This window comes from Amblyraja radiata, chromosome 23 (genome assembly GCF_010909765.2).
Source record: "Amblyraja radiata isolate CabotCenter1 chromosome 23, sAmbRad1.1.pri, whole genome shotgun sequence".
Lineage (NCBI taxonomy): Eukaryota > Metazoa > Chordata > Chondrichthyes > Rajiformes > Rajidae > Amblyraja > Amblyraja radiata.
This window is the reverse complement of record NC_045978.1, coordinates 18,710,539-18,854,717: the sequence shown is the minus strand read 5'-3', so window position 1 is coordinate 18,854,717 and position 144,179 is coordinate 18,710,539. Positions and strand designations below refer to the sequence as shown.

General features: G+C 41.8%; 1 protein-coding gene and 1 long non-coding RNA gene across 2 annotated transcripts; one reads left to right on the top strand and one right to left on the bottom strand.

Annotated features, from left to right (window-relative positions):
- Positions 1-38,896: 38,896 nt before the first annotated feature.
- Positions 38,897-49,474, bottom strand: LOC116986095. Its single transcript, XR_004415410.1, has 4 exons — positions 49,326-49,474; positions 49,029-49,034; positions 43,922-43,925; positions 38,897-38,908 (listed from the first exon to the last, which is right to left on the bottom strand). It is a non-coding gene; the product is annotated as an uncharacterized LOC116986095 (long non-coding RNA).
- Positions 49,475-54,166: 4,692 nt separating this feature from the next.
- On the top strand, positions 54,167-107,814 carry sycp2 (synaptonemal complex protein 2). The gene is made up of 14 exons (XM_033041245.1): positions 54,167-54,205; positions 55,142-55,301; positions 56,471-56,520; positions 66,464-66,628; positions 72,224-72,359; positions 75,321-75,568; positions 81,455-81,640; positions 81,961-82,045; positions 85,415-85,576; positions 88,372-88,499; positions 96,069-96,163; positions 99,323-99,422; positions 106,892-106,950; positions 107,667-107,814. The coding sequence occupies exons 1-14, from the start codon at positions 54,167-54,169 to the stop codon at positions 107,812-107,814; spliced, it is 1,761 nt and encodes a 586-aa protein (XP_032897136.1).
- Positions 107,815-144,179: the final 36,365 nt, after the last annotated feature.

Genomic DNA, 144,179 nt, shown 5'->3' with positions numbered 1-144,179 from the left:
CGACCCTGAGGAGATGATTGATTTCTCACCACCACATTCATCAGTTGTGTTCACTACACAGTTCATGTAAAGTCAAAGATCTTCATTTGCTTTGCGAACACCTTACATTGTTGAATGGCACTGAGACTGTTAAATATTCTGTGCTCTGTAGCATGTCAATGTTCTCTCAAGCCTCCTGTAATCTGCCTACCTATGCTTGTAACAATATGAACTACACGCTCTGGATGTGCAACTAGGAAGCAACATAACATTTAGGAATCATATTTTTGCTGCAAAAACACCTCACTGTTCCTTAACAATTATTCATTCGTCTCATAACCTTAGCCTAGCAAATGCATGGTCATAGCTTCAGAAATTTCTGGTTGAGGGTATTTCCTGCATATATGATTGTCCAGTGTCAGATGCATCCTGGTTTTTGCACTTGCAACAGTATGTGCATTTTATGGGACTAACTCCGAACCTGAATTAACTACATTTTCAAAAATGAAAGTAGCATCTCCCGGTTTGATTTACTGAATTTGCTTGCTCATCAAGTTTCTGTTCACATGAAACTACCAATACTAGTTAACAGAAAACAGGATGAGCGTCACCAATTCCAAGAAAGTTTTTTTTTAAATCGTGTAAATTGCGCTGGAATATATATTTAGCTGGTCTATAAGTTTCAGATGATGAATTAGAAAAATATTGACTTGCTACCCTATCAAGCTTTAAATATTTTACTTGTTATGGACAGGTTCATGGATAGGAAAGGTTTAGAGGGATATGGGTCAGACGTGGGTAGATGGAACACGTCTAGATGGAGCATCTTGGTCGGCATGAGGAAGTTTTGCCGAAAGGCCCGTTTCCATACTGCATTACTCTTATGACTGAAAATAGTGTAGCATTTATGAAGCATCTGTAATGTTTCATATCAGATTAACCTCTGTGTGATTTATAACTATTTTTGCTTAGTTTTTTATTTACCTAGTTGCACAATGTTGGGTCCACAAGCAAGACCACCATTTATTATTAATACTTACTAGCCTCAGTAGTCCTGCTGAAGTGATTCCCACAACGTGGCTGAGTGGCAAGATTTTGATCGAGTGACAATCAATATAGAACAATATATTTCCAGATCAGAATCTGGAGGGGAAAATCCAAGTAAAGCATATCAGCTGTCAGAGATTCTGTCTGGTAGCCATATCTTTCCGCAGTTTACTGGCTCTTAATCAGTGGTGGTTTCTTCTTGGTGCTTTTCGACGTGAAGTACTGATTAATCAGCTAGTGGAAGATGATAAGTTGTAGTTCAGAGGAGGGATACCTTACCCAAGTTTGATCAAATATAGAAAACAATTTTCAACAATTAATATACTCCATTTGATATGATACAGTGATGCATTAATTAATGATGCCTTCACACAATTGAGTGACCTCAGTTTCATCTTGACCTTGAATACTGTTAGTGTCGAGTTTGCATGTTCTCACTATAATTAGCTGAGGTATACATATTGTCCAGTTATGACCTGTCCATGGAAAAGCAGGATAAATTCGGTCCCACTGATTACTGCCAATGATCAATGTGATTGAAGGTGCCATAAAAAGTAAACTAGGCATTTTGGAATCTTGTATTCTGTATTACTGTGACTTAATCGGTATTAATGGATTTAATTCTGTATTATAGATTATAATTTGCAGGTGGCTATAACAGAAAGTCTGTGTAGAATGACATCTGAGACTCGGAGACGAGAACTGGCTTCTGATTGGTTTCCATTGGAATTCGTTGTTGATGCATTTAAGAGAATTAAGGATTCAGAATTTGAAACGGTACGAACATATATTTGATTTTAATCTATTGTCATAAACTGCAACCTGAGAACAATTAAGAATATATAGAATCTCTGATGTCAGAATATGGTTAGCTTGTATATAAACCCTGCTGGGCATTCAACTCCAGTCTTTCCATTGGATGCTGATCTAATGGCTCATTTAAGCCACAGGAAATGATGTTAGCATGGCTGGTCTGTCTTATAACTACCACTTTCTTACAATTTATCTGCACCAATGATGTTATACTGATTTTAAACATAACAGTTGATTCTCCAATAACTTGTTTCTCAGACCAGTACATTACATGTCATAACCGCATATAAATTAAACTGGCCTTGACTACAATAGAAAAGAAAATCCAGTAAACCTGGCTCACTTGATGAAAATTATATCAGTTTTCCAGCATTCCTGTTTTTTTGTCTCAATTTTTCTATCCACTAGTTAACACTAAGGTTACCCAGCTTTTTTTGTCAGGGGTATTGCTTTTCATCCTGCTGTCTAGCATGTTGCACTTGAATTAATAAAAAAAATCAAATGCGATGAGATTGGGGGAGTGAATTGAAAAATCTCTCATTCTCTCTCTGTTTCTCTGCCTGTCTCTGTCTGTCTCTCTATCTCTCTGTCTGTCTCTTTTCTCTTTCTTTTCTCTTTCTCTCTTACTCCCTCCTCTCTCTTTCTCTATCTTTCTCGCTCTCTCTCTTTCTCTCTCATTCTCATTGAATTTTGTAGTCTTCCAAGTTCACATGTTTTAAAAATCATGTGGGACTTTTAGGTTTTATTGAGAAAATGGGTTTCTGTTATCTCAGTTTACCTGAAATCACAATTTAGGTGTTATGGTGTTAATTTCAGAAAAGGCATACGTGTGAAATTTCCATTATCGAGTAATTGGTTTCAATCCCGTGCTCAACAGCAAGCTTTTTAATCAATGCCATAAGGCTTTGAGATACACATATCCCATCTCTGCAATGCTTTATGAATATCTGGTTCTGGATGGGGAAAGTCTTTCAGCTGTATCCTTTTTGGATGAGGGAAGTAACAACAATTTAATAATTTCATTTTTTTCCAGGATTGTAGAATATTCCTCAATCAGGTGAATGGAATGCTTGGAGAAAAAACAAGGTGAAATATTTACTTTGTATTCTTTTGAAATTGTTTGTAAAACCTGTATATGTTTGGTTATACCTGACATATGTCTCTTTTTTTCCTGACCAGAGCCTCAATATCATTTCCTGACCAGAGTCTCAATATCATTTGCCATCCAGGATTTCCTACTCTTGCTAGACTTGTCCTTCACTCTAACAGGAACAATGTGGCCCTGAATTCTTCCTATCTCATGTTTAAAAGCCTCCTACTTATCAGATGTCCCTAATCCTACAAACAGCCTCCCAATCAACTTCTGAAAGTTCCTGTCCAAAACCATCAAAATTGTCTGTGTCCCAATATAGGACTTCAATATTTGGACCTGTTATGTCCTTTTCCATAACTAATAGAATGATGTGTTCTAAAGTGCCCATCCACCAACATTCCAGACTTCCACCCTGTCTTAATTCCCAAGAGGATGTTGAATTTTGTCCCTTCTCTAGTAGGATCATCTGCATATTAATTTGGAAAGATTTTCACAACAGACTAAAATTCCACCTAATCCAAGTTCTTGAAACCATGACAGACCTAGTCTGGAAAGTTAAAACCCCCCATTATTACAACCCTATTATTCTGGCAGCTACCTGTCATCTCCCTATATATTTCCTCCTCTGACTCCTGCTGACTATTGGCACACCTCTATTGGCCAGCCCCTTCTTGTAGGACTATTGCCAAAATATTCACCCTAATTAAAAAACGCAATTCTCTCTCCTCTCTTACCTCCACCTCTTATTCCTCCTGTAGCAATGGTACAAAGGAATATTTGAGCCATGTTTCCCACAGCCATGTCTCTGTAATAGATATAATATTCCAGTTCATTGTACCAATCCGTGCCTTGACTTCATCCTGCCATGCCTCTTGCATGTAAATGCGATTTAATCAGTCTTCCTTTGCACCCTGGCATTGAATTTGTTCTCTTAACCTGCATTTGCCCAAACCTCATTCGCCTAGAGCTGCTTTAGGTTCCATTCTCCTGCAGACCACTTTACATTTTCCACAATAGCTCTGGTAATTCTCTCTGCCAGTTTACAACTCCCGCTCCCCAACCCTCCCCTCCCCAGTTCAGGAGCATCTCATCCCTCTTGTACAGATCATCTCTGCCCACAAAAGATCCCAACAATCCAAAAACCTGAGCTCTCCCTGCCAGCTCCTCCGCTGCGCATTCATCTGCCATAACCCCCTATTCTTATTCTCACCAGCAGGTGGCACCAGAGATAATCCAGAGATTACTATACGAGGTTCTGCTTTTTAATCTCTAGCCTACCTCCCTTAATTCACTATGCAAGGCTTCATCCATTTTTCTACTCTGTTGTTGGCATGAATATATAACGCGACCTCCAGTTGCTCACACTCCTCAAATTTTTCACGACTCATAGACATTGTTGACCCTGGTATTTGAAAGGCTAATATACCATTCTCATTCTTATTTTGCAGTCACAGAATCTCCTGTCTGTCCCTTTAATTATCAACTCTCATATCACTATCACTTTCCCTGTTTCCACCCTTCCCTGTTGGGCATTGAAGCCAGTCATGGTACCACAGACCTAGCTGCTGCTCTCCTCTGGGAGGCCACCATCTCTAAATCCCCAACAGTATCCAGATGGTTTACTTGTTAGTGAGGGAATTGGCCACACCTTCAGCCTGTTCCCTTTGTCTTTCCTGATGGCCTCCCAACTGCTGGCCTACCACCTGTGATCACCTCACTGAAACTCCTATCTATGATGCTCTCAGCATTACAGATGTCCCTGAGGGAGTCCAACTTCAGATCCAGCTGCTCAATGCGGTCATTGAGCAGCTGCAGCTGGATGCTCTTCCCATAGGTATAGTCATCAAGGACACTGGAAGTTTCCCTGATCTCCTACATCTGATGACTGCCCTAACTATTGTCTTGACTACAATACGTCCAAAGAGGAAAGTTAGAAATATATTTTATTTTCTAACCTTTCCACTGCTTAGCTCCTCTTCAAAACCTCTTGCGACAATGTCTCATCACTTATCAGTTAAGCACTGCACTTCAAACTCAAATACTCCCACTCAAAATGGCTGCTCCAATGTGGCTGCTTTGCTAAAGCCAATCCCCCTTTTTACTCAATTCTATTTGTGCCTTAATGGCTGTAAATCTCCCATATACAGTTCCGCAATCAGATGTGAAACTAACAAGCACTTCCTTTATCAGCTACTGTGTAAATCTCCTGTGCTTCTTCTCCTTTTACAGTTTCCACACCGTATCACTCTGTGACTAACAGTCACTTGTGAAAAAATTGCCTGAAAATATCAATTTTTTCTCGGTGTGTTGTTAATACTTCTTTATGATTTAGTTCATCTTACTTTTGTGAAGTCAAACCATTCTAGAGTGGAATACTAGATGAAACTAATGTTTAGATGAATTACTCATGAAATACTTTTAATGTTAGTTTAAAAAAATAATTGAAAAAAGTTTAAGTGATGGAAATAGATGATAAAGCTGGCAGAATTTCTCATTCAGAGTGTCAGAAGAGAAAGGAGTATAGAATCACCTCATCTGACAGAGGAAACTGAACTTAGTAAATCTGTCATAATAACTTGAACATTCTCCTTTCCATCTGCAGTGTTTCTACTTTCCCCTGTTTGGAAGTGTTTCTTGATAATTGTGAGGTAAGCTGTGCAAATTGCATAGTGTGATATTCTTATTCATAGAATGTGAAAGAGGTTAAATGAAGTCCGTGGTCCCTGCCTGCTTCAAAAGATCCATCATTGTACCTGTACCAAGAAATGCCTCCCCAGCTTGTCTGAATGACTACCATCCTCACCTCGGTAGTCATGAAATGCTTTGAGAGGCTGGTCAAGAAACACATCTGCGCCTTCCTCCCTCACAACATGGTCCCACTACAATTTGCATACCGTCCGAGCAGATCCACGGACGATGCAGTCTCCCAGGTTTTGCACACCGCTCTCTCTCATCTTGACAGCCAGAAGGGGGGCTATGTGAGGATGCTGTTCATAGACTTCAGTTCAGCCGTTCCCCATAATAAATTTGCCCTTTTCAGTCTTCAAGGGTTCAATTTTGATCTTAACTGATTTTTCCCTCTTCACATACCTAAAAAAGCTTTTACTATCCTCCTTTATATTCTTGTCTAACCCCGTATTGCCTTTTTAGTTATCTTCTGTTGCTCTTTAAAAGTTACCCAATCCTCTGGCTTCCCGCTCATATTTGCTATGTTATACTTCTCTTTTATTTTTATCCTGTCCCTGACTTCCCTTTCAGCCATGGTTATCCCTTACTCCTCTTGGAATCTTTCTTCCTCGTTGTAATGAACTTATCCTGCACCTTCTGTATTATTCCTAGAAATATGTGCCATTGTTGTTCCAGTGTCATTCCTCCTAGGGTATCTTTCCAGTCAACTTTGGTCAGCTCCTCCCTCATGGCTCCATATTTCCCTTTGTTCAACTGATATACTGACACCTCCGATTTACCCTTCTCCCTCTCAAATTTTAGATGAAGACGTATCATATTATGGTCATTACCTCCTAATGGCTACTTTCCCTCGAGCTCCCTCATCAAATCCGGTTCATTACACAACACTAAATCCAAAATTGCCTTCTCCCTGGTAGGCTCCAGTACAAGCCGCTCTAAGAATTCATCACAGAGGCACACCACATACCCCCGCGGCCTCCCCAAGGCGCTCAGCGCCCAGCTCGCCTATTTCACCACCTCCACCCGGCAGGTCTCCGGTGCAGTCCCTGGTCACAGCCCCAGTCCCCTCTCAGTCACTTCACCGGTGAAAGGAGGAGATGCAGATTCATACCGCACACGCGCCGGGTCAGCAGGCCACCCATTAGATACGGCGATTTTGTGTAACCATCTATACTTCCCCATACGCGTTATTAGCGTTTCGGCTACTGTATTGTTTAGCCACTATGTATCCACGTATCTATGCTTTATTTTGTTTCTACAAGGAAAGATGCAGATTGGTTATTTCCTACTAACCAATTGTGCTTGTTAGTAGTAGCTCTGCCTAATATGCGATTTATATTACCAAGAGCTTGCTTACGTAATTCAGTCTGAGTAGCTGCTAGTTACTGTAACGTCCTGCAGACCTATGCTGTAAGTGGACTTCAATGTGTGTACGACTCGATTCATTACACATATGTAATTGAAATGTTGAAGTTTATTTTGCATATTTTTAACAAAGGTGAAATGGCATTTGCTAAATAATTACATGTGTAGTTCAGTTACGTCAATGTTTTAATTTTTAGCTGCAGATGCCATCTGATGATAAACTGGAAGATTCCTGGATTGATTTCAATGTTGGCAGTCAAAGCATCTCTTTTTATGTCATAACTGAGGAAGATGAAAATGTGAGGAGGAATAGTGCAAGTATTCCATTTCGAGTAGAATAATTTATCTGTATCAAGAGAATGAAAAGTGGCCTCTTAAAATATAAAGACATAAAGTGCTGGAGTAACTCAGCGGGCTAGGCAGATTTTCGGGAGAACATGAAGAGGTGACATTGCTGAGTTACTCCAGCACTTTTTTTTTTTTTTTTTGTAAACCAGCATCTGCAATTCCCTGTTTCTAAAAAATATCCTCTAAATCTAGCATCCTGTTTTATTACGTAAATGAGGTACACAGGGCTACATTATAATGTTTGTGACATCTGAGCTGTAGATAAAGAAAAAACCTTGTACAGAATTGGTTGTTAATGCTGTTTCAGAGTGCTCAGTACATGTATGTGGCCAAGTCTCCAACATTTTCTGTTTTTAATTTAAATTTTCTGTTGTTTGAGCTATTTTGCTATTGATGTTGGACATACTGATGTGTTTGATGGAGATGAGTTTTATACAATTTGATCTAACCCAGCAGATTAGAAATTGGGTTTTTAATGCCCACTTAGATTTTATAGGGCTACATAAATGTTTTAAACAAATAGTGTGGTTTGGGGGTGTCATTGTTTGTTTATATTCCAGTGAATTTTGAATGTGTTTGAACGGGACATGAATGGAGAATTTTCTCCCTTAATTCAGGAACCAATGTGGGAGACAATCTGTTTGCCTGAAGAAGATGTGGAGAGTTATACTGTTGAAGGTAAAACTAATCAAAGATTGGTAAATCTTTTGGATGGATTCCTATGGTATTCACAATATTGATGGTTACAATAACCACATTGTACCCTTGAACCACTTTAGGTTTGCCATTAACTTGATAACTTAATTCCCAATTGAATGGTATTCTATTATACAGACTTTAGAGATACGGTGTCGAAATGCCTTTCGGTCCACCGAGTCTGCACCGACAGGCGATCACCCCGTACACTCGTACTATCCTTTGCACTGGGGACAATTTATTATTTTATAGGAGCCAATTCTCATCGTATCATTGTGAGGAACCAAGATACAATTGTTGGAGAATAAATGCGAGATAGATGAAATGAATACAATCCTCCAGTGTTTTTGCTGATAGAACCATGTCTTGTGGCATTTTAATTTCATCATCTTCATTCTTTAAAATGTCGTCTTCTCCAACTTTCAACAAAAATTGAGAATAGTCGCCATCTCCCTCTCTCAATCGCATATTTGTGTGCAATTGAAACTTGGTGAAAAGTGTCCACAAGTAGGATTTCTTGATGCAGGATTTTTCAACCTCAGCATTATTTCCCCTTTTCACTACAGGAAGTTGTTGAAAATCGCCACAACAAATGGTAAGAATGCCGCCAAAAGGCTTAGTGTTGCTGCGTACATCTTGAAGAGTTCTGTCCACCGCTTCAAAGCTCTCTCTCCTAATCATTGGGCATTCATCCCAAACAATGAGTTTCACTTGCCTCATCAAACGTGCAGTGTTAGAGTTCTTGTCAATGTCGCAGAATGTATCTTCGGTCACTTGGATGTGTATCTTGAATCGAGAATGTGCAGTTCTTCCACCAGGCATTAATGTAGTTGCTATCCCAGAGGATGCTGCAGCAATCGCCACATCATCTTGACCTCTAACTTTGGAGAGAAATCAAATTGGTGATAAATGTTTTTCCCGTTCCTCCTGGTGAATCAATGAAAAACATTGAAGGAAGCTTCCTTTTCAAGCAGTTGCACACCTGGTCATACATTGCTCTCTGCTCAGCATTCAGGAGAGGCTCATTCTCCTCAACAAATTGCTGTTGTTCAGTTCTATCGTATTGCAATTCCTGCAGCTATTCTGGATTGTCATCATCAAGGTGCATCCTTCCATTTCTTGATCATGGCAAATGAAAGCATTCCATTGTTTTGTTGTAATTCTCAAGCGTGTCTTGAATATACAAGCGAGCCTGATCATGATGCTTCTCTTCAATCATGATATTCGGACCACTCATTGTCCACCCTTCTTTTTCAAGGTAATAGACAACAGGTGCAGGAGTAGGCCATTCGGCCCTTCGAGCCAGCACCGCCATTCAATGTGATCATGGCTGATCATCCCCAATCCCCTAACTCCGCTATCTTTATGATCCCTATCTAGCTCTCTCTTGAGAGTATCCAGAGAACTGGCCTCCACCACCCTCTCGGGCAGAGAATTCCACAGACACACAACTCTCTGTGTTGAAAAGTGTTTCCTCATCTCCGTTCGAATGACTTACCCCTTATTCTTAAACAGTGGCCCCTGGTCCTGGACTCCCCCAACATCGGGAACATGTTCCCTGCCTCTAGCGTGTCCAAACCCTTAATATTCTTATATGTTTCAATAAGGTGCCCTCTCTTCCTTCTAAACTCCAGAGTATACAAGCCCAGCCGCTCCATTCTCTCAGCATATGACAGTCCCGCCATCCCGGGAATTAACCTTGTAAACCTGCACTACATTCCCTCAATAGCAAAAATGTCCTTCCTCAAATTTGGAGACCAAAACTGCACACAATACTCCGGGTGTGGTCACTGCAGAAGGACCTCTTTGCTCCTATACTCAACTCCTCTTGTTATAAAGGACAACATGCCATTCGCTTTCTTCATTGCCTCCTGAACCTGCATGTTTACTTTCATTGACTGATGAACAAGGACCCCCAGGTCCCGTTGTACTTCCCCTTTTCCCAACTTGACACAATTTAGATAGTAATCTGCCTTCCTGTTTTTGCTTCCACTGAGCATCTGGCCATTATGAGACAGACACTGACCTAATTTCCTTGGGAAAACTTCTCTCTGTGGCTTCCAGCTTATTCATTTCCAGCCTTGCTCATTCCACTTACACCTATCAAAGATCTATACTGTCTGTGAACCAATTATTTTTGTGCCATAGAATGTATTTCTTCCTACTTTCATTCTGTTCTTTCTCCATTTGCCCAGTCTTTTCCCACTTACATCCATAACATCTCTACCCTCCATCACTTTCACTGTTAGTGTACCAAATTCCTTTTTCCTTTCCTCAATCTCTCTGACTCCATATTATAGTTTATATATTCTTAAAATATGTGAGAATATCTTTCAATCCATTGAGCATGCCAGCTGACAGATCAATTGTAACCCCGCCCCCTACCCTTTATTTTCCGGTTACACACTTTCTCGCTCACATGGCTAGAAGCTCCCCACTGATTCTCTTTCTACTTACTAACATTAAGGATAATTTATCTTGGTAACCAGTCAACTTACCAATTGGGCTCTGGGAGGAAATTAGTGCAGTGAATTGAAACCTAGATAGTCACAATGAGAACCTGCAAACTGCATACAGACTGCAGTGGAGGTCAGAATCGCATCTAGACTGCTGGAGATGTGAAGTAGCAACATTAGCTGCTGCACCATTTTTAGTTTAGAGATACAGCACGGAAACAGGCCCTTCGACCCACCGGGTCCGCGCTGACCAGCAATCCCCACACATTCGCACTATCCTACACCCACTTGGGACAATTTTTACATTTACCTAGTCAATTAACCTACAAACCTGTACGTCTTTGGAATGTAGGAGGAAACCAAAGATCTTGGAGAAAGCCCACCCAGGTCACCGGGAGAACGTACAAACTCCGTAGAGACAGCACCCGTAATCAGGATCGAACCCGGGTCTCCGGCACTGCATTCGCTGTAAGGCAGCAACTCTACCGTTGCACCACCGTGATTGCCCTGTTGAAGGTTGCATACCCACAGCTAAATTGACTGTACCTCCTCTTGAAGGATTCCATTCTAGTCTCCAATTTTTTTCTGGGCCTGTTATATCTGTTCTGGTGTTGAGACTTTCCACAACATTGCTTTGATACGTTATTTTTTGCTTTATTGTGTCATCATTTATATCCTGACACTGTGTCTCAGTTTTCTACAATTTGCTTTAACCTCCTTTCTCCTCTCCTTCCATGGAAACTAAATGCAGGATGAGTTCCTCCATACCGACTGCAAGTGTGATCCTTTCTTGACAGCTCAATTCTTTATTTGACCATCACTCTGACCTCTTTGGCTGTGTACATTGCAATGAAACCCAAAATAAACTTAAGGAACTTTTGTTTATGCACGTTATAGCCCTTAGGATATTATATTCAACAATTTCAGATAGTCGGATTCCTTGTGTCAGAACTAGCTAGTCTTTATGCAAAATCATCCAGCTGTGATATAAACTGCCCACAGATGTTACCTATTCTACTAAGATCTTCCAGAATTCTGTTTTCTTTCAGATTTCTAGCAACTGCAGTCATTTGCAATCCACTGTTCAATTACTTTTATCCCTCTCTTCCCTTATTAATTTCCCTCTATTTTCAGTTACTCCAGTTAAATCAATAATGATTAACAGGTATTTACTACCCTAACCATTTACCACCCCTCTTAAGCAGTATAATATCTGGGTTCTCTTGGTCTTCATCCCGACAAACATTTCCTTTTGTTTTCTTTGCCTCTCTCCTTCTCTGTCACTTGAAATACAATTGTTATTTTCACTTTTCCAATTCCAATGAACAACCACTAACCTGAAAGGCGAACAGTTTATCTCCATAGATATTGCCTGACCTGCTATTTCCAGCCTTTTGTGTATTATTTCATATTTACACTATGTGCATTATTTTTTTGTTTTTCGACTACATTTGGAGAGAGCTATCTGTTAATTATATACTATTCTGAAATGAGGTGAGATTAAAATATATGACTGAATGTTCTATTCCCTCACACTTCTTTTCTTTCTCTTTTTTGTTTAATGTAACCAGTAAAGAATGAGAAGAAGTTGCTTGCCGTTGACATGAATATCCAAATTAGAATTGGAAATAGTGAAGGGAACCAAATACAGATATATTTTGATTTGACTTTGGACATCTTCAACATTGTCAAGAAAGTTTATCGTTCCACTAAATGTAAGGTATGTCCACTCTGATCAACATCAATTTTAAAAGTAAGAAATATTTTAGCTGGATATGTTCTCCAACATTTGCAAAGAGATTTTTATACCTGCTCATTGAAGTACCTATCCTCTTAAATTATGTTACTGTTCCTGCCTCCACCAATCCCACTGTTAGCTCAAACATTTTTTTGTTTGACCAATTTATCTCTCCAATCTCCTTTAAACCTTCTACCTCTCAGTTTAAATCTGTCCTTTAGCTTTAGACTCCATTGGCATGGGCAACAGATATTGGCAATCTATCCCATCCCTGGCTCTCAATATATTTTATGCATCTAACATGTTACCTCTCAAGATCTCCCATCCATTTATCCTCCCATGTCTTTGCTACTCAAATCTTATGATGAAGCCCAACACACCTTTTGGCTTTCCTAGCTTTCAATACGAGTACACTTACTTGCAGTTATTTGTGTACAGTGACACCCAGTTCCCAAAGAATACTAACATCTTTCAATCTTTCCATGTTTAAAGAACGTCTGCAATTTAAATGTTTTTCCCAACTTGGATGAGCCTCACATTTCTCCACATTAGCTTCCATCTGCCACGTTAATTTAGCATATCTATATTCTCCTGAGGTCTGTAACTCGCCACAACTCACATTGGCAGTCAGCAATGCATCGTCAGCAAACTTGGATATATTACATATGGTATCCCACTAGATCTGAGGATACACTCAATTAGGTCCTAGGGATTTATCCATCGTAATGCACTTTAAAACCACCAATACCTCCACTTTGATCATTCGGATCTGATCTAAATCATCATAGCTCCTACGCTTCAGTTTCTTAGCTTCCATACTTTTCTCAGTAATAATGGATGAAAAGTATTAATTTAATATTTATCCCGTCTCTTGTGGCTCTACAACAAGATGGTCATGAGGATCTATTTTATATTCCCCAGCCACCCTTTTACTCTTAATATACCTGCAGAATATTTGAGGATAGCACCTTGCCTGCCATTTCTATTTTATGTCCTCTTTTTGACCTCATGATTGCGTTCTTAAGTGTCCTCCAATTCTCACAGATGGATTTGCTTCTGATGTATGCCTCCATTTTCCTGATCTCTCATCAGTTGTTCCCTAAACTTGCCAACCTTGCCCTTCACCCTCACAGGAACTTGCAGTACCCTGTACTTTTGCTATCTCACTTTCGATAACTTCCCACTTGCCAGCCATCCCCTTACTTGCAAACAGACTCTCCCAATTGGCCTCTGCAAATTCCTACCTAATATCTCAAAAATTGGCCTTGGTCCTTAACATATCATCTCCATAACTATTTAAAATCTAAAATAATTATGGTTACCTCCAAAATTGTTCCCCCACTGACACTTCAGTACTCCCCCCCCCCCCCCCCCCCCCCCCCTCATTTTCTAAGAGGAGATCCAGTCTTGTGTCCTCTAGTTTGCTCATCCATATATTGATTAAGGAACTGACATGGACAAATTCCACCCTTCCAAAACCCTTTGCGCTATGGGAAACCAAGTCAATATTAGGGAAGTTAAAATCTCCCACTAATTATACCCTATTGTTTTCACAGCAAGCTACTCTAATTCACGTTGACTATTGAGAGGCCTATAATAGTCTCATCAACATGATTATTCCCTTATTTTCAAGTTCTGCCCATAAATCCTCACTGAACAATCCTTCAAGAATATTCTCTTCAATCTTTCCTCTCTCTTTGCTGTGCATGTGCTTGTCCTGTCCGTTAATCGTGCGCTCTTATGCCCCTGTCCCACTTAGGAAACGTGAACGGAAACCTCTGGTGACATTGCGCCCCACCCAAGGTTTCCGTGAGGTTCCCGGAGGTTTTGGTCACTCTCCGTAACGGTCGAAAGTTGTTTCCGCGTAGTCGAGGCTTCTTCTATGTTCCTGCGATTATTTCAACAAAATCAAAACCGGCCTCGACTAAAAATAGGTTGCCGTTTGGTCGAAGCCAGTGGAGTGGGGTCGCTATTTACTTACGGGCAGTCGAAGGCAATCTCCTTCGCTGACCGGCCATTTTGATTGGCTCATTTCTCAGCAAAGAAAAAGTGTGTGTGTGGGGGGGGGGGGGGGGGGGGGTGTACGTATGTGGGGGGTGGGGGCTGGGTGTGTGTGGGTGTATGCCTTTGAAGCCTGTGCCCTACAGTCATAGAGCATTGAAACAGGCCAACTCACCCATGCAGATCAAGTTGCCCCATATAAGATAGTCCAGTTTCCCTATAAACCTTTCCTATCCATGTACTTGTCCAAGTTACTTTCAAATGTTATTATTGTACCTGCCTCAGCTTCTCTTCTGACAGCTCATTCCATATATGCACCACCCTCTGTGTGTCTAGCAGAAATATGTGTGGGAACAGAAGTATAATCAAACGTTTGTATGGGAGGGATTGGGGAAGTATTAATGATGGCACTGTGGCGAAGTGGTGGAGTTGCTGCCTCACAGCTTCAGAGACCTGGGTTTGATCCTGACTATGGGTGCTGACGATGGAGTTTGTACATTCTCCCTGTGACCGCGTGGGTTTTCTATGAGTGCTCTGGATTCCACTCACTCCAAGGATGTGTAGGTTTGTAGGTTAATTGGATTTGGTAAAAATTGTAAATTGTCCCAAGTGTGTAGGACAGTGCTAGTGTATGGGGGTGATCGCTGGTTGGTGTGGGCTGAAGGGCCTGTTTCCATGCTGTATCTCTAAAGAAAGTACAGTAAAGAGTGGAAACAGGTGGAGTGCATGTCGAGGCGACTAGGAGCAGGAAGTGAAGTCTGTGTGCGGAGAAGATTGGTGTGTGTGCATATATATGTTAAAATTGGAACGGTCTAAATTAAAATCGCATTATTAATGAGTTGAATGCAGATAGTAAATAGGAATGGTAAGTGATTGGTTTCGTCCTTTGTTCTTTTTCAGAAACCATCAGTGAGAGATAGGATTTCTGAGGTGAAAACAGCGGTTCATGTGATCTTTGATGGGAGTAGTTCACAGGTAGGCATTATACACATGAATTTTCAGTGTAGGGATAATAAACAGAATGTCATTTTTTAAATTATGCATGTAAGATTTAAGAAGAAAAAAAATGACAGGGCCTTTGAGGAAACATAGAAAATAGGTGCAGGAGGAGGCCATTTGGCCCTTCGAGCCAGCACCGCCATTCATTGTGATCATGGCTGATCGTCCCCTATCAATAACCCGTGCCTGCCTTCTCCCCATATCCCTTGACTCCACTAGTCCCTAGAGCTCTATCTAACTCTCTCTTAAATCCATCCAGTGACTTGGATCCATCCAGTGACTTAAATCCATCCACTGTCCTCCGTGGCAGGGAATTCCATAAATTCACAACTCGCTGGGTAAAAAAGTTTTTTCTCACCTCAGTCTTAAATGAACTCCCCTTTATTCTACGACTGCGGCCCCTGGTTCTGGACTCACCCAACATTGGGAACATTTTTCCTGCATCTAGCTTGTCCAGTCCTTTTATAATTTTGATATGTTTCTATAAGATCCTCCTTCATCCTTCTAACCATGATTGGATACATGATTGTGCATATAAAGCAAGTAGAAAATAACTTAAGCAGGTGATTAGAAGGGGCAAAATGGTTTATGAGATGTATTTGGCAAACAGGATTAAAGAAAATCCCTAGGCTTTTTATACATACATTGAAAGCAAGAGTAGTAACCAGGCAAAGGTAGAATGCACAAGGAAAAAGGAGGGAATTTGCACTTGGAGCCAGAGAAAGTAGGCAAGGCACTAAATGAGTACTTTTTATCTGTATTCACCAATGAGAAGGAAATCGAGGACAGTGAGATGAGTGTGGGGAAGACTAATATGCAAGGGCAGTTTGAGATCAAGGAGGTGGAAGTGTTGAGGCCCTTGCACAACTTGAAGGTAGATAAATGTATCCCAGGTTATTAAGAGAGTGAAGAGAGGAAACCCATTCGTGCATATACTGGATGATGATTTTGAGGTGAATGAATAAGCATGTTCGCAAACATCCATGTGGGGTGGGAGATTGCAACCTTCACGTGGTCCGCCCTGTTTCGACAAATGCAATCAACTCGACGTGCACAATCAAATAAGATCAAATAGAACAAGTTGTCTGACAACTTTAGGCTGTGCACGACACACGCAAGAAGAAGAAGAAACATCCATGTGTGTCGCAGCTAGATGACTGGGGTTGGTTGTACCTGGTCCTTGAGACCGCAGACTGCTTTCCTGATGTCTTCTTTCCTTTTTGTCATCCTAATTTACAGCCTCTTCTTTACTCTTACTTCTTTACTCTTGGGTACTTTGACTCTCTATTTCCCACTGTGGACCCGTAGATCTTTGCTCTTATAACCTCCTTTTGATCCATCGACTTGAATCCTCTTTGAGTAAGCTCACAACTACTTTTGTGACTTACTCAGCAATCTCAAAGAAAAAAATATCCCAAACCTGCTCACAGTATTACCTGACAGGTTGAAGTAGCATTCTCCTTTGTTCATATACTGGAGTTCTCTGCCAGAAGATGCCCAAAGAGCCATATGTGCCTTGTTTTTAGCAACCCACAATCTGAAAAATCTTGATGTACTGCAGAATCTTGAGACCACTTGCTTGGATATTACTGTGAAAGGTGTTGTTAATATGGGTGTTGGGCTGCAGAAGAAGGCTACCTATTGGATGTAGAGCAAAATACAACGTGCTGGGGGTCTTCAGCAGATCAGGCAACATTTGTGGAGGGAATGGACAACTCTTCTTTAGACTGATTTAAGTGGGGAGGGGGGGAAGAAAGCTGGCAAAGCAAGATGGGGGGTGGGACAAAACCTGGCAAGTGATAGGCAGTACAGGTGAGGGAGTGAGTGTGGCTGATGGGCAGAGTAAGTGACAAAGGCGAGGTAAAAAGGAGACAGAAAGGTGTGAGATAAAAGAATAGGAGTGAAATTTAAAGCCAAAGGGGTAAGTGTCTGGGAAGGGGTGGGAAGGGATCAGTGGAGCGAGGAGTTACGGAGAGAGTAGTCTCTATGGAAAGCGGAAAGTGGCGGAGATGGGAAGATATGACTGATAGTGGGATCGTGTTGAAGATGGCAGAATTGTTGGAGAATGAAATGTGGATGCGGAGGTTGGAGGGGTGAAAGTATAGAACCAGGGGAACTATCCTTGTTCCACCTCAGGAGGGGAATGCAAACAGAACTCTGGGACCCTGAGAAGACTTGGGTGGGCTCCATCCACAAAAACATGGAGGTAGCCATGTTTGCTGAAGAAAAAGAACATATCAGATATCCTAGAGTGGAACACCCCGCATATGTGGTGGAGATAAAGAAATTGAGGTAATGGAATGTGTCCTTACAAGAAGCAGAGTGACAGGAGGTGAAATCAAGGTAGCAGTGAGAGTCAGTGAGTAGTAGATGTCAGTCGATAACCTGCCTCCGTGATGGAGACAGATTGATTGAGAAAGGGGTGTCAGATAATCCAAGTGAATTTGAGAACAGGGTTTCCAGTTTGCATGTGGCCTCACTCTGACAATGGTGGAAGTCAAGAACAAAAAGGTTGGTGCGGGAAAGGGAATTCAAATGGTTATCAACTGCAACAAAGCTTGATTCATGTTCAATGTATCACCTGTGCCTGTGTTGAATAAGAATAATTTTAAAATATTTAATGCAGAGCTAACAGTATTTTTGTTTACATCGGTTGGTGAATGGATCCTCTGTTTTGCTCTTTATCTTCTCAGACCAAATAAGCTAACTTGGGTATATAATCAAATTGTGGATCTTGCAGAGTGTTGCTCCTATTTCCTTGTCCTGACTTACATTCTGATATTAGCTTTTCTAAATTAATCAGTGGAAATTGAAAACGGACTAGACAATAAACACTGGGCACTACAGATGGGTTTAGCTGTTAGGATGCTCCCTTACAAAGAGGACAAAATGATTTCCTGAAAATGTATGAAAAATCCATTGCTGCCAGATGCATAAAAGGCTAGTTGCAAGGAAGATTGTTGTCAGATGGTTGCATTTAATGGCTGTACATAATAAATCACAGGAGAGTCTGTGGCAGCCTGGATTCTCAAGCTCTTTTGAAACTGAATTCTATTATTTATACTAAAAACAAAGAAAATAGTCCTTCCTGCAATAAGAATTTTTTTTTTTTTAATAAATGTGTTTTATTTACATTTATTTTATTTTTGTTATTTTATTTGCAATAATATCTATTTGAAATGCCTTTGATTGTCGATCTGCTTTTAAACATCCATCATGACATTCTGAGGGTGGAGCCAAAAGTTGTTTATATATGTGTGTGTGTGTGTGTGTATATATATATATATATGTGTGTGTGTGTGTAATTTTATTCATTCTGAAAATGATAGGTATTGGTTGCTGAGAGCCAACTTTCATCACCAATTAATAAAGAAGCAGGAAGTGAAAAAAAATCCACCAGGAAAACAGCATGGAAAGACAACGAACTTGAGCAGGTCACTGTGCATCCAACAAAGGCAGGCTTTGCTTATTTTGTTAATAGTTTATTCCTGCATACTCATTAACATTTTGTGAAGTGGAGGTGTTGTATATCATATATAGTATATTTTAAAACGTAATAGGGGTACACCACAAAATAAATTTTTGCTTGATTTTGACCACCACTTGCTGAATTGTCTGCATGTTTGTGTTATTAATTCAATGATTTTGTTGTGAATGTTACATACATTTAGGTGCATGAAACATTAAAACGCCAATAAACTACTGTCAAATTGTCCATTATAGAAAATAGGTGCTGGAGGGGGCCATTCGGCCCTTCGAGCTAGCACCGCCATTCATTGCGATCATGGCTGATCATCTACAATCAGTAACCCGTGTCTGCCTCATCCCTTGATTCCGCCAGCCCCAAGAACTCTATCTAACTCTTTTAAATGCATCCAGTGAATTGGCCTTCACTGCCTTCTGTAGCAGTGAATTCCACAAATTCACAACTCTCTGGGTGAAAACGGTTTTTCTCATTTCAGTTTTCAATGGCCTCCCCTTTATTCTTAGTGTGGCCCTGGTTCTGCGCTCCCTCAACATTGGAAACATTTTTCCTGCATCTAGCTTGTCCAGTGCTTTTATACGTTTTTATAAGATTCCCTCTCATCCTAAATTTCAGTGAATACAAGCCCAGTCTTTCCAATCTTTCTTCATATGGCAGTCCCGCCATCCCGGGGATTAACCTCGTGAACCTGCGCTGCACTGCCTTAATAGCAAGGATGTCCTTCCTCAAATTAGGAGACCAAAACTACACACAATACTCCAGATGTGGTCTCACCAGGGCCCTGTACAACTGCAGAAAGACCTATACTCAAATCTGGCTCACCAAATATATGTTCCTATACTTTCATTAACATACTGAAGCCCTGATTCCTGAGTACTCTTAAAATCCACTGGGGCTCTAGTCTCCACATTCCTTTAGCCGGTCCCACTCCTCATACTCCCTTTAAACTTGCTTGGAACTGTTGGCCTCTCATCTTTTAAACTCTCCAGGGTCCCAGTATACAGCATGCTTTTAAGCTCTCCAGGCTTACTGGAAAATGTATACTACATTACTGTGCAACAGTAACGAAAAGTGAATTAAAAATATGTTCAATATTAACTGGAATAACATCCTATAAAGTCTGTGAGTCTGGTGGAACCAAAGTTCTGGCGATGTGCAGGATTTAACAGTTTTTTCTATATCTGTAGTGACATTTTCGTTATAGGCATTGCATTTCAGCCTGAGACAATAATTGTGATAGGACCTCAGGCAAAGGCAGTAGGAACACAAGGAATAAGATTATGAGTGAACCTTACTGCTCCTTGATTTTGCTCCACTAATCATTAAAATATTTTACTTTGATGTTTATTATCCCTCTGATCTCCATTAAATTAAACTATTTAAGTTTTGTTGTCTCAGCTTGCAACTGTTATCTGGTGTAATGAAGTCCAAAAACCTTTGACCCTCTCATGATATTTCCTGCTCCTATATTTTAAATCGCCAGACCTTCATCCCGAGGTTGCGCCCCCTAGTTCCTCATAACGTTTATCACAAGTTCATAAGTATTAGGAACAGGAATAGGCCAGTCAGCCCATCGAGGTTACTCCGCCATTCAGTCATGGCTGATCTATCTTTCCTTCACAACCTCTTTTCCTGCCTTCTCCCCATAATCTCTTGACACCATTACTAATCAAGAATCTGTTAATCTCGGCCTTAAAAATAAACATTGACTTGGTCCCTACAGCCGTCTCTGACAATGATATCCACAGATTCACTAACCTTTCCACATCCACTCTATCTAGGCCTTTCATTATTCAATGAGTTTCAATGAGGTCCCCCCCTCATCCTCCTAAACTCAAGCATTTGTGCCACCTCTCTAGCTTTTATAAATTAAATATTTGGAAATTAATTTGACTAAACTTTCTTTATTTTAGCCATTTGCTGCACGCATGCAGAAGACATCAGAGGTATCAATGGTAGTGACAAATATGACATCTGCAGTAACTTGTAAGTTCATAGCAGCATTTACATTACGGAAATATATCTGCAAATATATCTTAGACATGTAATCAAATCGCAACAGTGCAGCAAAGGATTTTAAAGTTGATTAATTACAAGTCCAGAATTTTAAGAAATGGATCAATTTACTCTAATGGGCTCCATGAATTATCTTTTTTTTTTAAATAAACTAATCTAGTTAACTAAGATCTTTCATCAGTAAAATCTGTAATTCATACCTGCTCTGGCCCATATGTGATTTGATATCTGCAGTAACGTAGAAAATTGAAAAGGGACTTTCTTATATTGAAACAGGAGTCTCGTAGAAACAAGGAGCTGCAGATGCTCATTTACAAAAAAAAGACACAAAGTGTTGGAGCAACACAGCAGTTATTCTAACATTCTAACAAGAGTCCCAGTCTGAGAAATCGCCAATCCATGTTCTCCAGAGATACTGCCTGACCTGCTGAGTTACTCTAGCACTTAATGTCTTTTGTTGAGGAGTCTTAATAGGGTGGATGTGGAGAGGTAATTTCCTCTTATGGGAGAATCTAGAACGAGTGGCTATTTTAATTTTAAACGAGTCAACCATTTAAGGCAGATGTAAGATGAAATATTTTCTCTCAGGAAATTGTGAGTCTCTGGAATACTCGTCATCAAAGGATGGTAGAAGCAGACCTTTTAAGGAAGAGGTTCTTGAAAAATAAGAGGATATTGTAGATAGACATGAATATGGAATTGAGGTTATAATCATGTCAGCTTGAACATTTTAAATGCCTCTGAAATGGCAGTTGGGTCAAGGAATGCTTAAAATTGACCATTGACAAATACAATTTGGCTCACAATAAAGCCAATAAAACCTAGTCAAAGTTATAGAATTGTCTTAGAGTCATACAATACTGAACCTGACCGTTTGGCCCGACGTCCATGCTCACCACGATGCCCTATGTAAACTAGTCCATTTTGCCTGCATTTGGCCTTTGTCCCTCTAAATCTTGCCCCTGCCCAAATGTCTTTTAAATGTTGTTATTATACTTTAGACTTTACTTTAGAGATACAGCATGGAAACAGGCCCTTCAGCCCACCGAGTCCATGCCAACCAACGATCAGCCCAAACACTCGTACTGTGATACGCCTTAGGGATAGTTTACATAAGCCATTATTAGAACGTATGAGTCGTCACATTTTAGGTGCCATCTTGTACCCTTCAAGTCCAATTTAAAAAAAAAGTTGTTAGACTCTTAACGTGGCCATAAAGGACTGATGACCTGGAAGCGGCACTGAGTTGGAGTTTCAGGGGTTGTCCTAGCCAGGCAACATGTTGATGTCCCCTACCTCTGGTCCGCCGCTCCATGCCGCAGGCCCCGTCCATGCCGCGTGCCCGACCACTTAGAGCGGTGCCTGATCTAATTGCGCCCCAGGCTGATTCAGGGCCTCCAGCAACCCACTCAAAAATTCCAATGCCTCTTCGACATCGGTCGGCGAACACACCAACCTAAGCCTCACATTGCCATGCTCAGCCTCTGCCCCTGGGTGCCTCCTGCAGCCAACCCACCAAGTTTGTGCAAGGTAAGCCCCATGCTCGCTCGCTCGCTGGCAGTGTTCTTTTCCTCTGTCCGCCACCGCCATCTTGAAGGGAAAAACATAGAAACATAGAAAATAGGTGCAGGAGTAGGCCATTCGGCCCTTCGAACCTGCACCGCCATTAAATATGATCATGGTTGATCATCCAACTCAGTATCCTGTACCTGCCTTCTCTCCATACCCCCTGATACCTTTAACCACAAGGGCCACATCTAACTCCCTCTTAGATATAGCCAATGAACTGGCCTCAACTACCTTCTGTGGCAGAGAATTCCAGAGATTCACCACTCTGGGTGAAAAGACTGCATTGACCCTGGCTTAGGATGGTGTGTTCGCTGACCCTATCTATTCCTCTCATGATTACAGACACACTAATTTCAGCCTCCTGCGCTCAAAGAATTAAAGCCGTAGCCTGCCCAATCTCTTCCTATAGAACAGCACTCGAGTCCTGGCAAAATCATTGTGAATCTTCTCTGCACTCTTTCCAACAATGGCATCTTTCCTCAAGCAGGGTGACCAAAAATAATCACAATATCCCTGGGGTGGTAGTTTAGGTAGGTATTAACGCAACGTTTAAGAAACATTTGGACAGGACAGGTTAAGAGGGATATGGGCCAAATGCAGGCAGGTTGGACTAGTGTAGATGGGATAAATTGGCCTGTGTGGGCAAGTTGGGTCGAAGGGCCTGTTTCCACGCTGTAAGACTCTGGCAGTTAGTATTCGTATCACCACACAGCTGCATTTGAAGTGTTTTTTCTTTATACTCTAGGACTTAAATGCTCAATTTTAATGTACAACAATGACATTTGTACGTTATTTGTACATTGCATGATGCAGACCAACTTTTCTGTTAATTAGCAACGCCAGCGAGGAAAAGCAGAATTAAACCACCTTTAGAAATGAAGAATTCATCAGGGCAAAATAATGAATTAAAAGTTGGATTGGATGTAGCGGAACCAGGAAACTCCGTTTACCTAGGCCTCCTTGAAGAGCGGGCAGCTCACAAGCCTGTAGAAGAAAAGAACATTAAGGTGCAGGAAGAAAGTAGAACAAATATTCACTTCCATTATAACAAGCGGGATTGAATTGTGGCATGTGGGACAAATAAGTGGCAATGTCTGCTCTATCTTTTGTAAAGAAATCAGTGTGGAAGGGTACACCTGACTGTTTATGAGTACTAAATGCATTTTTCCTTGTTATCTCAATCCCTATATTTTTGAATATTGTCTATCAGGTGAACTTGTACAAAACAATGATTTTAGTCCAGCTAAAATATCACGAGTTCCAAGTTATCTAAATTTAAAACTTTTCTTGACAAGGTGCAGAAAATATATACTAGTTTGATTCCAGACTTGAAGGAGTTCAGTTATATGGAGCGGCTGGGATTATTTTATCCAGCACATAACATGACAAAACGAGATTAATTCAAAAGTGTATTGAAAGTAAATTAATTGACAACATTAAAAAAGATTTGGCCAAATACCAGAAGGAGAAACAGTTGTTGGGCTGCAAGGTAAAGCTTCGGGAATGGGAGTAATTGTATTGACCCTACTTAATGATGGCACAGTATTATTTTTTTCTTCTGAATAGCCTCTTGCGCTGCAGTGCTACCGGTCATTGCAGGAAATATGATTGCAGCTTGTGAAACTGCCCAACACAAGAGAGAACAAAACACAGAAGCAGGAGTCCTGCTGTTTATTTAGCCTCATTATCTGAAAATCTCTGGAAGTATGGCCATCAATTTAGTGAGTGACAATCATTGACTGCGAAAAGAAAGGTTTTAGAGGAGGAATCCCAGGAGAAAAGATGACATTTTATGAGCTTCACAAAAGATGGGATCATCCACCTTTTATGTCATGAAGGACTTAGGTGTTATCCACTGTAGGGTAATCAATAAGCCAAAGACATACACTTTGAGATCCTTAGGATATTGTCAGGACTGACAGTAAAATTGCATGAAATGGCCAGGAACATGGGGGAACCCATGAGGATGGCAAAATAAGGCAAGTTTGGATCAAAAGGGTTGAAGATAAGAAAAAGGAAGCTCATATACAGTTTAAGAGGATGAAATCAGACAGGGTATTTGAGGAATATAAAGCAAGGAGAAAAGAACAAGTAGCCAATTCAAAGGGCAAAACTTTTTATATTTAAATTAAAAACAAGAGTGTAATCAAGGAGAAGGTAAGACCGCTCAGAAAAAAGGTTTGAATTTGTGGTTGGAGTCAGGGGATGTAGGCAAGGTACTAAATACGTGCTTTGCATTTGTATTCACCAAAGAGAAAGACATGGAGGACAGTGAGATCAGTGTGGAGAATAATAATATGCAAGAGCGGAGGAGGAGGTGTTGGGGCTCTTGAAGAGCATTAAGGTGGATAAATCCCCAGGGTGTGGTGGGATCTATACCAGGTTATTAAGAGAACAAGGGAGGAGATAGCGGAAGTCTTGACGAGGATCTGTGCATCTTCTCTAACCGCAGATTGGTTCCAGGAGGACTGGGGAGTAGCTCCAATGTTGTTCCTTTGTTTAAGAAAGGAAGTAAAGGGAATCCAAGGTATTATTGGCCGGCGAGCCATACGTCAGTGGAAGGGAAGCTATTGGAGAGGATTCTTTAGAATATAATTTACTCCCATTTGGAATTTAATGGGTTAATTAATGACAGTCAACATGGTTGTTTACGTGGCAGGTCGCATCTTACTAACTTGATTAAAATTTTCAATGAAGATGATCGTTGAGGGTAGGGCAGTGGATGTTGTTTGTATGGATTTTGGTACGGCATTTGATAAAGTCACCCACAGCAGGCTAATCCAGAAGACTAAGATGCACAGGATTAACAGTGACTTGATCGTATGTATTCAGAACTTGCTTACTGTTGAAGACAGAGTTGTGGTGAAATAACAATATTCAGGCTGGAGTTCTATGACCAGTGGCGTTACACAGGGATCAGTGCTGGGTCCTTTATTATTTGTGATATATCGAAATGTCTTAATTGTAAATGTAGTCAGGTTGATTATTACATTTACAGATTACATCAAGATAGCTGGGGTCACGGACTGTGAGGAAAGCAGTAGATGTATACAGCAGGATATAGATCAGCTGCAGAAATTGGTGGAGAAATGGCAGATGGTGTTGAATCCGAGCAAGAGTGAGGTATTGCATTTTGGGAGGTCGAATGCAAGGCGAAAATACGCAATTAATGGCATGATCTTTAACATCTTGGGGTGCGTTCATAACTCCCAGAAATTAGCAACACAAATAGATAGTAGAGTGGTAAAGAATGCATATGGTATGCTTGCTTTCATTGTTCGGAGCGTTGTATAAGACTCAAGAAGTCATGATGCAGCTTTTTAGACTTTGGTTAGGCATCATTTGGAGTTTTGTGGCAGTTCTGGGCTCCCCATTAAAGGAAAGGAATGGAGGCTTTGGAAAGGGTGCAGAGGAGGTTTACCAGAATGATGCCTGGATTAGGTGGTGGTAGCTTTGTGTTATCTGCAAATTTGCCTGGAGAGAACACAAAAGGATTTTTACTGTATCTTGGTACCCATGACAATAATAAATCAATATCAATTCAACCAGCCTGCTGCATTCCAAATTGCAGGCTGTAAGCTTACTCTGTACGCTGCTTCCTCTGAAGATGAGCTTTCCTTGAATCTTCAGCCACTTTCCTGCATGCAAAACTGACTTAGTCATACAGCGTGGAAGCAGTTGCTTCAGCCCAACTTGCCCATGCCGACCAACATGTCCCATCTACTCTTGTCCCACCTGCCTGTGTTTGGCCCATATCCATGTAAATCTTTCCTATCCTGTACCTGTCCAAATATTTCTGAAACGTTGCGATAGCACCTGCCTCAACTACCTCCTCGGGCAGCTCATTCCATACACCCACCACCATTTATGTGAAAAAGTTACAACTCGGTTTCCTATTAAACCTTTCTCCCCTCACCTTAAACCTCTGGTTCTTGATTCCCCTACTCTGGGCAAGAGACTCTGTGCATCTACCCATTCTATTCCTCTCATGATTTTGTGCATTTCTATAAGATCATCCCTCATCCTCCTGCGCCCCTAGCCTTCTCAACCTCTCCCTCTAGCTTAGGCCCTCGAGTCCTGGCAACATCCTCGTAAATTTTCTCTGCACCCTTGCTAGCTTGACAACATCTTTCCTGTAACATGGTCCCCAGAACTGAACACAATACTATAAATGCGGCCTCACCAATGTCTTGTTTAACTGCAACATGACCTACCATCTTCTCTACTTAATACTCTGACTGATAGCTAAAGTGGCAATAGTCTTTTTGACCACCCTATCTACACCACTTCAACGAACTATGTACCTGCATTCATAGATCCCTCTGCTCTACAACAGAGCCCTACCATTCACCACGTCGGTTTTGCCCATATTAGATCTCCCAAAATGCAACATCTCTGTATTAAATTCTATCAACCATTCCACTGTCCAAATGATCAAGGTTCTGCTGCAATTGTTGACAATCATCTTCACTATCTATAATACCACTTTAGTGTCAAACCTGGTAATCATGCCATGTACGTTCTTATCAAATCAGTGATATGGATGATAAACAGCAATGTGCCCAACACCGAACCCTGAGGCACACCACCAGTCACAGGCCTCCAGTCTGAAAAGCAATCTTCCACCATCACCCTCTGCTTCCTTCCATGAAGTCAATTTTCTATCCATTCAGCTATCTCTCTGTGGATCCCATGGGACCGAACCTTCCAGTGCAGCCTACCTGGCCTGAATGTTTTTGTAAATGCATGATTTGGCAGTATATTCTATTGATATCCCACTCATTCACATAGCATCAACAGAAGTGTTCCTCATTTCCTAAAATGAATAATAACACTTTTTTTCTTAAGACAATGATGTTCTATTAGCATCTTATCTGTTGCAGAAGATAACTGCCAGCAAAGTTGTTGAAATACTGCAGCAGGAAGATGAAAAAAATGAAATTTCACAAACAACACTGCAAGGTAAAGTGTTCTTTATTTAAGTCGCTAGACATGGTCCTGATGACTTGTACTTAATTGTAATTTTTTTATTTTAGGAAGATTGGATGATATTATTCCAGACTCTCAGCCTGTGATGAAACAAAAACCATTGTAAGTTATTTTCTTTAAGCTGAGTTCTTTATATTCGTCTTTAATGCGTATGTTGTAAAATGTATAGCGATACTGAGATTTACAGTATATTCTCCACATGGTGCTCTTGTACGTAATGAAAATGAGAAACAGAAGTAGCCATTGGCGATTTGGTCCTGCTTGCCTGCCCTGCTTTTCAATAAAATCATAGTTGACTTTGATTTAAGGTCTAAGTCTAAGCCTGCACAATCTAGTTAGTTAGATAATTCTGAATAAACACTCCCTTGTCTTTGTAATTAATAAATGGTTGACATTTGCTGAAGATTAAGCAAAAAAAAATTCCATCGTAGAATGCTCCTTTTGCAAGCTGCTTCACTAAATATAATCTCAGTTTACTACTCTTGCCTCTGATCTAAAAAGTCATAGGTTCAAGCCCCATTCCAAACTCTGAACATGGCATACACTTCAGTTTAGTATTGGCGATACTAACTTTCAAGTTCAATTTTGTTAGCCTATTGATAATACAAAAGAGTTTTTCATATATCAATGTCCTCCACCCTTAACAAACTTTGCTAAGGGACATTATCAGCGAGTCATTTATTTCATTTGGTATTTGAGAAACCAATTGGATTCTAATTTTGCCAATATATTTAAATATGATCTATTGGCCATGATATTCTGAGAATGTGAAAAGTATTTTTACAGATGCAAAATGTTGGCGTTCATAACAAGAGGAGTTGAGTATAGGAGCAAAAAGGTCCTTCTGCAGTTGTATAGGGCCCTGGTGAGACCACACCTGGAGTATTGTGTGCAGTTTTGGTCCCCAAATTTGAGGAAGGACATTCTTGCTATTGAGGGAGTGCAGCGTAGGTTTACAAGGTTAATTCCCGGAATTGTGGGACTGTCATATGCTGAGAGAATGGAGCGGATGGGCTTGTATACTCTTAGAAGGATGAGAGGGTATCTCATTGAAACATATAAGATTATTAAGGGTTTGGACACGCTAGAGGCAGGAAACAAGTTCCTGATGTTGAGGGAGTCCAGAACTAGGGGCCACTGTTTAAGAATAAGGGGTAAGCCATTTAGAACGGAGATGAGGAAACACTTTTTCACACAGAGTTGTGAGTCTGTGGAATTCTCTGCTTCAGAGGGCGGTGGAGGCCAGTTCTCTGTCTACTTTCAAGAGAGAGCTAGATAGGGCTCTTAAAGATAGCGGAGTCGGGGGATATGGGGAGAAGGCAGGAATGGGGTACTGATTGGGGATGATCAGCCATGATCACATTGAATGGCGGTGCTGGCTCGAAGGACCAAATGGCCTACTCCTGCACCTATTGTCTAAAATCATTCTATCAGTGTAAACATGAGCTCTTTAACGGTTTGATTACAATAGTGGTGGGGATGACCAATGAAGCAGCCCATAGTCTCATCTGGATTTGCGGAGTTCCATTGAGAAATTGTATTCAGTCAAAAGGCTCAAAGCTTTAATCCTGGCAGTAACATTGACAATTGTGGGAAGAAAGATACTTTCTTTCAATAAGAAGATGGTTGAAAAATTAGTACTCCTTTGATTTCTTGCATCTGAGAGCTGTGGGGCCAAAATTCATCTGGCCACATCTTCAGAATTGCGTTGTGTGATGATCATGATGCGTGGCTTCAAGGTTCACAAGTCTCTAGAATGGGATTTAAGTCTTATCATGGGTAGGTGGAAATAATGGTTGGACTTTTTTGACGTTTACAAATTCTCTAACTTAACACAATGTGGGGCTAGTAATGTACTTGTCTTTTTTATAAGGAAGCATTGTAATACATTGGAAGTAGTTCAGAGAAGCTTTCTAGTAGGTGGACTAATACGTGGAATCAGTAGGTTGCCTTATGTTGAAAGATTAAACAAAAAGTAACGTGTGTTTAAAGTGAAAATTCCTGAGCTTAGTGTCTTGGAAGTGTTGGGTGGATTCCCTATTGTGGTATAATAGAAATCGTGGACGGAAAAAAAGACTTGAAGTATGGAGGGTTCTTGGGGTTGCTGAAGTTACATAGATGGGGAGGGGTGTGGCTTGGAAGTATTTGAACACTGGGATGATAATATTAAATTAGCAAATTAAATGGCCGTGATTAAATGGCCGATGGGTTAACAGGATTTAGTATAAATTGGAGCACTGAAATTTCTTAATGGTAGATTTGAGGATGGCAAAAAATATATTGGAAGTTAGAAAAGTTTGAGCAAAAATATCAGAAGTGCATGGACTGGAGCAGTATGGAAATAGGAAGTCCCGGTGATGTAGTGAATTAGTTGCTCTGCTCACAATCAGATAAGAAACATGAGTTGCACTTTCTGTCTATCTTCGTTATAATCAGTTCAGTTCCGTTTTTGTCAAAGCAAGGAATTTGTCATGGAATTAGGTTTGTGGTGGGATGAAGATCAGTGCCACACCTGTGTGTAATTTAAAACATTTTCCTATACATCCAGTGGCAGTATCCAGTACTTGATTCCCAATATTACTTTGACAAACTTGAGCCAGTAGATGGTTTACGGAGAGGCTGTCAGTGTTTATGTGGAATCAGTTTTGTTTTGGAAGAGCATTGCCCAGACGGCACCATGTAGATGGAAGACAGATTAATGCAGATTAATGAAGCAGGTTAATGCTAAACACTGAAATGTTGCTTCCCTACACACAATGCTTTCAACACACTATTGTAAATAGTTAAAAGATTTGTATGGAATTACAAGGTTATTGGACAAGGCAAAATAATCAACAAAAAAGTAGTATTTTTGCAATAGATTGAGAGGTTATTAAGTACAATCAATTACAACGTCAGTTTTAAGTCCGTTTCCAGCCCAGAAGAAGAGCAGAGCAGCTGCGGGACAGTTAAAAAAGAACCATTCGATTGGCTCATTGAATAATAAAATACGAAGGTAGAGCTGAGCAGCCAACTGGGAGCAGCCTGTGTTGTGGTGAATTGCAATGTATGTGGGTAGCTGCTGGGGCATAGGCTTGGGCTTGGGAGGCTTCACAAGAAGGTTGAGGGTTAAATAAGGTGCGGTCTTCTTTCACAAGTTCCTCTCCTAGAAAACCTCTGCAGTGAAAATGGCAGTAAGGTGATGTATGCTCTTCCTGCAGGATGTGGGAAGTCAGGGAGAATTCCACTGTCCCTGAGGACTACACCTGTGGGAAGTGCGTCCACATGCAGCTCCTGACTGACCACATGAGGGAACTGGAGCTGTGCCTGGACAACCTAAGGATCATCCGGCATGAGAGCATAATAGATAGTTATAGTGATGTGTCCACACCTAAGGGATCAGAAAGTGTAGGGAGTGAGTGCAGAGTACCCTGTTGCCATTGTGCTCCAAAACAAGTAAGTATTGGATAATATTGGGTGGAATGACTGTTCAGAGGAGAGTATGAGCAGCAGTCGGGTCTGTGGCACCAGGCCAAGCTCTGAAGCACAGCAGGGAAGGCTGAAGATAGACAGGGCAATTGTGACAGGGCAACAGTTAGTTGGTGGGACCGACCAGAAATGCTGTAGCCACAAATAGATCTCCAGGCTGGTTTGATGCAGCTGAAGGACATTCTCAAGCAGGAGAGTGAGCAGCCAGAAGTCATTGTCAAAAGTCGGCACAAATGACATGGGTAGGAAAAGGGAAGAGGTCCTTCAGGGTGAATAGGGAATTAGGCAAATGTTTAAAAAAACAGGACCTTGAGGATAGTACTATCTTCAGATTACTCCGGTGCCATGTGTTTGAGGGTAGGAATAGACAGATGAATGCGTGGCTTACAGTTGGTACAGGTGGCGGTGTTTCACAATTTTGGACCATTGGGATATCTTCTGGGATAGAGGTGATTTGTATAAAAGGGATATGTTGCATCTGCACTAGAGATGAACCAATATCCTTGCAGGAGGTTTGCTGTTGCTATTCAGGGTTTAAACCCGAGTGTCGGGGGTGCAATCCAGAGCAGAAGGCTGGCAAAAGGAAGGTTTGCTCAGGTCATGTTGATACATTGTCTGATCTCTAAATAAGATAATGCCTTGTTTAACAAGGGAAATCTATGTTTTTAATATTTCTAGATTACCTGGTCTTTTAGACAATATTCACAAGAATGGGAAGTGTTTTCCCAAGAAGAGATGCTGGGTTTCTGATAGTCCTGCATCAAGCTGCAGTACTGTGGAAAGACAAACTACATGTACAAAATATGTATTTCAGCAAGGTAATCCAATTTGGCTGCTAAATTACGTTGTGGGTATCTCACATTCTTATCTTGTATTTCTCACATTTATTTATGACATGGAAGGAGGCATAGAGTCATTGAGCTATACAGCACATAAACGGGCCTTTAGTCTGTGCAGACCATGTTGCCTAAATGAGCTAGTCCCACTTATCTGCAGCTGGTCCACATTTCTCCAAACCTTCCCTATTCAAGTACCTGTCCAATTGTCTTTTAACGGTCGCAGTTGTACCCAGATCTACCACTTCCTCTGGCAGCTTGTTCCACATATACACCATCCACTGTGAAAAAGCCATTTTGTCCAACTGTGTATACCATCACATCAATCCCCGGCCCCCAATTATTTCACTATGCATAATATACAATAGCCAAATAGCCTACCAAACAGTTTGACTTTGGTGCATGGGGGGGGGGGGACAGCAGTAGAGGAAGCCCACCCAGTCACAAGGAGAACATACAAACTCCAGCATCAGAGGTCAGGGTAGAACTAGGTCGCTGGAGCTATGATGAAGCGACACTTACCTACTGTGTCGCTCAGCCATCCATATCTAATTTGTAACTTATTTTACTGTGACTAACCTCTTGCTCAGCAAATGTAGCTTTTCCCTTAGACAGTTGAAATAAAAACAGGAATTTAGTTTGTTCCCAGTATCACATATCAACTTCCATTTGAATTTGCTGAGTTGAAAATGTTACTATATTTAAAGTGTCTAAATAAATAATGCTCTTTGGTTAGATCAATGACACTTGGAATTCTTAATAGCTTCACGATGAAAGTAATTGTGAGAAATAGTAAAGTTATATACAAATTGTCTTAAGGCCTGATCTGCTGTCTAGGTGAACATAAAATATTGCATGTTGGTTTTAAAGAAGACTAGACTAAGTGGGACCCGTTGGGTCCCAGTCACACGGGAGGCCTGGTCCCCCCAATGCAACCCATTCCCCAACGGAATATTCCACCACTCACCTGTTTCCCCCAACGCAACCCGTTCCCCCAAAGCAATATTCCACCACTCAGGGGAGAGGGGGTGTGGGGGTGTGTGGGGGAAGGAGGGTTTGGGGGAGGGGGTGTGTGGGGGAAGGGGGGTGTGGGGGAGGGAGGTGTGGTGTGGGGGAAGGGGGTTTTGGGAGGGGTGTGGGGAAGGTGCAGTAGATCCCGGTCTCACTCCGGCTTCCAGTTCAACTTTGCAGCTTCCGGCTGGTCGTGCTGGTCGCCGCAGAAGCAGTAGGCAGGCTGCTCGCTCTGCGCTGACTCCCCGTGGGCTGCGCTTCCCAAAGATAGACACAAAATGCTGAGTAACTCAGCGGGTCAGGGTGCATCTCTGGAGAAAATGGATGTTGTCTTCTCATATGTTTGGACAAATTTTATCACATGATAAGAAACTAGAGTGGCAGGGGAGTGGGAACCAGAGTAGAAGGTTAGCAAATGGAAGGACTAATGGGAAGGTAGAGATTAATACTTATAATTCTTAAAGGAATAACAGGAGGGAGCAGTTAAGGAATATAGTGAAGCTGATGAGTGTTTATTTCAATGCAAAAAGTATAATGGGTGAAGCAGATGAACTTACAGCCTGGATTGGTGCGTGGGACTATCATGTTGTGGCCATCATGGAGACAAGGTTGCGAGAGGAATACGACTGGTAGCTCCCAGGGATTCCAGGGTTTTAATATTTCAGATGTGGTAGAGAGGGAGGTAAGAAAGGTGGAGAATGTCACGGTGACACTCAGAGAGCACATCTGGAGGGTATGTCTGCTATGGTTAGCAAGCGATATGATTCAGAGCTCAAAAATCAAAAAGGTGCGATCACTCCATAGGCCCCACAATAGCCAGAGGGTGAGGTAGAATATGTATGACCAAAACTTCACGATAGTATAGGGTAGTGTGCTGGATAAGCTCAGCATGCCAGGCAACATTTCAGTTTAGAGATACAGCGTGGCATCTACGCCGACTATTGATCACCCATACACTAGTTCAATATTATCCTACTTTCACATCCTACACACTGGGGGGAATTTACAGAAGTCAATTAACCTACAAACCTTCACATCTTTGGAATGCGAGGGGAAACTGGAGCACCTGGAGAAAACCAATGTGGTCACAGGGAGAATGTACAAACTCAGCACAGATAACACCTGCAGTCAGTATCAAACCGGGTCTCTGCCGCTGTGAGGCAGCAGCTCGACTGCTGCACCACTTGCCAGGCCATATTTTATGTAGACTTCATAACATTAACAACACATTATATGGACAAAAGCACTTAACTGTGAACTTACTGGGTACATTATTTCATCATATAGAAACATTCTGTTTGTTCCTTCCTTTGCTCTCCCATCCTTCCTCCGCTACCTTCCTCATGGCAGCCTCGCCAACAGCCTGTCTTGTCCCTTTCTTCTTTTGTTGTTTTTAGTCTGTTTTTACTTGTATGTTTTAGTGTATCTTTAGTTTTTATATTACTTTGGGGGGAAGGGGGTTGGGGGAAACTTTTTTATCTTTTCCCTCGACGGAGGTACGACTTACATCATGGAGCTGGCAGTCCCTTGCTTACGGATTGACTTCGGTAGCTCCAACCGCAGGTGCTCCGACCGCCCCGATCGCGGGAGCCTTGATCGCCCCGATGCGGGAGCTTCGATCGCCGACTGGAAGCTTCGAGCATCCCGACTGGATGTTTCGATTGCCCCGACCACGCGAGAAAAGGAAGAAAGAAGGTATACGTTATTTGCCTTCCATCACAGTGGGTAATGTGAGGCTGCCGAAAATAAGATGAACGTGCTGCCTGCATTGGTAAGGATTCGGAGGGAGTGCCATGAGTGCATTGATCTCGGTGTTTGCGGGGACATCGCTCCATGAGGACATCCCGGAGTCTTGTGCGAGTGTGGACGGCTTTCTGACTTTTCGGGCGGACAGGAACTGCAGAGTATAGTCAATAACCCATCGTTTAAACCATCAATCATAGACAAATCATTTATACAATGGGAAAGAATGGGAATCAAAACGCTCGAAGATCTGTATGAAGTGGGAAAATGACTATCATTTCAACAACTACAACTGAAATATAATTTGAAAAATAACCAATATTTTAAATATCTTCAAATTCGTGATTATCTGAAAAAATACACAAAAGACTATCATAATATGCCTTCCGACTTACTGGATGAAGCAATGAAGACAAAGGCGGACTCAGCTAATCTAATATCGTACTTATATAATATCATTTTAAACATAGAAATACCCACAACAGATGGAATTAGAAGAGACTGGGAACAAGAATTCGCTATAAAAATTTCAAAAGAGAGCTGGGACAATCATTTACTACAGGTGCATAAATGCTCGATCAATGTACGACATACGCTTATCCAATTCAAAAAATTACATAGACTATATTATTCAAAAACTAAATTAAATAAAATCTTTCCTAATGTTTCACCAATCTGTGATAAATGTCTGTGTCAAGAAGCTACCATAGCGCATTCTTTTGTTTTTTGTACAAAAATCCAAAAATTCTGGCATGGAATATTTGATATTTTTTCAAAATTAATTAAAATAAAACTGGTACCAAAACCAGAATGGATCATTTTTGGGATATTGGAAGGTATCCCTGAATTAAACGTGTATCAGAAGAATTTACTCAATTACGGGCTAATAATGGGAAAAAAGCTCATACTTAAATTCTGGAAAAATGCGCCCACACCAACAATAAAAATGTGGACATCAAATATGTTTGAAACATTACATCTGGAAGAGATGAGATTCCTCTTAGCAGGTAAAGCAAACCAATTCCAAAAGACGTGGTCTACGTTTATGGACCTATTACAAGCATGAGGTGCAATAGTAATTTTAAAAATAAATAAATAAATAAATGGTATCAGGACCTGGCAATGGGAGGTAAAACAACAAAAACAGACTTGGTTGGTAGTCTTTCTGCGGAGTTCAATGTTATAATAGAGCGACTGTCCTTACTTTCTTTTTCTTTCTTTTCTAGGGTCTACTTTCTTACTTCACTTCCTTCTCTAACTTCTTTTCTAAGGGGCTTTCTTTTCCCAACACTCTTGCACTTCACGACTCTTGCGCACTTTCTTTACTTTCCTTACTTCTATCTTTTTCTTAAAGCTAAAAAAAAATGAAGCGGTACAGAAAATGTATTAAGATATATGTGTTGTATTATTGTAATTTACCGTACTTCTAATAAAAATAATAAAAAAAAAAAAAAAGGAACTGCAGAGTGACAGTGGTCAGTACAACTCTGGTCACATTACAGTGAAAAAGCGTGTGTGTGGCCCGGACATTGAATTGATGGCTTTGGGTCTCCGCGTATGCAGTGTGCCTTGGGGATTCTCACATGCTGCTGCGGTTTAAGTCTATGTTTAATCTTTATAGAGTTATGTATCTTGTTGCTTTTTTTGTATGACTGGTAAATCAAATTTCACTGTACCTCAAGGTAGACTTGACAATAAAGGACCATTGAACCATACCAAGACTGACTTGTTTCTACTCTGCTCAGTTCTGTTGAAAGGTCTTTGACCTGAAACATTAGCCCTTTAAAAATTTAATTTGGATATTTTGGATTTTTTTTTTTTGATGTAGCTGGTTTATTTGAAATGATTTTCTCCTTCTTATAAAACAGATGATCGTATTAATAAGCATCAAACATTTTGCTCAATATTTGATGGAAAATCACTAAGAGATGATCATCAGAATAAATTTCAAAACCCAAAAGATGAAGCAGTGGGCATGCAATTGGAAGACAAGTTGGAGAAAGTGACTTCCGCAAATAAATATGAAAGAAGTGGAACGTACATAAAGGACAACCACATAAAAGTACAACATACTGTGTATAGAAAATTTTCTCCATCAAGTTCAACGAAAGAAGTCTCTGAAACTGAAGGCTTTGTTTGCATTCTGTTTGTCAGGAAAAATTCACAGAAAATATGGCTTCCGAAATGGATAACTTTAAATTGGATGAGATCAACCACAACATTGAATGTGAAGAGGAGAATAATCCAAAGAACAGCAATAATTCCAAAAGACACAAAACAGACTTGACATGTAGGAGTCAACCAGGAAAGGTAATGTGTGAATGAAACAATACAGGATCATTATTATTATTAGCATGAGTCCATTTTCCCTCACCTCTTTATCTAATTGTTTGCACTCAAAATTCTCAGAGCCAAAGTTGGAGCCGCAACAGGATGGCATTTTATGCAAAAGTGTTATCAGGTCCAGGCTCATTTAGAAATCCTGGATTATGTGAATGATTTCGTTTAAATATGGTGCTTTCCCAACACCAATTGATCTCTGGCAGTTGTGATTTATCACTCAATAAATCTGGATTTCTGGATTTTGCAGTTCATTGAAAAACTTTTGAAAATTGAAAAACCAAAAAGGAAGAAAGATTCTAAGGGGAGTAGGAGGCAACTGTGGCTGCCAAGAGAAGTTGGGGATAGAATAAAATTAATAGAAAAGATGTATAACAGGGGCATTAGAATAAAGGGGAGGCCATTTAAGACAGAGGTGAGAAAACTCTTTTTCACCCAGAGAGTTGTGAATTTGTGGATTTCCCTGCCACAGAGGGCAGCGGAGGCCAAATCACTGGATGGATTTAAGAGAGAGTTAGATAGAGATCTAGGGCCTGGTGGAATCAAGGGATATGGGGAGAAGGCAGGCACGGGTTATTGATTAGGGACGATCAGCCATGATCACAATGAATGGCGGTGCTGGCTCGAAGGGCTGAATGGCCTCCTCCTGCACCTATTTTCTATGTTTCTATCTTCGGGATTTATTCAGTCTCCATAGGCCTGGGAGTAACTAAATGAAAACCGATATGATTTCTGACAGATCACGTATTTCTTCAATGACATCCACACTGATAGGATGGAAGCATGCAAAATAAGTCCCGTCCCTTTCAGTAAAACTTCAATAATTCTGTTTATGGTTGTTTGGAAAACCAAATGCTTCGGCATCTGCGTCATTCATTAGTATACTATGTCCTAATAATACACGGACCTATTCACAGAAGATCTGCACACTCACAGGGTCAGCTATGTATTACTGGGAATTCATGTTAGGTGACCGGAGTGAGTGCCATTTAGAGTCATAAAGCATGGAAACAAGCCCTACAGCTTAATTTGTCCATGCCAACCAAGATGTCCTATCTACGCTAGACCCATTTGCCCGCATTTGGCTCGTATCCCGCTTAACCTTTCCTTTCCAGGTATCTGCCCAAGTGACTAAGTGCTGTTATAATACCTGCTTCAGCTACATCATCAGGCAGTTCGTCCAATGTACTCACTATCAGTCTGGAAAGCAGGTTGTTTGTGTGGCAGAAGTTGGGAGGTTCAAAAAGTAGGCTGAATGTGCGCAGGAGTTTAGGTCTGAAGAATGGGTGGAGTATGTAACTCGAGCTGGGGTTGGGAATCGGGACCTGGGTCTGAAATGCCTATATTTAAGCTTGCTTGATAAACTGAAGTAAGTAAGCTGAAACTCACCAATTCGATTTCACGTGTTCCCTTTAACACATGTTCTGTTTTTCACTACTTTTAAACTCCCCGGGCACACTGAGAAAACAAACAAGAAATAAAAGTATGTTCAATTAATATGACTAACATCCAAAATCTACTCCAGAATATTTATTAATCTATCACCACTAGTTTCCCAAGCATGACAATTATTGGAGTTATACTGTACATGCCAAAATTAAATGGCAAGTTTTCTGGACCTAGTTCACTGTCTGTGGTCCTCAAAAAATTCTCTCACACCTGCTCTAGATGTGGAGGGCTACTTTCACTGGACCTCCATACCTTTGAAAGCAAGGTCTCGACGGTAACCAACTTTAAGGTAAACATAAAAGAGTAAATCATAGGAAAGAGCCCTTTGGCCCATAATGTTTATAGAAACATAGAAACATAGAAAGTAGGTGCGAGAGTAGACCATCAGGTCCGTCGAGCCCGCACCGCCATTCGCTCATGGCTGAACACTAAACAGACACACTTACCCACAAACAGTAGACACAAAACACAGAACACAAGACACTACCCTCCCCTTTATACCGCTATCACCCCTTTCCACCCCAAAAACCTCGTGAACCTTATGCTGAATATGATGCGATGTTAAACTGATCACATCTGCCTGTACATGATCCATATCCCTCTATTCCCTGCACTTCCATGTACCTATCTAAAAGCCTCATAAACGCCACTATCGAATCTGCCTCCACCACCAATCCTAGTAATGCCTTCTAAGTCCCCACTACTATTGGTGTAAAAAAATACCCGCCCCCACATATCCAATAAAATTTCCCCCCCCCCCCCCCACCTTACAGCCATGTCCTCTAGTGTTGGACATTTCCACCCTGGAATAAGGTTCTGACTGTCTACACTATCTATGCCTCCCATAATTGTATATACATGTATCAAGTCTCCTCTCAACTTCTGACATTCCAGATAAAACAATCCAAGTCTATCCAACCTCTCCCCATAGCTTAAACCCTCTAATTCATGCAGGATTCCGGTAAACCACCTGCACTCTCTCCAAAGCCTTCACATCTTTCTTGTAATGGGGAGGATCAGAACTGCTCGCAAAACTCCAAATAATGCCTAACCAAAATCCTTTAGAGCTGCATCATGACTTCCTGACACTTATATTCAATGCTCTAGCCATGACGGCAAGCATACCTTTTTTACCACCCTATCTACTTGGACTCCAAAACCCCTCTCCCTCAAAATACTGTTAAGGGTCTTGTCCTTAACTATATACATTCCCCTTACATTCAAACTGCAACAATCCGCACTTGCTCAGGTTAAATTCCAGCTGCTATTTGTGGAATAATAATGCCATTACTAAACTTTTCATAGAGCAATACAGCATGGAAAACAAGTCCTTTGGTCCAACTTTTCCGCGCTGTACATGATGCCAATCTAAGCTAGTCCCATTTGCCATGTTTGGACCATATTTCTCTTAATATTTCCTATCCTGGTACCACTCCAAATGTCTACGTTGTTATTGTAGCTGCCCCATCTGGCAGCTTCTTCCATATACCCCAAAATCCACTGAAAAAGTTGCCCCTTCTGTTAAATCTTTCTCCCTCATTTTAAACCACTGCCCTCTAGTTCTTGATTTCTCCGGCAAAAAGACTGTTCATTCACCGTATCTATTCCTCTCGTGATTACATACACATCCAAATTGTCCTTCAACCTCCTACTCTTCAAGGAATAAAGCTATAGCCTGCCCAATCTCTTCCCACAGTTCCCTCTTCCCAGTCCCGCAAGTCCTGCCAACATCTTCGTTAATTTTACTTGCACACTTTCCCACTTAATGGCAATTGTACTACAACAGGATGTCCAAAACTAAACAATACTCCAACTGAGTCTCACCACCATTGTGCATACTGTAACATAATGTTCCAGCTTCTATCTTGACTGATGTGTGCCAAAGGCCTTCTTCACCACCCAATTTGATGCTACTTTCAGGGAACGATGTACTTGTACCAAATACTAATGAAAAACTTGGATGATTGTGCAAGAGTACGCAAAAGTATGGTAATGTTGTTGAGTGTGGGAGGTCATCTGCTTTAGAACCAAGAAAATATATTCAAGTATTTGCGGGATGCTGAGAAAATTATTTAAAGAACATGGAACAATACAGCAAAGGAACCGGCCCATCGGCCCGCGATTGCTCTGCTGAACATGATGCCAGGTTAAACTATTCACCCCTGCCTGCACGTGATGCATACCTCTCTAATCCCTGCATTTCCATAATTTTATGAGAAAGCCAGTGTCTGTTTCCCATGGTAGGGATTAAAACTAGAGAGCATAGATTTAAGGTGAAAGAGAGGAGGTTTAAAGAGGATCTGAGGGACAGCCTTTTCACACAAAGAGTAGTTTGTTTCTGGAATGAGATGCGAAAGAAGATCTTTGAAGCACAACATTTAAGAGGCATTTGGACAGGTGCTTGAATGACCAATTTACAGAGTGCTATGAAATTAGTGTAGGTAAGCATAGATTTGATAATAGACAATAGGTGCAGAAGTAGGCCATTTGGCCCTTTGAGCCAGCACCGCCATTCAATGTGATCATGGCAGATCATCCCCAATCAGTCCCCCGTTCCTGCCTTCTCACCATATCCCCTGACTCTACTATCTTTAAGAGCCCTATCACCTTAAACTGTGGCCCCTGGTTCTGGATTCCCCCAACATCGGGAACAGGTTTCCTGCCTCTGGCGTGTCTATACCCTTAATAATCTTATATGTTTCAATAAGATATCCTCTCATCCTTCTAAACTCCAGAATATCCAAGCCCAGCCGCTTCATTATCTCAGCATATGACAGTCCCGCCATCCCGGGGATTAACCTTGTAAATCTACGCTGCACTCCCTCAATTTGATGGACTGAAGGGCGTGTTTCCACACTGTACAATTTGATGATTATAAAATAGCTATTGGCGAAAAATACACTTGGTTATACTTGGATATATTATAAAAGCCAGTTGAAAGGTATAAAAATAATCAAATAAATTTGTTCCTTTAGTTTGAGTGGAGAAATGCAAAAGGGAAAGTGACAGGTGAATGCCTAGTGGCCTATGGAGACTTTTCAGTCCATTATTAAGATCATGATTGATTGTCTATTTCACTTTCCAGCAATTATACTAAAATCCCTCGATTCCCTTAATGTCAAAACTCCTAATTGAAGTCAAAGATGGAAAAGCCAGGTGCACTCAGTAGGATATGCAACACTAGAGAAAGAAACATGGTTCAGGTCAGTGATCCTTCATTGACTGTTGAACTCGGCCATGAATATACTCAATTATTGATCAACCATAACTTTCTGGTATAAATAATTATAAATCAGAATTCCCTCTTTTGTCCAAACTTAATTTTCTCTTGGGTTTTCCTGCAGCATTCTACTTTTCCCAATTGGCTTCCTTCAGAGAACTTTACCTAATCACACTCAACTATCATAACGAGTAGTGAAAAGGTGATCTCAGATAATTTTGCTTTGTTCTGTACCTGCATTCCTTTTGGCATGCAAATCACCTTTCAACATTTGCTGTTTGAAAAAGTTTATTTCAAATCCCTTACTAAGCTGCTTTCAAATTTCCACATAGCTAACTTTTGCATTTAAATCACGTACAGTGCATTCAAAAGAGAGTTAGATAGAGCCCTTAGAGCTAGCGGAATCAAGGGGTATGGGGAGAAGGCAGGAACAGGGTGCTGATTGTGAATCAGCCATGATCACATTGAATGGCGGTGTTGGCTCGAAGGGCCGAATGGCCTATTCCTGCACCTATTGTCTATGTATCTATGTATCAGTCCAATACTTTAATGCCCTTGTTCCTGTTAAAAAATATACTCCATGTCATCCAAGTCATTCTTCATTGAGAGATGATCAGTGAATGATGGAAAAGGAAATTGGTCTTTTCATAAAATAATATCTCTATCAAATCAAGAAAACTGCACACATTGGAAATGTAAAACAAATTCAAAAAAAGAATAGAAGTACTGAGCAGGTCAGGGTACATCTGAGGGATGAGAAAGAGTCAGTGTTTCAGGACAAAGACACCATCTGAACTGGAAAGGAGACAAATAAGCTTTGTAAGCTCTAGTGAAAGAGAATGGTTCTGATAGGGAAAAGCCAGGATGACTATGGGATTAGGCTATGAACAAGAATATATAGTCAATGAGTGAACACGAGCAATTAGAAGTGAGAACACAGTGAGAATGTAAAAGTTGTGAAATTGTGGGCAGGACAACATGCTCAGCAGGTCAGGCTGGGCATGTCTTCCACTTTGACGGGGGGGGAAATCAGTTATACAGCATGGAAACGGCCTTCAGACCAATATGCCCATGCTAAGATGCCCATCAAATATGAATTAAATTGTCTCCACTGTGATGTATAAATGTTGCTCTATGTGCCTCACCGCCTGACAGATCACTGCATTGCTAGGGCTGGGAGAGTGTGTTATGGCCATAAATAGTGTAGATATGCTCCTCCTTCTCCCTGTGGCCATCTTTTACACAGTTACTGAGTTTGCCATGAAGAATGTACTTTAAGGTGGAGACTATTCCCAGAAATTTTAAGTAATGTGGCAGCTGCAATCTTAGCCACCAGCTGCCAATAGAAATTGTGCAGGTTGTGTTTTTGCACACTTAAATGGGAGTAAATTGCCCTTATAGTTTTTTAAAGATAAATGTTACCAATTCATTGATTTTAGTTGGTCTCCCAATGAGGCATTAGAAATAAATGCAGCTCATATTTAGCACATCAATAATGAAATCTAATTTCCATGCAGCTGTATATGCAATATTATTCTGTTTGTAATCATATTCATATTTTCTTGCTGCTCTTAACATAAATGTATTAATAGGTAAATAACATACAGTCTGTGCTTTTACAGAGGGAATATGGCCTTAAGGTGAATACAGTTACTGAAACAATGTTCAATGCAATTGCTGCAAATTATACAGATGAGACAAAAGGGAAATACTTGAATAAAGACAAACCTCTTTCCATTAGGTAAGGTCTATAAGAAATGTTGACAAATAAATAATTTGAGGTTGTTGAGAGAGGCAAGAGAGGACTGGTTCTGTAAAATCCCAAATTGGCCACTAGTGAGCAAATCATTAGTAGGTCAATGCCAGCTGTTATCACTGTAGTGACACAGTCTATTAGTTTACTGATGATTAAATTGCTGCTGGCAATGGCTGAACCTGCATTCACGCCAGTTATGTTGAGTGACATTATCCATTGCAAAATCAGAGAACCTCTTAATATTTTTATCATGAGCATCTCTGGTTCTGTAGAAGGCATAGAATTACTGGTTCTGGTCACCATTGCATGCTGACTGGAGATTTATGTTGCCATGGCTTATGTTTTATGCCATCGGCTGCTGTTCTGTGAGGATGGAGGGATGTTATTAGCTTTATCACTAACAAGATATTCATGCTTTCCAGCAGCTGGATCTTCTGGGTTAGCTTAGTAAGAAATTAAGTGAGAATTAGGGGATACAAAAGAGTGAACAAGGAAGATGCAGAGAGATTAGTTGAAAGAAGGGAACAAGTCTGGTGGTGGCATCACACTAGATTTTCAAAATTTACTGAGGAAGATATATTCAATGTGGAAGCTGATGTGAAAGATGAAGACCAAGGTAACCCAATCCCTGAATTGTGGGAGGAGAGGAGTTGAAAGCTGAAGTTTGGGAAATGAGGATCCTGCCAATGATGACTGAGGAAAAACATGATTGAAGAAAACTGTAAATGTCTCTGAAGCACTGATATAAAAAATTGTATTATCAGAGCCAATGGCTTACAGCAGGCATAGTCCTGCAGCTATCTAGACTGCACTTGACCCAACTTTATGTTAGGACCTCACTCCATTCCCCTACTCGATTACTCTCAAATTTAAAACATCCTCGGATATCTTCTGTGCATTCTTTCCAGCTTAACAATATCCTTCCTATAGTAGGGTGACTAAAACTGAACACAGTACTCCAAATGCGGCCTTGACAACATCTTGCACAACAGTAACGTAACATCCCAACTTCTAAACTCAGTACCCTGATTGATGAAGGGCACAGTACCAAAAGCCTTCTTGACTACCCTAATTATGTGTGACACCACTTTCAGGGAACCAGGCACCTGCACTCCTACTGCTCTGCAACACTCCCCAGGACCCTGCCATTCACATTGAAGGTCCTGTGCTGGTTAGACTTCCCAAAATGCAACATCTTGCACTTACCTTGTGCAAACTCCATTGACCATCTGATCAAGATCCTGTTAGAATTTTTGATAACCATCTTCACTGTCTACATTACCAACTTTAGTGTCATATGCAAACTTATTAATCATGCCTTGTACATTCTCATTCAAATTGTTGATATAAACCACAAACACCAATGGGCCCCATCATTGATCCCTGTGGCACACGACTGGTCACTGTCCTCCAATCCAAACGATAACCTTTTACTATCACCCTCTGCTTCCATCTATGAAGCCAATTATCTATCCAGTTGGCCAGCTCTCTCTGGATACCAGGGAATCTAACCTTCCAGAGCAGCCTAAATGTGGAACTTATCAAATACATTGCTTGATGTCCATTTAGATGATGTTGTCAATCTTTTTGGTTACTTCTTCAAAAAAAGTAATCAGTTCGTCAGACACAATCTCCCATGTACAAAGCATGCTGATCATCCCTAATCAGCCCTTATGTAGACACAAGAAACTGCAGATGCTGGTTTACAATAAAAGACACAGACTGATCTTTCCCCAGGTTTTTCCTGAATCTCTTGCGGTTCCACACGGAGATGATCGCTTTGGTTTATAAGGGGGGAGTATTATCTCTCAGGTTACCCTCCTTACCTTAATGTAATTATAAAATCTCTTTGGATTTTCCTTAAGTTCACCTTGTAACAGTTCTGGCAGAGCGTCCATTACTTTCTCAGCCATTAATAGGATGTTCAACAAGGTTATATTCAAATCAGTATGGTGAATAGGGTTGTTTGACAAAGATATTATCTAACCTTCACTTGGAGAGAAAGCTATAAATATATGTAATGAAAATATGAGGCCTGGTGAATAACCAAATATTATATCCAAGCAATCGCGTAACCATGACTGTATCCTTCTTGGTCTTCTGTCTAATTATTAATGCGTCACAACAATGAATGGCATCAAATTTGTGTGCTCTCTTTTGCCAGCAATGTCATTTCATATTCCTTCTGGAAATTGTTAATTTAATCTGATATAGCCTTTACATGTTGACATTCATTGATTAGCTCATATCTTTGCTTGCTATTGACTGTAGGAGATCTGGATTTTTGAATTGGCTCTTTATGTTGTCTAAACTGAGTGGTTATATTGTTTCCTTTTGATGTTCTAGGTATCAACTGGATCAATTACATCACCAAAAGCAGCAAAAGGTCAGTGTATTAAAAAAATATATATACATTTTACAAATATTTTGTTACTTTCAAGATTTTCTCAGTTTTTGTTTTCATTTTGAAGAGGCCTTTCCATGGAAAGTGGAACAATCAAAACAAAGCTTTTTCAAGAGAAAATTGCCTTTTCTTTAAAGTATTATTTAATTTTTATGTGTAAAGAAAATATGTGTGTGTGTAGACAACTTGTAATCATTAAGAACTTTTTTAATATGGTGGTACATTCCAGGGCATTTTATAGGACCTTTACCAAATAAAATATAACTGGTATTAAGCAAATACTAGTTTTACTGATGCTTAAACAAACCTTACAAGCTATTAGTCACATGACATCAGATTTAAATGTTTAAATTCTTCTTATATAAATCGTGTTTTTAAGCAAAAATTGGAAAACGAAAAACGAACATGGATAGGGCAAAAGGGAGTAGCCTGCACTGCGAATTTGAAGAACAAAATGGAAGATGGGTATGTATTAAAAGAACTGGTGATCTGTTACCAGTTACAACTGTTACCCATCCACCCACCACCCATTTCAGACTCCTATACGTTCTTCCCGGTGGCAGGAGTGAAATGAGAGCATTGCCAGGGTGGTGTGGGTCCTTGATGATGTTGGCTGCCTTTTTACGACAGCGCCTCTAATAGATCTCTTCAATGGTGGGGAGGTCAGTACCTGTGATAGACTGAACAATGTTCACCACTTTGTTCTTCATTCCTGAGCATTTGAGTTGCTGAACCATGCCGTGATGCAACCAATCAATATCCCCTCTACCATACACTTGTGGAAGATCAAGGAACACACCAAATCACAACTTTCTAAGGAAGTAGCAGTGTTGATGGACTTCCTTTATGATTGCATCAAAGTGCTGGGTCCAAGACAGATCTTTTGTACTAGTGGTTTGTTGCTGAGGTAGGGTTGTGCACTGTGGTTTAACAGCCTGATTGTTAATGGAAAGAAGCTGTTCTTGAACCTAGAGGATCCTTTACCACCTTTCCGATGATAACAATGAGATAAGAACATGGCCAAGGGTCTTCGATGATATTAGCTGCCGCCTTCGCTAAGGATCTTGGTGACTTTAACTAGTCATGATCATTTATGTTTGCAGTATGTGATAAAGTTTACTTACAACCTCATTGGTGAAATAAACAAATCTCAAATCGTTTTTTAATGAACAGTAGCTGAAATTGAAGTGTGCTCTGTTGCATGCCTCAATTCTCCAGCATGTTACCTCCTCCCTCACATCCTTAAAAGTGTCAACCATGATATTATTGAATGGTGAAACAGGCATACAGGGCTGAATAGCCTTTGTTTCAATTTCTTATGGTACCATAACAAAACGGCTAAATGACTATCTTAGGATATGAGTGAATTTAATTTAAAGATATTAAATAAATCTGGAATAACATAGATGGTATCAGGGATGGTAACCACAAAACTGCCGAAGTGCAGTTAAAAACCCCAGCCAATTAAGGGAAATAAATATCTGATTTATCCTTTCTGGCCTATCTATGCCTCCAGACCTATCAACAGAATTGTCTCTGCTAGAATGACCCAGCAAGCCATTTATTTCAAGGCCAATTAGTGATGGACATGAATGTTTTTTTCTCCAGCAACATCCACATCGTGTTGATAATTGAATTTTCATTGCCATTCACATGATATAAAATAAACTAAATTTAGTAGGTCTGTGACAGATCATTGGCATTCTTTTTAAGAGATGCAACAAAATTAAAGTGATTTTTTTTTTAAGGGTATGTATAATTTGAATATAGCTTCTATAATGTAACTGCCCAATAAATCAGTTGTTTTCTGCCATCAGCACACATGATGTCTACAGTTTTGATGGCAGCTCAACAACTGAACCCACTATATCACTGGGGGTAAGTCTGCATATTTCTATTTCACTGAGTAGTTTACATGGTCACATGTTTCTGACATTCTTTAATCAAGAATTCTGGTTAATTGACGATTTCATTATAAGGGATAATAATATGGAGCAAACCAAAAATGATATTGCTTCACACCAGAGTAAATATTGCTTTCACCACCTGTTTTCCATTACATCATTAATTCCTCAGAATGTGGGATATTTGTTATACTGATTGTATTGGGAAGGGTGATTATAGGGTGATGGGTTGTATATATGATTAAGAGATACTAGGTGTTTATAGCTGCTAAATTTGTATAAGATAATTATAAGCAGTTGAATAAGGGGTGGGAATTAATAAGCTTTGGCTTCTTCCTGTTCCTTTTCGGACGCATACGATTCATTTATTTATAAATATTGTTTATGACACTTTATAAATATTCTTGTTTTGTTTTTTTGTATGCTGTTTCATACTTGCTTTTTATTTTTTATTCTGTTTGAAATAAAGAATTAAATAAAAATTAAAAATTAAACAAAACCACATCTTTGCATGGCTTGAACAGAACATGTTTCTGAGTTGCTTATCTGTATAAATATAATACATTTATTTGTGCCTCCACATGGATTCAACAGAATCATTGAAACGGTTTCAGTTAAAATTCTGAAACAAGTTAACTTAAAAAGAATAAGTTAAAAAACAGTGTCTGTGATTAACATAGGTTATATAGGCTATTCCCATGTTCTGAGGACATGACTTATGTATGAAAGAGCTCTCAAAATACTATAAAATTCAGGTCCAATATACAACAAAATGTCCTTTCCTATGAGTGGCAGAACTAGTTTCCGCTCTCTCCATATTGAGTATGTTCTTTCTTATCAGGATTGTACGCTTTTGTACAAGTTTTTGGTCATCTTCCCTACATCTTGCTAGAGACCAGTGTGTGCAGAAAACACATGACTTTACTCGGCTTTTACTCTTCCCCATTGTGCAAGGTATAATGCTATCCATATGGCTTCATGCATCTTCTCAGATCCTAGTGAGATTACATCTGTTTTAATGTCTGTCTGGGATCATGCAGGCTGATGGCCTATTATGATACCTTCAGTCTGAAGCTGCTTGCAATGACAGGTGGATTTGAGCCATCAGGCCAAGCAAAAAGGGCATCAAGAATTATCAATTGTGTAGGAAAGAATGGTAGATGCTGGTTTAAATCGAAGATAAACACAAAATGCTGGAGTAACTCAGCCGTGGAGGTAAATGGACATTTGATGTTTTGTCAAAACACTTAATTTCGATTTCATGAAGAGTCTCGACCTGAAAAGTCAGCTATCGATTTCCCTCCACAGATTCTACCTGGCCCGTTGATCCAGTAAATCCAGTAGTTCTTTTTTACAGCTGGTGGGACATGTTGCACCCTCCTATTAGTGAGATTGTCATGGAGCTTCACTGTTGGGTACTACACGACTGCCAGTGATTCATGCAGCGAAAACATTGCTGCAGTATCCCAATCATCTACTTTACCATAAAAAGACACAAAATGCTGGAATAAATCAGCCGGCCAGGCAGCATCTCTGGAGAACATGGATAGGTGACTATTCAGGTCGGGCCTCGAAGGACATCAGTCTGAAAGAAGGGTCTCGACCTGAAACGCCACCCATTCCTTCTCTACAGAGACGCTGTCTGTCCCGCAGAGTTACTCCAGCATTTTGTGTCTATCAAGAATTATCTATTGATGGCTGTGACTCTATTATGCATCTAACTCACATGTGGACTACAATGTACCATGAAAGCTATTCTGCCACGCAAAATATGGCAATGTAGGTTTGAAAATATGTTCTGTAGTGGCCCGACCTGAATAGTCACCTGTCCATGTTCTCCAGAGATGCTGCCTGACTCGCTAGTTTATTCCAGCACTTTGTGTCTTTTACGGTAAAATAGATGATCGGTATACTGCCCTACTTTGACAAAAGGAAGCGACTGACAATTTTGTCAAAATTGAGTTATTGCTTGTGTTAGGGTATTTGAGATATGCTCTACACAATGGTGAACAAAATAAGTCACATGACCCTCCATTTCTGAGATATTAACATGTCAAAAGGAAGCAACTGCACAAATATAACAATTTGACAAAAGGAAGCAACTGACCATGTTTGTAATGTACTGTTACACATATTAATTTTTTCGTAATATCACCTTTATGTCTTTATCATACAAATTGGTTTGCGTAATTGCATTTCAGAAAGTTATTTATTATACATACATGGTTTACGACAGTGCAATAACAGTATTATAATAACAGTGCAATTGTGTTGAAGGAAGTTCTTACAAATGTCATTGATTAGATTTTTCATTGCTTACGAAATTTTACCCAATACTCTCTCCTTTCTCTTATCTATAATCTTTTAGCATGTAAATTTAATTTTCATAATAAGATTGTAGAAATGTTTGATGTATAAGTCCCTGGATTTTAGCTTTTGAATTATAGACATATATGATTTCATGGTATGTCATGATTATCACATTATCCAATTTTGATTTCATTAAGCAGCAATACTTTATTTTTTAATCATCACAGTTATCTCAAATTACTGTTATGAATTATTAATGTATGCCATTTCACTGTAAACATGTATAATTCAGCCATTGGCTGGCATACATGATTTTAATAAAACCTGAATTGATTTTTTATTGGGGAATGATAAATTGTGTTATTTTGTATTCTGATAAATTATTTCAAATCAGTAGCATTGCAGTTTAACAATTATTAGTGGTGCTTTTCAGTCAGTAGTAAGTGCACATTTAAGCAGTAAATTTGAAACTCCCTGAAACCAGTTTCAGTTGGTGTACATGGTCACAGTTATTACAATTACCATGTACAGTGTACTACCCTAATTTGGCTTGAATAGTAATTTAACACTTCATTTAACATTAATCTCCTGCATGTATGTATTTTGACATGGTTAATTATAAATCAATGTGGAGGCTTCCAAATGAAAAATAGGTCTCTGTCATTTGTATAATTTATTTTTTGTGTACCATTTTTGTGTAAAGCTAACAATTGCAGCCATACTATTTACATGTAAATTAATAATAATAATAATAATAATAATGATTATAATTATTATCGTCATCATCACCATCATAATAATTTTTCTCATTGTTATAAAAATCATAATCAGAGACACAAAGAAGAAAAAAAGTGAATGAAATATCTGGTAAAATGGGAACATGCCCATGCAAGAGATATTGTGTATGTGTGAACTGTGAGTATATGTGTGTGTGTCTGGTTGTGTGCATATGTGTTTGTGTTTGTGTAAGTTTGTTGTGCTTCTTTTTGCTTTTGTGTGTTTGCAAGTGTTTGTGCTTGTACACTAGTTTGTGTGTCTGATTGATTGTGCGTGTGTGTGTGCGTGTGTGTGAGAGAATAATTACTATGACAGTACAAAACATAATACCTAACATAGTTAAATACCAAAGTGGTGAGAACATAAAACAGTTGCTTCCTTTTGTCAAAATATTAGGCAGGAAACCATTCCAATAATACTATGACAAAAGGAAGCAAATTACATAATCCTCATAAAAATATGAATTCATATCTTCAAACACATATGCCTAAAATGTCTTCTCTGAGTACAATTTGAAAATATTCATACCAGAAGTAAGAAATTCCTTCACAGAGAGCTGAAAGAAAAACACGTTTTCCTCATTTACAAGAAAACTCCTTTCTGTCAGTTGCTTCCTTTTATCAAAGTACGGCAGTATACTGCAGCAATGTTTTCACTGTACGAATCACTGGCAGAGCCATGTAGTACCCAACAGTGAAGATTCATGACGATCTCACCAGTAGGAGGGTACAACATGTCCCACCATCTGCAAAAAAGAAGAACTACTGGACTAACTGGATCAGCAGGTCAGGTAGCATCTGTAAAGGGAAATGGATAGCTGATTTTTGGGTCTAGACACTTCATGAAATCTAGATTAATTGTTTTGACTCCAAACATCAAATGCCCATTTACCTCCACAGATGATGCCTGACCCAGAGTTTCCCCAGCGGATCCCTTTTTTTAATACTGGTTCCAGCATCTGCTGTTCGTAAGTCTCTGAAATCCCAACAGCTACCTGGTAAACAGCCGTGGACAGGAGGATGGGAGGAATATGTGAAGAAGAAATGAATACGCATCTTATTTTCTTGAAAGGCTGTAGAGAGGAAGATATCCAAGTGCTTTTACAGTAATTTATAAATTAAATCTTGCCAGATTCAATGCAAATGTCAACTGACAATTTTAATGCTTTCCTATAGTCCCCGTTTTCCATATCCCCGTGCCGGTCCTCATGCTCCAATGTCATACCCGTTTGGTGGCTGCATCATGGCTATTGTGAGGCTGCTAATTTCTCACTGGAGGAAACTTTGCTTGACTTTGGATCTAATCCTAGGCTTTGTGCCTTGAAGCCTAGGCATGAATTGCACCACCTTAGTAGGTGTGGAAAATGTCTGGGTTGGCATGATCGCACAGATGTAAGTATTTAATGCACAGTTATATGATGCATGATAAGAGTGAGCAGGCAGAAGGAAAAAGCCACAGGTAATCTTTTAATGTGTGATTGTGTACTTTGCTTTTCGCAGGTGAAGTATAAGACGATTCTTCAGCCAACCTGGTCAAATAAAAGGTATGTATTCTTTAGAGACCTTGTAAAACATACAAAATAATCTTTGTGCTGAACATGATAATGTCTAATTATGTATCTTCAATGAAAAAGGTAATGAAATGAAAAAGACAATGAAAAATACTTGGTGTCTGAGAAGAAAATATTATTTAATTGGCCTCACATAAGGTCCTTGGAGGTGGGGAAACCAGGGTAAGGTTACAGTGTTGTGAGACGATGAAATTCTCATATCATGTCGGCAATCCATAGAAACACCAATTTTACCAATTCATCAAAGTAGTTTTATAACCTGGAAGATGAGGATGCAGGGATCCATTATGGAGTTATTAACTTAGAACTTGGGTCACATCGAATGAAGTACAAACATTAAAATACATCTGAAAAATGGAATGTACTTGAGCAAAGGATATAATATTTTTGTGCATAGAGAAGTTTCAAATTTGCAACAAAATCCTAATAAAAGAGGGTTAATGGTAGCCCTACAAAAGGAAAGAAGGTACGCGAGGAAATATCAGGAGAATCATACAAAATGGAATTGTGGACAGCCACTAAACATTGTTTAAAACTGTAGGATGAGAAGCAGTCAGTTTTGAATTATTAATAGTAGAAAGTAGGTAAAGCAAGCAGGTGATTTGTGATAAATCTTTATTATCTACTGTAATATCATAATTTTTTTTTCTCCCTTACAAAAGAGTGATCAACAAATTCAGTCATGGTAAATTGGACTAGAGAACTACTTTATTTAGCGAATGCAAAGTCCTTTAGCCAAGCAGTTGCCTCTTGATCTGCTGTATGAAGGGTGACAAGTCCTCCTTTGAGTCTTTGTTGAGGGCATGCTTCAATGATGTGTTGCATTGTTTGCTGCTCTCCACAAGCACACCATGGGGTTGGGCTGCTGCCCCATTTGTGAAGGCTGGCCAAGCAGGGGCCATGTCCAGTCCTGAATCTATTCAGCGTCGTCCACTGCTTCCTTGGGAGATTGGTGCCAGGGACCGGTAGGGTGGGGTCTGACACCAGATGTTTATTTGGGACGTCCTTGGACTACTGACTAGAAATTATGGACATTTTATAATAAAGAAAAGAAGATATTTATAAAGCGTTTGGTCAAACCATACAGACAGCACCCGTGGCCAGGATCAAACCCGGATCACTGGCACTGTAAGGCAGCAACTCTACTGCTGCACCACTGTGCCGCCCTTTAGATATACAGTGCGAAAACGGGCCCTTTGGCCCACCAAGTCCACGCAGACCATCGGGTAAAGTTGTGAGACATAGAAGTTTTTTTTAAAATAAGTTATAATTAAATTAAAGTAAAAACATTTTAATTTGGAGCACAAAGGTAAGAATAGAGAAGAACTTGAGTAGACAAATATATGATTCATATGCCTTGACAAGAATCTCCCATCTTACTCCATGTCCCCCACTGTACTTGAAATCTGATTTATTTTTTTGTCCAAATAGTGAAACCTTTCAAGTAGGTTAGGTCAATAAGCAGTGATGAAGACTATTATTGTGACTCAATTTCCCTCTTCTCCTCCCCAAACTAGAGCAGTTGCCCCAAGAATTGGTGCTGTGCCCATTGCTGTTTGTGGATTATATCAACGATTTGGATGTTGCCAGGGGTTGAGGGCCTGAGCTATAGTGAGAGGTTGGGCAGGCTAGGATTAAATTTGTTAGAGTGCAGGAGGATAGGAGGTGATCTTATTTTGGTGTATAATATCATGAGGGGACTAGATAAGGAGAATGCAGTCTTTTATCCAGAGTAGGTAATCGAGAACGAGAGGGTTTAGGTCAGAGGGGAAAGATTTAATCTTTGCACACAGAAGGCGATGGGTATATGGAACGAGTTGCCCGAGGAGGTAGTTGACGCAGGTACAATAACATAATTTAAAAGACATATGACAGATACTGTACGTGGATAGGAAAGGTTTAGAGTGATATGGGCCAAATGCAGGCAGGTTGGACTAGTGTAGTTGGGGCACCTTTGTTTGCATGGACACGTTGGGCCGAAGGGCCTGTTTCCATGCTGTATAATTCTAATCCTTGTTGGACAAGTTATTCCGACAATGGCTATTATTAACAAAAATATTAAAATCATGGTCTTCCAGAAAACCTGAGAAAAAGAATATGAAACGTGGACAAAAAAATAAAGAAGAAATGCACAAGGTAAGCTTACTTCCTCTCAATTCACAAGGTGGTAGTTTGGCAGTGTGGCAATGTTACATAATCTCTATCCCGCAGGCTGAGATCTGACCATTTTCTAGCTAATCATGTTTCTGCCAAATTTCAGACTCTCAATCTGAAGAAGGGTCTCGAGCTGTAACATCACCGATTCCTTTTCTTCAGAGATGCTGTATGGCCCGCTGAGTTACTCCAGCTTTTTGTGTCTACTACAATGGATTGGTTTTACCTTCTATTGGTCTACATACTTCTCATTTATTATCCTAAATTCTACGATATTATGATTGCATTTTTCAAAATATTCCTTCATTTATGCGTGCTCCAATTGACATGGTTCATTTCCAGAACCATATGCAGCATGGTTACCTTTCCTTTTCAGTAAGTAACACTGAAAAGTGTTACCTACCTTTCTTTCCTTTTGTCACCTACCTTTCCTTTTCAGCAAGTAATTCTGGTGCCCTGAAATGGGGGGACTATAGTATGTATAAACACTGCTGTAATTTCTACATGGTGAAACCAAAATGTATAAAAATGGCCTTTAATAAAATCTGACAATATGCACTTTAATCACATGTGATATTTTCTATTACAAATCTCAAATTATGGAGTACAGAAGCAAATAAATAAATGATGGGCCTTTGTCCCAAACGTTATGGAGGCCACTTTAGTGTGTATAAATGGAGAAAGGCAAACAAAGGGACAAAGGAAACACCATCAAGTGAACCTGATGCCAAACCATTGGGATTTTCAATAGTAGGACAGTAGATTATTGTTAAATTACTAATATGATTTTTATACTTTCAAATTCTACTTCTTTGTCTACTTTGGTGAAGCAAAGCAACTGAATTTTACTGGTTGGATGAGCTTGCTGATATTGAAAGAAAGTAAATTAATTTCACTCCTTTATGTGTTCCTTTATAGTCTATGGGTAATGTAAATAAAAAACACTTCTTCACTGACACCGACACAGATGGGAAAACGGAAATCAGTTGGATAAAAGAATCTAATAAAAAGACCAAGCCCAAACTAGTGGCCTACAGCAGACAAAGGAAGCAAAGCATGGCTGATAACTTGAGCAAAGGTAATGTAAAAGTTTCAGTCACTAAGATTTCTCTTCCTTTCATGTTCTCTTTTTCCCTCTCTGGCTCTCACATGTATTTCCTCACACAATTATTGGCAGCCAGAAAATGTGTTATAATCAAGGCAACGGTACCGAGGCACAACAAAAATAATTGAATCTAGTGTTTGATAAATTTGTTAATTTTTGAGGTTGTAAATAAAGTAGAATCCGTAGCTGATGTGCATTTAGACTATTAGGAGGTCTTTAATAAGACAAAAAAGTCACTAAAACAAAAGTTTATGGAATTGTGGGTAATGGGAATTTGTAAAGGGCAGAAAGCAGAGAATAGGAATAAACTAGTTTTACAGTAGGGCTAGTAACTATTGAAGTGTACATAACTTTAAAAAGTGTACTTTAAAAAGTCATAAACACTTACAGGGTGGCACAACTGGTAGAGCTGCTGCCTCACAGCGCCAAAAACGTGGGTTTGATCTTTACCTCGGGTGCTGTCCGTGCGAAGATTGTATGTTCTCCCTGTGACCGCATGGGTTTCCTCCGAGTCCTCTAGCTTCCACCCACAAGGCCCTCTAGTTTCCAACACACAGCCTCCAGTATATACTACATTTGGCCCACAAGATCTAGCCCACCTGGAAGCTTTCATCAAGATTGTGAAGACTCAGTAGCTGGGAGGTTCAATTGGTTCACTCTGTTCCTTTCCATATGAATTCCAAACTTATAATATTCCAAGCTAACTACTTAAACACTGTACTTTTATTTGGTTTATTCATCATCCATAATAAAGACACATCTTGTAATTCAGATGCCAGATTTAAATAATTGCATGATCAATGTTAGTTGGCAGCACAAGGGGTATTTAAGACCATTCCAATTTTTGATCATTCAAGAATTTTGTAGGTATACAACAAAGTGCACTTGAATTAGATTTAAAGTAACTGCAGTTTTGGCTCAGTTGGCATTTTGACCTATTGCTGTTCCAATTTTATATGTTGCAAGACCAAAACTCTTTACCAGAACTTTATTCTTTGTGTTGAATGGAGAGATTCTCCTTTTTGGATTCTGTAAGTTAATGCAGGTATTAATTTTAATTTTGTGATATGCTGGGAATTATGCAACAGTATAAAAGTAACTTAATTTTATTTCTAAATTATATTACATATTTTTTCGAAAAGTTATCACATCGGTCGGGGGCCACTGTGGGAAGAAGTCAAAAGATAAAAAGGTAGGTAATTGCATTGCTGAAATTTCAAAACGAAGAAATATTAGTCTAAAAATTGCCTTGCATAGTGTCACAATTTGGTATGACTTCAATTTTATATGCAAGGTCTATTTATTCTAGTAAATTATGGTTTATTGTGATTTTCCTTCAGAATCCCCCTCACCTGATCCTTTCACATATTGCTGAATAAAGTATTGATGTGCAATGCATACTTGGATAATACCTCCAGGACTTGTGATTCTGCATACTTGGTCCATGGACCTAATTTGGAACTGTGTCACTCTAGGCACAGTCAGTGATGTTAAAACCAAGCCACTCTTGATAATAAACACTGAACTCCTCACCCAAAATATATTCAATGTCCTTGCTAATTCTAGCGCACCTGTATATTGTTCAACCTATTCATCAGCTGAGAAAAGATGGTAGGTCTTCTTCCTCATGTCCGGCCATCTTCTACATCACGTCTTTCCAGTGGTTGGCGCAGGCGAACGCAGCGGCATTTGGTTCGGCCAGGTCATCTTTGGTACATTGTGGAGCTTGGCTACATCTCATGATGTGTTCCATGGTTTGGGATTTGCCACACACACATGCATCGGAAGTTGTTATTTTCCATTTCTTCATGGACACCTTGCAGCGTCCTTCGCCGACCCGCAGGCGGTTCAATGTTTTCCAGACAGCCCAAGGTTGATCGTGGCCGGTAGCGAGGCATTCGTCTGGGGTGATGCCTCTCTCCATCCATTGGGTTGTCTGGCTGCCAAGGCTGTTCCACTGGTTCTGCCATTCAGTAATACTGGCATCAGTTGGGGTGGTCTCCAGTACTTCAGTGGTGTCTAGGAAGCTGCTCCGGGAGCTGAGCCGTTTCTGGGCAGCAGAGTGCTCATGGAGTGCGTACCGGTTGTCATTGGCCTGCTTTGTGCGCTCGGCTTTTGTGATGACTGCTCTGCGGATGTCAGGGGGAACGATGCCAGGGAGGGCATAAAGGCAGTATACGGGGGTTGTTTTGATGCACCCAGTCACTATCCTGCAGGTCTCGTTGAGGATAGGGTCTATTTTACGTGCATGGCATGATCTGCTCCATGCTGGGCAGGCATATTCAGCGGGTGGAGAAGCACAAGGCTAGTGCCGATGTACGCAGTGTACTTGGATGAGCCCCCCACTTTGAGTTTGTTAGTTGTCGTAGAAGGCTGTTCCTGGTGGAGACCTTGGCTCTCGTCTTTGGGTGTGTGTCTTGTAACTGAGGGTACGATCTAAAGTTACTCCCAGATAGACTGAGTGCTGGTGGTTTTCAACCTTAATACCGTCCCAGGTTATGTCGAGCTCCCGTTTAGCCTCTACGTTTTTTAAATGGAAGCTGCAGATTTGGGCTTTCCCAGGGTTTGGGCAGTAGGTAATAATCAGATGGTAGGTAATAATCAGAAGAACGTTTTTGGGTGCTTTTATGGACATAATGCCATAAGATTTCAATGGGCCTGGTATCAAAGTATGATTCTTGAGAATATTTTTTGTCTTGCTGTTGCCTGTGGAACAGTTGCTCCAAACAATAATTTTGGGATGTTTATTTGGAAGACTTTACAAGGTTAAGTGGGTTGGGGTAGTTTTGCCAGATTGAAATAAAATTGAGGTGTCTATTTGAACAAAAGAACATATGAAAATAGAATTAGGAGGAGGCTACTAGGACATCTCAAACTTACCCTGCCATTCACTACGATCATGGCCGATCTATGTTGGCCTCAACCCATCTTTTTTATTTATTTTTTTATTTTATTAGAAGTTAATACAATACAAAACAATACAGTGGCACCTAATTTTAGGTGCCAACTATGTCATACCGTAATCCATTCTATGTACAACCTCTAGTTTTATGTTATGAGTAGGCAAGACAAGAAAAATAAAACAATAGAAAGGGGAAAGAGTGGAAAAATAGATGGTAGAGAGTAGAAAAATGTGAAGTGTGGATATAAAAAATAAAAATAAAAAAAAATAAAATAAAAAAGAAAAAGTGGAAAGTAGAAATAGAAGAAAAGGCCCCTTAAAAGAGAATTTTTCAAATCTATATTCGGAGATGTAGATCTATCCACGTCATGAACTGAAATCAGCAATCCTTATGGTACCGCTGCATCACATGATTCCAAAAAGTCGATGAAAGGAGACCAACTCCTTAAGAATTGGTCATATTTATCTATTAGTCGGAGTCTCATTTCTTCAAGGCGTGCTATGTCCATCATATTCCTAATCCACATTTTAACAGTTGGTATGGCTGTATTTTTCCAAAATTTAAGTATCAATTTCTTTCCAATTATTAACCCATAATTAAAAAAAACATTTTGGTCTTTATTTAAATTGGTATCTTCTCCTATTATTCCAAATATAATCCATTCCATTTTGGGTTCTATTCTTGACTTGAAGAGCTTTGTAAATATATCAAATATATCACTCCAAAATTTATTCAACTTTGTACATCCTACAAATGAATGTGTTATATTAGCGTTTTGAAACAAACATTTATCGCATCTGGGAGAGACGTTTGGATAAAATTTATTCAACCTCGTTTTTGAATAATATAGTCTATGTAATAATTTGAATTGAATTAAATTATGTCTTGTATTAATAGAACAGTTATGTGTATTCATCAAATACTTTTCCCATCTATCCTTCGAGATCTTTATCATTAGCTCATGTTCCCAATCTTCCCTTAGTGCTTCTGTTGAGGGTGATTCTCTATCTAATATATTATTATAAAAGTATGAAATTAATTTTTGTGAATCAGCCTTAATATTCATTGCTTCTTCTAAAGGGTCTAAAAATATAGTTTGAAATCTATGTATATATTTCTTCATAAAGTCACATACCTGTATATATTTAAAATATTGATTATCCTTCAATTTAAATTTTAATTTTAATTGTTGAAATGATAACAGTTTACCCAATTCATACATATCCCCTACTTTCCTAATCCCCAGTCTATCCCATTGTTGATATGTGTTGTCGATGAGAGAAGGTTTGAATGCGGGGTTGTTCAATAGTGGGGTTAGTACTGATAAATTATTTAATTTCAAGGATACTTTTATTTGTTTCCAAATTCTTATTATATTGTGAATAATTGGGTTCTTCTTGTATATTATACTATTCAATTTTATCGGTGAGAGCAGGATCGTTCCTATATCGTGCGGATAGCACTCCTCTTTCTCCATTCTTATCCACTCCAACTGCTGAGTGGAACTATCCAGCCAGTACATTATGTTCTTAATATGCACTGCCCAGTAGTAATACATAAAGTTAGGTAATGATAAACCCCCAACTTCTTTAGATTTGCACAAATGCTTTCGTTGAATTCTATGTGTTCTGTAATCCCATATAAAATTAGTAACAGTGCAATCTAGTTTTATGAAAAAATATTTTGGAATATATATTGGGATCGCTTGAAACAAATATATTAATTGTGGTAAGAAAGTCATTTTTATAGCGTTGATTCTACCTATCAATGAGAGCGGAAGTGTTTTCCAAAATTTAATCATATCATTCAGTTTATTTAATAGTGGTATAAAATTGGCACTAAATAATGATTTGTGTCTTCTTGTAATTTGAATACCCAGATACTTGAATTTTTCTGTTGCAATTTTGAAGGGGAATTTTAGTAAGTGTCTCGAATCCTGTGGTTTTAAAGACATAATTTCGCTTTTATCCCAATTTATTCTATACCCTGAAAAAGAGCCGAATTCCTCAATTAGTGTTAATAAGGTGGGTATACTCGTTTGTGTATTAGTAATATATAAAAGAATATCATCAGCATATAGTGAAATTTTATTCTTTGAATCCTTAGTGTTATATCCGTGAATATTCGGGTGATTTCTAATCCTTTCGGCCAACGGTTCTATCATAAGGGCAAATAGCAATGGTGATAAGGCACACCCTTGCCTATTACCCCTTGATAAGTAAAATTTTGGAGATAGCGTATTGTTAGTTAATATTCTTGCCGTAGGTCTATCGTAAAGTAGTTTAACCCATCTAATAAAATTCTCTCCCATATTGAATTTTTGGAGTACCTTGTATAAATACTGCCATTCTACTTGATCAAATGCCTTCTCTGCATCCAGCGTGATAACTGAAATATCTTCATTGTCCTCATTATGAGAGTACATTATATTGAAAAGCCTTCTCAAATTATTAAATGATTGTCTTTTGGGTATAAATCCCGTTTGATCCGTATTTATTAAATTGTTAATATAAATATTTAGCCTTCTAGCTAGAATCTTTGCTAAAATTTTCTGATCCGTATTTAGTAGTGAAATAGCTCTATAAGAACCCGGTTCATCTAAATCTTTATCTTTTTTTGGTATAAGTGTTATTGTTGCTTCTGCTAGGGTTTCTGGTAGTTTATTTTCGGTATAAGCCTGCGTGTATAAATTGAATAATCTTGGTATAATTGACTCCTGAAATCTTTTATAAAATTCATTACTAAAACCGTCTGGTCCTGGGGTCTTCCCATTTTTCAGTGAGTTTATTATTTGTTTTATTTCTTCACTAGTAATCCGTGCTCCTAATTGCTCTTGTTCTAAACTATCCAATTTTGGGAGCTTGCAATTATCTAAAAAATTTGTAACTTTACTTACATCTGTATTTATTTTAGATGTATATAAATTGTGATAAAATTGGGCAAACCTCTTGTTAATATCCTTAGGCAGTGTTAAAAACTCACCCTTATCCGATTTAATTTTAGTAATAGTTTTTTCCTTTTCTCGTTGCTTCAGTTGCCTCGCAAGTAGTTTATGTGGCTTATCCCCAAATTCGAAGTGTGCTTGTTTTGTAATTTGGAATAATTTTATTACTCTAGCCGATAGTATTCTATTGACTTTATATTTCAATAAAGTTATCTTATTATGTTTATTTATGGTTGGGTCAGTTGCATTGTCCAGTTCTAGTAGTTTTATTTTCTGTTCTATCCGCTGAAGTTCTCTTTTATTTTCCTTATTTTGAAAACTTTGGTAAGAAATTATGACGCCGCGAATATATGCCTTAAAGGTTTCCCATAATAGCGGTGCAGAAATACCTGGCGTGTCATTTATTTCGAAAAAAAGTTTTATTTGTTCTTTTATATACTCATAACCCTACGGGTTATTTAATATATGTACATTGAATCTCCAAAAAGGTTTTATACTCTGCATTCCCTCAATTTTAAGTATAAAAGTCAATGGTGAATGATCAGAAATAATACTATTATGATATGATGGTTTATTCGTATACGGGATTAATTTTGTGTCCAATAAAAAATAATCAATTCGCGAATAAGTTTTGTGAACTGATTAATAAAATGAGTATTCCCTACCGCTTGGATTTGCTATTCTCCAAATATCAGCTATGTTATTATTTTTTATATAAGTATTTAAAAATTCACAGGTCTTAGTTTTAACAAGACGCTTCCCTAGCTTTATTGATTTATCTAAGTATGGATCTATAACACAGTTGAAATCTCCCCCCATTATTATATTTTGATAATTATGCTCTGCGATTAAATCTATTATTTTCCTAAAAAATTGTGGGTTATCAAAATTAGGCGCGTAAATATTTATCATAGTTAATGGTGTATTGTAAATTTCTCCCGTGACTATAACTATCTTCCCTCTTTATCAGATATAGATTTCTTTAATTTAAAAGGTATACCCTTCCGAATTATAATAGCCGTGCCTCTTGCTTTAGAGGTGAATGAGGAGTAATAGGTTTGACCTATCCAATTTGCCCTTAATCTGATCTGAGTTTGTTGTTTAAGATGTGTCTCTTGTAGGAAAGCAATATCCATATTTAATGATTTTAATTGTGCCAGAATTTTACCCCTCTTAATTGGCTCATTCGCACCTCTGATGTTCCAACTACAGAAGGTGAGACCTCCGATATTTATTCGACTATTATCTTGCATTGGCTATTATTACCAGACTGTATGATTCATGTGATGCAGCCAAGTACCTCGGAATCCTGAATCCAGAGTTGTCCTTCATAATTTCTACAGTAGTTCTACATCTCCTGACACTTTTAAATATAAATAAGGGAAAAAGAAAAACATAAAATAAAGTGTACATAAAAATTGTTAAGTCACACAACAAATAATTGTGAATAAACAAAAAAAGTGAATGTAATTTATCAAAAAAGCGATAAATTACAAAAAAGCCACCTAAGGTAGCTAGATTTATTTTTAAATTGACCTCCGTCGATGAAATTATGCACTGGGCCTTGTTCCCCTATTAGAATTTGACCTAACGTTAGTCGGTTCCCTCTAATTGTTACCAAAATTATCATGTTCAAAAGGGAACTGCAGATGCTGGAATATCGAAGGTACACAAAATTGCTGGAGGAACTCAGCGGGTGCAGCAGCATCTATGGAGCGAAGGAAATAGGCGACGTTTCGGGCCGAAACCCTTCTTCAGACTGATGGGGGGGGGGGAAAGAAAGAAGGAAAAAGGGAGGAGGAGGAGCCCGAGGGCGGGCGGATGGGAGGGTGGGAGGAGACAGCTAGAGGGTGAAGGAAGGGGAGGGGACAGCACAGGCTAGCCAAATTGGGGGAATTCAATGTTGATGCCATAAGGGCGCAAGGACCCCAGAAACTGTCTCCGGAGAGAGGAGGAGAACTTCTTCAAAGTAGGCATACCTTGAAGAGATATCGCAGTGGAGTAGACAAAGTGTTCAAAAGGGAACTGCAGATGCTGGAATATCGAAGGTACACAAAATTGCTGGAGGAACTCAGCGGGTGCAGCAGCATCTATGGAGCGAAGGAAATAGGCGACGTTTCGGGCCGAAACCCTTCTTCAGACTGATGGGGGGTGGGGAAAGAAAGAAGGAAAAAGGGAGGAGGAGGAGCCCGAGGGCGGGCGGATGGGAGGGTGGGAGGAGACAGCTAGAGGGTGAAGGAAGGGGAGGGGACAGCACAGGCTAGCCAAATTGGGGGAATTCAATGTTGATGCCATAAGGGCGCAAGGACCCCAGAAACTGTCTCCGGAGAGAGGAGGAGAACTTCTTCAAAGTAGGCATACCTTGAAGAGATATCGCAGTGGAGTAGACAAAGTGTTCAAAAGGGAACTGCAGATGCTGGAATATCCAAGGTACACAAAATTGCTGGAGGAACTCAGCGGGTGCAGCAGCATCTATGGAGCGAAGGAAATAGGCGACGTTTCGGGCCGAAACCCTTCTTCAGAACACTTTGTCTACTCCACTGCGATATCTCTTCAAGGTATGCCTACTTTGAAGAAGTTCTCCTCCTCTCTCCGGAGACAGTTTCTGGGGTCCTTGCGCCCTTATGGCATCAACATTGAATTCCCCCAATTTGGCTAGCCTGTGCTGTCCCCTCCCCTTCCTTCACCCTCTAGCTGTCTCCTCCCACCCTCCCATCCGCCCGCCCTCGGGCTCCTCCTCCTCCCTTTTTCCTTCTTTCTTTCCCCACCCCCCATCAGTCTGAAGAAGGGTTTCGGCCCGAAACGTCGCCTATTTCCTTCGCTCCATAGATGCTGCTGCACCCGCTGAGTTCCTCCAGCAATTTTGTGTACCTTCGATATTCCAGCATCTGCAGTTCCCTTTTGAACACTTTGTCTACTCCACTGCGATATCTCTTCAAGGTATGCCTACTTTGAAGAAGTTCTCCTCTCTCCGGAGACAGTTTCTGGGGTCCTTGCGCCCTTATGGCATCAACATTGAATTCCCCCAATTTGGCTAGCCTGTGCTGTCCCCTCCCCTTCCTTCACCCTCTAGCTGTCTCCTCCCACCCTCCCATCCGCCCGCCCTCGGGCTCCTCCTCCTCCCTTTTTCCTTCTTTCTTTCCCCACCCCCCATCAGTCTGAAGAAGGGTTTCGGCCCGAAACGTCGCCTATTTCCTTCGCTCCATAGATGCTGCTGCACCCGCTGAGTTCCTCCAGCAATTTTGTGTACCAAAATTATCATATCAGGTCAACAGCTGAACAGCTTAAAATAGAATAAAATAAAAGGGAAGGTAGAAGATTTGGATTAAAATTAAAGTAATTATGGGTTAAAGTACCTCGTCAATAATGACACTTTTCATTTACCTGTATGTTAAGTAATTCATAATTAGTATTTAGTATTTAAAATATATGTCTAACCTCCCCCATCCTTCCTGCTATATAGTTAGTCGTGTTAGTATAGTACATTGCGCCTTTAACGTTAGTTGAGTTTATTGCGCGTAAGTGGTTAGTTAGTTAGTTAATTATATATATAAATAATAGGTCATATATCATATAGTGTGGAACAGATGCCTCATAATGGCCATTTTGGCCTCAACCCATCTTCTCTGCCATTTCCCCATAACCACCAATTCCTCGAAATTTCAAATATTTATCTATTTCAATCTTAAATATATCTACTGAACTGGCCTCCACAGCTGCCGATGGCAGTATCATTTCAGAGTTACTGCCCTCTGAACATTAGGGCAGTAACCATATATTAACCTCAATTTTAATTTACCTCAGTTATCATATATATCATATCTATATACTTTTAAAACTGGATGTGCGTGTGTGTTATTTTGCATGTGAAACGTATCTCTCGAAAACCAGATGCAAAAACACGGAGATTTTTACAATTTCGGTAGGGATTTAACTTATGAGTTCGGTAATCCACTCCTTTGTCAATTATTTCCCCAGATTTTCAATAAAATTTATTACAAACCTCAATTTTTTAAATATAAACATCGCTTGCCAGCTGCTGACGTCACAATGCCCACATGCCCACCAATCTAGGCCCCGCCCCCCCTGCCGCTGTGAATTAAAGGCGCAGAAAGATTGAGAAAGTTCTGCGGAACAAACATTCTACAGCTCCGTTCCGCTATAGCTGCTTTGTTCTACAGATCTCGGGGCAGCGACTCCTCACGCGCTGAATCTACTCCTCATAAGTTCTGCAGAATAAACTTTCTACAGCTCCGTTCCGCTATAGGATCACGTGCTGAACCTTCTCATCACTGTTGGCGCAGCTCGTGAAGCCCTGCGCGCTCATTCCAGCTGTGGGTTTCCAGAGTCAGAAGCCGCTTCTCTCTCTCTCTTCATTTCGCAGCCCGGCTCCCCTCCACCCCCACCCCCACTCCTCTTCTAACGTCCTCCCCTCTCCTCTCTACCAAAGATCCTATACACGATCATCTGTATACACTCGTGTAGCGCTAACGAATCTGCCTGCCAGGATATTGATACCCCTCTAGTTAAGGTGCAACCCATCCGTTTTATGTAGGTCACCGCTGCCGCAGAAGAGATCCCACTGGTCTAGAAATCTGTATTCCTACACCCTTCTCAAACCCTTCAGCCACCCATTCATCTCGCCTATCTTCCTGTTGTTACCCTCACCAGCAGGTGGCACTGGAAGTAATCACTACCCTGTGCTTTTCAGTCCTTTACCTAACCCCCTATACTCATTCTGCTTAACTTCCTTCCTATTTCTACCTATGTGGTTTGTGCCAGCATGCGCAACAACTTCTGGCTGCTCTACCCCACCATCATCTTGAGGATATCATGCAACCGCTCATATATCCTGGACCCTGGCACCAGGGAGGCAGCACACCATCCTAGAGTCTCGACTGCTGCCGCAGATTCTCATGTCTGCACGCTGTGAACTTGATTGACCATCATTTATGTGCCTTTACAGCAACAAATACATTCCATAAATTTTGGGGGAAATTATGGCCTTAAATTTGAACAAAATATTATCAGCATGTTTTGGTAATTATATTGATCACACAAATCAAGATTATAGATGCATTTAAGGTACTGTGAAAAGGAGTACAGTACAAAGACTGAACAGCAGAATCTTGCTGCATTTTGCCCACGTGATAACTGAACTTCACTAAATGGGAAATAACTTAATTGAAGAGTTTGAAATGCCTGAGTAGGTCTGAAGTTTTTGTCTTTCTGCAATTTGATATATTTTTTAAGATAAACTATAAATTATATTTTGTTTATATTGACAGAAGCCCATTGAAAATATCAATTCAATCGAAGTGCCAGTTGAAAAGAGGCAGAGAAAGTGTCCACGAAGGACAGCTGCAGCACAGCCACGTTACAAAGAAGTTTCGGAGTCTGAATCTGATACCTGTGAAGAATCCTTAAGTTCACCTCATCAGAGAGACTGGGATGTAATCATGGTGAAAAATATCATTTATTTTGTTAATCTACAGAATAATGAACTCTACATGTTATTAATGATAATTTGCAGTATGGATAGAGATTGACTTGAACACAGAATGTGGTGCTAAATTCTTTTTCAAATGAGACATTCCCCAGGGATCAGTTTAGAGATACAGCATAGAAACAGGCCCTTTGGCCCACCGAGTCTGTGGCGACCAATGATCACCCATAATCTCAGTGTTGAGACCACATTGGTTACATATGTTCCTAACGTAGACATGGTTTGTAGGATAAATTTTCCAGATTTGCAGATGGTACAGGGCTGGAAAATGGTAAGAATTAGGAGAATAGTTTAGACTGTAGATGATCATGTATAGCCTTGCAGAGACAAATTGAAATCTAACACAGAATCACGATGATACACTGGCAGAAAGAATAAGAAACAATCTTGACAGAATAGCAGAGCACCAAAAGGACTGCAGGGGCACAAGGACACAAAAAATAGGAGTTAGACCATTGTGCTTGCTCTGCCATTCCATAAAGTTAGTGGTGACCTTCTTCCTCAGCCTCATTTCTTTCCACTATCTTGTAATAATTAAAACATATGTCTTGAATACATATGTCTTGAAAACATGTGTCTTGAGTAATTGAAATTCTACACACTTCCAGAGTAGGGAATTCCAGTAATTTACTCCCTTCTGAATGAAGTATTTTTTTTCTCAACTCAATCCCATAGCTGGCTCTTGATGGCACCTATTTCTAGATTCTGTAGGTTGATCAGCCTTTACTCAATATTATAGTTGTCTGCAACTTAATTCCAGTAAGGTACCTGTACATTAGTACTCAAATATTCTTGCAATAAAAGGCCACCATAACATTTGCTTTTCAATTGCTTGCTGTTTCTGCACATGAAACTTTGGTGATCTGACTACAAGGACACCTACTGTATGTCTTCCTTCACACAGATAACTTCAACTCTCACTAGTTAAAAAAATAATACATTATAATATTCATTTTTTTACTAAAGTGGATAACCTTGCCGTTTTCCACAATATATTCCATCTACATGTTCTTCTCCATTCACTTAGCCCATTTATACCCCCCAGAAGTCCCTCTACATCTTCTTCACAATTCTCCTCTGACCCAGCTTCAGGAGCATAAGAAATCTAACCAGGAGTAGGGTATTGAGCCCCACAAACCTACTTTGCCATTTGTCAAGGGCATAGCTGATCTTCTTTCTCACACCATTTTCCTGCCCCGTCCATGTATCCCTTGATTCCTGAAGTATCTAGAAATTAATCTATCTCTGTTTTAAATCAACATAATGACTATACCTCTGCAGCTGTCCAAGGTATAGAATTCCAATGATCGTGTATCATGTGTGAGGAAATAAAATTTCACCTCTGTCCTAAAGAGTTGACCCCAAAGCCAGGGCAAACATTCTTCCTGGATCCAGCTTGCCAAATCGGTAAGAATTCTGTATATTTCAATGAGAATTCCTTGCATTCTTATCAACACTACACATTACAAGGCTTATCTGCTCAATCCTCATTTGAAATCCTGCCATCCCAAGAAAATGTCTGGTGAATCGTTTATATTGGATGGGTCGATTGTAATCATGTATTTCCGCTGCCTGGTTAACACGCAAAAAAAGCTTTTCACTGTACCTCAGTACACATAACTAAACTAAGCATTGTGATAAACCTCTTTGTCACAGTCTCCAAAGCCTCCACATCCTTCCTGTAATAGGGTGACTAGAACAGCCCATAATACTCCAAATGTGGCCTAACTAAAACTGCTATATGACATCCTTACTCAAGGACCCAAATGAATACAAACATACCATACACCTTCTTTATGACTCCATCTACTAGTATTGCACTTTCACGGACCTGGATCCCAGGATCACCTCTATATATTAATGGTATTAACATTCATGTCAATTACTATACTTTCCCATTACATTTGACCTCCCAGAGTGCAACACCTCACACTTGCTTGGATTAAACTCTGTCTACCATTTGTCTACCCATTTCTGAAGCTGATCTATATCCTGGTGTATACTTTGACAATTTTTTTGTACCTACAGCACAACCTTCCCTACCACTTCTTCACCTACTCTGCTTTCTTCCCCATCTCCTTTCCCCTGTCCCCCACCTGAACCTGATCTATTTTCCCCACCTCCTGCTCCTCTCCTTCCTCCTACGTTCCTTCCTCTAGCTTCATAATTCGCAACTCATCAATTCTTTTGTCTCACATCCTCTGTCTTTTCATCTCTGGCTTTTGTCCAACCATCGGCCTATCAAAAATCTCCCATGCCTGCATCCACCTATTTACCTACCAGGCTTTGTCCCACCCCTCTCTTACACCTTTTCCGTTGCACCCCCCACCCCACAATCAGTCTGAAGAAGGGAGATGTCACCTATTCATGTTCTCCAGAGATGCTGCCTGATCTGCTCGGTTACTCCAGCACTTTGTCCTTTTTAATAAACCAGCAACTGCAGTTCCTTCTTTCTACCACTGGTTTCATATCTCCAACCTGGAAATTATCCCCTTTTTTCTTCTAACCACTCCCTGCAAATTAGCCAATCCTCCACCCTTGCTATTACATTATTTTCAATGGCTTTCAATCTTGCAAAATTTGTCGAACACTTTTGAAAATCCAAATATATTACAGCTAGTCATCTCCATCTATCCACTCTGACTACTTCCTCAAAGGAATCTTAATAAATACATTAGACATGATTTCTGCTTCACAAAATTGTGATAACTCTGATGAGATTATGACTTTCCAGGTGTCCTTTTATTACCTTGTTAGTCCATTTTTTTCCAGTTGCAGACTAACTGATCCACATTTACCCAGGTTTTGCCTCCAGACTTTTTTGAATAAGCATATCCCATTAACTGCTTCCTTTGGTGCCTCTACAGAATCATTTGGAAGATTTCAACCAATGCATCTGCTAATTCTTTTGCTGCTTCTTTTAGAGACCTAAGATGCAAACCATCTTGTCCATGGAATTATCTGCTATTAGCTTTATTAGTTTACATATTAATTCTAATAAATAATGATTGTGGTATTCCTTCCCATAATTTGTAGTATCAGAACCTCCACCTACTCATGCATACGACACCCATAAGAGGGCAAAGATAAGATGACTCATTGTACAACTCAGCTCTGATACCATCACTGCAAAGGTTGAGGAGGAGTTGCATATTTCATAATGATAGACAGTTGGCATCTGCACTTAAATGAAAAGCATAGACAGCTCCTCAGAGGGAAAGGTTGGGACAGATTGGCTCCTCTGGGACAGCCCCTCAGAGGGAAAGGTTGCACATCAACTCTCCAGTCTATGCCAGAGGACGTAGATCCACACTACAATAGAGGAGCTTGCATGCAAGGGCTACTGTGGATGCATGTAGAAATACTTGATGCATTGTCCAGCGTTCTTGAGAGCCTTTGAGAGATTTCAAAAGCTTTAAGATGCCCATCCCGAACCTCATTAAATTCTCTGCAGGGTCAGGTGTAAATCTTTTACTTTTGTGCAGTGGTGGTCACCTAATTGTCAGTTGGCATTGCTCTCTAGGCACAACAGTTAATGAAACAGATTTCTGCATCCAACTGAGGTACACAAGCCATTACAATCAGAGTCCCGTTTGCTGTGTTGATTACGTATGAAGGTGTAGATCTAGAGGCGCTGACGAAGGCTGTACGATCTGGTCACTCAATATGCACATCACATTGAATTTCTGGTCCTCGGATGAGTGCCATGAGGTGTATAGGAAGTACAGTAGAGGACTGAGAATGCATCCATGCAGTGGACAGGTGCCGAGAATTATTGTGGAAGATGTGTTGTCACTGATCCTCACTGACTGGTTTATGGGTCAAAGTCGAGGATCCAAAAGCAAGGGCGGACCGTTTCTGTCTCCTCGGTCCAGAAGTTTAGGGATAGGTTTGGATGAGATTATGGTGTTGAGGGCAAAGCTATAGTCAATAAATAAGAGTCTGACATAAATGTCCAGTTGTCTAGGTGGTCCAGAGCTTAGTTTCGAGCCAGAGAGATGGTACTACTCTGAACCTGTTGAGACGGTAGGTTAAAAACTGTCTCTCAAAGCAATTTGTGATGGTGAATGTCAGAGTCTCTGGACAGTAGTCATTAAGGCACGCTGCTTTACTTGGCTTTGGCACTGGGATGATACTGGTTTTCGTAAAGCAGTTGGGAACCTCAGAATGGAACATTGAGAGATTAAAAATGTCTGCGAATACCTGTCAGCTGGTCCGTAGAGGTCCTGAGGACATGGCCGGGGACCATCCAGGCCAGTTGCTTTCTGCGGATTCACACTCAGAAAGGTCTATCTTGAATATATATAACTACTTAAAGGAAAAAGGTAGTAAAGGAAGAATGCGCTGATCAGCGACCAGAAAGGCGATCTACTCATGAAGGTAGAGGGTATGGTTGAAGTACGAATTGAATTATTTACTTCAATAGAATCCAGCTATCCAAGAGGAATGTGAGGTGCTGTTCCTCCAGTTTGCGTGCGGCCTTAACTGTATCGCCAAACGCTTACGCTTGATTCACCAAGGCCTGCTGGATTTCCCGGTTGCTAATCATTTTAACTCCTCATATTGACCTCCCTGTCCTGGGCCTCTTGCATACCAGAGTGAGGGCACTTTCAACCTGGAACAGCACCTCATATTTCTCTTGGATAGTTTACAGTATGAAAAGTGAATTCTCCAATTTTCATGTAATTTTACCTACCAATAATCCTCTTCTTCCCTGTGCCCCACCTTGACTTTCACCCACCTCATCTATCTATATTCCTTCCTCTCACAGTTTGCACCTCTCCCATCCTTCTCATTTTGTCTGTTCATCTCTGGTCTTTGACCAACCATCTGCCTAACAAAAGCCACTTTCAGCTTTATCCACCTATCACTCACAAGGTTTTGTCCTACTCCTCCCCCTTGCCAGCTTTCTCCCCGCTCCTCCACCACAATCAGTCTGAAGAAATGTTACTTATCCATGTTCTCCAGAAATGCAACCTGACCTGCTCAGTTACTCCAGCACTTTGTGTTTTATTTTGACAGAATTAAGTATTTGTACAGGGACAGCTGAAGCTGCCATTACCCAAAGAGCAATTTTATTAGTGCTCAAAATGATCTGATGGTGAGATATGTGAATTAGGAGCATCTTTCTATTGACATATATTGAAATAATTGGCAGAAGAATCAGAAGTGGGATGAGGAGAAATATATTTACATACGCCTCACATTTTCCCAAATGCACAGCTGGGGTGGTGACAAAGCGATTACAATAACATTTTTCATTGGGAATTTCATAAATAATTTAGAAAAATCACATTGGAGCACAGTGAAGAAACGCCATGTGAGTAGTGTGAACTAAATAGCTCTTAAAATAGATAGACCTTCTCAGACACAATGATAGATTTCTTCTGAACTATAGCATTTAATAATTCTCCAATTGTCTGACTGAATGTGCAAACATCTAAAGGGTCAGTGAGTCTCAGGGTGAGAATCCTGATTGTTCTGTGAACTATTATCCACAGTAAAAATAGTACTTAATTTTGATTGCTTTCTTTTGTTTCAGCCAGTGCCCACAAAGAAGATTTGTAGGAACTCAAAGAGGAAAGCAAACATGTCAGCTGATTATGAGCAAGAAAATCAAATATTAGAAGTTTCAACAGTACAATCATATGAAAATACATCAGTTGAGAAGATCAGATGTAAGAGTTTTGCTCTTAAGTATAGAGGATGGGCATGTATATCAGAAAAGGTTTCCTGTGAAATATCACTGTAAAATATTCAGAGTCCTTGCACAGATTAACTCAATAATTAAAAAAAATAATTCCCTCCTTGTGCTCAGTTCTAAGTCTTCTACTCCCTATGTTTGTACATTACCTATCTACCATTATAATCCAGAAGATTAAGATGTACAGCATACATAGAAGACAGAGGGATGTAGTGGAAGGTAGATATTCTGGCTTGAGGTCTGTGACCAGTGGAGTTCTGTAAGGATCTGTGTGGGACCTCTGTTGTTTGTGATTTATATATCAATGACCTAGATGTAAGTATAGATGGGTTGGTGAGTAGGTTTTCTGACGACACCAAAATTAGAGGAGTTCCAGAGAGGGAGGAAGGCTGTTTGAAGATACAGTGGAATATAGATCAGCTGCAGAAATGGCAGATGAATTTTAACCCGAGCAAGTGCGAGGTGTTGCACTCAGGGAGGGTGTTGAGTGATGACCATAGAATAACAGAAGCCTTACACCAAGATAAAGATCCAAAGACTTTATTAACTACATTACAAGCACGACTTCACACTTGCGCGTTCCACTTACACTCAGGAAATCCAGCAAGCAGTGATAACTGAAAAGCTAGTGGGCGTAACTACAGAAGCATGACTCATGACATGTGACACTAATCTACAGAGGGTGAATGCAAAGAGAGAGTATACAGTTAATGGCACGAGCCTTAACAGATTTGAAGTACAGAGGAATTTTGGAGTCCAAGTTCATAGCTCACTAAACATAGCAACACAAGTAGATAGGGTGGTAAAGAAGGCATATGCTTGCCTTCATTGCTCGGGGCATTGAGTGCCAGTCAGGAAATCATGATGCAGCTCCACAGGATTTTGGTTGAGCTATATTTGGAATATTACGTGTAGTTCTGGTCTCTCCATTGGAGGAGAGATTTGGAAGCTGCGGTGAGGGTGCAGAGGTTTACCAGCATGCTGTCTGGATTAGAGAGTTTCAGCTATAAGGAGAGGTTAGATAGACTCAAATAGTTTTTTTCTGGAATATCGAAGGTTATGGGGAGATTTGATCAAATATATAACATTCTGAGAGGCATGCATACATTGGGTAGACTGTCAGAAGCTTTTTGCCAGGGTGGAAATGTCCTACACTGGAGGGCACAGCTGTAAGGTGAGAGGGGGAATGTTTAATGGAGATGTGCGAGGCAAGTTTTTTACAGGTGGTGGATACCCGGAATGCTTTGCCTGGGGAGGCAAATACGATAGTGGCGTTTAAGAGGCTTTTGGATAGGAATATGGAAATGCAGGGAATAGAAGGATATGGTTCACGTGCAGGCAGATAAGATCAAGCATCATGTTTAGCACAAACATTGTGGACAAAGGGCCCGCTCCTATGCTAGACTGTTCTATGCTGTATTTTCCATTTAGTTCACAAGAGTGATTCTGAGCTTCTAATTGCCTGTCACTGTAATTATTTGACCTACTCCCACATTAGTCTTTGTCCACCCGCACTGTTCCAATGAATCGGAGCCCAAAGTAAGCTTTCAGAATAGAGTATCATTTTTTGGAAACTCCAAGGACCACATATTTGGGATCAGGAGCAACAAACAATCTGGCACTTTACTTCCCTTGGGACTTAACAATGAATTCATCAATTTCAAGCAACCATCTTTTCTAGTTAGTATCAGAACTGGACAGTCATATTGAAAGATTATTATCAGCCTGAAACATTAAATAGTTTCTCTCTCTCTACAGATTCTGTCCAAGTGTGGAAATCTAAAATAAAGAGTGAATGTCAGAAGTGTAAAACATACACTTCTGACATTCACTCTTTATTTTAGATTTCCAATATCAGCCGTTTTTACTTCTGACACTTTCAGGTGTGCCTGAAAGGAATAGAGGTATTAATTTGTGGCAAAACCATGTCTTGGTCATGGTCACACCACAAGAAAATTCAGTTTGTCTCTAGGCATACTACTCTGTAAGGTTTGTGGCAAGGGGGTGGGATTGTGAGAGTGGAGATATAAGGGTCAGGGGCTATATTAGCACAATTCTTGAGAAGGGATATGTGCCATTGATGAGAGCAGTAGTGTCATAGTTGTACCAGTGAGGTGCGGAGTGGATGTTAACCCAGGAATATCCACCATGAGTGCTGCCACAACCATGAGAGGAGCCTCTCTCAGGGAATTACATCATCCTATGTATTTCTCACACAAAAATCCAGCAGGATCATGGAGTTATTCATATCAGGAAGTATGAATTGCCTTCCTAGACGAATGGTCTGGATGTTGCAAATCAACCTGGAAATGTTTCACTTGGGAAAACTGGATTTCCAAGTGCATTAAGGTGAAAGAAAAAGAGTAATGCAATTAAATCCCCAGGCATTAGTGGCTGTAGATTTTAAATATTGATACCTTATTGATTAATTTGCCAGTAAATGTACCAGTAGCAAGTTTGTAATCAGAACATGAAAGGGGAAGAGTGGAATGTGAGGGTTTCAACTAGTTTCTGACTTTGCACATTTTTCAAAGGTCTCAGAAATAACTGTCACTATAACAGCAAGGGCTGACCATGCATACAATCATGTTGTGTGCCATGTAGGATTAAAGCATATGTATCTGCCCTCTGATAATGTGAATCTGTTTTACCTTAAGGTGATGTTTAGTTCAATCTGTTCAATAAAACATTTGAAGGATTTTATGTCATTTTCAACAGTTATGAGACAAGATAGTCTTTAAAAATACTCAACACTCCTTAATTTTAATGTATAAACATAGAACTTGTTCATGGAAAGGAAATATATCTGAACCTAAATGCAACTGCTTTTAGCTGGCTCAAGCTGTTTAGAAGTAGTTGATATTTCATGCTTTTCATTTCACACAATTATAAATTAAGTGATTTTGTATTTTTATCTTAATATACTTGATAATAGATGAAAGAATGTGCAAATCGGCAGCTTTAACTAGATTTTCATCTCCACTGGAATCTGAGGGATCCATTCGGACTGAGAATTCATCAGAATCATTACAATCTCCCAATCTTTCAACGATCGTCACAAAATCCTGTAAATCTACCAGAAGCATTCTGAAAACAGCAACTCCGCTATCATCACCAGTCTATTCAGCAGCAAAGGCAACGTTCACCTCTGATTTCTCACCTGTTGTGAGCCCAATCTCTCTGGTAAGAAAATATTTCAATTTTTATATAATAGGTTTCAATTTGAAATATGTGATGCATATCTGTATGTTCTCACGGGATACAATTATGGCTCATTGAAAGAGGAATGTTAAGTGTGAAAATGCAGTTTTGGTAAAAGAGTAATAAATATTGTTTTACATTGAAAAAATCAAAATTTTGTCAGCAAATTCCACCGTCAGAATCAGAATTTGTTCTATAAATGATTGCAATATTGCAATGATTGTTTTCAAAGATACAATTTATATAATGATGTAGATAAAAGCACTGAAACTAAAGTTGATGGTAACACAAAAATAGTTTGGAAAGTAAATTGTGAAGCGGATATAAAAAGACAATAAAGGGACATAACGATTGAGTGTACGGGTAAAGATCTTGCCACAATGGATGGAGCACGAAGTGAGAAAATGTAAAATTAGCCACTTTGGCAGAAAAAATATAAAAATAATATTAACAACACTAACGTTATATCTCAATGGCAAAAGATTGCAGAGCTCCAAGATGCAGAGGGAGCTAGAGCATGAAGGACAAAACACCAGCAAGCATGTACAGAGCCTAATTAGGAAAGCTTAAGTTGCCATTTATCTCTGAAAAACTGAATCCAAGTCGGAAGGTAATGAATCATAGAATTGTATCGCACAAAAATGGGCCAACCAAGAATAGGGTGGCGATGACTGGAGAGACAGTGGACAGCTCGGAAAGACTGCAACCGGGGCGGGGCGGGTTGGCAGCCCAAACCGCATCCTTTGAAAGGAGGAGACCCAAATCAAGCTACAGGAAAACGCATGGAAAAATACCCCCAGAGTTGCCCGAGAGGGGGGGAGGATGAGCACCCCAATTTGATGGATCAAAGCCTAACGACTAATGGCAATGGACAACCGACTATGAGTATGAAATGCAGATGTGGAAAGGTTTGCAAGAACAGCCGAGGCCTGAAGATTCACCAGACCCGGATGAAGTGTTTGGAGGGAGAGGGAGTGTCACATCGCACAGGTATTTTACCTAGTTAGACGCAGGAGGAGCCGGGCCCGGAAGCACCCCATAGAGCCCGAAGCCTCCAAGTGACGCAACTAGTCCCTCACAACACCTCCGGAGAAGGTTCGAGTCAAATGTCCACAGGTCTGCAAGACGGCAGTCTGGCATCAGTTCGATGAGGACGTCGGCGAGGTGCTAGAAGCAACTGCGAAGGGAGGTGTGGATCAAAGGCTGCAGACGATGACGACAATCATCGTCAGCCTAGCTGTGGAAAGGTTTGGAGCAGTGGAGAAGAAACCTGCCAGAACACCTTTCACCATGAACCAAAGCGCAACAAAGATCCACAAGATCCGGCAGGAGCTGAAGTCCCTCAAGAAGCAGTATAAAGAGGCCAGCGAAGAGCAACGTCCCCCCTTGGCTGAACTGCGAACCATCCTGAGGATGAAGCTGCAGACCCTCCGTAGAGCTGAGTGGCACCGAAGACGCGGGAAGGAAAGAGCCAGGAAGCGATTCCAAGAAGACCGATCATCTCCTTGCTAAGCATTGAAGGCAAGATCTTCTTCAGTATAGTAGCGAGGCGGATAACCAACTTACTCTCTAGCAATGGCTACATCCACAGCTCAGTGCAAAAGAGAGGCTTATCTGGAGTGCCGGGGTGTCTAGAGCACATGGGAATGGTGACCCAACTCATCAGAGAAGCCAGAGAGAACAAGGGAGACCTGACTGCTCTGGCTTGACCTGGCTAATGCCTACAGCTACATCCCGCACAAGCTGATCCAGACAGTCATGACCAAGTATCATGTGCCGGGCCAAGTGGCAGATCTCATCCTGGACTATTACAACCAGTTCAGCATGAGAGTCTCAGTAGGGTCAGTAACATCAGAGTGGCACAGACTGGAGGTTGGGATCATCACAGGCTGTACCATCTCTGTGATCCTTTTTGCCTTGGCGATGAACATGATCATCAAGTCTGCTGAGCCAGAGTACCGGGGCCCTCTGACCAAGTCAGGAATGCGCCAACCACCAATCAGAGCCTTCATGGACAACCTGACTGTCACCACTGAGTCAGTGCCAGGAGGCAGGTGGATCCTGCAGGGGTTGGAGAAACTGATTGGATGGGCAAGAATGAGGTTTAAGCCAGCAAAATCAAGGTCACTGGTGCTGAAGAAGGGCAAAGTCATGGACAGGTTCCGCTTCAGCATCGAAGGGACACCAATCCCAACTGTCTCCGAAAGGCCAGTGAAGAATCTTGGCAAGGTGTATAACAGCAGCCTGAAGGATACAGCATCAGTCCAGGCAACCTGTCCGGAGCTGGAGAGCTGGTTGAGAGCGGTGGACTGGTCAGAGCTTCCCGGCAAGTTCAAGGCATGGATTTACCAGCATGGTATCCTGCCAAGGATATTCCATGCCACTGGATTCTGACCCAGATCTGTCAATGACCGTGTGGTGGCTGTCTCTGCACCAGTCTCCCCACATTAAAAAAAGTCACGCACAGGCGTCCTCCATGAGCGGACAGTCATACTCGTTTCAAGTGACCGCCGATGATGATGAAGTACTGGAAAGAGATTGAGAACCATGTTTCCTGGAGTCTAGCCTTTAACATCAGCAAGATGAAAGAGTTGGTTGTTGACCTGTGGAACCCGGGAGGTGAACATAAAGGGCCTGTCCCACTTTCACAACAATTGTTTCATCCCAACCATTTTTTTACTCGTGGACATTTTTTATCGGGCTGGAAAAAACGTCCCGACTTACCTGATGCCACGAGTACCTACGGCTAGCATAACGAGCCGCTACAATATATCTATGAACTCCTACGACCTCCTACGGACTTGTTACGAACATTCTGCGAGTTTGAATCAGGGGAAAACTCGGGAGAATTTGTGAATTACTTCGTGAAAGTGGGACAGACCCTCAACCCTGCCCTCATCTATGGAATTGCTCCAGAGATTGTGGACAACTTCAAGTTTCTTGGCATGCATATCACCAGCAACCTAACTTATTCTTGTCATGCTAATGCGATGACCAAGGAAGGGCATCAGCTACTTAGTTTCTTCGGCATCTGAGATGCAACATGTTCATCAGGATTTCCTCAAACTTCCACAGATGCACTGTGGAAAGTCTTTTGATAGGATTCATCTCAGCCTGTACATAGCATCGGCTCAGTTTATGACCGCCTGACAGTGGTGAACACAGCTCAGTCCATCATAGGCTTGTCATTTCCCTGCATGTGGTCCATCTTGATGGTGCGTTGCATCAGGAAGGCTAGAAATATCTTCAAGGATGCCTGCCACCCTTACCATTCCTCTTCCTCTCTGCTACCTTCTGAGGGAAGATATAGGACCTTGAAAACCAGGACGTACTGACGTAAGACCAGCTTCTTCCCCTATTAGACACCTGAACCAATCATGCAAACTAGGAATTTCATTGGACCCTTGTGTATATGGCAATACACTAATCTGAATCTAAACCTGAATCTGAATCATCTATGTTTGGCTCTGAGTTAGTTAGTTATGTATGTGGATTATTTAAAGTAGATTTAGGCTGCTCAGTTACAGTCATAAAGACATACAGCATGGAAACAGTATCTTCGGCCCAGCATGCCCATGCCGACTAAGATGCCCCATCTACATTAGTTCCACCTGCTCATATTTGGCCCATATCCCTCCAAACCTTTGCTATCCATGTATTTGTCCAAGTATCTTTTCAATGTTGTTATAGTACCTGCCTCAACCACCTCCTCTGGCAGCGCGTTACATATACCCGTCACCCACTGTGTGAAAAAGTTGCCCATCAGGTTCCTATTAAATCTTTCCCCTCTCACCTTAAACCTATGTCCTTTGGTTCATGATTCCTTTACTCTTGGTAAAAAGACAGATGAGAAAGTACCAATCCTATCTAATCCCCTTGTGATTTTATACACCTCTATAAGATGTCCACAGCCTAGTGCACTTCAAGGAATAAAGTCCTCGATTACCCAACCTCTCTCTATAGCTCAGGGCCTCTAGACCTGGCAACATCCTCATAAATCTCATAGCAGGGTGATCAGAATTGTACTCCAAATGTGACTTCATCAATGTTTTGTATTAATGTATATTACCATACAATTGTATTAATGTATATTAACATAACATTCCAACTTCTAAACTCAATATGATGAAGTTTGTGGCCAATATTTCAATATCTCAAACTGTTGTCCTGCTAAACCTATTACATCATATGGGTAAGACAACAACCTGCTTATTGAACCTATTTCCTGCGTGTTCCATTGGTAACAAACCATCCTTTAAGTTGATGCATGTTATTAGAGTCATATACAGTAGCATGGAAACGGGTCATAGGACCATCTTATATACGCCGACCAAAATGCCCTATCTTTAAATGTTGTTATAGTATCTGCCTCAACTACAATGATGCCCCTTATGTCTTCTGGTAATATGTCCTCTGGTTCTTGAATTCCCCTACTCTGGGTAAAAGACTCTGTGCCTATTCCCCTCATGATGTTATACACGTGTATAAGATCACCCTCAGCCTTATATGCTCCAAGGAATAAAATCATAGCCTCCCCAACCTCTTCCTATAGCTCGGGCCCTTAAGTCCTGGCAACATCCTCGTAAATCTTCTATGCACTCTTTTCAACTCAATGACATCATTCCTACAACAGGGTAACCACAACTGAACATACTATTCCAAATGCGGCCTCACAAACATGTTGTACAACTGTACTATAGCATCCTGACTGATGAAGGCCAATATACAGAGAGTCTTCTTGACTGCCCTATCTATGCCACTTTCAGGGGACAATGTACTTGCACTCCTAGATCCCTCTTCTCTAAAACTCTCCTCAGAGCCCTGCCATTCACCGTGAAGATCCTGCCTTGATTTGACTTCCCAAAATGCAACACCTCGCGCTATCTGCATTAAACTCCATTAACTATTCCTCAGCCCACTTGCCCAGCTGATCAAAATCCTGTCTCAATTTTTGTTAACCATTTTCACTATCTACAATCCCACCCACTTTAATGTCATCTGCAAACTTATTAATGTCAATGTGATTATTAATTGGCTTCACAGTGCCAGAGACCCTGTTTGATCCTGATCTCGGGTGCTGTCTGTGTGAAGTTTGCACATATTGGCCGCTGTAAATTGTTGGCCTCTGTAAATTGTCCCTCATGTGCAGCGAGTGGATAAGGAAGTGGGATAAAGTTGAACTAGTGTAAATGGGTGATGGATGGTCGGCATGGACACAGTTGGTTGAAGGAACTTTCCATGCTGTATCTTTATACATAAACTAATCATGCCTTGTATATTCTCATCCAAATCATTGATGTAAATCCCAAACACCAATGGGCTCAGCATCGATCCTTGAAGCACACCACTAGTCACAGGCTTCCAGTCTGAAAAACCATCTTCCATGACCCTCTGCTTCCTTCCTTGAAGCCAATTCTCTGGCCAGTTGGCTAGCTCTCCCTGAATCCCATGTGACCTAACCTTCCAGGTAGCATACCATGTGGAACCTTATCAAAACCACACACAAATCGACAACCTCCATGGCTTTGTCCTCAACCTTTTTGGTTACTTCAAAATACTCTATCATATTCGTAAGACACAATCTCCCATGTACAAAACCATACTGATGATCCCTAATCAGCCCCTGTCTATCCAAAAGTTTATATATCTTATCCCTCAGAATCCTATCCAGTAACTTGCCTACCACAGATGTTAGATTCACTGGTCTATAGTTCCCAAGCTTTTCCTTGCAGTCCTTCTTGAATAGAGGCAAAACATTAGCCACCCTCCAGTCTTCCGGCACCTAACCAATGTTTTTGTTCCGAAGATACTCATGGTTCTTAATTATTTGACTTCTTTCTTCACTTCTTCACCTCTATCTGTCCACAGGTGACTCCATTGTGTCTGGAAATTAATGAAAAGGATGTTGTTCATCAGGAATCTGTCAAACTGAAGAATGCAGATGAAGAAATCATTACAAATAAGAGTATCTCTTCTGAAAACTCAATTGTCACTACTAAGTCATCAAATAACTTCACGCTAAGTTCTATATCTGGCAAGAAGACGACTGCTGAGGTGTGCACAATAATATATTCTCTTGAGCAAAAAACAAAATGCTGGAGGAACTCAGTCAGTCATGCAGCATCTGTGGACGGGATGAACATATGATGTTTTGGTCCCAGACCCTTACACAGACCCAACCCGAAACGTTGTCTGTTCATTCCCTCTACAGATACTGCCTGACTCACTGAATTTTTCCAGCACTTTTTTTTCCATTTTGTGTTTACTAATTTCTTTGGATATTTCATTGGATAAGTAGCTCCGACATTCAGTTATTTAATTTGTGTTTTTATTTATTCAATTTGTGTTATTATTGATTGTTTTGTTGTTATCAGGAAACTGATTCAAGATCAGTTATACTTGAAAAGAGTAGAAGAGTAGAGAAGGATAGAGTTCCTTCATCTGAAGTATACACGTCAGGTTAGTAATTTAACAATGTGGATCAACTGTAACCAGGAAATTTTATAAATTAATTCTCTGGCTCATATTGACTAACTTCCTTCAGACAAGTTGCTGTACTTACTTTGTCCAACTACGTGGGTGCAAATAAATGTTTTTTATTGTTTATTTTTAATCATTTTGTGGGGAGTTTTGGGTGCTGCTGGCAAGTCTAGCATTTATTGCCCATTACTAATTGGCTTTGAAAAGGTGGTGATGAGCTGCCCTTTTGAACTGTTGCAGAAGTCCCACAGTGCTGATGGATAGGGAGTTCCAGAATTTAAATTTAGTGAAGATGATGGACCTGCAATATATTGACAGAGAGGAAAGGAGGAAAGAAGATAAGACTTTATTGCCTTCCATCACAGTGGGGAATGTGGAGGAGCCGCTGCAGTGGATGTTTAGAAACATAGAAACATAGAAATTAGGTGCAGGAGTAGGCCATTCGGCCCTTCGAGCCTGCACCGCCATTCAATATGATCATGGCTGATCATCCAACTCAGTATCCCGTACCTGCCTTCTCTCCATACCCTCTGATCCCCTTAGCCACAAGGGCCACATCTAACTCCCTCTTAAATATAGCCAATGAACTGTTTATGTCAGATTTTTATGTAGTTGTGTGTCGTTGGTTTTTTTGGTATGACTGTATGGCAAACCAAATTCCTGGTATGTTGCAAAACATACTTGGCTAATAAATTATGATTATTATTATGATTATGATCAGTATGATGTGTGACTTGGGGTGACCTCATAAAGGTATTGTTTCCATGCACCTGCTGGCCTTCTTGGTGCCTGAAGTCGCATGTTTGGAAGCCACTGTCAAAGTGGTCTAGGCATACATCTATGGTATAATTTATAGATGTTATTACTACATATTCTATGTGCCAGGGGTGCAGGGAATTAATGCTCAGGGTTGTGAATGGAATGCCATTTAAGCAGGTGGTTTTGTCCTGAATAGTGTGTTGAGCATCAGTTGGTGGAAGTCCAATCATCAAGACAAGGGAAGAGAGTATTCTATCATACTTTTGATTTGTATTTTGTGGATAATGGAAGACCTTGGGTGTGAGAAGGATGCTGTCGTAGTTAATTTTGGGGAGTCTTCAGTACGACAGCAGGGACGCTTTCATCCTGTAACCTTTGTGGTCTGTCATTTCTTAATATAATGCAGAGTGAATCAAATTAGCTTAAGTGACTAACGGAAGGATCTCAGGAAGAAACCAAGATGGGCACTATGTTCGATACTTCTGTCTGAACAAGTTATCAATGCTTCAGTTTTACATTTAACACACAGAACATAGAAAAGTACAGCACAAGATCAGGGGCTTCGGCCCACAATGTGCATGCTGAACATGATACCAGATTAAAGTAATCTCCTCTGTCTGAACATGATCCACAACCCTCCATTTCCTGCATATCTGTGTGCCTAAAAAAAATCTCTTAAATGCCACTTGTATCTGCCTCCACCACCACCAACACGTTCCAGGTACCTACCATTGTCTGTGCAAAAAACGTGCTGCGCGCATCTCCTTTAAATCTCTACCCTTGCAAAAACATCCTGAATGTTTATCTCACAATTTTATTTACTTCTATCAGGCCTTCCCTTACCTCTGATATTCCAGAGAAAACAATCCAAGTTTGTCCAACCTCTCTTTATATCTAATACCCTCTAATCCAGGCAGCATTCTGGTAAACCTCTTCTGAACCCTCAAGAAAGCCTCCATCCCCTTCCTGTATTGGGACAACCAGAACTGCACACAGTACTCCTAATGCACTATCTGGCTAACAATAAACAAATTCCTCATCTCTATAGTTGAGGTACATCCCTTTATTCTGAGGCTGTGCCCTCTGGTTCTAGACTTTCCCGCTACTAAAAACATCCTCTCCACATCCACTCTATCTAGGCATTTCAATATTCGGTAGGATTAAATAAATTCCCCTCCTCATCCTTCTAAACTTTAGTGAATACAGGCCCAGTGCCATCAAACAGTCTACATATATTAACTCAATCAGCCCCTGGAACATTCTTGAAATCCTTTTTTGCATCGTCTCCAATGCCAGCACATTCTTCCTCAAATATGGGGCCCATATTCCAAATGTGGCCTGACCAGCACTTTATTAAGCATTACGTTCTTGCTTTTTTATTCTAGTCCCCACAAAATGAATCTTAACATTGCATTTGCCTTCCTCACTACCAATTCAACCTGCAAATTAACCTTTTGGGAATCCTGCACCAGCACTCCCAAATCCCTTGCACTTCTGATTTCTGAAAATAATCTATGCCTTTATTCTTTCTACTGAGGTGCATGACCGTACACTTTGCTACGCTGTATTCTATTTGGCACTTCTTTACCCACTCCCCCATCTTGTCCTGGTCCTTCTGCAGACTCCCTGCTACCACAACACTACCTTCCCCTCTATTTATCGTCATATAATTTGCAAACTTGGTCACATAGCCATCAATTCCATCATCCAGATCATTAACATATAACATGAAAAGTAGTGGACCCAACACCGACAGCAGCGGAACACCACTTGTCACCGGCAGCCAAACAGAAAAAGTCCCCTTTATTCCCACTCTTTGCCTTCTGCCAGTCACCTAATCAATTATCCATGCTAGTACCTTGCTTCTAATACCATGGGGTCTTATCTTAGTTTAGCAACCTCGTGTGGCACCTCATCAAAGGTCAAGTAAACAACCTCCAATGCACCAGAAAAAGGGTTGCTTTATAGAGCCTGTGGACTTGAAGAAGTATGCCACAGAAAGACAAGTAGCTTGGCCCATGCAAGCTCCCATCCTATATCTTTGACCTACAGAAAGTGAGTGGTAGGTGAAGTTGGTAAATGCAGGGACAATTTTTGCTGGGCGAATGCCTGGTGGTGGGGGGAAGCTGATTAAGACTCTGTTCAGGGAAAAGGTAGGGGACTCTAGGACCCTGTGAGATGCAGGCGTTGAGGGATTATACATCTATGTTAAAGATGAGCCAGTTGGCACAGGGAATTGGAAACTGTCGAAGTGATGGAGGTTATCTGAGTTTAAAAAAAGGATTGCCCGTCTAAAACCAAAATGAGGTAAAGTGTTTTCTCTGATTATTGAAAATCAAATAACTGCAAAGGCTGTAAATCTGAAATAACAACAAACTGCTGGAAATACTCAGGAAGTCATGCAGCATATCTGGAGTGAAGCACTTGATTTTTTTTAAATCAATGGTTTCCTGAATCTCTTTTCTATAAGCTATTTTAACTATTGCCTAGTTTAAAGTGAAGAGATAAAAATATAGGAAAATATTTGCCTTTTTTATTTTGAGGAGGTTCAACCCCTATATTCAAATGCTTTCCTTGTTAAATGTCTAGGTCCAACTCATCATTCCTCTGTACTCAAAAGCATCTATGGGAAGAATCTTCAAAGCAATTTTTATGATGATGAGGAAGAAGAGGGAACAACAGAGCAAAGAACAAGACTAAAACCCAGAAAACTGTTCACTTGTGATTTTGGAAACCAGAACTGTAACAGAGGTATTTGACTTTTAATTACCGTTACTTTCAGTCATTCCCAGGTACCTTAAGTAGTACACGCTGATCATCTCCAACCAGTCCTGCAACAGTTCACAATCTTTTCCTCAACATTTTCTTTCTTATCTTACCTGCTCATTCTTCATCCCGATAAATAGATAATTCAGGAAAGTCTGAACGTGCAATTTTGCCATGCTTGCACAAAATAATGCAAATTTCAATTTTACTGCACATAATGCTTTGGTGTCAGTTAGGACGGAGTTTTGAATATTCATGGCCTTTTATTAAATTATCATGGGTCCTTTTGCAGAATAAGCCTTCATTTTTGTTAAATAACTGCTAAACCCCCAATCTCTGCATGACATATTTCACACTTCTCATAAAGTGTATTTGTAATATATTGCTCCATTTATAAAACCACTGATTGTTTTTTTTCTGAAAGCATCAACAGGTGTGACCAGTTTAAAAGATTTATGTACCTGTATCCCTAAATCTCTGTACCTCCTTGAAATTCCTCATTGGATCATTTTAACTTCCCTACAAATTAGAGTGCATGTCCAGGAATTGTTAGTGTTGGAGAGTAGAGAAAAGATCGGAGATATCACAGGTATTGTAGAAGGAGAAATGATTTGAAATTACTGCTGACCTTCAGGACGAAGAAGTGACCAGATAGATCGTGTAGATGCACAAAGTCTCTTGATCAGAGTTGGGGAATTGAGGACCAGAGGACATAGGTTCAAGGTGAAGGGGAAAAGATTTAATAGGAATCCAAGGGGTAACTTTTTTTAGGGTGGTAGGTGTATGGAACAAGCTGCTAGACGTAGTTGAGGCCGCGACTATCCCATCGTTTAAGAAACGGTTACACAGGTACATGGATAGGACAGGTTTGGTGGGATATAGACCAAGCGCTGGCAGAGGGACTAGTGTAGCTGGGACATTGTTGGCCGGTGTGGGCGTTGGGCCGAGAGCCCTGTTTCCACACTATATCACTCTATGACTCTTGCTTTATGCATTGCTGCATAAGGAAGGGAGTAGGTTGGTGTTGGAGATGGCAAAGATATATGAGTCACTATTAACTTTGTAGATTAGAGATCTTTTGGATTGGAAAATGGAGATCAGATGGCAGTTTTTTGTGGTGTTTGGAATAAGCAAAGGATTAGATACACTGCTACTTGAGGAAGGGAGAAGGGATCCCTGACGTTGTGATAAGGGAGGAGAGATTATTGACCTGGAGACTAAACGTTGTGACCCAAAACATTGCGTATCCAGTCCCTCCACAGATGCTGCCTAATCTGGTGAAGGATTATTGACCCGTTTGGACAAGTGATGCAGAATTGGGGTACCACTGCTAATGGATTGGGAAAAGTGATCAATAACCCTGTGGCTTATATATTGAAAAGGGTGGAATTTCTGGAACCCTTGACATGTGCCGCGACACAGAGTGTCGCGGCACATGCGCCCTGATGATGAGGGGCAGTGCCCTCATGCGGTTCTGGACTTTTTGTTACTGTAAATAAAGCATATCATGCAAGTTCACCCTAATGTGAGAGTCAGTGTGGTCGCTGCCCAACCCGGTGTCATCCGGGTTGGGCATTATTATCTGAATGGTGGCCGATTAGGAAAAGGGGAGATGCAACGAGACCTGGGTGTCATGGTACACCAGTCATTGAAAGTAGGCATGCAGGTGCAGCAGGCAGTGAAGAAAGCGAATGGTATGTTAGCATTCAAGGATTTGAGTATAGGAGCAAGGAGGTTCTACTGCAGTTGTACAGGGTCTTGGTGAGACCACACCTGGAGTATTGTGTACAGTTTTGGTCTCCTAATCTGAGGAAGGACATTCTTGCCATAGAGGGAGTACAGAGAAGGTTCACCAGACTGATTCCTGGGATGTCAGGACTTTCATATGAAGAAAGACTGGATAGACTCGGCTTGTACTCGCTAGAATTTAGAAGATTGAGAGGGGATCTTATAGAAACTTACAAAATTCTTAAAGGGTTGGAGAGGCTAGATGCAGGAAGATTGTTCCCGATGTTGGGGAAGTCCAGAACAAGGGGTCACAGTTTAAGGATAAGGGGGAAATCTTTTAGGACCGAGATGAGAAAAACATTTTTCACACAGAGAGCGGTGAATCTCTGGAATTCTCTGCCACAGAAGGTAGTTGAGGCCAGTTCATTAGCTATATTTAAAAGGGAGTTAGATGTGGCCCTTGTGGCTAAAGGAATCAGGGAGTATGCAGAGAAGGCAGGTACAGGATACTGAGTTGGATGATCAGCCATGATCATATTGAATGGTGGTGCAGGCTCGAAGGGCCGAATGGCCTACACCTGCACCTATTTTCTATGTTTCTATCCCTGTTGCCACAGTACGAGAAGAGTTTGAAGGCTCTGGGCCTGTACTTGCTGTTTAGGAGTTTAGAAGGAATAGGGGAGGATCTCATTGAAACCTACTGATTAATGAAATATAGTGGATGTGGAGAGGATGTTTCCAGTAGTTGGAGAGTCAAGGACCAGAGGGTACTGCCTCGGAATAAAAGGACATACCTTTAGTATGGAGATGAGGAGGAGTGGTGAATCTGTGGAATTCATTGCCGCAAATGGCAGTGGAAGCCAAGTCATTGGGTATTTTTAAAGCGGAGATTGGTAGCTTCTTGGTTAGTAAGGGCATTAAAGGCTAATGGGAGAAGGCAAGAAAATGAGATTGAAAAATAGATCAGCTATGATCAAATGGCCTAATTCTGTTCCTTTGTCTTATGGATGCCCCCATTTATAATTGTTTGATTATTTGTGTTCTTTAAGCAGATTCAGAGCTTCTGTCTACTGTCAATAGAGGTTCTTCAATCAAACAAATGGACTACTGGGGACAGAGTGAGCCAAACATGGGAGAAATTTGTCAGCAGTTTAGTAAAGAACTCAAAGTTAAATTCCAGGTAAAATTTCACAATTCTCCAGTGAAAATAATTCACTTCAAGAAATAATCAGATTGCCGAAGCTTAATATGAAAACTTTGTTAACAAAGCTTCTCCTAGAATGTTTATTTGTAAAATTTATTATAATTTTCTCTAAAGTGGACATCACATAATGGAATAAGAAGTAGGAATTTGTTCATGTAAGATCAAAACGAGACTTCTCTTCCATTCTTCTTCCTCTTCCTCCTTCACCTTCTCTTGAACAAGCGTTATGCCCAATAGCGGGTGAATTGTAGAAGACACCGTGGCAACAAAGCCTTCTCCGGTCAGAAGCCGTCTTCAGTCTGAAGAAGGGTCTCGACCCGAAACGTTGCCTATTTCCTTTGCTCCATAGATGCTGCCTCACCCGCTGTGTTTCTCCAGCATTGTCTACCGTGGCAACAAAGATATAAGAGGCCTCCTTTCGTGTAGTGGAATGCAAAGCATTCACTCAAGTTTTCACATCCTGTACTTTCAATCTCCACTCACTGCCAATTTGATCTCTAATAACCACTCTTTTCTTATTACTTATTTTTACCTATACAAATTCATAGAACACATTATGGTTTTCCTTGACTTTGTTTGTCAATATTTTTTCATTCACCCATGAAAAAATGTTGGCAAACTAAGTATTAGTTTGTCAAGGAAAGGTCATACCTGATTGGGGTAAAGGAATTTTTTGAAGCAGCAATAGAATGGTCAAAGAGGGCAAAGCATTTATATTTCAATTTATGTGTTCATATTTGATGTAGTTTACATGGAATTTAGCAAGGTGCTTGACAAAACCCCATGTTACAGATTGATGAAGAAAACAAAAGGGTATGAGATTCAAATTTGATCTAAAAATTAGTTTAGTGCATAAAAGGAATAGATAATGGTTGATATGAATTTTAATGACTGGGAGCTGAATGCTGTGGAATTCCACAAGGCTCAGTACTAGGTCCGGTGCTTTTTGGAATATACATAAATAAAGTGTAAGAGCCACAATAGGTCTGCAGATGATTCCAGAAAATCTAGACCTCGTGAAGATATCAATAGATTATTGAAATAGATACATAAGTTGCAAGTAGAATTCAATCGAGAGGAGTTTTATGGGCCTGTCCCACTTACGCGACTTTTTAGGCGAGTGCAGGAGACTATGCAGTCACCACATGTTCGTGGGTGGTTGCCGGGGAGTCGCCTTCATCGTTGTGAGGAGTTCCCGCATTCTGGGAACTAATTGCGGCCTCATTATGGTCGCCGCAAATTTTTCAACATGTTGAAAAATTAGCGGTGACTGGAATGAAGCTGCCATGGAGAGTAGCGACAATTCTCGTGCCGTAGGTGGGTCGCCAGGAGGTCCTAGTGGGTTGCCAGGAGGTCGATGGTTCTCTTAGGATCTCGTAGGTTTTAGCCAGTGCTGACCGGTGAATTTCATTAGCTCATTGGGGGAAAAAAACGTAAGCAGTAGTTTTCAGATCCAAGGATAATGACCGGTAATGTTAATGTCTGCCGAGCTTCACAGCAGTGCATCTCTGGCTTCTTAAAAGTTGTCTCCACTCCATCTCCCCCCCCTATCTCCCCCTTCTTCCCCCCTCTTTTAAAGGACATACCATACACTGTGCTTTTTAGCTTCTTAATTGCAGCGCCAACCTTCCTGTTCATCGAGGTGTATGTCTGTATCACATTGGCTTTGCACCGTATGAATTTCACTCAGACAGCGCTCCCCCCACTTGCCCTGTCCCCCGCCTGCATAACGGGCTGGTGAAGGAAGCAATGTGTGTGTGTGTGTGTGTTCCACTCTGACAGTCACCGTTCCAGTTGCCGGTTTTTCAGGCGACTGCCGGCAACTTGACAGTCACTGGCAGTCGTCTGAAAAATCGCCTGTGTGGAGCAGGCCCATTAGATAAAACTTGGAGAGAGAAATCAAAGCAAGAGTGTATGTGACAAATGGTAAGGTGTTAAGAAGGATAACGGTTCAGTGGAACTTTTGGAGAGGACGTTCAAAAATCTCTGAAGGTAGTTGAACCAAAACTGCACACAGTACTCCAGGTGTGGTCTCACTAGGGCCCTGTACATCTGTAGAAGGACCTCTTTGCTCCTAAACTCATCTCCTCGTGTTATGAAGGCCAACATGCCATTTGCTTTCTTCACTGGCTGCTGTACCTGCATGCTTACTTTCCGTGACTGATGAACAAGGACCCCGAGATCTCGTTTTACTTCCCCTTTTCCCAACTTGACACCATTTAGATAATAATCTGCCTTCCTGTTTTTGCCACCAAAGTGGATAACCTCACATTTATCCACATTAATCTGCATCTGCCATGCATCTGCCCACTCACCCAATCTGTCCAAGTCACCCTTCATCCTCATAGCATCCTCCTCACAGTTCACACTGCCACCCATCTGCAAATTTGCTAATGTTACTTTTAATCCCTTCAGAACAGTGATAGAAATATACACAATTTATGATTGAAATAGAAAACAATTTAATATTTTTTTTAATGGCAGATCTATCCATGTAACTTGGATGCATATATCACCATTCCCTTACTGTCTATTCCTGGTATTCCGTCGTTAACAGTTCTGTTGGACTCAGTGGACATCATATAATAATTGATTGTTTTCAAGACTGAGCCTTTAAACATGTTATCCTTCCAAAGTCTCACTAAACAGTAATTGTTGCTCTCTTGGGAACTTGTACACAGAATGATTGTATAGCAGGTTGAGAGGCTGACTCGTATAAAAATGAGTCCCTTCGGAAGATTAGGCACTGCATTTATTTTAATGCAAGGAGTCGCTTGGATAAAATAGGTGAGCTGAGAAGCACATGGGATTATGATATCGTTGCAATCACGGAAATGTGGTTGAGGGAAGGACAGGACTGGCAACTTAATGTTCCGGGGTACAGGTCTTCCATGGACTACGAATGCCTGATTTAAATCAGGCATTCGTAGTCCATGGAAGGCGTGTGCCCGTCCGTACAAACTAGCATATGGGAGACTGGCGTCGCGTGCACAACGCGAGGCTCTGCGTCTCCACAGTTTTTGCAAGTTAGTATTTTTTTGGTTAATAATTACCGTTGTTTTCGCTCGGAACAGTCGAGCGAAGACTTTGTATGGCCGTCAAGAGCTACTGGATCTCGGTCGTCTCTGCACAACCAGTACACGAAGTGACTTCCAACTACCGTCGGAGATCACCAGGACACCGCGGTCTAGTGTGCCAGCTCCTCCGACAGGAAGTGCCCAGAGGCGGCGCAGAGACCGCAAACAAAGACGTGGGAAGCGGGGAGGCTATCGGGCTAGGCTAAAGCTAAACCCTCACCAGCCAGCTCTGCCAAGCATTTTCCTCGCCAATGTTCGGTCCCTGGTGAATAAAATCGATGAACTACGGCTGCGGATCACCACACATAAACGGATCGCCGACTGCAACGCCATGGCCTTTACCGAAACATGGCTCAACGACAACATCCCGGACAACGCCATCGAGCTGGATGGGCGCACTGTCTTCAGGGCCGACAGAGCAGCGAAGGACTCCGGTAAGACCAAGGGTGGCGGACTGTGCATTTATGTGAACAACTCATGGTGTACGGACGTTGTTAGGATTGGTAGTCACTGCTCTGCTGACCTGGAATACCTGATGATAAAGTGCAGGCCCTTCTATCTGCCCAGAGAATTTACATCGATTGTTATCACTGCAGTCTATGTACCCCCGGACGCTAATGCCAGGCCAACCTCACCAACAGACCTAATTCTTCACCAACAGACCACAGTCTGTTAGGGTCAACAACGTCACCTCCTCCACTATAACACTGAACACCGGCGTGCCACAGGGCTGTGTGCTCAGCCCTCTCCTCTACTCCCTCTTCACCCATGACTGCATCCCTAAGAATGGCTCCAATGCCATCATTAAATTTGCCGACGACACCACGGTGGTAGGACTGATCAGTGACAACGACGAGTCAGCCTACAGGGAGGAGGTCCAGCACCTGACAACCTGGTGTGCCAACAATAACCTCGTCCTCAACTCCAAGAAGACGAAGGAAATTATTGTTGACTTCAGGAAGAACAGAGGGGGCAGACATACCCCCATCCATATAAACGGGACTGAGGTGGAGCGCGTCTCCAACTACAAATTCCTCGGGGAACACATCTCGGAGGATCTGTCCTGGTCCCTCAACACCTCCAAGCTGATCAAAAAGGCGCAGCAGCGCCTTTACTTCCTGAGGAGGCTCAAGATAGCTCACCTGTCCCCCCAGAACCTGACCAACTTTTACCGCTGTACCATCGAAAGCATCCTGACCACCTGCTTCACGGTATGGTACAGCAGTTGCACCGTAGCGGACAGGAAGGCACTACAACCGGTGGTGAAAACCGCTCAGTACATCATCGGTGCCCCGCTCCCTGCCATTGGATGCCCTCCACCGAAAACGGTGTCTGAGGCGGGCCGGGAAGATCATCAAAGACCCCTCCCACCCTAACCATGGACTGTTTGCCCTCCTCCCATCAGGGAGGCGGTACAGGAGCCTCGGGTCTCGTACTAGTAGGATGAGGAACAGCTTCTACAACAACACTATCACGTTGCTGAACTCGGAGTCCCGCCGATAGATTTCTCCAGTCTCTCCGTCCACATTGTTTGCTTATTCTGTATTTTTATTTCTATATTGCACTATTACTACGGACTGACGCTAAACTGCATTTTGTTGTACCCATACTTGTATCTGTGCAATGACAATAAAATTGAATTGAATTGAATTGAATTGAATTGGCTAGCAATGGAAGAGCTGCAAGCTGCTATCAGCAAACAACTAACTGCACACCCAGAGGGGGCTTTTATTGTGTGGGTGATTTTAACTACTCCAACCTTAAAACTGTACTCCCCAGGTTCCATCAACATGTCTCCTGTCCAACCAGAGGAGACAATATTCTGGATTTAGTATACACTAATATTACTGAAGCCTACAAAGCCCTCCCCCTCCTCCACCTGGGTCAGTCTGACCACCTCTCTCTGTTCCTGCTCCCCAAATACACACCTCTCATCAGACATGTGAAACCAACCATGAGGCCAGTGAAGGTTTGACCTGAGGGGGCTGTCTCTGCACTACAGGAACAATTTCAGCAAACAGACTGGAGTCTGTTTGCCACTCAGGCCACCTTTGACTCCCAAGTGGACATTAACACATACACTTCATCCGTTTTGGACTATATAAAATTCTGCACCGACAACGTCACTACCCATAAACAAATAAAGACCTTCCCTAATCAGAAGCCGTGGATGAGCAGAGAGGTCTTGCTGAAGGCTCGCGATGCCGCTTTTAGATCTGGCGACGCTGAGGGATACAGCTCATCCAGGGTCAACCTGAAAAAGGGAATCAGGAGCGCTAAACTTAAACACAAACGGCAGATCGAGGAGCATTTTCAAAACAACTCCGACCCCAGACGCATGTGGCAAGGCATCAAGTCCATTGCCGACTACCATAAAGTTAACACCGCCCCCCCCCCCCCCCAGACAACGCCTCCCTTCCTGACGAGCTAAACTACTTCTATGCTCGTTTTGACCGGGACAACAAAACACCAGCCATCAAAGCTGCCCCACCCCCGAACGAACAACCCCTCAGTCTCTCCACCTCTGCTGTACAAGGCGCACTGAGCAAGGTGAATGAACACAAAGCCGCCGGCCCCGATGGCATCCCCGGGCGTGTGCTCAGGGCATGTGCTGGACAACTATCCCTGGTCTTCACCGACATTTTCAATCTGTCACTGGCCCAGGGTGTCCTCCCTACTTGCCTCAAGACCTCAACCATTGTGCCAGTGCCCAAACAGTCAGCTTCAGGGAGTATCAACGACTTCCGCCCAGTGGCACTCACCCCTGTCATCGCAAAGTGCTTTGAGCGTCTGATCTTGGCTCACCTCAAAGCCAGCCTCCCCCCCCCCCACACTGGACCCCCATCACTTTGCCTACCGGACCAACAGGTCTACAGAGGACGCCATATCTGCGGCCCTACACTCTGCCCTGACCCACCTGGACAACAACAACTCCTACATCAGGTTGTTGTTCATCGACTTCAGCTCCGCCTTTAACACTATCATCCCCGCCAGCTTGATCACCAAACTCAGCGGACTTGGCATCACCACCTCCCTCTGCAATTGGACACTGGATTTCCTCACCAACAGACCACAGTCTGTTAGGATCAACAACCTCACCTCCTCCACTCTAACACTGAACACCGGCGTATCACAGCACTATGTGCTCAGCCCTCTCCTCTACTCCTTCTTCACCCATGACTGCGTCCCTAAGTATGGCTCCAACGCCGATGACACCACGGTGGTAGGACTGATCAGCGACAACAACGAATCAGCCTATTGGGAGGAGGTCCAGAACCTGGCAGCCGGGTGTGCCAACAATAACCTCGTCCTCAACTCCAAGAAGACGAAGGAAATCATTGTTGACTTCAGGAAGACCAGAGGTGGCAGACATACCCCCATCCACATAAACATGACTGAGGTGGAGTGCGTCCCCAACTACAAATTCCTCGGGGTACACATCTCAGAGGATCTGTCCTGGTCCCTCAATACCACCAAATTGATCAAAAAGGCGCAGCAGCGCCTTTACTTTCTGAGGAGGCTCAAGAAAGCTCACCTGTCCCCCCCAGATCCTGTCCAACTTCTACCGCTGTACCATCGAAAGCATCCTGACCACCTGCTTCACGGTATGGTACAGCAGCTGCACCGCAGCTGACAGGAAGGCACTGCAACGGGTGGTGAAAACCGCTCAGCACATCATCGGTGCCCCGCTCCCTGCCATGGATGCCCTCCACCGAAAACGGTGTCTGAGACGGGCCGGGAAAATCATCAAGGACTCCTCTCACCCTAACCATGGACTGTTTGTCCTCATCCCATCAGGGAGGCGGTACAGGAGCCTCAGGTCTCGCACAAGCAGGCTGAGGAACAGCTTTTTCAACAACACCATTACACTGCTGAATTCAGAGTCCCGTCGCTAGCTATCTTGAGACTCGCATTTGTATACAGTTAATTGCCAATGTACCAGTTTTAATTCATCCACAATCCACACATTGTTAACCAGTATTTTTTATTTTTATTGTATGCTTATTTTGTATTTTAATTTTTACTTCTATCTTGCACTATGACTATGACCAGACGCTAAACTGCATTTCGTTGTACCTATACTCGTATTTGTGCAATGACAATAAAGTTGAATTGAATTGAATAAATAAAGGGCCTTATTTACTTACGCAATTTTTCCGGCGACTTGCCGGCAGTCGCAGCAGGTCGCCGAAAATTTTCAAAATGTTGAAAATCCAGCGGTAACTACAAAAAGATACTACTCTTTGGGCGACTACTCACGACCATACAGGCATCACCCCGCGGCATGTCGTTGATTAGTCGCCCAAAGAGTCGTTCGTACCTTTTTCTGGTCGCCGCTGGATTTTCAACATTTTGAACATTTTCGGTGACCTGCTGCGACTGCGACGGGTGCCAGCAAGTTGCCGAAAAAATTGCAAAAATATGTGTTAGAATTGTAATGGTGACATAATATTTATTTTCTTTTTAGAAACACTCTCAAAGGATTGACAGTTACACCAAGTTTTCTCTCAAATCTGCTCAGCAAAGGATGTCATCAACAAACATTCAAATCAGCTGCTACAGGTGTGCACATGTCCTCAGAGTGAAATGAGAGTGGTTTGGTGCAAAATCTGATTTTTGGATTGCTGTTGGAATTGGCATTGTACCATGTGTCCTGTGTCAAAGTTATGCAATCTTTGTAGTTTATTCTTATTAGTTTGCAAATTGTCTGCCATTCTTACAGCCAGCTATTTCAGAATCATAGTGCCCTACAACATAGAAATAGTCCCTTCAACCCAACTTACTCATGCTGACTAAGATGCCCCATCTACGCTACTCCCACATGCCCACATTTTACCTAGTTTGCTCTAAACCTTTCCTATTCGTGTACCTGTCTAAATGTTTTTCAAATGTTATTTTGGTACCCGCCTCACCTCCTCTGGCAGCTCATTACATACACCCACCACCCTCTGTGTGAAAAGGTTGCCCCTCAGTTCCTATTAAATCTTGCCCTTCTTATCTTAAACCTACGTCCTTTGGTTCATAATCCCCCTACTTTAGGTAAAAACTCTGTGCATTTACCTTATCTTTTTCTCTCAGAATCTTGTATCCTTTATATGATCAGCCTCCCGCACCATGGAATAAAGTCCTAGCCTGCCCACTGCTCTCTATAGCGTAGGCCCTCAAGTCCTGGCACCATCCTTGTGAAAATCTTTGCACTGTTTTCACCTGAACGACATGCTTCCTATAGCAGGGTGATCAAAACTGAACATAGTACTCCAAATGCGGCCTCTTCAACATCTTGTACGACTATAACGTGACATCGCAACTTCTCTACTCAATACCCTGACTAATGAAGGTCAATGTACCGATATGACGTCTTGATCACCCGATCTACCTGTGATGCCACTTTCAGAGAATTTTGCACCTGCACTCCTATATCCCTCTGCTCTATAACATTTCCCAGGTCCCTGCCATTGACTATGAAGATACTTCCCTGGTTTGACTTCCCAAAATGCAACACGTTACAGCTATCTGCATTAAACACCATTAACCATTCCTCATTCCACTTGCCCTGCTTATCAAGCTGGGCAAGTGGACTTTTCATTAATCTTTCATCACTTAAATTGCATCCTCCCATGTTCCAGCCAAAATAGCTTGTTGAAATCTAGTTTCCACAAAAAAATTGAATAAAATTCACAGGCAGGTTTTATGCAGCCAGAAAATATATATTTGCAAATGATGTCAAGTAGGACCGTGTAGAAACCAAAGAAAGGACCAAGGATAGATCTGTAGAGACATTTGAAAATCATGGTGTAAGAATCCACCGGGGAAAATGCTCCAGGTTTAATGAAATAGACAACAGTAGAATCAATTTTACCAGCAACAAAGAGCTATGTGGGCTAATCGCACTTTCCTGCCCGGTTAGCCCTACAGGTTTTGACACTTAAAGTGCCCATCCAATTACTACTTAAATATGATGAATGTTCCTACCTCCAGTGCCCTTTCAGGCAATGATTCCAAACCTTGGTCAGGGGATGTGTAGAGGAACGGAAATTGTAAATGTAATATTGCTATTCAGTAAGGACATGTCAGGCAACTACAAAACCTGCCATTCTAACTTCATTTGTGAGCAAACATTTAGAAATTATAATCAGGAAACATTAATAGGATCTAGCAAACGCCTAAATTAATAAAGGAGGAGCTAACATCCAAGAGGTAGCATGGATGTTAATAAAAGCCAATGTAAAGATGTAATCTGTTTGGATTTTCACACGGCGTTTCAAAAAATCCTTTACAAACACTGATTAGCAGAATTGAGGCCATTCGGATTAAAAATTCATTAACAATACAGGTTGGAAATAGGCTTAACCTGTTCAGTGTCACCCCCCAGTATACTGGGTCAGCGTATACAAGTGAAAACAATCTTGGCAGTGAACAGGTTAAAGGTCAAAAGGGGTGGGAAAGGATTGTATTTCTTTGTTTTGGAGAACTGTAGATAGTAACATTGTTAGGTTTTGTGCTGAGTATTCAGCATTTTTTGTTATATCACTTAGAAGTGAGTTGCTGGATTAAATTTCCAATTACAGTCAATTTTGATAATCAGCTACTGGACTGTTAGGAATCTCAAATCTGGGATCAAGGACACAGAAACAGTCTCTTTGAACATGATGCCAAATTAAACCAAATCTCTTCTGCCTGCACATGATTACTACTCCTCCATTGCCAGCATATTCATATCCATTGTATCTGCTTCCACCACCATCCCTGGCATTGTGTTCCAGGTTCCTACCACTCTGGAAAAAGAACCAGCCTAGACACATATCATTTAAACTTTTTCCCCACTATTCATCTTAAATCTTGCCCCTCTAGTTTGTGACATTTCTATTTTGGGGGTTCATAAAAGGAGACAAAGGGGAAAATTTTACTTTTCCAAACCATGTCACTTTTTTTTCATTATTTACTTGTTTTACGTGGTTAGGCTAACTTAATTTTTTAAATTATTAATCATTTTTCATTTCTGGTGATTTTAATAGCTTTTAGCTGTCCCTGAAATTCATTTAAAAAACTAGAATGCCTCGCAACTTCAGGTGGTACAGCTGGTAGAGCTGCTGCCTCACAGCGCCTAAGACCCAGCACGATCTTGACCATGGCTGCTGTCAATGTGGAGTTTGTATGTTCTTCCTGTGTCCAAGAGTTTTCTCTGGGTGCTCCAGTTTCCTCCCACAACCCAGAGATGTACAGGTTTGTAGGCTAATTGGCCTCTATTTTAAAAATGCCCTTAATGTGCAGGGAAAGGATGAGAAAGTGGAATAATACAGAACTAGTGTTTACAGGTGACTGATAGTCTATGTGGACTCTGTGGGCCGAAGAACAACTAAACTAAAAACGTTTACAGCCAGCAAAGCTAAAAAAAGGTGATCTGCTGACTTTCAAAGTATGCAGCAATTTTGGGAGTGCGGGTGGGGGGCTACAAGAGGCAATGCTTCTGCTTCAGCCATATTGCTGGATTAAGAAATAATGACACCCGCCATGATGCAGGCCGGTAATCTCTTACATTTGACTGGTTACCAAAGCAAATTGTTAATGTGTTTTATCCATTACAGAATGCTGTTTTGTTTAAATAAGATGGTCTCATAATAGATGTTTGCAAAATACAGAAATTGTTGATGTTAACATAAAATTAAAACTAAAAACTAATCTTTAATGCAAGATTTTAATATATTATCTTGTTTATGCAAGGTTAAAGAGGCTGGACAAGTTTCAAGCGATCGTCATGCAGGAACTGCAGCATTTTGAAAAGGACTCTCTGTCTCTAAAGTGTATGGAAAAAGAACTATCAGTACGTACATTGAAAGAGCCTTATATAGCCAATCATAATCACAACCAATTTAAGTCCCTTTATCAGCATTTTCTCCATGTTTATGATTTTAGTAGCTTGTTTTTAATAAACATTCCAATAAATTTTATATGTAGCCAATAAGCACCAATCGCCTTCCCTTAGGAAGGAACTGACAAGTTCAGCAAACCCATGAATATAGATGTGTTCAAAAGGGAACTGCAGATGCTGGAATATCGAAGGTACACAAAATTGCTGGGGAAACTCAGCGGGTGCAGCAGCATCTATGGAGCGAAGGAAATAGGCGACGTTTCGGGCCGAAACCCTTCTTCAGACTGATGGGGGGTGGGGGGGGGGGAAAGAAAGAAGGAAAAGGGGAGGAGGAGGAGGAGCCCGAGGGCGGGCGGATGGGAGGGTGGGAGGAGACAGCTAGAGGGTTAAGGAAGGGGAGGAGACAGCAAGGGCTAGCCAAATTGGGAGAATTCAATGTTAATGCCATAAGGACGCAAGGTCCCCAGACGGAATATGAGGTGCTGTTCCTCCAATTTCCGCTGTTGCTCACTCTGGCAATGGAGGAGACCCAGGACAGAGAGGTCGGATTGGGAATGGGAGGGGGAGTTGAAGTGCTGAGCCACCGGGAGGTCAGGTAGGTTATTGCGGACTGAGCGGAGGTGTTCGGCGAAACGATCGCCCAACCTACGCTTGGTCTCACCGATGTAAATCAGCTGACATCTAGAGCAGCGGATGCAGTAGATGAGGTTGGAGGAGATACAGGTGAACCTTTGTTGCACCTGGAACGACTGCTTGGGACCTTGAATGGAGTCGAGGGGGGAGGTGAAGGGACAGGTGTTGCATTTCTTGCGGTTGCAACGGAAGGTGCCCTGGGTGGGGGGGGGGGGGGAGGGAAGGGAAGGGAAGAATTGACGAGGGAGTTGCGGAGGGAGCGGTCTTTGCGGAAGGCAGACATGGGGGGAGATGGGAAGATGTGGCGAGTGGTGGGGTCACGTTGGAGGTGGCGGAAATGGCGGAGGATTATGTGTTGTATTTGCCGGCTGGTGGGGTGAAAGGTGAGGACCAGAGGGACTCTGCCCTTGTTGCGTGTGCGGGGATGGGGAGAGAGAGCAGTGTTACGGGGTATGGATGAGACCCTGGTGTGAGCCTCATCTATGGTGGCGGAGGGGAATCCCCGTTCCCTGAAGAACGAGGACATTTCTGATGCCCTGGTATGAAATGTCTCATCCTGGGAACAGATGCGGCGTAGGCGGAGGAATTGGGAGTAGGGGATGGAGTCTTTACAGGGGGCAGGGTGGGAAGACGTGTAGTCCAGATAGCCATGTGAGTCAGTGGGTTTGTAATGTATGTCGGTCAGGAGTCTGTCCCCTGCGATGGAGATGGTGAGGTCAAGGAATGGTAGGGAAGTGTCGGAAATCGTCCAGGTGTATTGGAGTGCCGGATGGAAGTTGGTGGTGAAGTGGATGAAGTCAGTCAGTTGTGTGTGGGTGCAGGAGGTGGCACCAAAGCAGTCGTCAATGTAACGGAGGTAGAGGTCGGGGATGGGGCCCTGGTACGTCTCGAACAAGGATTATTCAACGTACCCGACAAAGAGGCAGGCGTAGCTGGGGCCCATGCGTGTGCCCATAGCTACGCCTTGTGTTTGGAGGAAATGGGAGGAGTCAAATGTAAAGTTGTTGAGGGTGAGGACCAACTCCGCTAAGCGGAGGAGTAGTGTCATGGGGCCTGAGTATAGGCGTCTCGAGACGCTACCCAGGGCCCACTGCCCGACTCCTCCGCTTAGCGGAGTTGGTCCTCACCCTCAACAACTTTACATTTGACTCCTCCCATTTCCTCCAAACACAAGGCGTAGCTATGGGCACACGCATGGGCCCCAGCTACGCCTGCCTCTTTGTCGGGTACGTTGAACAATCCTTGTTCGAGACGTACCAGGGCCCCATCCCCGACCTCTACCTCCGTTACATTGACGACTGCTTTGGTGCCACCTCCTGCACCCACACACAACTGACTGACTTCATCCACTTCACCACCAACTTCCATCCGGCACTCCAATACACCTGGACGATTTCCGACACTTCCCTACCATTCCTTGACCTCACCATCTCCATCGCAGGGGACAGACTCCTGACCGACATACATTACAAACCCACTGACTCACATGGCTATCTGGACTACACGTCTTCCCACCCTGCCCCCTGTAAAGACTCCATCCCCTACTCCCAATTCCTCCGCCTACGCCGCATCTGTTCCCAGGATGAGACATTTCATACCAGGGCATCAGAAATGTCCTCGTTCTTCAGGGAACGGGGATTCCCCTCCGCCACCATAGATGAGGCTCACACCAGGGTCTCATCCATACCCCGTAACACTGCTCTCTCTCCCCATCCCCGCACACGCAACAAGGGCAGAGTCCCTCTGGTCCTCACCTTTCACCCCACCAGCCGGCAAATACAACACATAATCCTCCGCCATTTCCGCCACCTCCAACGTGACCCCACCACTCGCCACATCTTCCCATCTCCCCCCATGTCTGCCTTCCGCAAAGACCGCTCCCTCCGCAACTCCCTCGTCAATTCTTCCCTTCCCTTCCCTCCCGCACCCCCCCCCTCCCCGGGCACTTTCCGTTGCAACCGCAAGAAATGCAACACCTGTCCCTTCACCTCCCCCCTCGACTCCATTCAAGGTCCCAAGCAGTCGTTCCAGGTGCGACAAAGGTCCACCTGTATCTCCTCCAACCTCATCTACTGCATCCGCTGCTCTAGATGTCAGCTGATTTACATCGGTGAGACCAAGCGTAGGTTGGGCGATCGTTTCGCCGAACACCTCCGCTCAGTCCGCAATAACCTACCTGACCTCCTGGTGGCTCAGCACTTCAACTCCCCCTCCCATTCCCAATCCGACCTCTCTGTCCTGGGTCTCCTCCATTGCCAGAGTGAGCAACAGCGGAAATTGGAGGAACAGCACCTCATATTCCGTCTGGGGACCTTGCGTCCTTATGGCATTAACATTGAATTCTCCCAATTTGGCTAGCCCTTGCTGTCTCCTCCCCTTCCTTAACCCTCTAGCTGTCTCCTCCCACCCTCCCATCCGCCCGCCCTCGGGCTCCTCCTCCTCCTCCCCTTTTCCTTCTTTCTTTCCCCCCCCCCCCACCCCCCATCAGTCTGAAGAAGGGTTTCGGCCCGAAACGTCGCCTATTTCCTTCGCTCCATAGATGCTGCTGCACCCGCTGAGTTTCCCCAGCAATTTTGTGTACCTACCATGAATATAGATGCCTGCCCAATTGTAAACTCCACTTACCTGCCACTTGCAAGCAAACGGTTAGAATAGTGTTCAACAGATATTGCTGCTGAGCTCACAAGAGTTTAAAAAGGTTCCTGAACTGTTCAAAAACAAAATAATATCAAAGTATTATAATTATTAAGAATGTTTAAAAAAAATTAAATGACTAAAAAATGTTTAAAACAATGTAAAGTTCCATTCATAACTCATTAGAAAGTAAGGCAATTCATGCTGATTTGTAGAGTGATCTGGACAATAATGAGGCATGATTGATAATGGTCATGTAACAATCACATCAAAGATCACATCAAAAATCACATCAAACAATCACACCATTCCTATCGAGGAGGAGGAGCCATCTTGGTGAACGGCTGCTAGCCAGCAGCCGTCCGTTTTAATTCGTTTTTTTTATAGTTTTTAGTGAGTCCTGTTTTTCGTTTGTAGGGGATATGGACTTTTTAATGTGGGGGGTAGGTCTCAACTTTATTTCTAGGTCCCTACCTGGTCGGTGAGGCAGCTTTTTCTCCGGGCTGCCCGTTGACCCGTCCTCGTGGCCTACCAGCGGGCTTGGAGCGCCGTTTCCTGGCGGGCACCGCCCAGCAGCTCGGCCTCGGTGGCGGCACAGTGTTGGAGCGCTGGAGCGGAGCGGAGCGGGCGATCCCTTGCCTGGGTCGCCGCGTGGAGTGACGCGCTGGAGCTCTGGTGAGCTGGACTGCCGAGAGCAACATCTCCGGGCTGCGGGTCTGCGGAGCGGAGCGGGCGGCGCCGACTTTAACATCGGGAGCCTAGGAGCTCCAAACCGGCTCGGCCTTGTCGGCTTCGGCAGCCGCGGGCTCCAACCAGGAAGCGGCCGTTCCAGGTGGCCCAGCCGCCGAGAGGACTCTCCTGACGCCGGGGCAAGACCACCCGGTGAGAACGGCCAGGATCATCGGGCCTCCGTAGAGGCAATTGCGGTGGCCTCAATAGGCCTGACTTTGGGGTGAACATGGGGTGGGGACTGGACATTGTGCCTTCCTCCACAGTGCTATCCACTGTGGGGGGATGATTTTTTTGTCTAATGTAATCCTGTAGGTCTGTGTCCAAGATGGCTGCCGTGAAGAGAGAGTGGACGCTGGCACGATTTGGTTGCCGCTGCTCCCTCTTCACACTGTGTTTTTGATTTTCTGTTTTGGAATGAATTCTGTTTTCAATTTGTGTCTCTGTGATGTCTTTATTACTTATTTTATTCTGATTATATGTTTTTATTTCTATTAACCTATGTAAGGTGTCCTTGAGATGTGTGAAAGGCGCCCATTAAATAAAATTTATTATTATTATTATTAAAGAAGATGTGGGCAATGACTACTCCTTATGAGAAAGTCTAACCACCTACCTTGGTATTGATATTGCCTTTGACCAGAAACTCAACTAGATCACTCACAATTGACTGGTTCATATAGACTTTCAGAGGTGCCACGAAAGATGATTAAATAAAATGATCATAAGACAGTACACAGGGTGAAGTAAAAAAGTTCATTTTCGGATTGGCACCCATGGGTTGCCATAGGAGAGTGCATAAACAGTTCACAGTTTATGTTAGTGATTTGAATGAGAGATTCATGTATAATATATTAATGTTTACTGATGATACAAAGCTCGATTACAGTGATGGCCGTGAGGAGGATGCAAAGAGACTTCAAGTGTTGACAGATTTAAGTGAGTGGGCAAGGACAAAATGAATGATTCCAACTTTATTGTCATTGTGCAGTGTACAGTACAGAGACAGTGAAAAGCAGTTAGCATCTCCCAAGAAGAGCGACAAAGAATATGAGCAATAATAAATATATTTACGTGCATACAGTCACAGTAGTGCAATTATTTTTTTCCTGGTGGAAAGAGTGTCCGGGGGGGGGGGGGGGGGGGGTGAGAGGTACAGTGTTGAGTAATGTAACAGCCGCAGGGAAGAAGCTGTTCCTGGACCTGCTGGTCCGGCAACGGAGAGACCTGTAGCGCCTCCCGGAGGGTAAACAGTCTGTGATGCTGAGCGCCCTTCGCAGACAACGCTTGCTTTGGACAGACTCAATGGAGGGGAGTGAGGAACCGGTGATGCGTTGGGCAATTTTCACCACCCTTTGCATTGCTTTCCGGTTGGAGACAGAGCAGTTACCATACCATACTGTGATACAGTTGGTAAGGATGCTCTCGATGGTGCAGCGGAATCTGAGGAGACAGATCACCAGAATCTGAGGAGACAGATGGACCTTCTTTAGTCTCCTCAAGAAGAAGAGACGCTGGTGAGCCTTCTTGACCAGAGCTGAGGTATTGTGGGTCCAGGAGAGGTCATCGGAGATATTGACCCCCAGGTACCTGAAGCTGGAAACACGTTCCACCTCCGTCCCGTTAATGTGGATGGGGGTGTGCGTGCCGCCCCTAGACTTTCTGAAGTCTACAATGAGCTCCTTGGTCTTCTTGGAGTTAAGGGCCAGGTTGTTGTCAGCGCACCATGCTGCTATGAGCTGGACCTCCTCCCTATAGGCCAACTCATCGTTGTTGCTGATGAGGCCAATCACCGTTGTATCATCTGCATACTTGATGATGGTGTTAGTACCATGTACAGGTGTGCAGTCGTAGGTGAAGAGGGAGTAGAGGAGGGGGCTCAGCACACAGCCCTGTGGAACGCCTGTGTTCAGGGTGAGGGTTGAAGAGGTGTGTTTATCTAACCTAACAGACGGGTCTGTTGGTTAGAAAGTCCAGTATCCAGTTGCAGAGGGAGGGGTCGATGCCCAGGTCACCGAGTTTGGTGATCAGTTTAGAGGGTATAATGGTGTTGAATGCTGAGCTGTAATCGATGAACAGCATTCTTACGTAAGTGTCTCTGTTGTCGAGGTGGGAGAGGGCGGAGTGAAGTGCCGTTGAGATGGCATCCTCCGTACTCCTGTTCTTGCGGTAGGCAAACTGATAGGGATCCAATGTGGGGGGTAGGCAGTCTTTGAGGTGTGCCAGGACCAGCCTCTCGAAGCACTTGGTGATGATGGGAGTAAGTGCAACTGGGCGGAAGTCGTTGAGGCTTGCCGCAGTGGAGTGTTTTGGCACCGGCACGATGGAGGTGGTTTTAAGGCACGTGGGGACAACTGCTTGGGCAAGTGACAGGTTGAAGTGGTCAGTCCAGACGTCTGTCAGCTGCGCAGCACAGGCCCTGAGGACGCGCCCGGGGATGCCGTCAGGGCCAGCAGCCTTACGTGCATTAGTCCTACTCAGTACCACGTACACGTCATGTGGGGTGAGTGTGAGGGGCTGGTGATCGGCAGGGAGCACAGCCTTGATGGCCATCTCTAGATTGTCCCTGTCAAAGCGGCCATAGAAGTGGTTAAGCTCCTCAAGGAAGGAGGCGTTGCTGGATGTGGGGGTGGTGTTGGTGGGTCTATAGTCCGTGATGGCCTGGATGCCTTGCCACATGCGTCGGGGGTCGGAGTTGTTGTTGAAGTGCTCCTCAATCCTGAGTGGCAGTGCTTGGCCTTCTTGATGCCCCTCTTCAGGTTAGCCTGGATGAACTGTAGGCTCGGGCATCGCCTGACCTGAAAGCGGTGTCCCGTGCTTTCAGCAGTAGCCTGACCTCGTTGTTCATCCATGGCTTCTGATTCGGGTATATGGTCACCCATTTGAGGGAGGCGACACTGTTGATGGTGGAGTTTATTCAGATTCAGATTCAGATTCAATTTTAATTGTCATTGTCAGTGTACAGTACAGAGACAACGAAATGCATTAAGACAACGAAATGCATGTTCTGGAATTATAAAGTCCAGAACAGAGGATGTATAGGAATCAATGTCCGTGTGGGAGTCAAGGGTGGCCTGGGCTGCAAACGCCTTCCAGTCAGTGTTTCCAAAACACTGCTGAAGTGTTGAAATTATGACATAATCCAATATGGTAGAATAAACAGAAAGAGAGCATATTATAAATGGTAACTTATTCAAGGATAGTGTCCTATACACAAATCACTGGAAGCAAAGATGAGAGTATAGCAAGTAACCAGGAAGGCAATTGATATAACGCCCATATTGGAAATCATAAGACTTGCTCCAATTAAATAGTCTTAGTTGGACTATATCGAGAAAATTGTGTCATATCTTCCATGCATGTCCCTCTTTCTTCCATGCATGTATTCTACAACTGAAGTATTTTAATATTTTTCTTTCTTGCAGAATTTATGGAAGCAACATTCAAAAACATTCAGTGAACTGAAAGAAAACGAAGAGGATAGGTTAGTAAGTCAATGGTTTTTTGTTTGAGATAAAATTAAATACAAATTATTTTACTAAACAATAATTCATGAAAAGTACCTTTGTGTCAGTGAATTCCATGAACTATTTTAATATTTAAAAATCCCAATGAGGTTTAATGAAGTAAAAGAAAATTAAATGACATTATGAATTAGTAAAAGGGATTTACTATAACATTTTACATCATGGATGAGATTTTTGAATGGGGGCACAGGGTTCAACTAGAGATGATCCGAGAGTTACGACACATGATCAGTATCTGGTGAATTAAAGCAAAATGCAACAGTTGACTGTCACAATAACTTACAGATGTGGACATTGTTTGCAATTCAAGCATTTGTAGACCATCCTTAATTGCTCTTCAGAAGTAAATAGTGAGGGTTTTTTTGATCAACTGCATTCCTACATGTGAAGGAATGAACTTTCCTTGGAGCATATGAGGCTGAGGAGTGACCTGATCAAGAGATATATAAAATTATGATATGAATGGATAGGGTAGAGGGTACAATTATTTTTCCAATGGTGGGGGTGTCACAAGATTTAAAAATAGTAATTTCCATCAAATTTGAATGGAACAAAATCGCTCCCAGTTAGAAATTGGAAAAGCCATGACAGATTAATTAAGCAACAATTCTGACATAGTCAACCTCACAGCTCAAACTTCACAATCTCTTTGAGCATCTTAATCCACTGACAGGACACACTTACCAGAGGGGAAAGACATACTGTTGTACTGGCAGAAGAGAGTAGCCCTGGAAGTCTTCAACGCTGAACGCAAACTCCACAATATCTCACTGCAACAGGTCAAACGTGGAAAAGGAAACTTCCATCTGACTAACATCTAGTTTCCTCTCTAAACTGATGAATGAATACCATTCCAAGTTGAACAACCACTTGCAAGAAGGATTGAAAGTGCCAAGAATATAGAATATATTTTGGGTAGAGACTTCTAAGTCAATCACCAAGAATGGCTCGGTTAGCAATATGACTGTGTCAAAAGGCACATGAATGCCAGACTGGGTCCCGGGGGATTTATTATTCTCCCTTTCTTCATATTTTGCGAGTGAAATTGTAGCTCTTTATGGAACTTTCACAAATGGCATTAAGGTGACATATGATGCTGTTTTCTGTCAATAAGTTGGGTCTAGCCAATGTGCTTAACATTGAAATAACCATTGAAATAACTATTAATTTATCTTTACAGTGTAATAATTTATCATTTCAGAATTCAACACCTGAGATCATCCTTTGAAAATAATGTGTGTCACAGTGTGGAATTTGAAGAGAGGATATTTAACACTGAGGTTGGTACGAGTTTGATATTTTCAGTTAATGTAGCAGCAATTGATAATTACATAAAGCCTCACAATTCCTGTTCAGGGGCATATGTTTTTCCTTTAAGGTTGTTCATTTGGCCATGTCATGGGAGACCTGAACAGCAAGAGTTGTCAGTTTTAAAGGAGAGATATTAATTTACCACATCTGTTTGACTCGATTATGTAATTCTTTCCAATCTTCTACCTCCCTAATTCATAGAAACAGGGAAATAGGAGTAGAGAAAGACCATTTGACTCTTAGAGCCAATCACAAGCTGATCATCTATTGTAATACCATTCCCACTCTCATCCCCAAAGCTCTCCATGCATAGAAGAGTATATTCACTTCAATATGCTGGTACTGACTCCGATTCACCATCCAACACAGATCCACATTGCTATTTTCTTTAACCATACCCATGTAAATTCCCAGAAAGATCAGGCCAACTCCCTTTTAAAACTAAATATGGAATCAATTTCATCATTGCTTCAGGTGGAATTCCCTCTATTACTCCTCCCAAGATGTCTCCCTCATCCCTTGTCTATAATCAGTTCTCTTGAACCTGCTGCTGCCCATTTTAACATCCTAGCATTGTTGTCCTGAAGCATTGAACTCTATTTAATTTTATTTACTAATATTTCAAATTCCACATTTCTATACAAATTTTTGATCTGTTGAATGTGGAGGCTGGTGGGGTGGAAGGTGAAGACCAGGGAACTCTATCCTTGTTTGGCTCTGGAGAAGAGGGAATAAGAGCAGATACAGGAAATGTATGAAACGCATTAAAGGGCTTTGTTAACAATGGTAGACGGAAGCCATAGTTCAGGAAGAAGGAAGATATTTAATTTGATGGACCAGGCCGAGGTAGAACTGAAAGAAAATTTGTTTCACATATCTTACAAAAATTAGACATACCTTGGGTCAATGCAAGTGCCCATGGCTACACCATGGAACAGGAGAAAGTGAGTTGAGTTCAAGGATAAGGTGTTCAGTGTGAGAACAAGTTCAGTGAATGTGTATGATGAGTGAGAGTAAATGGTGAGGGGCCCTTAAACCATCGTGATATGTGATGGTGATTACAAGTCCATGGTAAGTATGAGTCTTTCGGGACATTGGAAATGGTTAAAATGGAAGAGGACATCAGAAGTGTCATGGATATAGGTAGAGGGGACTGGACCAGAGGAGAAAGGATAGAGTTAAGGTTCGAAGAAGTAACTTTGATTGGACAAGAACAGGTTAACACAGTGAGCTTCCTCGGGCAATCCTACTTGTCTATTTTGGGCAGGAGACAGAGTGGGTTAAGCCACCTTCATGCTGCTCGCTCTCTCCACTCCCGCATCTGGAAACACACCATGTGGTGGAGCGGGGGGCAGTGTAACGGGAGCCTCAGGCCGTTACTAAACGATCAAGGCACGCACTGCCAGGGTGATGCAGGTGCAGTGCTGCAAAGGTGTGTGCATCCAACACACCGGGACCTTGCTCTGTGACACCCACTGCAAATCTGTGCCCAATGCAACGCCCTTTGAGTGTTTTATCGCCCGCCCTCTTTCCGCTGAGCGCCACCAGCCATCTTCCAGCATGAACGGACACCTCGATCCGCTGTCACCAAAATCCACTATTTACATGTAGAGGTCCGTAATTGCGAGGGTTTACTATACATAAATTGAAGGTAAATAATAATATGGAAAAGTCTAGATAAAATGCGTCCATATTATTGATAGCTTAATAGGACTGTGGTTAGGGTGCATTTGCAGTATTGCGTACAATTCTGGTCGCCCTATTACAGGAAGGTTGAGGAGACTTTGGGGAGGTGCACAAGAGGTTTACCGAAAGCTGCCAGGATTAGAGGGTATTAGGTATAAAAAGGCCGAACAAACTTGGATTGTTTTCTCTGGAGCGTTGGATGCTGAGGGAAGACCTAATAAAAGTACATAAAACTAGGCGAGCTATAGATCGGGTAGACAGTCAGAACCCTTTGCTCAAGGTGGAAATGTCAAAGACTGGGGCAGCACAGTGGTGCAGCAGTAGAGTTGCTGCCTTACAGAGCCAGAGACCTGGGTTTGATCCTGACTACTGTTTGTGCGGAGTTTGTATGTTCTCCCTATGACTGCGTGTGTTTTCTCTGGGTGTACCGATTTGCTCCCACATGCCAAAGACATGCAGGTTAATTGGCTTCAGTAATTTCTCCCTAGACTGTAGGATAGAACAGGTGTGTGAGTGATCATTAGTCTGTGCGGACCCGGTAGGCCGAAGGGCCTGTTTCCACGATGTATCGCTAAACTAAAACTAAACTAAAGGGTTAACTTTAAGGTGAAAGGGCCAAAGTTTAAAGGAAATATGCGGGGCAAATCTTTTACACAGATGGTGGTGGGTGCTTGAAACACTGACAGGTGTGTGGAATTTGCTGCCGGTGGTGGTGGTGGCCGATTCAATAGTGGAGTTTAAGAGGGTTTTAAATGGCTAGATGGATGTGCAGGGAATGAGCGGTGTGGATCATGTGCAGGCAGATTGATTAGTTTAGCCTGGCATTATTTTCAGCGCAGGCATTGTGGGCTGAGCTGTACTTTTCTATGTTTTAAAACCAACAGCTAGAGAGCGAACTAAATCTGCAGCACTAACAGATAAATCCACATAACCTGGGCATGCTGCGAGAAAGGCGAGTTGAACGAATTGACAAAATATGCTGCTTTTGTAATTCGTGTTTATTTTTGTTTTTGCTCATTTCATAGAAGGGTGAATTTAGTTTACCCAAACCACTAAATTGGAGTGGCTTATATTACTGTAATATTATATACTGTAATTTAATAGTCTCTTGTGCGACATCTCACTGAAATTGGAGTACTGCGTATCCATTGGCTCGCTCCTGTCTGCAAGTTACAATGACAAAAAATTCTAAGAGACTGGTCAAACATGATTTCTCTTACATAAATCTATCCTGACTGTCCAATTCAATTGTTATTTTATGTGTACCATTACGACTTCCTTCAAAATAGATTGCAATACTTTCTCTACTGACGATTCCAGGCTAAGTATTTTGTAGTACGGTATCTTCTTTCTTTTTTCTTTGTTAGATCATATTTGAAGAAGGGTCTCGACCCAAAATGTCACCCATTCCTTCTCTCCAGAGATGCTGCTTGTCCTGTTCCGCTGATTACTCCAGCATTTTGTGTCTATCTTCGGTTTAAACCAGCATCTGCAGTTCCTTCATACACAGATCATATTTTCTACCTAATCTGTGGAATTGTTCTTATGCGTTTAAAATTTTGGAATATGAATATCAATGTATCCACAGAAAAAGATCAAAAGCCAATCTAGTCAGGTGGAATCTGTGGAAAAGGAAACAGTTAATTTTTAATTTTCAAGACCCTTCATCAGAACTGGGAAAGAGGTAGCTTTCAAATGAGAAGATAGGTGAAGGACAGATATAACAAAGAGAAGTGTGTAGGAAGGAACTGCTGATGCTGGTTTAAACCGAAGACGGGCACAAAAACCTGGAGTAACTCAGTGGGACAGGCAGCTTAAAATGCTTAGGCTGTTCTTAATATATAAGGCCCCCCCCCCCCCCCCTTATCTCACTGACCTCCTCTCCCCCTACCAACCCTCACGGTCCCTCAGATCCATTTCAGCCGGTCTCCTCTCCATTCTGAAATCCAACCTCAGCACTTTTGGAGACAGAGCCTTCTCCAGGGCAGCTCCCAGGCTCTGGAACTCCCTCCCACAATTGATCCGAACTTCTGAGTCCCTCACCATCTTCCAGTCCCGCCTCAAGACCCATCTCTTCACCTCTGCATACCCTTAGTCCCATGTCCCCCTCCCCTTTGCATCTCTGTCTTACTGCTCTATTTTGTTTTGTTCTTAACTTGCCATATAAAGCGACTTTGAGTCCTTGAAAAGCGCTATACAAATAAAATGTATTATTATTATTATTATAAGTAGAGCCAGGATGTTTAGGCGCTACAAAACTCTGAAATAGGCTGGCAAAAAGGCATTATAAAATCACAAAAAAGGCACAAAAAAGGCATTTATTGACAAAAAAGGCATAAAAAGGCATTTATTTCCACCACCAAAATATGGTTAAAAATGATAATTATAAAGGTATACTACATTAAATGACCAAAGTTGCCTGGTTGCACATATTTACTCGCATTTTTTCAAATTATCTGGTGTTAAACTATGCCGTCTGTTAGACAGAATATGCTTCAGTTGTGAAAAACTTCTTTCTACCTCAGCTGAGATCACTGGTGCATACCTGAAACAAGCTACAAACTCAACATTCATGTCGATATCTTGTGCATTACAACTACCTTTGAGAACTTTAGCTATGTTTTGTATTTCTTCAAGATCTTTGTTAGCTAAAATCCCCCTCACATTTTCCTTGTATGTCTTCACCTACATCGCCAGGAACTTTAAGTACAAAGTATAGCAAGTGAAGATGTAAACAACTGAGCAATAGTTGAGTTGTTTGATTTCTCCAATACTTCCAATGACAAGAAATACTCCTTTGATGGTTGACCTGCCTCCAGTGTACCAATGACCACATTGGCAACAAATCTCCCCACAGCATCAGTTATCTCGTCTATTGAGATCCATATTTTGTTGCATGCAACTTCACCTCTAATTTTCTGCACAACAATGTTGAAGTTGCTGTCAACATAATTTTTCCATAATGATGACTCGCTTGGTATATGTTCCTCTGTGTATTTCTCTAAAAAACCTCTCAGAGATTTGTTTTCCAATTTCCACAGTGGAATTCCAGCATCAATGAATGCGTTGCACAGATCACTCGAAAACTCTGTTTTGGGATTGGAGCCAGCAGTAAATGTTGTGAGGAGACAAGCTTGCGTATTTCCTACCTTCAGTTTCTCTGCCGCCAATTTGTGTTTAGCTGTCTGTACATGCATGGAGATGAAATATTTCTTCTCATGATTCACTGCTTTCTCACATGCGTTGCAAAACAGCATACCAGTATGTAGAGAATATATCATTCCCGTACACTTTCACCAAATCGTTCAATTTTTTACAAGGTGTTGACTTGACTTTAAGGATTTTGACTGATCTATCTCTCCCTCCTAACCCCATTCTCCTGCCTTCTCCCCATAACCTCTGGCACCTGAACTCATCAAGAATCTATCTATCTCTGCCTTAAACATATCCACTGACTTGGCCTCTACAGCTTTCTGTGGCAAAGAATTCCACCGATTTACATACACCCTTTGACCAAATAAATTTCTCCTCGTCTTCCAAAAGAGCGTCCTTTAATTCTGAGGCTTTGACCTCTAGACTCTCCCAATAATGGAAACATCCTCTCCACATCCACTCTATCCAAGCCTTTCACTATTCTGTATGTTTCAATGAGGTCCTCCCTCATTCTTCTGAACTCCAGCGAGTACAGGCCCAGTGCCGACAAACACTCATCATAGGTTAACCTACACATTCCTGGTATAAGCTGGTTGCAGAATGAATAAGGATATTTTTGACCCAAATTATGTTCTGATGTTCAAATGATTAGTCAGGAGAAATAACTGTTTTTGTATATACCACTATTTTTATTATATACCACTTAGTTGAGAGCAATTTGACGAGAATGAAAGCAATTAGTCAACAGAATAGGTTCACACAAGGTGCTGCATGTGCATGAATCTTGAGTAAAACATAAAATGCTAGAGTAACTCAGCAGGTCCAGCAGTATCTGTGGAGGAAATGGATGGGCGACATTTTGGGTCAGTGAAGAAGGGATTCTGATCCAAGTGTCACCTATCCAATTCCTCCACCGATGCTAGCTTACCCGCCAAGTTACCCAGCACTTTTTTTTTGCCAGTGAATGAAGTTATTGGATGATGGATCCACAGAATCTATAGCGACTGCAATTTAATTGGTCATTGATTAAATTGCTTGCTGATTATGATGACCATTGATTAATAGAAAAACTTCATATTATATTTCCAAAGATGCATTTGATGAGGAAAGACATGAAAATAGTCCAAGACAGGCTTCTAAAGGAAATGGCAAGTATAGTTTTATCTGTATATCCTGTGTTCCTGCAGACTTTTGAATAATACCACTGGTGCTATTTCACTTCTTTAATTCTAATACGGCTCGTTGATCAAATTATATGACAAATGAGCAGGAATAAGCATTTTGTCATTGTGCCCACATGTTAACAAATGAATGTTTATTTATTGTGGAAAAGACCCAGGTTCCAAGATAATTATTGCCTCCTAGGTTTGTGAGCTGAGAAAATATTTGACATTACTGAAGTATTTGATTGTTTGGTAAGTGTAACAACAGCGGTCAGATGGAGGGAGGGAGAGGGAGAGAGAGATAAAGACCTCAGAACAAGATTGCACATAGGCCGCATCTTCCCAATTAACAACAACTTTCTGGCCTGTCTCAGAGGCGCTGACAAGGCAACTGAGGCTGGATTTATAAACTTAGGAGATTCTTATTTTCTCAGCAGCATATTTTGATAACTAGAAGATGAGGGTTTTGTCATTGTGATCAGATAGCCAAAGGGTTCAAAATAAACAAAAGGAAACAAATACCATGTGCACGGTTGTGGGGGACCAGTTGATAAGAGTCATAGTGGTATTCAGCATGGTGAGTCACTTAAGCTCAACTCGTGCAGATCGACCAAACTGCTTCAACATTTTAGTCCCATTTACCTGTGTTTGGCCCATATCCCTCTAAACCTTTCCTATCCACGTACCTGTCCAAATGTATTTTAAACCATAATTGTACCCACCTCTACCATTGCCACTGGCAGCTCATTCTGCATACCCACCTTTCTTGAAAAACAGATCCTCTTTAAATGTTTCTCCTCTAGATTTACACTCCTTCCTTGGGGAAGAAGATTGTGACCATTCACCTTATCCCTCATGATCTTATATACTTCTTCAAAGTCACCCTTCAGCTTCCTTCATTGGAGGAAAATTGCCCCAGTATATCCAGTCTCGCCTTGTAACTCAAGCCATCCCGTAATGGTGACTTCCTTGAGAATCTTTTCTGCACTATTCAGTTTAATCACATTCTTCTGATTGGCAAGAAACAATGAACGGCGGTGTTTCAAAGGGATTGTGCTGGAGCCTGTACTATTATGTAAATTACTTGGATGAACACACCAAAGGTATTGTTGATAAATTTGCTAATGATATAGTTAAGTTGGAAAGTAAGTTGTGAAGGGATATTGATAAGTGAAGTGAATGGACAAAGATCTGGCAAATGGAGTATGTTGTGGGAAAACTGTCCTCTGTGGAAGGAAGAATAAAATAGCATAATATCGCAACTGCTAGAGATTGTAGAGCTCTGAGATACTGCTACATAATTCACAAAAGACTCGTTAATGGGTACAATTAATAATTAGGAAAGCTTACAAAATGTTTTTTTAATGGCCAAAGGAGTTCTATGCATAGAAGTTAGAATTCAATAATACAGTACTTTAGTGAGACTACCTCTGGAGTAATGTGAACAACATTAGTCTCCTTATTTATGATAGAATATAAATGATTCAGAATAAATTCAGAGAAAGTTTACCAGATTAATACTCGGAATGAATAGGTTGCCTAATGTGGAAAGGTGGGCTGGCGAGGCTTGTATCTGTAGGAATTCCAAACAGAGAAACGTGAATTGACTAAAACATACAAAATCCCACAGGGTCTTGATCTAGAGCAGTGGTTCTTAACCAGGGGTGGTGACCCCCTTGGGGGTCGTTTGTTTTTTTTTCTGGGGGCCATGAAGGGGTTGTAAATAACATCAATTTGTTGACCCCATTTTTAGGAACCTAACAAAGGTACATACCACACACAGTATTTTGTTTGCGTATTTGTGTACTTATACACAGGGCCTATGAGAGGGGGGTGCAGGGGGGTACATCGTTACCCGGCCCAGAGTCCAAAAGGGGGCCTGGGAGCCGAAGGAGGGGGGGCAGGAATTTCCTATATGGGTCTTCCCTGTAGGAGGGGGGGCACTAGGGCCCAGCAAAGTTGGGCCACGTGTTGTCTGCATGGTGGAGGTTGTGAGCCTGGTGCTGAGCCGGGACCTCTGTTGAGGTGACGGCTCAGGCCCGCTGGTGGCCGGTGGAGAGGTGAGGGTCGGTGGAGGCCCGCGGGGAGCTGGAGTAAAGATATGGGCAGCTGCATCGGTGGCTTTCTGTAGACAGTGAAGGTCTGCAACAGTGGCTGCCGTGGCCCCTCCTGGGGAGGAGGTGAGAGTCGGCAGTGGCGGCAGTTTCAGTGGTCGGGGCCTGGGTTTAGGTGTGGGTGTGTGTGAATGTGGGGGTGGGTGTGTGTGTGTGAGTGTGGGTGGGTGTGTGTGAGTGTGGGTGTGGATGTGGATGAGTGGATGTGTGTGTGGGTGTATGTCTGAGTGAGTGTGTTAGTGGGAGGGTGAATTTTGTAAATGCAGTTAAAACTATTTGATCTGTTGAACGTTAACAGAGTGTAGACTTGTTGGTGACCTGTTTCCAAATGTTTGTGTTAGCTTAAGAATACTAATAACAATTCTAGCAACAGTAGCTTCTGTAGAAAGGCCATTTAGCAAACTCAAGCTGCTTAAGAATTATTTAAGGTCTACAATGTCTCAGGATGTCTTGTGGATTTGGCCAGGTTAAGTATTCAAAGTCAAAATCAATTTTATTCGTCACATGCCCCAGAAGGTGCAGTGAAATGAATTTGCCAGCAGCAATGCACTTAAAAAGAACACACAATACACAATAAAATGTAACACAAACATCCACCACAGCATTCTTCACTGTGGTGGAAGGCAACAAGGTTCAGCCAGTCCTCCTCCTTTAAAAAAAATGCGCAGCTCAAGAGTGATTTCATGGAACAAGAAAGAGCTCACCACGTTTTGGCTGAAAGTGAAGGATTGTCCTGTTCTTTCGAAGAGGGCCCTGACCCTATTGGTCCAGTCCCCCACAACTTATCACTGTGAGGCTGGATTCTCAGCCATGGTAACTCTGAAAACGAAGGTAGGCAATAGGCTTGTGATCGACGCTGACATGAGGTGTCGAGCATTCGTCCTCGTTTTGATTGCTTGATGGCTGCAATGCAATTTCAGCCATCCCATTGACTGAGCATTGGCAGACATGTTTTAATAAATAGGGCTGGGTTTTTTTTTCAAGTTTTGTTTCGGGGGTCACAGTACTGACCAAGAATTTCTGAAGGGGTATCTTTGGACCAAAAAGGTTAAGAACCACTGATCTAGAAGGTATGGAGAGGATCTGTCTTTTGTGGGAAAACATAGAATGAGAAGTGACTGTTTACAATTAAGGTTTAAGAAAGAACTGCAGATGCTGGAAAGTCGAAGGTTGACAAATATGCTGGAGAAACTCAGCGGATGAGGCAGCATCTATGGAGCGTAGGAATAGGCGACGTTTCGGGTCGAGACCCTTCAGATTGATGTTGGGTGGTTGGGAAAAAGAAAGGAAGAGTACCCTACAAAGAGGCAGGCATAGCTGGGGCCCATGTGCAGTAGTCTACTAATACTCTCCTCCGCCTAGCAGAGCTGGTCCTTGCCCTCAACAACTGTTCCTTTGACTCCTCCCATTTCCTCCAAATCCAAAGCGTAGCTATGGGCACCAGTTATGCCTGGCTCTTTGTAGAGTACGTCGAACAATCCTTGTTCGAGGCGTACCGTGGCCCTATCCCCGAACTCTACCTCTGTTACATTGACGACTGCATTGGTGCTACCTGCACCCATGCAGAACTCACTGACTTCATCCATTTCACCACTAACTTCCATCCGGCACTCAAATTCACCTGGACCACTTCCAACATCTCCCTACCGTTTCTAAACCTCACCGTCTCTATCGCAGGTAACTGACTACTGACCGACATCTACTACAAACCCACTGACTCCCATGGCTATCTGGACTACACTTCTTCCCACCCTGCTTCCTGTAAGGACTCTATGTCCTACTCCCAATTCCTCCGTCTATGCCCAGGATGAGGTGTTCCAAACCAAGGCATCGGAGATGTCCTCATGCTTTCGGGAACGGGGGTTCCCCTCTTTGACTATAGATGAGGCTCTCACCAGGATCTCCTCTATATCCCGTAGCTCCGCTCTCACTCCTCATCCCCCCCCCACTCGTAACAGGGACAGAGTCCCCCTTGTCCTCACCTTCCACCCTATCAGCCGTCACATACAACAGATAATCCTCCGACATTTTCGCCACCTCCAACGGGATCCTACCACTGGCCACATCTTCCCAAAGTAGGCCAGTCTTTGAAACACTTGTACTCAACTATTGGTGAAAATGTGGTCTGAATATTTCTGAGGCAGAGGTGGATAGATTGTTGACAGGCAGGCAAGAGGTGAAAGGTCTGCGATGATGGAGGTGCTAAGTTTAGATTACAGGCAGATCAGTCGTGATCTTACTGAATGGCCAAAAAGGCTTTAATAAGCAGGTGTTCTCCAACTCCTAATTCGTATGTTATTCAGGTTCACCATTCAATGATTCCATTACAACCAATGCAATCAGAAACAATCTTCAATTTCTTTGGCACTGAGAGAAAATAATCAATGGTTTCACTTTTAGCAAGAAGAGGAGCTGGTGACAGTGCGCAGGGGGCTACAGTCCTTCTTTCTATCTGAAGCAACACCTTTCTGAAGAAGATAAATCTGTATCACAAGCACAGTTTTTAATATGTTTTGAAATTTATGTGGTTATTATGTTCAATGTTCCTGTTTGTTCAAGTTTTAATCAAATGATCATAGATTATTGCCCCCAATCAGGCATTCCTGTCAGTGTTTGGGCTGGACTGTTAAATCATTTTGGGGTCTACCCTTTCTGGAGTTTTTACATCCTTATTTACAGATGTTTACTATTGGGAAAAAAGTGTTCCTTCTTATATGGAAGTCTTATTACCTCTTTCAATGTATAGCACAGGGGCTATATGCTTTTTTAAAATTTACACTTATTTCAGGAAAAACGGACAAAGAAAGTTAAATATTATTACATGCCCAGTGGGAGCTGAATATAGTTATTGGGAGTAGGTTTACACAATTTCACCATTTCCATGAGCAAGTCAAATATGTGTAGGTTATATAACCAGTGCTTGGTATTGTGTTCACTAATGTTCGTCATTGGGCAACGTCAATGAACTGCTCACTTTACCATCCAAAAATTATCACTCCATTTTTTGCTAACTGTCAGAAATAATTCCAGTACTGTTGTTCTAATCTTTGCTTGCATTGCTGTTCACTTTTGAAATTAAAATTTTGATGGTACAATTTACTGATTGAAAATACTACTTTGAACTGATTTAGGTTGTGAACATTTTCTGTTGCGTCAGATGTCTTGATTGCTCCAAGTAAATCTTGTCCTTATATTAATATAAAACACATTTGAAGGAAAGGAAACAAAGCTGGGGGGGAGGGGGGAATATTGGACTATATCCTCTCTGCCCAATAAATGTATTGGCTTTCTATATGAAAAAAACTCGTGGCTTTCTGTATGAAAAAAACTCGTGGCCCACAAAATGGGGTCCTTGGCCTTTTGTTTCAACGTTATGCTTGCCAATTTGATTCTAATTTGGTGTGTGAATCTCAAGTGCATTGTTTGCGCATTATAACACAATGCACTCTACTCAGCACATTGTACAGTGCAACAGAATGTGACAAATCATCCTCTATGATAATCTTCATCACTGGTGCCCCACAGGGGTGCGTTCTCAGCCCCCTTCTATACTCATTATACACTCATGACTGCAGACAAATACCAATCCAACTCAATTTACAAATTCACAGACGACAACACCACAGTGGGCCGGATATAAAATAATAACAAGACGGAGTACAGAAAGGAGAAAGAACCTGGTAACCTGATACCATGATAACAACCTCTTCCTCAATGTCAGCAAGACAAAGGAGATTGTGATCGACTTCAGGGTTGTGGATGCAGCCCTGTCCATCCAGTCAGCAAATCAACCTCTCTTTCATTGACTCCATCTACACTTCACACTGCCTCGATAAGGGAGCATAATCAAGGACCAGTCTCATCCTGGCCATTCTCTTCTCCACAATCTCATCAGGTAAGAGGCACAGAAGTTTGAAAACACATACCTCCAGATTCAGGGACAGTTTCTTCAAAGGCTGTTATCGGGCACTTGAACCGTTGTCTCACCAACTAGAGAGTGGTCCTGACCTCCTGTCTATCTCATTGGAGACCTTCGAACTATTCTTAATTGGACTTTACTGGACTTTATCTTACGTTAAATGTTATAGCCTTTATTTGTGCACTGGGCGGCTTGATTGTAATCATGTATAGTCTTCGCTGACTGGATATCATACAACAAAAGTCTTTTCACTGTACCTTGATACATGTGACAAAAATAAACTAAACTAACAAAAGCCTATGTTACCCCAAGCATGGAGTTGATGGGTTCATTCATTATGCAGTGATGCTTTGATACACATCCCACCAAATTAAGCTGAGCTGGTGCACCAAATGCTACAAGCTTAAAAACCTTTGGGAAACTTACCAGTTAGCTTGTGCTATTTAACGGGATTCTCAATGCCTTATAGGTTTGTTGTAAGCTTGTTAGGAATAGAGTTGGCAGCACATATTTATTTGTTATTTGGTATTGGAAATTACCGTAGTTTCAAAAAATCATGACTGTGCTGAGACTTAAATTCGTACTTTGTTTGTACCTAAACCAATTTGTTCAGCTGCGCCATTTTAGTGGCCAAAACATGAGGCCTTCAAGGATGAATGGGGCCAAAGCCAGACCGACATGCCAGATGTCGGCAGGAGGCAGGCACGGGTTATTGATTGGGGACGATTAGCCATGATCACAATGAATGGCAGTGCTGGCTCGAATGGCCTCCTCCTGCACCTATTTTCTATGTTTCTCAGTGATAGGATGGACAGGAATTGAAAGGTGTTTAGCAGAAGGGGCCTATCACACAAGAGTCTTGAAGCTGAACCCTCAAAATCTAAGCACATTGACAGATACAAGATACATTTATTTGTCACGTGCCAGATGGCACAGTGAAATGAGATTACCATACAGCCATACATTAAAAATAAAGAACACAACGCACGATAGAATTCAACATAAAACATCCCCACACAGCAGAGTCAAATTTTCCCACTGTGAGGGAAGGCACCAAAGTCAGTCTCTTCCTCTAATGTTCCCCAATGTTCACCCATGGTCGGGGCCTCCCCGAGCCCTCCGCAGTCGCCGCTTCGGTCGGCCCGATGTTCAAGCCTGCTCGCTGGGGTGATGTAAGTCCGACGTCGGGGCTGGGGGACATCCTCAGCGGCCTGGACATCAGACTTGCTCTTGAGTGTTCTGGCAGCTCCACCATGATTTGATAATTTGTAAACCCAAGTGTATGGTTTGCTGAGAGTTTCAGATGGCACAGAACCTGCTCTATCTGGGGAAAGTCAACATTTCTCTGGCCTGATAAAATTGATGGGACTTGGGTGTGGGCACCCATGTGACAAACGAGTAGAAGCAGATTGGGAAGTTGCCATCATATTGGTTGGGAAGATTATCAAGGAAAATAGCAAGGAGAGGTGTTAAGGGCCTACACTGCCCTGTCAAAGCACGGTGAAGTGAAACTTTCCTTGTCATAATTAGAGATGTGATGTGATGTCAATTCATAGAACTATTCAGTCAACAAAATAGAGAGAGTACAGAGGAGATTTACTAGAATGTTGCCTGGGTTTCAGCAACTAAGTTACAGAGAAAGGTTGAACAAGTTAGGGCTTTATTCTTTGGAGCGCAGAAGGTTAAGGGGGGACTTGATAGAGGTTTTTTAAATGATGAGAGGGATAGACAGAGTTGACGTGGAAAAGCTTTTCCCACTGAGAGTAGGGAAGATTCAAACAAGGGGACATGACTTGAGAATTAAGGGACTGAAGTTTAGGGGTAACATGAGGGGGAACTTCTTTACTCAGAGAGTGGTAGCTGTGTGGAATGAGCTTCCAGTGAAGGTGGTGGAGGCAGGTTCGTTTTTATCATTTAAAAATAAATTGGATAGTTATATGGATGGGAAAGGAATGGAGGGTTATGGTCTGAGCGCAGGTATATGGGACTAGGGGAGATTATGTGTTCGGCACGGACTAGAGGGGTCGAGATGGCCTGTTTCCGTGCTGTAATTGTTATATGGTTATTCCAGAACCCTTTACGCTAAAGCATGCTTGATTTAAATCTCTGCTTACCCTCTCCAATTCTACCCCCAAGATTACACTATCTTTTGGAGGAAAGCTAGCAGTTTGTGTAGATTGACTATAGCATGTGCCAATTAGAATGCTTTGTAATTATAACCCCGCCTAATTGTAACATTCATAGTGTAAGATCCTACCCACTGTCTACCAGTTAGAGTAGCAGTGTGAACGTGTGATGACCTGCTTAGTAGTTAATGACCTGAACAATAAAGATGCTTGTGTTTCAACCTGTGTGAGTTTGAGTTCTTTACAGTTTGTTTTTTGCTCAAGATTCCAGCATCTGCAATCTTTTGTATATTAACTAATCTTTTGTTGTTGTGTAGCTCCCAACAATCTGCTCATTCTTAGAGCAGCCGTCAAGTGAAATGCGGCATGAGTGACTTGGCCTCCTGAAGCCCACTCCAGCAATGCTAAATTGCCTTTGACTGGGTGCTTCGTAATTATTTTAAATGTCTCTGTTATCTCCGATAATCAATGAAAATGACAAATTATTTAAATATAAGAAATTAACGAATTATATTTATTTTAAAACCATAAATACATTTCTATTCATTTATATCAACTTTCCGCAGCCCATTAAGTTGGGTTGATAGCACAAGTTGTTAACAATTTCAGTTACTATTGATGATCAATTTCTAAAAATTAAAAGTGAGAATCACAAAATTCAAAAACTCATTTTTATTTGTCGAACAGTCCACTAGCGTGGGGCCCAAACTTAGTCGTTCCACTCCATTTTCTATCATATGCATAAAACCAAACATTGTAAGACCAAACATTTCAAAACCTAAGATATTGGTAATCTATGTTTCAACTTCTTTGTAATACAGTGATTTCCTTTTGTCACAAGCGTGTTGGAAACAAAATTCTAATTTTGTGTAGAGTGTAACAATTCTATTATCTTCTGTGATGTCACATGAAAATTCTTTAACATTGTTGTCATCAACTTCCAACAAAATTGCAGGCATGAAACAATTTTGGATTATTGTATGTCATTTTACCTTCCCATTCCCACACAGATTGAGTCGTTGATAATGGAATGTATGAAAAATAAAAGTGAGTTTGCTAATTTTTTAATTCACATTTTTAATGTTTTGAAATTGATAATGTGGTTCTATTCATCCTTTCTTATCAGTAATCCTTTGTTGTTTCCACTTATCGCCTTGGTTTCTTCTCCCACCTGGCTCCATCTGCCCATCAACCACTCCTTCCCCCTCACCTTGTAATATAGTCTATCTTCATTTTCTGACATCTTAGGCCTTATCTATTGCTCTGGAAAGACATTTGTAAAATAGGGAACTTTCATCTGAGTTAAAGGATATCAGTAGGATGTCAATTCTTGAATAAATTATTTAATACTGTATGACTGTCATCCAGATTTGAGTGTCTGCGGATAAACCTTCCCCGCAAAGTTATTTGTTGTTGAGATTATGTTGCCGTTTAAAGCAAAAAAATAAACTGTTGCTGGGACTAAAGTTGTGGACATCAACTTTCTCCACAAAATCATCTATTGTTAAAGCTATGCTTGGGTTGACTTAAACTGTATTGATACAGAAAGTGAAAAATGTCTTCTCCAATCCCAGTTATTTTTGTGCTGTTTGTTTTTATTGTTAGTATCCCATTCTGCATTCTTGCATTCCTCCGAGAAGCATTCAGCACTTTTTGCCCAACCAATCATAGTACACATCGCACCTCTTCTATTTTTATCTCACACTTACTGGCATTGTGCTGCCCATTAATAAATAGATTGACTAATATCCGCCACCACCAAAGTACACCAGAGCTTTTATGGTCTAGACTCTGCTGAACCATTTGTCTCTGGCATTTTCATCTCTGGCATTTGTCCAACCACCTGCCTTTCAAAAATCCCCCTCACCTGTATCCACCAACCACAACCAGAAATGAAGGGCTTCGACCCAAAGCATCACTATCCACGTTCCCCAGAGATGCTGCATGATCCGCTGAATTATTCCAGCACTTTGTGTCTTTGTTTGTAAAAAGATATCTGCAGTTCCTTGCGTCTACATTATGTGTATTCTGTGATGTCACATGGAAATTCTTTATCATTGTTGTCATCAATGTGTATTATGTTTCACATCAAATTCAGTTTGTATCTCTATTATTTCTTCATTGAAGGCCTTCGTTGGGTGCCAGTTTCCAGTTTGATGTGAAAAGCGATATTTATCACGATTAGGCACTTATGTTCCATATTTTCAGTCCATCTTGTTATGACCACTGCGACAACAACAATCAAAACACATGCTTCTAACCAAAGGGGCATTCAAATAAATATTAAATGTTAAAGATGTTGCAATAGGTGGGTTATTCTAAATGGAGCATAGGCAGGAGAAAAGATTGCCATGTTAATATTGAGTTAGCTAGGTGCAAATTACGGACTAAGAGAGCAATGGATCTGACTTCATCTTGTGGAAAACAAAGGTTGGATGTTGACTTATTTGAGGTTGAAATAAATGAGAAGTAGTGAATGTTTTGGAATATAAAATATAACAGTGGAACTATAGAATAGAAATTAATGTTTAATAAAGTTGAGTAACCCAATTTAAATAAATGTTAAATGTATCAGCTTTGGCTGGAGTAAAGTTGAGGGGCCTGTCCATAATGTTTCCAAAATCAAGGATCGAGAGGCAAAATGAGAGGTCAGATAAATGTGGATCTCCAGCAGATTCTAGACCATAAAAGCTCTGGTGTTCTTTGGTGGTGGCAGATATTGGTCAATATATTTATTAATGGGCAGCACAGTGGCATAGCGGTAGAGTTGTTGCTGCCTTACAACAACCTCGGGTGCTGTCTGTATGGAGTTTGCACGTTCTCCCTGTGACTGCGTGGATTTTCTCGGGATATACGGTTTCCTCCCACATTCCAAAGACGTGCGGGTTCGTGGGTTTATTGGCCTCTGTAAATTGTTTCCAGTGTGTAGGATAGAGCTAGTGCACGGGTGATCACTGATGGGCCGAAGGGTCTGTTTCCACGTTGTATCTCCAAACTGAACTAATCCCTCAACACACTTTTAATAAGTTTCTTACCAAATCACACTTTTATAATAAATTCTCTCTTGAACTTTGATATGCTTCAGGAGAGTGCAGGAATGGGGTATCTGATGAATCTTAGAGAACCGTGACCCGTTGTCTTCGTGGAATAGTCCAAGGGAACTAAGGATGCATTGACTCCTAGGGAATTGGGGGGAATTGGCGAGACTCGGTGCAATGGGGACCAGTGAGATTTGTGGAGGAAGGGAGGATGTAGAGACCGGTGAGAATCCAGGGAGGTGGGTAGGTGCAGAGACTTGTGAGACTCAGCGGAGCAGAGACGAGTAAATCTTGGGAGTGTGGGGACCATCAAGCACCAGGGAATTGCAAGGATAGGTGACACTCAGGAAGCCGTGGAGATTGGTAAGTTTAATGTGAATGCAGAAACAATTTCTGGTGTACCAGTTGCCAAATCATTAGGGATTTACAAATGATCGAATCGTTGATCATCAGAGTTTTTTTTATTATATTTCCAGGCTACATCGAAGTCGGGAAATTTTCAATGCATGCATTGCCAATAGTTGTCTACTAGCCATCTGGGCAACCTGGCCTATTAGGTAGTACAAAATTTGCCATATCGTGCATTCTTATTCCATTTTTGGAATTAAAGGCCAAACACACACAAAGCACCATTGTACTTCCTTGGTACCTTTAGAACATTTGAAACATCGATCCTCTTCCCACTTTCTCAAAAATATTTCTTAATACACAGTTAACCCAACCCAATTAACATGATGTCTGTTATTCATGACATCATAATCATATATAATTAATTTATGCCACCAACTCATCAACCTTGCACTGTAAGCAAATTTATTCTGTTGTTTTCTCTCTCCAATCCTTTTTGGACCTTCTTTCTGCTATGTATGCCCAGCACTCTACCAGATTAATTTAACCTCTCCCCCGAGCACCAAAAAAACGTTGGTCTCAGCTCTAATGAGATTCAATCCATCCAGTTTGTAAAAGTACCTTTTTTTCAAAATCTGTTTTCAATAGGATACTAAGCCCCCCCCCCCCCCCCCCCCCCCCCAAATAGTGATACAATCAGGACCCATGAGTTAGACATTTTACTGTGACTAAAATGGGTAATCAACAGGGAAGGCATTTGCTGTACATTAGCTTCTTGTGGATTTTCTTAGCACCTTCTTCCTTTCCTCTTTGGGGCAACAGCTCCTGCTATCTGCTACCTTTACTGCTGCACCTATGTCCTCCCTCCTGTGCCTGCATTGAAACTGATTAGAGGGCCACCAAAATCAGTTTTCCAGTTATATAACAAATCAATGTGCAATGCTTAACTAGCAAGATGAGGCCCAGTGCAAATTGGAGGAACAGCACCTCATATTTCGCTTAGGTAGTTTACACCCTAGCAGTATGAACATCGATTTCTCTAATTTTAGATAGCCCTTGCTTTCTACCTCCTTCCCTCTTCCTTCCCAACTATCCCACAAAGCCTACTGTCTCCGTCTCTTCCTTTCTTTTTCCCGCCCCCACACCCCCTCCCGACATCAGTCTGAAGAAGGGTCTCGACCCGAAATGTCGCCTATTCCTCCTCTCCATGGATGCTGCCTCCCGCTGAGTTTCGCCAACATACTTTGTCTACCTTTGATTTTTCCAGCATCTGCAGTTCTTTCTTAAACAGATGAAATAAAAAATCAGCATTTAACTTGTAGGAAATGCATAATTCTTTTTAAAGGGTTGGTAAAGAGTCATTCATGTCTATTAGTGTTATTAGTTGCTCGACGAGTTTGAAACAGCGACGTACCAGTATCAGGTCAAAGTCTGTCAACCAGTGCAGGACCATAATTTGAATGAATTTTTCACGGTTTTCCAAACTCTGGCCTGAACCTGAGACATCTACAGAAAAGTCCAATCCATTATGCTTCATGTGGCACGTCTGGCTTGTAATCCATATGTTTAGCATCTGTAAAATGAGCAGCATGTGATCAGATTTATAAGCTATTAGTTTTACAGTTCTGCATAAATATAACTCGTCTCCCTTATAAGCTACTGTATGTTTATCTCAAAAACTGTCCTCACATTTGTGTGTGCATTACGCATTCACATTTCATCATTTGAGAAGTAACATTTATATTTTTTTCTCCTTTAACTGGTTACTTATTGCTTTCATGGTTTTTCCCTTTCCAACAATTTCTGTAGATTCTATTTTATTTCCTGCTGCCTTAGGTCTTTTCCTGTTTCCATTGTATTCACAGCATGTTACAAGTATGTTATTCCCAACCCTGTTGAATTGAAACTCGTCTATCCTGTACATTCTTGTCCCAGAACCAAACTCATAGTGTCACTGAGAACCAATCCCTCCCCCACCCAAGTCGTACTAGCTTCTCATTTTCACCCTAATAGCTTACAAGGGCCTGTTTCGTTTATCATTGTTACTTTTTTGACTATCTTTCATTCATTGTTCTTTAACTCTGCACAGCACCGTCTATATCTCTCATTTCCCTTAAGGGTTTTGAAACGTCACCCATTCCTTCTCTCCAGAGATGCTGCCTGTCCTGCTGAGTTACTCCAGCTTTTTGTGTCTATCTTCGGTTTAAACCAGCATCTGCAGTTCCTTCTTACACAAATCCCAAAGTGTCACTGCCCTAACATTTCTTTCCAGCATTATCCATACACCATGTGTTTACTTTCCTATCTTGGCTATTCTAATGCTTAATATGCCTCTATGCATTTCATGTAATCTTAACATATTACTCAAGAAGAAATTGCTTGACTCTTTATATGCCGTTTTCCTCCTTAATTGAATAAATCTACATTTAATACTAAATCAAAAATTCTGGCTATTCTTCTAATTCTTAGATCTTTTACAGCCACTTTTAAAATTATTATAACTGATAATAAACCATTTTGGCTCTGTTCATGGCTGGAACCCCAGAAAGCTGAACTCCACTCTTCTGACTAATTCCAGATATAACAAATTTGAGTTTACCAGAAATAAAAGAGGTTACTAACACAACAAAAAAGGTTATTACGTGGTCTTCTTTAACAAATTTTGATATTAAGCTGCACAGAGAATTTAAGATTGGCAAGTCACCTGGACATGGATCTTATTAAAGAGTAAGAAAGATTCAGGTAATTTCGGAGAGAAGGATATTGGGAACTGGAATAGGATCATCTGATTAGAAGCCTGCTTCACCATTCAATACGAATTTGGCTGATTCAGTCTTGACCTAAACTCTTCATTCCTGTTCGTTCCTCATACCCCTTGACTTCTTTTTTTGTATGAATGTCTCCACTAAATATTCAATTACTCCACCTCCACAGCTGCCTGAGGTTGAAAATTTTGCAACTCCCTAAAAGAAGAAATTCTTCATCATTACTATCTTAAAAAAGCAAATCATTATTCTGAACACATTTCCTTGTTTCAGGTACCTTTACCAAGAGGATATTCTTTTAGCATTCACCCTGTCAATCCTCCTCAGAATCTTACATGTTCCAGTAAGATCATGTCTTATTTTGTTAAACTCCAATGATTTTACTTAACCTTTCTTCATACCTCAACATCTTCATATCTGGAATCAACCTAATGAACCTTCTCTTTAATATCTCCAATGAAAGTATATCATTTAAGTTTGGAGACCAAAATTACACGAAGTGTTCCTGCTGTGATCTCACCAGTAGTTCTAAAAGTCTTTTCTACATCTATACCCAATACTCCTTGCAATATAAACATTACTAACTTTTTGTGCTTTACATACTAGGGCCCTATTCCCTTTGTACTGCGACATTTTGCAGTCTTCCTTTATTTAATTACTTTATTTCCATCCTTCCAAAATTAATAATCTTACATTTTCCCATACTGGTAAATCCACCTGGTAATTTATTGTCCAATTAACCTATCCACGTCTTTTTGCTGGCTATTTGCTTCCACCTTACAAAGTGGTTTGGTTTTGCTACTATATGAATGCAAATTTAATAAATGTGAATCTGAAAAACATAAAGCACTGGAAATACACATCAGTCTCAGCAGACATAATCCTTCCTGCTCATTATTTCCAACTTTTCCGTTTTTATGTGATTTTAAATGCAGAAATGGAGAATGAGACATCCTGTAAAAGTTAAATCTTAGTGCCAAGCGATTGTTTGAAAGTAGTGAGGATGTAAAAAGATGCTTAGTTAAAATGGGCAATCTTTCTGGAGAGTCAACATGTTTTGCACCAATGAGACAGCATCTCTTGCTAATCCATCAGTTTTCAATGCCAAATACCTGGGCCAGACAGTATTCCAAGTCTCTAGGGGATCAGACTACTGGTGAGATTCTGAAGTTTTTAAAGTTAGTGAGCTCTTTACAGAGTCATAGAGATAAACAGCACAGACTTGTTCACGTCACCCAAGTTGCTTAACCGAGTTAGCCCCACAAGGTCCATATATCTCCAAACCATTCCTATGCATGTACCGATGCAAGTGCCTTTTGAATGTCATAATTGTACCAGAAAATCCTGCACTTCTCCCTTGATCAGGCGCATCAATCTACCCAAATTGCTTTCTCCAAAGTATTCTCTTGCAGCTCATTCCATATTCGTAACATCCTCTGTGTGAAAAGGTTGTCCCTCAGGTCCCTTTTAAATCTTTCTACTCTGACCTTAAACCTATATCATCTGGCTTTAGACTTCCTTGCATAAAGAAAAGATTGTAGCTATACACCTTCTCTGGGTGCCTCTTGATTTTCTATACCTAGATTAGGTCACCCCTCAGGGTCCTACACTCCATGGAAAAAAGACCCAGTCCATCTAGCCTCTCCTTACAACTCAGACCATCCAGATCTGGTAACATCCGTGTAAATCAGTTTGCACGCTTTCTAATATAGTGTCATCTTCCAATAGCAGATCAACAAGAATTGTAGACAGTACTCCAAATTGGCCTTACCAACATCTTGTACAGCTGTACCATGTACTCCTGTACTCAGTACCCTGACTGATGAAGGCAAGTGTGCCTGATGTCTTCCTCAGCAACCTGTCCATCCGTGTTGCCACCTTCATGGAACTACCTTCATGGAAATACTGTTTGTATCTTCACCATTAGGTAGACCGTTGGTCTCTCTGTTCTATAATACTCATCAGGGTCCAACTGTTTACTGTGTAAATCCTGCCATGCTGTGTCCTACCAAAATGCAACGCCTCCCATTTATCTTTAAACATCACGATTATTTCCACAAGACCAAAGGGCCCAAGATCCCTGGTTTCAAACTCAATGAACAGCAATAATTATCTTTAAAATATTTTGAAACTTGCTTTAAAATATACCTCTCAACATTGAAGTCCTTCAAAAGCTGACCGAAGAAAACATTTATTCCAACGGATATCCAAAACCAAATAGTTTAATCGTTTAGTAAAGCGTGCATCTTCAGATAAATCTATGCGTGAGATGTAAATGGATTTGAACAACTGCAACAAATGTCCAGGCTTAATTTTATTGAACAGTTGCTTCTTCTAGGCAATCGTTTCCAGTCCAAAAGAATGAAAATCCTGCACTTCTCCCTTGATCAGGCGCATCAATCTACCAAAATTGCTTTCTCCGAAGCCAGTTAAAAACATGGCACTTGGTTGGCTCCTTAGCTAAAAGACTGAAACTTTCAGAAACTTATATTTTCTTGGACGCATTTAAATTGCATCGGGAAACAACGTTTCATACCTGCGAAGATGATTTGGGCTCTGCTGGGCTCGGTTTTGTTTTACACAACGTTTCATAGTCACTATTCCAGAGAGGGGACAATATCCCTGATGTATGATGAATTATAACTTTTGTGCTTCTTCGGCTATGTGATCGGACAGAAATCCTATACTAAGTCGTGCGAGCCAGTCTACGGGTCTTGATTACTCGAATGACATTGAACATGATTCATTTCTATAAAAGAAGACCACCGGTTCATCTTGTGTGGGTGGAACATGACGAATGGGTGCCACGGATGCCACTGGGGTGGAGGATACTTTTCTGTGGTTTGCTGACTCTGAAATGTTGTGTACTTCTTTAGTTTTAGCTTCCCCGTTGGTGTTGCGGGTTGACTGGTGTTCAACCATTGGTGATCCGGGTTTTAAATCAGCTTCATGCCAGTTCAAAGGGAGTGTTTCTTGGGACATTTCAGCCCAAGTGGAAATAAATACATCCCTATCATCACAAGTATCTTCCGACCTGGGAAAGGGAATGCCGCGGTAGGCAACTTCTACAGCCAGAGTATAGCCATCGACTGTAGAGAGTTTCAGAGTGTTTGGATCTGCTCCTTCAGGAAGGCTAACTGGCTTAGTGAACCCATGATAGTTGCATCTTATCATGCCGTCGCATTCTTCAGTAATCTCAGCCCTATTTCCGGTGATTGTGATAACATTGTCCTTCACACGAGCTTTCACACTTTCCAATGAAACGTCGCCCAAGTCTACGTATAAGGTAAGCTTTCCCAATGCTTTTCCATGGCAGCTCATGCCGCTTTTTTCACAAATGCGGCCAGAAATGTAGCCGGCCACATAACCTTCCGGAAACGGCAGCGTGGGCACGGGTGAGCAAACGTCTTTCCTTACGCCACTGTTTGTAAGCATGAGATCATACACGCTAGTACACTTTTGTGCTGGAAACTATAGTGCAGCAAACTGCGTCAAATAAAATATATTTTCTAGCATTTGTATTATGTGTAAAGTAATAGAAAAAAAAGAGGTTCGTCAGATTTCTGACTTTAAAATATTTTGAAAATTATACCAATTATATTATTTGAAGGTGCATCTTTTTGTATCACCTGACATGTTCAAAAGAAGATGGAACAGACCAGGCTGTCTGGTGGAGTTACCACAACTGCGCAAATGCCTTAACGGAACAGCTCTGTTTTAAATTCAGGATGCTGCATTACCTTATTGGAAACTTGACGATGGTGGGGAGCATAATGTGGAGATGAGCAGGCATTTCTTTAGCCAGAGGGTGGTGAATTTATGTAATTCATTGCCGCAGACAGCAGTGGAGGCTAAGTCATTGGGTATTTTTAAAGCAGAGATTGGCAGGTTCTTGATTAGCAATGGCATCAAAGGTTATGTAGAGAAGGCATGAGAGTAGGGTTGAGAAGGAAAGATAGACCAGCCATGGGTCGAATGGCCTAATTCTGCTCCTAGAACTTATGAACTATGAAGGCAGAACAATAGGGTCAAAAGGAAAAAATAGATCAACCATGATCGAATAGCGGAGCAGATTTAATGGGCTGAATGGCCTAATTCTGCTCCAATGTTTTGTGGTCTTATCCTTATGGATTATTGGGATTATATGATGGAAAATGACTGATCGCCGAAGTGGCCTTGGTTGTGGATACATCCTGGTTTTGTATGACCGTGAGTGAAATAGTGACTATCTAGAATGGGTTGTTTGGAGAGGAGGATGCTACTTTGTCTTGAATCGTATGGAATTTTGTAAAATATGTTGAAGCTGCATTTATCCAGATAAATGGGCTGTACTACAATATTATTTTATTTAACTTTCAGATGGTAGAATATTTTGGTGAGTTTGGACGCTTTCCAGAAACAGCACAGTGACTAAACTGCCTTTGTAACCTGTTTATGTGACTGGTCCAGTTAGGTTTCTGATCAGTGATAAATAACTAACACTTCCCTGCTACCCAGCCTGGGTGACTCAACAATAGAACATTAAAGGTAGACACAGACAGGATACAAGGTCAGCATCGAACTAGGGTCTCTGGTGCTGTGAGGCAGCAGCTCTACCAATATTCACACCACACTGTGCTATGCAATGTTCATCTCCTCTACCTTTGACTTTCCATTATTGAGTCCAACAACCCCTCTCAAACCCATGACCTCAACTACCAAGAAGAATAGGGACAGCAGGTGCAAGGGAATCTGGAGGGATAGGACTTTAATTAGCCAATTTGTATTTCCCCTGGTTTTTTTTGTGGTCAAGACAAAGCTGAACATTTGTTCACATTGCCATGTAGATACCAATGTTATAGCTTGACAAGGTGTAGCTAATTCTGGAGCACATTTTCTATTCTACAGCTAGGATGTTTATGTTTATTATTATCATGTGTACCAAGGTACAGTGAAAAGCTTTGTTTACATGCTATCCTAACAGATCAAATATACCATACATAAGTACAATCAAATCAAATTCAAGTACAATAGATAGAGCAAAGGGGAAGATACAGAGTGCAGAATATAGTTCTCAGTATTGTCGCACGTCACTCCCATAGACAAAGTCCAATGTCCACAAAGGGGTAGAGATGGAACAGCTTAAGACAGAGGTGAATTGGATGTTACCTTAACATGGTAGGACCGTTCAGAAATCTGATAGCTTCTGATCTTCAAGATATCACCAGAGCTAGGCGATACTTTGCATGCTGGTCCAAGAAGAGTATCTGCTATCATCCATTACAATTTTTTTTTTTGTTTAGTTTAGAGATACAGCCTTCGGCCCACTGGGTCTGTGCCGATCAGCGATCCCCGCACATTAACCCTATCCTACACACATTAGAATAGAATAGAATAGTTTCTTTATTGTCATTGTAGCATGAACCATGTACAACGAAATGTAAAAATGTCAGCCAGTCAGTGCACCATTCAAACATTTCTAAAAGCTAACGATACATACAAGGTAAAATATTAAAAAAAGAAAAACAACTAAAATAAATATCATGAAAATAGCACGCATAAACACCCAACCCTACATCCTTCTGTCGATTTCAGTGTACCACAGTCCCTTAGTATGTATCGCCCCTGCGTTCCTTGGCGGCTACATTTAGTGCCTTTATAGCAGTGGGGTAAAAACTGGTTTTAAGTCTTTTTTTAAGTCTTTAAGTTTTTAATCATAACATCCTGCTCACCAGACTCAAAGACCTCGGCATTGAAGGCTCTGCACTCAGCTGGCTCCGTTCCTACCTTTCCAACAGATCCCACTTCATCTCTCTCCACAACCACACCTCTGCTACAGCCACAGTCACTCAAGGCGTTCCCCAAGGCTCCGTACTCGGCCCCCTCCTCTTCATCATCTACATCCTCCCCCTTGGTCAGATACTCCGCCACTTCAATCTGGACTTCCACTGTTACGCTGATGACACCCAGATCTACCTTGGCATCAAATCCCCCCAAACCCCCCCCCCCCCCCCCCCCCTCTCCCATATCAACTCCTGTTTGTCAGCTATAAAAACCTGGATGCAACATAATTTCCTCAAACTCAACAGCGATAAGACAGAATTCCTCCTCATAGGCTCCAAAGCCACACTCAGCAAAATCAATAACCCCACTCTCACCATCGACGGCACCACTGTCTCCCCATCTCCCCAGGCCCGCAACCTTGGCGTGATCTTTGATTCCACCCTCTCCCTTGAGCCTCACATCCGCCATGTCATTAAAACCTCCTTCTTTCATCTCCGCAACATCGCCAAACTCAGACCCTCTCTCACACCGCCCGCTGCTGAAAGACTCATCCATGCCTTCATCTCCTCCCGACTGGACTATTGCAACTCACTTCTCCTTGGCATCAGCTCCACCTACATCAACCGACTCCAACTGGTCCAGAACGCAGCCGCCCGACTCATCACCCATACCAAATCCTGGCATCACATCACCAGTCCTCAAACATCTTCACTGGCTTCCCATCTCCCACCGGATCACCTACAAAATCCTGATCCTCACCTACAAAGCCCTCCACCATCTGGCCCCCCCATATCTCACTGACCTCCTCTCCCCCTACCAATCCTCACGGTCCCTCAGATCCACATCAGCAGGTCTCCTCTCCATCCACAAGTCCAACCTCCGCAGTTTTGGGGACAGAGCCTTCTCCAGGGCAGCTCCCAGGCTCTGGAACTCCCTCCCCCAACTGATCCGCAATTCCGTGTCCCTCACCATCTTCCAGTCCCGCCTCAAGACCCATCTCTTCACCTCTGCCTATCCTTAGCCCCACGTCCCCGTCCCTTTTCATCTGTGCATTAATTGCCTCATACTGTGTTTTGTATTGAATTCTGTATTTACTTTGTGTACTAGTCATGTCTCTACTATTTATTTCATTCCCCTTACGTTTTTCCTCTACCTGCTAAATTTTTGTAAGGTGTCCTTGAGACTCTTGAAAGGCGCCCATAAATAAAATGTATTATTATTATTATTATTTAAGTCTGTTTGTCCTTGTCCTTGTAGATCTGTACCGTCTGCCTGACGGCAACAGTTCAAACAGGGAGTGTCCGGGGTGGGAAATGTCCTTTATAATACTCTGGGATTTTTTGATGCAGCGGGAACTGTGTAAGTCCTCCAAGGTAAGGAGAGGGCAGCCGACAATCCTCTGGGCGTTGTCAATGGCCCTCTGGAGCGCTTTCCTCTGAGCCGCTGTGCAGCTGGTGTACCATACGCATACACAGTATGTTAGGATGCTCTCAATGGAGCACCGATAAAAGGACAGCAGCAGTCTCTGAGTGATGTTATTCTTCCTGAGCACCCTCAGGAAGTGCAGTCTCTGCTGTACCTTTTTCAGCAGCGCAGAGGTGTTCACACTCCACGTCAGGTCCTCCTCAATATGGATTCCCAGGAAGCGGAGACAATTAGGGACAATTTTTACATTTACACCAAGCCAATTTACCTACATACCTGGACGTCTTTGGAGTGTGAAAGGAAACTGAAGATCTCGGAGAAAACCCACGCAGATCACGGGGAGAACATACAAACTCTGTACAGACAGCACCAGTAGTCGGGAACGAACTCGGGTCTCAGGCACTGCAAGCGCTGTAAGGCAGCAACTCTACCGCTGCGCCACCATGCCTGCCCTTTTGCTACACTCTATTGAGTTTGTTCAACAGCAGCGTTTCCTACATTAACTATGCGCTCTTTAAACTTGTCATACTAAATGTGGTACCCTTTATCCTTTATCTGTACACTGTGGATGATTTGATTGTAAACATTTATAGTATTTTCTTTGACTGGATAGCATGCAAACAAAGGGGGGGGGGGGTGAAAGCGGAGTGTTTGTAGAAGTTAACTAAAATTGGAGAATTCAATATTCATAGTGTAAGCAACCCATGCGGAATATGAAGTGCTGTTCCTCCATTTTGCAAGGGAAGGGGAGTTAAAGTGGTTAACAACCAGGAGATCCAGTAGGCCTTGGAGAATCAAGCTTCAATGTTTAGCAAAGCAGTCGTTGAGCCTTTGCTTAAAGTTTGAGAAAGTCACCTACATTAGACTCCTATTCATAATCTACAGCTCTGCTTATAACACCCTTATACCATCAAAGCTCATCACCAAACTCCCGGGACTTGGAGTCAGTACTCACCTCTACAACTGGATCCTCGACTTCCTGACCAACAGACCCCAATCAGTGAAGATAGGGAGAGATCATCCTCTACGACAATTTTCGATGGTGTTGCTCCACAAGGATGCGTTCCCAGCCCCCTTCTTTACTTCTTGTACACCCATGATTGTGCAGCCATGTATAAATCTAATTCAAATTTGCAGATGACACCAGCATTGTCATAGTGGGACAGAAATACTAATTTTCTAATTAATAATTACATTAATTATGAATTTAGTGGATAAGCATGTATTTTGCAGTGGATACAATGTTGAGGTGTTCGTGTGAAGTTCCCCTCTACAGAAACATGAAACAACAATGCCAAAGGGATGCCACTGAGAGAATCTGCGGTGTTTTTTTCAAGATTTTGGCTGAAGGATACCAGGTGGTAGGCAATTTATACCTGCACAGTCAAAACCATTGAAGAATTCCTGAAGCTTATGCTATTAAAAAGAAAACAAAATATTTTGTTTTGCGCTTCATTCCATGAGTACATTTTTCTCTCAATATAATTCAAAATTCCTGATACTTTCAGCAAGAAAAAAGTTGATAACAAAAATTCAATTCCATTTGCATTTGTGCTGGTTGAAGATTTATGACACAGCTAAAATAGATGAAATGTCTATTGCAAAATAAAAGATTAGGCGAGAGTGTGGAAACAATCAGTGTGTGGGGGGGGGGGGGGGGGGGGGGGGGATTTTGGAAAGAGATGTTTAATAAGAATACATGCCTTCACTTAATTATATTTAACATGTGAAAGACGTTATGTAATAAAAGTGCTGCAATCTGAACTATAAATTGCTTTTATCAGCATTCAACCATAACCACTTTAAAATATATATAATTTATCAATAGAAGTAGATATTTTATAATATATATAATTTATCAATAGAAGTAGAAAGAGGAGCAAGACAGACACGCTTAAATCAAGTTGAAATTTCTTCATAGAATGTAGAACAAATTATGAATTCAGGCAAATAACATTGGTGCATTTAAAGGGAAGCTTGGATGCATTTTAGGGTAATGAACACAAACAAAAGAAAACAATTTAATATATTGATGGGGTTAGATAAGAGTTGAGAAGATTTTGAACTGAAGTAGATTGTGGGGCTAATTGGTCTGTTACAGTACAGTAAGTACTTTGCTATGTGGTCTTAATATTTACTTATATGAAGGACTAACCCCACATTAAATAATACTAGACCAAGTGCAGTACTCCCCCAACGCAGCCGTTCCCTACCCGTAGTCCCCACAGGAGACGTGGTCCTCCAACTCAAGCGGCTCAGGAATCAGCAGTGCGGCTGTTTTTAAATGGCGTCTTTGAGGCGAGATGCGGGCGCCAGCAGCCGTTATGGTCGCTGGCCAGCAGGAGGCGACAAAATGAGTGAGTGGGGGGGGGGGGGGGAGAAGGATTTGATTTAAAATGTGTACATAAACACGATTAAATTTAATGAGGAGTGGATACTTGGAATGAAAAGTGAAATCTCTACCAAAATGGAAAAAATCAGGGCGTTTGTGGGTCGGGTGTTGGCGTGGCAATGAATCAAAGGTTGGCAGCCACGTCAGAAACATACACAGCCACACAGCCTGACACACACACACAGTTTTAATATTATATAGAGATAGATAGATAGATAGATAGATAGATAGATAGATGTAGCGGCAGCACCGTGGCAGAGTTGCTGCCTTACAGCGCCAGAGACTTGGGTTCGATCCCAACTATGGGTACTGTCTGTACGGAGTTTGTATGTTCTCCCTGTGACCGCCTGGGTTTTCTCTGGGTGCTCCGCTTTCCTCCCACATTCCAGAGGCATACAAATTTGTAGACTAATTGGCTTCGGTAAAATTGTAAATTATCCCTAGTGTATAGGATAGTAGTAGTGTACGAGGATCGCTAGTCAGTGGACCCGGTGAGCAGAAGGGCCTATTTTCATGCTGTATCTCTAAACGAAACTAATAATAAGAAATAGCAGATGTTGGTTTATGATAGACAAAAAATGCTAGAGTAACTCAACGGATTAGACAGCACCTCTGGATAAAATGACCCGACCCGAAACATCACCTATCCGCGTTCTCCAGAGATGCTGCCTGACCCACCAGCATTGTGTGTCTACCTCTCACATTTAATGATTTGTGTTCTATTGATCTAATTGTGCAACAAAATTTTTAGATTCTAACTTTTTTCTCCCTCTCATATTATTTTCTAAGTTTTCTATCCTTTAATTATAATGTAAACCATTTACTTAAATTTTAGATTATACTAGACCAAGTGCAGACCCGTTGGGTCTGTTTCCCCAACGGCGTTTTGCAGGGGGGGGGGGGGGGGGGGGGGGCTGCGGCATCAAACTCATATTAACCAACCCCCAAACACACAGGTGGGGGGAGGGAGGGGGGATGTGAAGAGGGGAGGGAGGGGAGAGGAGGTGGAGGAAATGGGACAGATTTGGGAGGGAAAGGAGAGCGGGGTAGGGGGTGAGAGAGGGGGATGGGGAGATAGATGTGGTGGAGGGGGAGGATGGGGAGGTAGGGAAGGAGGGAGGGAGGGGGAGAGGGGTGGGGGAGAGAGGGGAAAGAGTGGAGAGGGAGGTGGAGAGGGGTAGGGGGAGTGATGGAAGAGGGACAGAGGGGTAGGAGGAAGGGGGTGGCGTAGAGAGGGAAGGGGGGTGGGGGAGAGAGGGATGGGTGGGAGAGGGGTTTCGGAGAGGGAAACATAGAACCATTGAAATTAAGTGCAGGAGTAGGCCATTCGGCCCTTCGAGCCTGCACCACCATTCAATATGATCGTGGCTGATCATCCAACTCAGTATCCTGTACCTGCCTTCTCTCCATACCCCCTGATCCCTTTAGCCACAAGGACCACATCTAACTCCCTCTTAAATACAGCCAATGAACAGGCCTCAACTACCTTCTGTGCCAGTGAATTCCAGAGATTCACCACTCTCTGTGTTAAAAATGTTTTTCTCATCTCGGTCCTAAAAGATTTACCCCTTATCCTTAAACTGTGACCCCTTGTTCTGGACTTCCCCAACATCTGGAACAATCTTCCTGCATCTAGCCTGTCCAACCCCTTAAGAATTTTGTAAGTTTCTATAAGAGACCCCCTCAATCTTTTAAATTCTAGCATGTACAAGCCGAGTCTATCCAGTCTTTCGTCATATGAAAGTCCTGACATCCCAGGAATCAGTCTGGTGAACCTTCTCTGTACTCCCTCTATGGCAACGATGTATTTGAACATTGGGCATTGTGACATCACACGATGGAACGTTCACCAGGGGCTGGGGCTGGTGCTGCTTCTATGGGTGAGAAGCCAGTTTAGTTGTGAAATATTGGGGGGGGGGGGGGTGGGTTAGGATTTGATTAAAAACGTGCACTTAAACACGACGACCAATGGCAAACCCGTTGGGTCTGATCCCCCAACGCAGCCGTTCCCTACCCGTAGCCCCCACTGGGGGGGGGGGTGGGGGGCGGGCGCCTCACACACACTAACCACCCCCACACACAGAGTTTGAAAAGTGCATAAAGACCGTTCCCTACCTGTAGCCCCCAGGGGAGATTTGGTCGTCGAAGTCGGGTCCCTGCCGTCTTAAAATATCGTATCTTGAAGTCGTCGAAGTCGGGTCCGTCTCGGCAACGCGTGGGGGGGGTGGTGGGGGGGTTAGCGGTGCGGCATCACACACACGAAGCTTCGACACACACAGAGCCTTAAAAGTGTAAATGCCCGACCTCTTTTCCGTTTTTCTCTAATTTAATTAAGATGTGCAGGTGGTGTTCTTATCGAGGTTCAGGGGTGAATGACGTAAATATTTTCACACAATATGGGAACATCTCATGTTGTCTTGAAGGCTCCTCGGCCCACATCTGACTCTCTGTACTGTCACTATGGCAACGATGTCTATGAGCACTGGGCATTGTGACATCACACGATGGAACGTTCACCATTGGCTGGGGCTCCTGCATAGGCATATGTAAATGAATCCATTCCGATTGGGCATCTGTGAGCATCGGGCATTGTGACATCACACGATGGAACGTTCAGCAGGGGCTGGGGCTGGTGAAGGTTCTGTGGGTGTGAAGCCAGTTTAGTTTTGAAATATTGGGGGGGGGGGGGGGGTTAGGATTTGATTAAAAACGTACACTTAAACACGTCGAAATGTAATGAGGAACGGATACTTAGAAAGAAAAGTGAAATCTCTACCAAAATGGAAAAGATGTCGGCGATTCAGCGTTCCCCCTTATCCTTAAACTTTGACCCCTTGTTCTGGTCTTCCCCAACATCCGGAACAATCTTCCTGCATCTAGCCTGTCCAACCCCTTAAGAATTTTAAACGTCTCTATAAGATACCCCCTCAATCTTCTAAAATCTAGCGATTACAAGGCGAGTCTATCCAGTCTTTCTTCATATGAAAGTTCTGACATAACAGGAATCAGCCTGGTGAACCTTCTCTGTACTCCCTCTCTATGGCAACGATGTCTTTGAGCATTGGGCATTGTGACATCACACGATGGAACGTTCACCATTGGCTTGGGCTCCTGCATAGGCATATGTAAATGGATCCATTCCGATTGGACATATGTGAAGATTGGGCATTGTGACATCACACGATGGAACGTTCAGCAGGGGCTGGGGCTGGTGAAGGTTCTGTGGGTGTGAAGCCAGTTTAGTTTTGAAATATTGGGGGGGGGGGGGGAAGGATTTGATTAAAAACGTGTACTTAAACACGACGGAATGTAATGAGGAGCGGATACTTAGAAAGAAAAGTGAAATCTCTACCGAAATGGAAAAGATGTCGGCGATTCTGCGTCCAGTTTCGGAGTTGCAGGGAATCAATGGAAGAAATGTGACAGCCGGACGGAGTTCCGTTTCGGAATCTTGGGCGAGAGTTTTATATATTAACTAGACCAAGTGCAGACCCGTTGGGTCTGTTTCCCCAACGGCGTTTTGCAGGGGGGGGGAGGGGGGGCTGCGGCATCAAACTCATATTAACCAACCCCCAAACACACAGGTGGGAGGAGGGGGGGGGGGGGGATGTGAAGAGGGGAGGGAGGGGAGAGGAGGTGGAGGAAATGGGACAGATTTGGGAGGGAAAGGAGAGCGGGGTAGGGGGTGAGAGAGGGGGATGGGAAGAGATATGTGGGGGAGGGGGAGGATGTGGAGGTAGGGGAGGAGGGAGGGAGGGGGAGAGGGGTGGGGGAGAGAGGGGAAAGAGTGGGGAGGGAGAGTGGAGGGGGAAGGGGGAGAGGTGGAAGAGTGGGGAGGGAGGTGGAGAGGGGTAGGGGGAGTGATGGAAGAGGGACAGAGGGGTAGGAGGAAGGGGGTGGCGTAGAGAGGGAAGGGGGGTGGGGGAGAGAGGGATGGGTGGGAGAGGGGTGCGGAGAGGGAAACATAGAACCATTGAAATTAAGTGCAGGAGTAGGCCATTCGGCCCTTCGAGCCTGCACCACCATTCAATATGATCGTGGCTGATCATCCAACTCAGTATCCTGTACCTGCCTTCTCTCCATACCCCCTGATCCCTTTAGTCACAAGGACCACATCTAACTCCCTCTTAAATACAGCCAATGAACAGGCCTCAACTACCTTCTGTGCCAGTGAATTCCAGAGATTCACCACTCTCTGTGTGAAAAATGTTTTTCTCATCTCGGGCCTAAAAGATTTACCCCTTATCCTTAAACTGTGACCCCTTGTTCTGGACTTCCCCAACATCTGGAACAATCTTCCTGCATCTAGCCTGTTGAACCCCTTAAGAATTTTGTAAGTTTCTATAAGATACCCCCTCAATCTTCTAAATTCTTGCATGTACAAGCCGAGTCTATCCAGTCTTTCGTCATATGAAAGTCCTGACATCCCAGAAATCAGTCTGGTGAACCTTCTCTGTACTCCCTCTATGGCAACAATGTATTTGAACATTGGGCATTGTGACATCACACAATGGAACGTTCACCAAGTGCTTGTGCTCCTGCAAAGGCATATGTAAATGAATCCATTCCGATTGGACATCTGTGAGCATCGGGCATTGTGACATCACACGATGGAACGTTCACCAGGGGCTGGGGCTGGTGATGCTTCTATGGGTGAGAAGCCAGTTTATTATTGAAATATTGGGGGGGGGGGGTGAAGGATTTGATTAAAAACGTGTACTTAAACACGACGACCAATGGCAAACCCGTTGGGTCTGATCCCCCAACGCAGCCGTACCCTACCCGTAGCCCCCACTGGGGGGGGGGGGGGCGGCATCACACACACTAACCACCCCCACACACAGATTTATAATGAACAGTTAAATTAGTAAATTCAAATTGATAAAAATAAAGAAAATTACAATGAAATGCAATAAAATGTTATTCTTTAAAAAATAAGCTTGTAAATTAAATGGAATTTTTAAGATTTATATAATGAGCAGGTTGATGTGATACAAATAAATTCAATCCAATAAAAATAAAGCTGATTTTTATCGTCAGACAAATGCAATCCACGACTCCTGTCTTCACAAGCAAAGTAAGAATGACGGTTAGTGAAGAATTCAAACAATCGCTGAGCGTTCAAGATGATGTGTGCGCGCCTCCTGCACCAAAGGGGGGGGGGGGGGGTGGTGCGTTTGTCGTCACACACAAAGATGAGGAGGGAGAGGGGGAAAAGTGTGGAGGGAGGGGTGGTGTGGGATCGGAGGTGGAGAGGGGTGAGGGGGAGGGAGCGGTGTTGAAATTATTAGTCTTTAAAAGTAATGTTAAGTGAGAAATAAATCAATTCAATGAAATACAAATATTGAATTTAACAATAAAATGTTAATGTTAAAAATGAAATGCACTCCTGAAGATTTATAATGAACAGTTAAATTAGTAAATTCAAATTGATAAAAATAAAGAAAATAACAATGAAATGCAATAAAATGTTTTTTTTTTTAAAAATAAGCTTGTAAATTAAATTGACTTTTTAAGATTTATATAATGATCAGGTTGATGTGAAACAAATAAATTCTATCCAATAAAAATAAAGCTGATTATTATTGTCAGACAAATGCAATCCACGACTCCTGTCTTCACAAGCAAAGTCAGAATGACGGTTAGTGAAGAATCCAAACATTTGCTGAGCGTTCAAGATGCTGTGCGCGCGCCTCCTGCACCAAAGGGGGGGGGGGGGGGGGTGGTGCGTTTGTCGTCACACACAAAGATGAGGAGGGAGAGGGGGAAGAGTGTGGAGGGAGGGGGGGTGTGGGATCGGAGGTGGAGAGGGGTGTGGGGGTCTAAGCTATTGCAGTAAAGTAAACAGTGTCACTAATGCCAGCGTGTTGTAGAGTAATTAGTTGTTAAGAAATAAGCTCGGTGCTTCCTGTGAAAACCTACCGGTACTCGCGGTAAAGTGAAGAAGCGGTCTCAATTAATAAGCGGCCGATTGGCGATCGTG

Bases quoted from the DNA above. Each gene is read 5' to 3' on its own strand.
- sycp2 (XM_033041245.1), top strand. From the start codon at position 54,167: ATGAAACGTGGACAAAAAAATAAAGAAGAAATGCACAAG. The intron at 56,521-66,463 runs GTAGGTAATTGC...TTATATTGACAG, and splicing joins AGAAGTCAAAAGATAAAAAG to AAGCCCATTGAAAATATCAA. The intron at 75,569-81,454 runs GTAAGAAAATAT...ATCTGTCCACAG, and splicing joins TTGTGAGCCCAATCTCTCTG to GTGACTCCATTGTGTCTGGA.